This window comes from Pseudorasbora parva, chromosome 7, assembly GCF_024679245.1.
Source record: "Pseudorasbora parva isolate DD20220531a chromosome 7, ASM2467924v1, whole genome shotgun sequence".
In the NCBI taxonomy this organism is placed as follows: Eukaryota; Metazoa; Chordata; class Actinopteri; order Cypriniformes; family Gobionidae; genus Pseudorasbora; species Pseudorasbora parva.
Window position 1 is genome coordinate 17,216,428 of NC_090178.1, and position 144,179 is coordinate 17,360,606.

The following is a 144,179-nucleotide window of genomic DNA, read 5'->3' on the forward strand; positions in this document are numbered from 1 at the left end:
TTACTGATGTGAGGTAAGGACAACATTTCACTCACATGAGATCACAGCAATTGCACGTAACAACAATTGAATAATCCAATTAATTTCTGATAGACAAAAAGTTCTGGCTTACATTTTTCTTCTTCAGGAAGCTATTTCACTCATACCATACTAATACTGTGTTTGACCCCCTTTCACCTTCAGAACTGCCTTAATTCTATGTGGTACTGAAAGCATTCTTTAGAAATGTTGGCCCATACTGATAGGATAGCATCTTTCAGTTGATGGAGATTTGTGGGATGCACATCCAGGGCCCGAAGCTCCCGTTCCACCACATCCCAAAGATGCTCTATTGGGTTGAGATCTGGTGACTGTGGGGGCCATTTTAGTACAGTGAACTCATTGTCATGTTCAAGAAACCAATTTGAAATGATTTGAGCTTTGTGACATGGTGTATTATCCTGCTGGAAGTAGCCATCAGAGGATGGGTACATGGTGGTCATAAAGAGATGGACATGATCAGAAACAATGCTCAGGTAGGCCGTGGCATTTAAACGATTCCCAATTGGCACTAAGGGGCCTCAAGTGTGCCAAGAAAACATCCCCCACACCATTACACCACCACCACCAGCCTGGACAGTGGTAACAAGGCATGATGGATCCATGTTCTCATTCTGTTTATGCCAAATTCTGACTCTACCATCTGAATGTCTTACAAAAATCAAGACTCATCAGACCAGGCAACATTTTTCCAGCCTTCAACTGTCCAATTTTGGTGAGCTTGTGCAAATTGTAGCCTCTTTTTCCTATTTGTAGTGGAGATGAGTGGTACCCGGTGGGGTCTTCTGCTGTTGTAGCCCATCCGCCTCAAGGTTGTGTGTGTTGTGGCTTCACAAATGCTTTGCTGCATCCCTCGGTTGTAGCGAGTGATTATTTCAATCAAATTTGCTCTTCTATCAGCTTGAACTACTCGGCCCATTCTCCTCTGACCTCTAGCATCAACAAGGCATTTTCCCCCACAGGACTTTCACATACTGGATCACATACCTTTTCACACCATTCTTTGTAAACCCTAGAAATTTGTGTGTGTGAAGATCCCAGTGACTGAGACAATTGTGAAGTACTTAGACCGGCCCATCTGGCACCAACAACCATGCCACGTTCAAAATTCCTTAAATCACCTTTCTTTCCCGTTCTGACGTTCAGTTTGCAGTTCAGGGGATTGTCTTGATCAGGACCACACCCCTAAATACATTGAAGCAACTTCCATGTGATTGGTTGATTAGATAATTGCATTAATGAGAAATTGAACAGGTGTTCCTAATAATCAGACTGACAGCAGAAGGTCTGGCCTCCATAGCAGCTTTCATTGGCCGAGGGCCACCCAGAGGCCACCTGACTGAGGTGTAAAGCCTGGAACACAACAATCCGATGTCTTGCGTAGCCAGACCTTTAGACTGACGGCAGAAAGTCTGGACTCTTTCGCAGCATTCATTGGTAGAGGACCGCCCAAGAGGACGTTTTACTGACATGTAATGCAAAAAAATGTAAAGTCGATGTCCCTGCAATAACAGACCGGCGTGCGTCCATAAATTATTAATTCAAGAACGATGTGCAAGTTAACTGCAACAATGGAAAATGTTTGGTCGACCCTGGTAGGCGCTCATCGGCAGTTGTAAACATGACAGCGTTCTTCTCCTTGTTGTCATGTGCGTATGACGTTGTCGTTATCACGTGAGCAAACACACAACATGAGTGCCAGTCTGAACTCTGCCTCCTATATATATATATATATATATATATATATATATATATATATATATATATATATATATATAGAAGGAATTATTTACATTTTACATTTACATTTATTCATTTAGTAGACGCTTTTATCCAAAGCGACTTACAACTCAGGAGTACAGGAAGCGATCTGTCAAGAAGAGGCAAAGAAACGCAAAAAGTGCCCTAAAAACCAAGATTTGTATAGACCATTTCAGAATGTTTGTAAACAATCGGCACCAGGATACTTCAGGGTGGCAGAACGCGAACGGCTTCTATTGACAAACTGAAGAGATCCAGCCGGCTACTGTAAACAGTTACATAGTTAAGAACATTGATATTGCTTAAAGTTGAAACTATGATGAAAACGTGTTGTGTTTGGGGTTGCGCCGTCATATTTACAGCAAAAGGTGTAGGACTGTATCAATTTCCTTCAGAAAAATGTTAAAACATCCAGCAAAACCTGTGGGTGAGGAGGCTAAAGCAAGTGGACGTCGTCAAAAGTGGCGCTACAGAGAAGTATTCTCAAAACGGTCCATCTACAAAATCGTAGCAGAGCATAATTATCTTCAGCTGGGGAAATTTGAGACTAATATTAGTAAACTTTAGATCTCTTTTAAAAGATCAAACTCATTTCCAGTCACTGCCTGAAGTAAAAGTAGGAAGAGACTGAACTTCTAGTGTCATGTAGGCTATTGATCGAATGTTAATGGAAGAAATAGGAAAAGCAAAACATAGTTGTAGGCCGTTGGATGATTGATGTGTGTACCACATTGACTTCTTCATCACCGCGAGTTTAGTTTGAGTGAATGCCTAACGTTAGCGGAGGAGCGCTAGACTACAGCACGCTATCCTTTTGACCGTCAGAAGCTCACGTCTGTGCCATCTGATCTGACTCAGAGCAACAGAAACAGAACATTTTTTAGTTAGATAACAGGGAAATAGACCATCTACGATAGCCTAACATATTGTAAGTCAAACAGCAACAGTCACTAAAATAACTACTCAATGGTAGGCTGAGGCTCATTTAAAAATTATGGTATTAGACTAGCGCTACATCTACTGGAGCAAGATTAGGCATTTCATGTATTGCTATCTCCTGAATGAATTAATCAGTCCCTCAATAATCATGTTAACTGTCTGAATCCCAAGCAATTTACTAGTGTTGCCATAGGAACGCTTCCGCTTTTGCCACCCGGAAGATCGTTTATTACTGTTGTGACGTCATGGTGAATTGTCATATACTACTCAGAGTAGCAAAAACCAGAAAAAGGAAAGGAGAAAAGAAAAATAGATGAGGAAGAGTTTAGAGTTTTTTTTATTTTATTTTTTATGATAAGATTAAGTGCTTATGGAAGAGATATGCTCTTACCTTTTGTTTGAATGAAGCATGTGATTCTTTCGTGCGTATGGAGGACGGAAGATTGTTCCACCAACCAGGAACAAAGAATGAAAAAGTTCTGGAGAGGGATTTCATGCCTCTCTGTGATGGTACCACAAGCCGTTATTTGAGCGAAGGCTTCTGGTAGGGGTGTAGAGTCTAAGTATGCGGGAGCTTAGCTTGTGGAAGATCCATAAGCAAGAGTCAGAGCTTTGAATTTGATCCGGGCAGCGAGGGGTAGCCAATGCATCGAGATGAAAAGAAGTGTAACATGAGCCATTTTGGGCTCATTGAAGACAAGACGTGCCGCAGCGTTCTGGATCATTTGCAGCTGTTTGATTGCACAAGATGGAAGTCCAGCCAGAAGCGGTGGACTTCCACTATTATTATAGGAGTTATTATATATATATATATATATATATATATATATATATATATATATATATATATATATATATATATATATATATATATATGTGTGTGTGTTATAAAACAGTTAGTCCAGTCTAACTACGATTCTGATTGGATTGTGTTGGTTACAGACACTTTCCTAGAGCTAAAATAAGTGTTGTGCCTCTAATAAGTGCTTTTGCTCTTCTTTTTGCTTTAAATTATATGCGGAAAATACTGGACGTTTGCCACAGAGTTGTCCCACCACTTACAACGCAACTTTTAACTTTTTTAACTATAAAACAGGAAATGACGGAATTTTACCATACATTTTTACAGCGGGTCTATTTACACACGTCTCGTGGACATCCTGTAGAATTCAACCAATCAGGTGATGACTTCGAAACTCTTAAAGTGTTTCCAGAAAAGTGTCTCATATGCTTCAGACGTTCAGCCAATTGTCTTTGGGTGTGACGTCTAAGGCTGAGGCCATTGGGCAGTGGGTTGTTTTTGTGCGTCGGCCGATTGGTTAGTTAGACTTAGTTTTAGACTTAGTTAGACTTAGTGTGTTCTGCACCGTTGGCTCTAGTCGGATGCCGTCTGGGTTTTTTGAGCCGATTGAGTAGAATCACTGTTGAGCTGCCGGTGAGAGAGAGAACTCTAATCGGCTGTTCAGCTTAGTGAATGAGTCAAAACTAATAGCAAATTGAGCAAAATGACAGATAGAAGGCTGTTCTAATCTTATGTCATCTTACCTGGGTGTTCCTGGGCAAATGTTTTAATAGTAACATGAGCAGAGTTGAATAAAGAAAGTGATCGGCAGGATTGATAATCAAAACTGTAAGCATGCACTGGAGTTTACGGTTTGTGTTTGTTCAGTTTTTCTTTTTGAATGACGAATATAGACAAATATATCTGCAGAAATGTACACACAGGCGCAGAACGCACATGCTAGTTGACAGTCGGCTGTAGTTCTCTCGTTGTGTTCAAGTGGAGCTTTTTTGCCTTGACGCAGGCGACAACACAGTTGACTTTCTTCAGCAGCCATATCACCCTGTAGCCCATACCCACGGAAGCAAAGCAGGGTTGAGCCTGGCTAATACCTGGATGGGAGACCAACTGGGAATAACTCAACTAGGTAGCTGCTGGAAGAGGTGTTAGTGAGGCCAGCAGGGGGCGCTCACCCTGTGGTCTGTGTGGGTCTTAACGCCCCAGTATAGTGATGGGGACACTATATTGTAATAAGCACTGCAATAGGGTTGAGACGATAAACCCATGTGTGTGTGTGTGGGGGTGGGGGGTGGGGGGGGGGGGGGGGTGTTCATCCTCAGTTAAAATTGATGGGGTTGGTGTCGGGTTAATTGAAACTGAGGGGGAACAAATCTGATCTTTTCACCTCTTGATGCCGCTGGACCTGCGATAAATGTTTTCCTTCCTTCCTCAAATTATTTCTGTCACAATTGTTTTGAGAGGCCTTGCAAAGTTTCTTGGTGAAATGCAAATATGTAAAAAATGTGGTCCAATCTAATTTTTTTATATACCTTTTAGTGGCTTTAAATACTGACAATTCTGTATACTCTTAGGAAAAAGGTTAAATTAGGTTCTATATAGAACTCAACTCTATATAGAATTCTATAAGTAGAAATGTCTTAAATACTTTCATGTTCGACATTTTTCTAATGAAAATGTATCTTTATAAGCTGTTTAATTAATAAAATCTAATTGAATTAAAAATGTATGAAAACAAATAATTAATTCAAACTAAATTTATAAAATGATCCGCTGATGGGAAAAAAAGTTCCATATATTAAGCGCTTGACAGAACCCTTTACAGTTCCATATAGAATCTTTTATTCTAAGAGTGATCGTAGAATGAAAAAAATTAAATGTATTAAAAACATCACAAATATGACCTCATCTGAATATTTCCCCTCGTGAGTGCCGAGCATTTTTGCTTATTCACAGAACTCAAAATGTCCCCCGTCCTCCCTCTTAGGTCATGGACCTCACCGGGGCAAATGAGGCCACAAGACTCCAGGAGCATGTCATATACTCTCCGCTTATAAGCCAGTGCTCTCCCACTGTTATTACCAATTATCCAATTTCTGTCTTTCTTTCAAATCATAACCGAATCCAGCTCTCCTCACATGAACCCAGGGATTCCCCAGAGAGAAAACTGCTTCACGGTTTTCATCCCTCCTGCTCTGAAACACAACAGCCTCTCTCGTATGGATCGAGATCTGAGGCGAAGGAAAATGGGGGCCAAAAAGGGATGTTTCTAAAGGGGAGCCTCTGGAACAGAGCATGATGGAGTGTGTGGGTGGTGGGATTTATACGCTGGCACTGTGTGTGTGGTGTCTACCAGTGAGGCGTCATGCCAGTGTAGGAGATAGATCTGACCCATAGGAACTCCAGAGGTTTTTATGAGATGCAAACATACTAGGCTAAACATGACTGCACAAGTCATTGTATTTCAAAGGGAAGCATGAAAACAACTACGGAAACTTTCTTTACAATCCCTGTCTGGATTCATACGCATGTGAGCTTGTGAGATGACGGGCATTCACGCTACCAGAAACAGCTCGTGTCAGCAGGTGCAGACGGGGTATAAAACTCCTGTGCGTGTCAGGATGAGACCGCTGGAGCCAAGAACTGTGCTCGACTTGCCTGGGAACTCCACAAACATCTGCTTCCACCCATCGGAGAGCAGCGTCTGATTCACAGTTTGAGCACTTTATTATTTGCTCGTATTAGCTGAAGAATTATTCTTGTTGGGTTTTCTAAATCAAATTTATTGAGAACGATACAGCCTAGACTGCACAGTCAGGTTTTTGTTTGTTTGTAAAATAATTATACTTAGCTTCTATTAGGCTATATTGAAATAATTAATGGCCCAGGTACATTTGTTTGTTCATTAAAGTTGGCATAAAATGGAACTTTTCTTCCCTTTAGTGAAACGGCTTCTCGAATAAGAACGAATGTAAAGCGGGACTTGATTTTTTTCCCAATCCGAAATTGATTGGATCATTGCGGTTTGCGGTTTGCTATGAGTGGTGCAGGTATGACGTCACTTTGTAGGCCAACCGGTGGTTAGCATCACACTGGTTTCCTCAAGAAAACCCTATAGGATTTTTCCATATAGGCTTTTGGACTAGGCTAAAAAAAATCATGGACTAAAAAAAACAAAAACAATTCAAGATTATTTATTGTCACTATACAAGTACGCAGCGAAATTTAGAGCAATCCTTTCAGTGCCTTTATGTAGCCCACTTAAAACAATTAAAACATCTATATGCCATAAACAATATAACACAATACACACAAAACCAGTTCAACTATGAGAATAGTCAATATTGTACAAAAATATTTAACTGTAAGCAGTACGAGCTGCATGATATTGCACACAATAAAAGACTGGAAGTGCAACACAATGTATCATAACATAATGAAGCAGAATGTACACTATAAACATCCTGAGGTAAACGAGAGGTACTGTTAACCTGTGGGTCGAAATATAAGATGTCCCCTTAAATTAGTGCATGACTCAGTCCGTTGTGTGTGTGTGTGTGTGTGTGTGTGTGTGTGCGTGCGCGCGTTGCAGTGTTCAAGCTGTAACCAACAAAACTTTATGATGCTTACGCTTACACGTTTTGTCCATCACAGATGAACACAACTTATTAATTTTGAAGCCTACACCATGAACCACACCATGGTCCCGCGATTTCAACATAGGCATAACCATCACTTCCGACAACCCTTTTTATTTTTTTTTATCTCCAAACCCATTGACTTCAGGGAAAACGGGAAGCAGAAGTGCTGAAAGGCTAACTCGCTTAGTGCGTTTTGGCCTGCAAAGTGATGTCATACCTGCACTACTTTATTCCTGTGAACTGATCTATTTTTTTTACAGCCCTCGCGCCAGTAAACACGTCATCACACTGAGGGGGAAGTTGTTTTTATTTAAGATTACATGGGCACAAGAATAACCAAAAAAAAAAAAAAAAAAAAAAGGATTTTTTGGATTTGATTTTTTGATTTTGTTTCAATATTTATTTTGTTTCAAAATATTTTGTTTCAATATTTATTGATCAAAAATGAATTATTTTATTCATCAAAATAAACAGAAAATAGTTCAAACTTTGCTAATGTATTTGTTTTCAACAAGTATTAACTTAGACATTGTTAAAAACATTATTTTAGCGAAAGCCTTTTGCCCCTTCCACATTTTACCCCATGTGTGAGGTAAAATGCCCCCATCGTCATCTCATACATTTTTGAGATTTTTAAATAAAATAAGCCACTTTTATGAATTTTTTAAAATGTATTACTTATTTTCTTTTTTTACACAAAATCTGTTGCTCCATAAATGCTCAATACAAACATATATATTTTTTTCTGTAGAACATACATTATAGGAGTAGTGAAAAAGCCTGTTGTAAGCTATTCTAAAAATGTCAAGTTTACCTTTTCATTTTTGTAGCATGATAGATCAGGGCATTTTTAAAAAAGGCTCAAGAGATGTACAGTTCGTAGTTTGTGAATGCTGTATACAAGGATCTTGAGTTTTGACAATAATAGGAAAGTGCTGCCACTTAGTGGTTGTTGTATTCCAGCACTCCTCATCTGAGGAGGTTTGTGTTCAAGACGTTCTCATTTAATTTTATATTTGTTTATATATATATATATATATATATATATATATATATATATATATATATATATATATATATATATATATATATATATATATATATATATATATATATATATATATATATATATATATATATATATATATTGGCGTGCATATGATACGCTGTTTTTCGCGTGTATATGATACGCTCTTTATGGCGTATATATGACACGCGCTTGGGTAGGTTTAGGGTGGTGGGGTGGGGGGGTTCGTATGTATAATACGCCATAAAATGCGTATCATATGCACGCGAAAAACAGCGTGCCATAGACACGCCAGGGTAAATGGCTATATAATTTTTTTTAAGGTTATGTGATTGAATCTACATTCTAAACAATAAACAATAAAAAATAATGTCTTGCAAGTAGCAACAAGATTAACATTTTGAATATGTACAATACAGTGGCCCCAAAGTACAGTGGAACCAAGGTTTAAAGCAACTTTTCAACCTTTCAATATATTATGAAGGTTTTAAAGGTAACTTTTCAACCTTCATAATATATTTTTTAAGACTCTTGTGAGGATAAATCAACTTAGAATAGGTTGAATGACACGTCTGCCATAGCCTGATAGGGTCTGTATCGTTTTTAATCGTACTTTTAAACTTCGGGTTTCGGGTAGTAACCTGAGAAAAAAAAGAACTACAAAATTCGACTGCTTTACGGCATATACGTCCCACCATTTAAACACCCACACTTCCTTAAATTCGGACGCGCGAGCCCAACTTTGTTCGTCGGATAATATAGTCATGTCCGAAGCAGCAGAGACAAATAAGAAAGAAAAGGTTTTGTTGGAGGAAAGCAATAAGAGGAAACGAAAAAGTGATGGGATTAAAGGCAGGACGAAGATCAACATGTGACCAGCGTTTGCTCGTCGGCGTGAGCTGAAGGAGGCGTGCCCGACCGATGCTGTCATGCTTGTTACGGTGAGCTACCACTCAAACATTGAACTGAAGTATCATATAGATTCTGTAAAACGGTAACCAATAGACTACTATAATGACGCTGGCTTGTAAACGTGAGCATCGTGATTATTTGGCGTTTGAAAAAAATAAAACCTGTGAAATTATATTCATATGACATGCTGAAACATGCCACTGACTGTAATGTTACCTGGGATGAAGACATTTCACACGCGACGCCAGAAGAACTCCTCTTGCAGTGTTCAGGGGAACTGTTAGTGCTGCACCAACCCGTGGCGCCGCGTTTATGAAGTTATTTGGCCCGCACTGCACCACTGTATATATTTTTACAACCCGCCGCGCACCCGCGACCATTAAATAGACATACGGGGTCTGCGGGTTATGAGACCCGCACATCACTAGTTCAGGGCTATCAGGGTTGTCATGTCAACAAATGCACGTGCGATGGCATCCCCTGATGTAGGATGACAGAGCTTACGACAGTAGGAGGACATTATTTTTTCCAAACTGTAGGGGGACCCCGAGAGCAAAAGTAGCCAAGTGCGGCTTTAATTTTCAAAATATATTTATAGCCAGTTTTACTGTAGGTTCTCTCATATTAGTTTGAACAATTTTACAATTTACAGTTAAAAAAAAAAGGTGGAATATACAGGCAACAGTCAAAATCACTAACAAGTAAAAATTCCCCCAATGATTTCAAGCGTAGGTGCAAATAATTTCATTTAGTCAGTGAGACTTATTCATTTAGATATAACGTGGCACATGGGTCAGACACAAACCGCAAAAAGCATTAATGATACAAATCCAACACTAAATATAAGCTTTAGCAGCTTCACGACGTGTGCTCTTTTATAAGTACTTCTCTAATTGCCCGTGTTAGTTTGGCCATAGATCAACACTGATCAATCATAAGGATGTTACTCTCAGTCATTGTGCCACTGCCATCATTATCATCTTATTAAGCCACTTAATTACGCCCAATGCATTACATGCAAGATATCCTTCAAACTGTTTATTGTTATTGGTTTCCATCCAAGTTGTCAGATAAACGTGCATCAAATCACGCATATCCTCTTTCTGTCCAACCTGATCACACAGAATTCTGTGAAATGAACACGGCCTTCTGTCCTGTGTCTGGTTGTTGTTGTTGTTGTTGTTGTTGTTCGTGTCTTGCACCAGTCACATTTTGAAAAATACTTAAATTGTTCTTCCAGAAACCACACCCTTTGCAGTTGAGATAGAGTGCCAAATGTTTTAAATAATTAATCAAAAGAGTTGAATTTAATTCAGTGGTGTATCTCCTGAATTAGGAACAAGGAAAATATGGATGGAAATGTTGTTCTTTGAACCATTAACAAGACACACCCATTTAGATTTGAGATGTATTTTACATATAACAATAGCACATTTCATCACTTACCATAGTAATTCCAACTGAAAGCAGTTATTTTAGTAGGTTTCCTATTATTAGGACACACTCTTTAAAGGTGCACTATGTAGTATTTTTGCAGTAAAATATCCAAAAACCACTAGGCCAGTTTATATATTTTGTTCAGTTGAGTACTTATAATATCCCAAATGTTTCCAACTATTTGTAAATTGTGAGAAAATTACTATTTTAACTAAGGACCGGGACGTTTCAGCATAGCGTTTGAGGGAGTCGCCTATCAATTGCAGAAGCGCTTTACTCTTAGCAGTGTGAACATGTCACAGCAGTGCCGAGCGAATGCACAGAGTAACGTCATCATTTTAAACACACTTAAATGTATCTAATATGATAAACAGAGCTGCTTTACCTTTTAATCATGACCGGAAAAAGCGGAAGTGCAGGCGCCCGGCGACTGTGTCCCGTCCCGTCATAATAAAAGTCCCAGTACTCGCGAGCCGTGTGTTTGTTTAACAATCGCTCCAGCGGCTGTGCTCAGCTCCACAACACTCGGCCCTGCTCTGCTTTACACTACAGTAATGTTAATAACCGCATCCATCAACATGAGTTCTGCCCGAGTCATATTTTCCACCGGCTGTGAGGTGAAGACCACATGTCCTAAGATACTGATACTCGAACCAACCAGAACAACGAAGGTGAAGCAGAACTTTCACCTTATCCGGTTGGCAAAACTCAGAACACATCTTTCCTTCTTAAGAATGACTTCAGTGCCGTTCTTTGTTCTTTTCTCAGAGAAAAGCTTAACTCCAAGTCTTTCAGAGTCGCGCTCAAAGCTGATTCGAAAGACCGCCGTTCGCCAGTTTCTGTGTTTTCTAGAAGCACGCAAGCAACTCGGCCGTCATTATGTTAAGCCCCGCCCACCGACTCTATACACAATGTGATTGGCCCGACCAGAGTTTGGCATTTACAGCTCAGAAGTGTATTGAGAGTTGCTAGACGACACTCGTGGCAAATTCGATTTTCTGTCGCTAGGGTGCGTCTAGATTTCTAGGCTACAATTACACAATATGCTTACAACATCTTTTAATACTATTTGAATAAGGGGTGATGTCAATTCTTAAAAATTTTAATTGTATTAACATTTTTTTTAAATTTCAGTGAACATTTTTTTTAAGGCAACCAGGTAACTTAATTTTTTTATTATTATTATTATTTTTTTTTTATACATTGTATTAATGCTATTTCTATTATCATGTTAATCTCATACACAACATAATATTTAAGTGTGTGTGTATGATTTAAGCCCTTCAAATTAATTTTTTTCCGGTGTGAAGCATTTCTATGAAATAATTATGTTTATCACATCATTATATCATTATATGAAATCAATCAGTTGCAATACATCCAGACAGATTGAAACATAAAAACAGTGTGCGTTTTAATTCTACATTTAAACTAAAATCATTCTTTGCCCTCATAATGGTTCCTTATTTAACCAGCTTTTACTTTAACCATCTCCCTTCTATTACGCCACCCAAGACTAAATGGACCAAAGTGGTGTAGCATAATTAAAGTTACACTTTGTAACTTTTTTAGTTTATTCTGAGCTAAAAACACTTAGTTCTTTCTTTCTTCTTCGCCTTTTGCGTTTTAACACTCGATGGCACCGTGTCGAATGTGAAGAGGGAGATTGCCATGTTAATCTTGGACTAAATCGGCCACCGTAGGAGTTGAAACGAAATCAGAATTGAGTGGAACAGAAATTATTATTCACTGGATGGTCATATACCTTTTCACCGCTAGATGGGGGAAAATATCACACAGTGTAGCTTTAATAATCATTGGAAAGGACTTATCCAATACACACAGGACACAGGTGCATTGGTAGTTTTTTGTCCACTAGAAGCTAATATCTTTAATGCTGAACAGATTACATTGAAATATTTATGTGGGCTACATAATAAATGTTTGATTAATAGGATTTCATATTGTCCACATTTGAAAATTCAAACACTTCTGTTCTGTTAAAATTAGTAATTTTTGGTAATGTCCAATTATTATAAAGTGTTATCAGTATTCCTTGTTATCAGTAAAGATTTCTAATGTTCTTTTTTTATGTCTCGTGTAATTCTTATTTCAGTTTTTCAGTCCTGCTTGTTCATGTACTATACTATATGTACTATATCACATTTCTGCATTTATATTAAAATACTAAAAATGAACTATATATATATATATATATATATATATATATATATATATATATATATATATATATATATATATATATATATATATATATATATATATATAAATGACAGTGAAATGATGAGATAACTAGTAAAAAAAAAGAAGGGGGTATTACCAGTATGTTGATTGTGAATCATTCTTTGCCCACTAGAGGGCGACGCATCATAAAAGTAATTAGTTTCGTTCTGGAGAAGGAGAAATTGGCTCTAGAGTCTAGACTGACGGCAGCCTAAAGCTTTCTGTACCTGCTTATCCAGTATTAATAGCACCCATTAGAATGAAAATAATGAACATTTTTGTATTTCTGCATTCAATCGTGTACCCTGCCTAAAAACAGCCTGCCAAATGGACTCATGACATGTGATAAAGTGTATAAGTATATAATTAACTTTGATCATTATATGTGTGAAAACTGCCCTATTAGGTTAGAGCTCAGATCTTTTATACATCAGAGTCACCGACTCAACACTGTGAAATGCCTCTGTGCCACATGACAGTTTATCATGCTAAGTCAATTTTAGCGCCTGTTACCTGTTTGAACTCCCAAATGCTTAATTTAATGCAATAATTCCTGGGAAAAAAATAGATTGAAGGACGATTTGCTGTGTTTTCAGTGAATTAAGATTAGCTTCATGTGACCTGATATACAGGTGCACACACCAGAGCAGGCCGAATGTTAAAATAGAAGCAGCCATAATAGTACAAATAGAAATGTTTGGGAATTATCATCTTAGGACAGTTGTTAGTGAAGGGTTTGGGACTGTGCATGTTCTTTGCTCTTTGATGCAATCAGTCAGTCGGCGCCGGCCGTCAGCATATGGGCTGTGTCCGAAATGTTGCCTCGCTGGCTTATCAGACAATGACTAAGGCAGCGTTTGTGCATGAAGGCACCTCATGAAATGAGTTTGGACAGACTTCTAGTTTAATGATCGATGGCAAAGATATTTGGGAAACAAATATTTAACAACTAGGCCTACATTAGTACACTGTAAAAAAAAAAAGTTGTTGGTTTAACTTAAAAAAGTAAGTAACCTTAAAATTTTGAGTTTATTGAAATAAAAAATTTGAGTTGATACAATGTAGGAAATTGAAAATATTTGAAATTAAAAATAGAAAATAAGAAACTAAAAATATTATTGTTTCTGAACCACATAAAAATGTGATCAATCATTAAAATAGCACAATTTGGCATGTTTCACTGCATCATCACAAATAAAACACACACAATACCCAATATTCTTACAGAATCTTTTAATAATATTTAAATAAAGGTTGTTGATTCTCAAAAATGTTCATTGCATTAACACATTTTTTTTATTTCAATGAACTCAAAATTTTAAGGCAACCAGGTAACTTACTTTGTAAATAATTTTTACAGTGTAATTTCTTGCTAGAAAGGACATCAGATGTGGGAAATGTTGGTCAAAAACGTACATTTGCACACAAACTGACCATCAAATGCAACTCTCGGACGCCATCTCTTTTTTTCTAGCTCAAATGTCACCAAATGGAACGCACAGGATTGTGGGATATCAAAGGCAGGGAAGGATACATTTATGCTGCCTTCAAAAATCGATCAGATGAAGGTCTCACGGGAGACAGGAAGTGAAGCTAACATTGGATTCAGACGTGCCTTGAAACCTTGAAATGTGTCCTCTGAAGGCAGCAGCATTTTCAAGGTTTCGAACGCAGCCCTGATGTCCTGCCAACTTTATTTTCCTGATTAGCTTTATGGTTCTGAATTGATCAAAGATGGCAACCAAATTGTGCACTTCCAGCACAAGCTGAGAAACTGATAGGATAGGTATTACAGACCCGCCCGTGTTTTAAGCTCTGACTGAATTCCTTTAGTAATTCGAGAGCATCAATAGTAGGGTGTTTGTAATTGTCTCCTTCACCTCATCTGCTTCACATCTGCTTCCCACTCATTGATCTTACACGAGAACATGTTTGTTTGTTAAGCTTTATTTTTTAGTTTTTTAGTTTGAGTTTAACTTTGAAACACGTTTCAGATGGTCTGCTGCATATTTGCTGTTAATCGTCTTCTACTGAATGAAATGAAATGTTTAGAACTTGAACATGTCTTTATATTATCTTGCACATTAGATGGGATTAATGGTCGCCTACCATAGTGATTATTGGCCAATTTTGTATTTATTGGTGAATATTGGATGAATAATGTATTAATATTGTTAAAACATTATTACAGCTTAAAGGGTTAAATTTAAGTTCACCCCCCCAAAAATAAAAAATGAATTACTCACCCTCAGATCGTAAAACTAATCCATAGTGGTTTAGTTTAAATTTTCTGTAAAGACAAGATCGCTTAATATGATGAAAAGATTAAATGTAGGCTTTTATTCACATATGCACATTGAACATAAACAGAAGCTGGACCACACATGCTTGATGTGCGAGAACAAACCTCATTGGTTCTTGTGGAATCTCAAACATGCTACGTAACACACAAGATTTAACCCTCTTTGGTTCTTGCATTTTTTCTTCTTCTTCTTATCTTCAGTTGTTCTCTGATAAATACAACGTACAAAAGAACAGCCTTTATTTGAATGAAATCATTAGATTAATGCAGTTTTGATCTTGCCTTTTCTTTCTATCTTTCTTTTTGCCAAACTTTTGAATCGTAGTTTATGGTTTCCACAAAAGTTAAGCAACTGATAAGAAACGTTTCTTGAGCACCAAATCAGCATATTAGAATGATTTCTGAAGGATCATGAGTGAAAAAATCATGAAACCAAATATTTATTCCAAACTTTGAACCATATGTAATTTCAGGGTATTCTCACAAAAATGCGTAAAATAGTACGAGTGTGCAATGTCGTATTATACATACGAACCTCCCACCCCACCACCCTAAACCTACCCAAGCGCGTGTCATATATACGCCCCACCACCCTAAACCTACCCAAGCGCGTGTCATATTTACGCCCCACCACCCTAAACCTACCCAAGCGCGTGTCATATTTACGCCCCACCACCCTAAACCTACCCAAGCGCGTGTCATATATACGCCCCACCACCCTAAACCTACCCAAGCGCGTGTCATATTTACGCCCCACCACCCTAAACCTACCCAAGCGCGTGTCATATATACGCCCCACCACCCTAAACCTACCCAAGCGCGTGTCATATATACGCCCCACCACCCTAAACCTACCCAAGCGCGTGTCATATTTACGCCCCACCACCCTAAACCTACCCAAGCGCGTGTCATATATACGCCCCACCACCCTAAACCTACCCAAGCGCGTGTCATATTTACGCCCCACCACCCTAAACCTACCCAAGCGCGTGTCATATTTACGCCCCACCACCCTAAACCTACCCAAGCGCGTGTCATATATACGCCCCACCACCCTAAACCTACCCAAGCGCGTGTCATATTTACGCCCCACCACCCTAAACCTACCCAAGCGCGTGTCATATATACGCCCCACCACCCTAAACCTACCCAAGCGCGTGTCATATATACGCCCCACTACCCTAAACCTACCCAAGCGCGTGTCATATATACGCCATAAAGTGCGTATCATATGCACGCGAAAAACAGCGTATCATATGCACGCCAAAATGAGTTTTGGCGTATACATTCCACGACATTGCACACTCGTACTATTTATACGCATTTATGTGTGATCGGGTTGGTTTAACAGCTCTGTTAGATGTAATTCTCATCAAATCTCCACATGAATGTCCCTTTTTTTATACTGTAGATACAGATTAAAAACTAAAGTCAGTCATCACAAAATTCTAGTGTTATTCAGTTTATTTACATAAAAGAGCGTAGAATTTGAATATAAACAATTTATTCTGTATCAGTCATGAAAATGGCAGTTTTACTGGCATCGGACAGAATTTTTACTATTTAATGTCATAAAAGAAATTTTAATAGCTGACGATGCAAATAAATGTTGTACAGTCACACGGTTTGACACAGTGCAGCTCCATAGGCACGTCCAAGTAGTTGCATTGCCAAGCAGAGTTTTGGTGATATAGGCTACTAACACAAATGTAACGGATGCCGTTCAGTTGTTAAGCCTGACACATTGTTATATTTAGGCAACACAACCCTTTTTCACCCACAGATATGGCTTCTTAAAGAATGGAGTGTCGGATAACCACTCAAACCATTATAGTCCATCCACAGGAAAGAAACGTCTTGACCTCAGAGCAGAGAGAGAAAGATAAAGACAGAGAGAAGGGAGGAAGAATATATTTTGGGGAAAGCCAAACCACAGACGCAGCTTCCAGACCTTTACCATTAAACATCGAGCCTGAGGGTGTCACTTAAAGACTTAGACTGATGACTTTGTGTTTTGCCACTGAGCAACAAATTTTCTCATCTCTCATTTCGGCCTGTTGTGTTGACAGGAATCGAGAGTGATGAGGTTTTTAAAAAATGTCTACAGCAAAAATACATCTGGCTCTATTTGCCAAAACAGACCTCAATGATGTTGTCCCTGACAGAAATATCAAATACATTGACTATACTTTTGAACTGGATTAATATAGATGGAGAGACATCTTATGTTCTTTATGCAACTGTAATGTTTGTCTATTTTTTTATGTTGTGAGATCCTGTTTAATTTGCATATTCAAGCGTCTGGGTCTCCAAGTGTTGACTGCACAGACATGTCTGTGGCTAAAAATGACTGAGCACCATGTCATGTGGACACTCGCTCTAAACCATACGCTAACAGAGACCAGTGGAGAGCTTCTCTGGGATTGTGAGTAAACCCTTGGAATGCACTGCCTGGTTTTACACGGCTCCACCGCTACACATGCCTAGTGCCACGTTTCACAGCGGCAACAGTGAAAGGTCATCCCTTTTTCCTCCTCCTCTTCTTGCTCCATTTCTCTTGCTAGTTTAAACACCAATCTCTAAATTATGATGTAGCTGATTTTCTAGAGCTCTCAAATGCCCAGAAATGATGTTTGTGATGCTTGAGTTTGAATCAAGAAATCAACCACGTATATTAAACTACTGCATTATTACTTTACTAAGTGACCAAGGGGTAATGGGTTTTACACTGTACAAACTGTATATTCTATCCCCCTACACTGCCCCTCCGGATTCGTATTATTAAACCTACCCATCACTAAATCTACCCATCACAGGAAACATTCTGCATTTTTACATTTAAAAAAAAAAACATTTAATAGGTTTATATTAGATTGTGGGGACATTTGGTTCCCACAGTGTAATATAAACAAGTGCGCACACACACACACACACACACACACACACACACACACACACACACACACACACACACACACACACACACACACACACACACACACACACACACACACACACACACACACACACACACACACACACACACACACACACACACACACACACACACACACACACACACACACACACACACACACGTACTGGTCAAAAGTTTGGAAAGATTCATATTTTTTATGTTTTTCTTAAGTCTTCTATACTCATCACGCCTGCATTTATTTGATAAAAAATTAAAAATTATAAAAACGTGAAACGTGATATTGTGTAATATTATTACAAATATAATTTTTTTTTCTATTTTAATAGAGTATCATTTAAAATATAATATATTTCTGTGATGCAAAGCTGAATTTAAGAAAATGTTAAAAACAAATGTAATTCTTGTAATGTCTTTTCTAACAATGTAAATATTAACAATCACTTTATCAATTAACTCATCCTTGCTGAACAAAACATTCATTTCTTTCAAAAAAGAAAGAAAAAAATGGTAGTGTATATTGTTACAAAATATTTCTATTTTAAATAAAAAAAATTTTTTTGCTGTTCTTTAAAAAAACAACAACATTTTATTCATTGAGTCCTGAAAAAATCACAGGTCATAAAAAAAATAGTAAGCAGCACAGCTGTTCCCAACATTAATAATAATCATCATATTAGAATGATTTCTGAAAGATCATGTCACACTGAAGGCGTAATGATGATGAAAATTTAGCTTTGCATCACAGCAATAAATTATATTTTAAAGTATATTAAATTAATAGAAAGTAATTATTTAAAATTGCTAAATGTTAACAATATTAATCCAAATTACTGTTCCACTCCATAGCGAATTTTGTAGGAAAACTTGCATCACCATCTACTGTGTCTGGAACTGAACATATATGAATATAACGGTAGTTCTCCCTGCCTGGGCTTCTTATTATCAAGCAGCTGTTCTGTGACCGTATGAGTGCTAGGAATCGTCTCATCAGTCAGTGGCCTGAAAAATCACCAGGTGTCAATTGTAACCACTTCCCACACTTTGTCATCTTGACCTAAAATTATTCGGGTAAACAAGCTTCATTTAAGAAAGTCAACACCAACCAATCTGACTAATCATTCTGAAAGCTTGTCTAGACATCTACCTATGGGACTCTGTCACCCTGTAAACTGCAGCTGTTTTGTGAGTGATAAGATATCATCACTGACATCATTTATGACTGTAACAGTTGCGTTTATCTCCCTCATTGTTAGAAGAACTCGAGCTGAAATGCGTAATCAATGTGATTCATAAGGACTCTCAGCGGCTGCGAGTCTTAGTTCCTAAATTGCTTAGGACGTTGACCTTGTTTAGCCATCATATACGCTATTTTTAGGTTTCTGTTGTGTGCGCCAGCATTCGGCAAAAAGGACAAACACGCTACTTTTTCTGCAAAAGGGTCCTTGATCTCTCAGCTCAACCACAGATTTTTATAAAGGTCCTTCAGGTAAACAAGATTAAATGCATTTCTGGGAAATTCATTTGACCAAGCTTAAAACTAGTACTTTTTTAAATCTGACCATGTTTGAAGCACATGCTTTCAATGCCACAATAATGCTTAATTTGTGATCAAGTGTTTGTCATAAGGTGTATAGCACGTAACGTGGATGCTGTTTGCTAAATGGACTGATCTGCGCTTTATAGAGCCACTTCCTGTTGAGATGGAGTCCTGGTTTTAATGAGCATTTAAGTTCCATTAGCCTCCCACTAATTTTACAGCCAAGTTTTGTGTGATGTCTTTACTGGTTAAATAATCACTGTCTGGCATGTGTTAGAACATGCATCTTGATAATAACAAGCAGACACATAAACCGGTATTGCATTTCTTAGCTTATCTGTGAAAAATGTAATGAGACTTGTAAAGAGAAGAACCACAATTAGAATCAGGGCTATCGAGATGAAAAAGCCGAATGAAAGCGCACACAAAACATGTTATAAGCTATTGTTTCCCACAGTGCTTCATTACTCTCCACTTCGTGTCATCATGGGAACTAGGAGTGTGTACAATAAATCATCTGGTATTTTCAGAGAGCATTTGGCTTCACCGGACAGGCTAATTGTTATGGACATTTCAGCACTTAATATACAAAGCTTTTAAATGTCACTTGAGAATAAAGTGAGATGACATCACACACTTTTCTCATGCCAGACTTCTCTACTGATTCTCTGGGCATGATTTGGATAAATAAAAGTTGTAAGCAGAATCCAAGGAATGCAGCTTAATTCTGTTTGCACAAATTACATCAGCGATATTTGGGTTTAAAATGAACGTTTGCTGTTTTCAAACATCAGTGACGTATTGTTAGAAGAAAATTAACTTACAAGAACATTGGTTCGATGTTCTTATCTCTGCAATTGCTATTTATTACAACAAAGTTCTGTTCTATAAATATATATTTTAAATGACAAGTGCTTCCCAGTTCATTTTGTATTGGTTGTGAACTCTGCTCTGAATAATTCACCGACTGAGTCTGATTCAAACCACTAACTCTCAAGTGAGTTTGAGAATGTTTAGTCAATCGATTTTACAGAATCTTTCAAAAGAACCAGTTCCTAAGAGTCATTTTCAACAAATTCTGTAGTATAGAACTGCCCTAAACTCTGCATATTTTTCACTGTCAATAGCAGCTATAGCAAGAGTATGACATACATTTGTAGGCCAAGGACAGAAACAAAAGAGCATTTTAACACTTCCAGTTCCATCCTTCCGAAGTCAATGGTTCTTTTGAACGGGTTTTTGGTTAAAGGTGCATTATGTAGTATTTTTGCAGTAAAATATCCAAAACCACTAGGCCAGTGTTATACATTTTGTTCAGTTCAATATCTCAAATGTTTCTATTTGTAAATTGGAAGACAATTGCTATTTTATCCAAGGATGCCGGGAGTCGCCTGTCAATTGTGTCATATCTCTGTTATTCTAGGTTTCGGTTTTATTTGGCAGAAATGCGTTACTCTTAGCAGTGTACAGCAAGTGTCACAGCAGCCACCGAGCAAACGCACAGAGTAACGTCATAACATAATTTTAAATACACTTAAATGTATCTAATATGATAAACAGAGCAGTGTTACCTCATACTCATGACCGGAAAAGCGGAAATGGCGCCGGTGACAGTGTCCCGTCCCATGACTCCCATCATAATAAAAGTCCCATTGCTCGTGAGCCGTGTGTTGCTCAACAATCGTTTCAGCGGCCTTGCTCAGCTTACACAACACTCGGTCCTGCTCCGCTACATACTACAGTAACATTAATAATCGCATTCATGAACATGAGTCCTATACCACTTTTTCCCCACTGGCTGTGAGGTGAAGACCACATGTCCCAAGATTCTGTGCTCAAACTTGGCATCATCAAACTGCGCCTTTGTTTTGAATAGGCGCCCACTAGCAGGCAGAAAAAATGACGGTGCAGCTTTGACAAAAGCTCATACTTTCATGTTTTATTCTATGAGATAAAATACGTCAGTATTACCCCACTCATGATTTTTTGAAGCTGTTATGTGTCTACAGAGGCATTTGGGGAGATTTAATGTCATCCCGCCGAACAGGTAAGATCACTCCGCTTTTACAACCTTGTTATGCTTATAATTGTGATCTTTATTCTAACCCAAACTTTTGGGGATATTTTTTTGTTTTTTTTAGATAAAAACTGAAAGATTTGTCGGAAGCTTAGTGGAGGTGACGTAGAAGTTGTGCGACCATTGTGTTATTTATAGCCTACCCTTAACTTTTTACTTCTGGTGACTGCATTTAGGCTTCAAAATTCTTAAAAGTTGTGTTCATCTGTGATAATTATCGTGATGGACAAAACTTGGAAAGTATTATGAACTTTTGTTGGTTGCAGAGCGTGTTTTTTTGTGATAATCCAAAAGCCTAAATCCTATTGAGTTTTTGTAGAGGGAACCAGATTTCGGCTGCGTCTCAATTTAGAGTCTGCAAGGCCGCAATCGAATGCAAATTGTGTCACCGCTGAATGACGAAGGTTGCCCTAATTCGAAGGCTCCTTCAAATGCGGCCTCCAAATGCGTCCTTCATTTCCGGGGGAGTTTATTCTGCCATTAGATCGAAAGATTTAAAGAAAAAAACTCCCCATACATATAAAACCCTCCCCTATAAGAAATCAGGACAGAAGTGGTTTACATTTACATTTACATTTAATCATTTAGCAGACGCTTTTATCCAAAGCGACTTACAAAAAAGGGTAGAGCAATAGAAGCAACGAAACAAACAAAGCCAACAACCTGTAAGAGCTGTAAGAAATCTCAATTAATTAGCAGAGTACACAACTGTTTTTTTTTTTTTTTTTTTTTTTTATAGCCAGCTACAACAAATACTCACGTACGGAAAATACAGAACACTGGATTTGGATAGCTAGGATAACAACCCATTAGGACTAAGGCTGATGCCCCAACTGTTGTCGTTAATGCGGATTCAGTGGCCCAATGGGTTGGTTTTGTATGGCATTCTAGCTAAACGCGCAGCAATAGCCATCGACAGCAAAAACTCACGTACGCAAAATACAGAACACTGGGTTTTGGTAGCTATGATAACTATGTAACATACCCGCCTGAAGGCACAAATCCGGATGAGAGACGTAGATATGATCAGTAAGTGCTATTCTGTATTGGTCAAGTGCAATAGGAAAAGTGCAATTGGAAAAGATGTGTCTTAAGATGTTTTTTAAAAATGGCTACAGACTCGGCAGCACGAATTGAGATCGGCAGGTCATTCCACCAGGTGGGAACGGTCCAGGAAAATGTCCGTGAGAGCGATTTCATGCCTCTTTGGGAAGGAACCACGAGGCGCCGCTCATTCGCAGAACGCAAGCTTCTGGAGGGTGTGTAAGTCTGAACAATTGAGTTTAGGTATAATGGTGCAGAACCAGTGGTTGTTTTGTAGGCGAGAACTAGAGCCTTGAATTTGATGCGAGCAGCCATTGGCAACCAGTGCAGTTTGATGAAGAGAGGCGTAACATGCGCTCTCTTCGGCTCATTAAAGACCACTCTCGCCGCTGCATTCTGGATCAGCTGCAAGGGTTTGATAGTGCATGCTGGAAGCCCAGCCAGAAGAGCATTACAATAATCCAGTCTGGAGAGAACAAGAGCTTGAACCAGGAGTTGTGCAGCCTGTTCTGATAGGAAGGGTCTAATCTTTCTAATGTTGTATAAAGCAAATCTGCAGGACCGGGCTGTTGCAGTAATGTGGTTAGTGAAGTTTAACTGGTCATCAATCACAACTCCAAGGTTCCTGGCTGTCCTTGATGGAGTTATGGTCGATGAACCAAGCTGAATGGAGAAATTTTGATGAAGTGCTGGGTTGGTTGAGAAAACAAGTAATTCTGTCTTTGCAAGATTGAGTTTAAGATGATGCTCTTTCATCCAGTCAGAAATGTCTGTCAGACAGGCAGCGATACGAACACTGACTGTAGGATCATCTGGTTGAAATGAGAAGTAGAGTTGAGTGTCATCAGCATAGCAGTGATAGGAAAAGCCATGTTTCTGAATGACGGAACCTAATGATGACATGTAGATGGAGAAGAGAAGTGGTCCAAGGACTGAGCCCTGGGGAACCCCAGTAGCTAGATGATGTGACTTAGACACTACACCTCTCCATGACACCCTGTAGGACCTACCAGAGAGGTAAGACCTGAACCACTGGAGGGCAGTTCCTGAGATACCCATCGTCTTAAGTGTTGACAGGAGGATCTGGTGGTTAACTGTGTCAAAAGCAGCAGACAGATCCAGCAGAATGAGCACTGAGGATTTGGAAGCTGCTTTTGCCAGTCTCAGTGCCTCAGTTACCGAGAGCAAGGCAGTCTCAGTCGAATGGCCATTTTTGAAGCCGGATTGGTTGTTGTCTAGGAGGTTGTCCCTTTCAAGAAACATAGAGAGTTGATTGAACACAACTCGCTCAAGGGTCTTTGCAATGAAAGGCAGAAGGGATACCGGTCGGTAGTTTTCTAAAAGTGCTGGATTCAGAGAGGGTTTCTTAAGCAGTGGGGTTACCCGAGCCTGCTTAAATGCTGTGGGAAAGGTTCCCGTATGAAGAGAAGTGTTGACAATGTGAGTGAGTGCAGGAGTGATTGAAGAAGAAATGGCCTGAAGGAGGTGAGTGGGTATAGGATCAAGTGGACAGGTAGTAGGGTGATTGGAAAGGATGAGTTTAGAAATATCTGCCTTGGAGAGCGGAGAGAAGGATGGAAGCGTGTTCGTGTTAGTTGTTGAGATGTGCTTGTCAGTTTGTGATGAGGAGAACTGTTTGCTGATGAGGGATGTTTTGTTTGTAAAAAATGATGCAAAGTCATCAGCTGTAAGAGTTGATGAAGGAGGGGGAGGAGGAGGACAAAGGAGAGAGGAGAATGTTTTAAAGAGTTTGCGAGAGTCAGAGCATTTGTTGATTTTGTTGTGGTAGTATGTTGTTTTAGCAGTGGAGACATTTGTAGAGAAAGAAGAGAGAAGTGACTGATACAAGGTAAGGTCAGTATAGTTTTTAGATTTCCGCCATTTCCTCTCTGCCGCCCTGAGTCCAGAGCGATGTTCACGGAGAACATCAGACAGCCAGGGGGCAGATGGGGTGGGGCGGGCTGGTCTGGATGAGAGGGGGCAAAAACTGTCTAAGGAGGATGTTAGAGTGGAGCAAAGAGTGTTGGTAGCACTGTTAGTGTCCAGTGCTGAGAACTGAGCAGGTGGAGGGAGTGAAGATGATACCATAGTGGATAGGCGAGAGGGAGAGAGGGAGCGTAGATTACGCCGAAAGGTGATCTGTGTTGGAGTGCGTGTTGTATCAGGAGTCAGTATAAGGTTAAGAGTGATGAGAAAGTGGTCTGAGGTGTGTAATGGAGTAACTAAAGTGTTGTCCGTGGAGCAGTTGCGTGTGTATACAAGGTCTAATTGGTTACCTGATCTGTGAGTAGCCGTAGTAGATACTAACTTAAGGTCAAATGAAGTCAGTAGAGTGCTGAAGTCTGCAGCTAGGTGTTTATCAAGATGGATGTTGAAGTCACCAAGCAGAATCAGTGGAGTGCCATCCTCAGGGAAGTTAGAAAGTAACACATCCAACTCCTCCACAAAGTTACCGAGGTGACCTGGAGGACGATAGACCACTACCACATGGATTTTAACAGGGTGAGTAACAGTGATTGAGTGCGATTCAAATGAACTGGCCGGTAGAGATGGTAATGGTTCAAATTTCCAATAATTTGAGATAAGCAAACCAGTACCCCCACCCCTCCCAATAGGCCGAGGAGTGTGTGAAAAAGTTAAATTGGTTGAAAGGGCTGCAGGAGTGGCAGTGTCCTCTGGTTTGATCCAGGTCTCAGTTAGGGCCATGAGGCTGAGCTGAGAATGAGTCCCAATAGATGAAATGAAGTCTGCTTTGTTTACAGCAGACTGACAATTCCAGAGACCAATTGGAATAGAGAGTAAAGTAGCAGAGGATGTTAGGATATAGCGCAAATTATTAGGATTGCGGCGTCTCATGCGTACAGCGCGTGAATTACGAGTGCTAGTAGTTATAGTTGAGATTTGGAAGCACATGGTGAAAAGGCCAGATAGGAATTAGAGCCGAACACAAATAATGAAAAGGAAGATGATACTCAAGTGCCTTGCCGGGGTCCTTGCTCGAGAGGAGTTGCACTGGGAAGAGTTGAAGTCTTTACACTCGTCGGTCTTCACACAAGGAGGGCTTCACACTGCCGCTTCCGCTGCCGCGGACTATCACGCTATTTATACTCACTTGAGTATCGTTATTGAAAGCAGCTGGGAACGCCCCCAACAAACTGACTCCCAACGTGGCAAAGACCAAACAAATGCTAACTCAACAAATGCTAACTCCCACACACACCACCACAATACACCAAAACTACTAATACACACCACTGCACCACACAGACACACTTATCCAACAACAAATGAACAAACAATCAAAAATGAGAAAAGTTACAAACACTTACACAGTAGTTGTCTATCAGTCAATCAATGCTTCACCTCAGTTGAAAGTGGACAAAAGATACAGATCAAACCAACAGGGGCCAGATTTACTAAACAGGGTAAATTAGTGTGAGAGCGTTATTTAAACAAACGCAGATGGGAGTGTAAAGTTCTGCGCGTGCTCTACTGACGACACGCAAATTAAAGAACACGGATGCAGCCGGAACATTTTCATACTGACCAATATAATCCACCAGTTAGCGTCTGGTTTAAGACGTGCTTTTTTGGGAGGTAAATAATGGTGCAAACACTAGTAAATTGACAAGGACAAACCAGCAATCACATTTTTCACTGCGTGTCTTTCGTAAATCCTGACAGTTTTTTTTTGTTTTTTTTTACGCCAAAAGCGGGTTTGCACTGGCGCAACCTGTTAGTAAATTTGGTCCCAGGTAATACGGGTGTGTCTCCCCATCTACTTTTGATCCAATCGACCAAAATGCAAAAGGTGTAAACAGGGCCTAAGATGATTTGCAAGACCTTGCAGCTGGCAGTAAGTTTGTTTTGTTTTGCTAGAAATCATTATCTCCATCGAGAAGATGAAAGGAATATTACTTTTGAAATTGTACGGTTGTGATCTATTAGTCTGTAAGACTTTAAATTTAAAGTTTGAAGTTTCTGCACTTTTAGTTTCACTCTTATCGGTCTCTCCTTTATTACTAATCCTTCTTTAATCTAGTATATTATCTAGTGAACAACACCCCACACTCATCCCCTATCACTCCAACCTTTTTTGTGAGACAACATTTCTGATGTTGTCACACCAATCCTCAAGGAATTCTGTCTAGATCCAGCAGATTTAAATAATTACACATGATGTATCTTAAATCTACCTTTTTTTAAGAAAATGCTTGAAGAGTTTTATTCCTGTCAGCTCTATTTGCACCATCAAGTTTCAAATAATCTATATAAGCCTTTTCAGCCTGGATTTCATCCTTGACATAGCACTTAGACAGCTCTCCAGAGTCTCTACAGGTTGTTACAGATGACCTCCTCCTTTCTCTTGTCTTCATCTTCTCAATCTCATGAAATGTGATCCACTCTGCAATAATATACTTCAGCAATTGGCTCTGCTGACATGGATCACTTATTTACCTTAAGTAGTAGCTGATTATTTCTCCATTAACACGATCACTTCCTCCCTTATTCACAACTTGCCTCCCTTATTCACAAGGTGTACCCCAGGGATAAGTGCTTAGTCCTCTCCCTTTTGTAAACTGGTATGTTCTGTTAGTATAATGAAAAGTTATCAATATATATTATGTTTGCAATTACATTTATTTTGTCACAATGGCTACTTTTGGATGTTTGTTAAAGGTCCCGTTCTTCGCGTGTTTTCGAAGCTTTGATTATGTTTACAGTGTGCAATATAACATGAGTTCATGTTTCGCGTGTAAAAACACAGTATTTTTCACACAATTTACTTATCTGTACAGCACTGTTTTCTCTGTCCTAAAAAAACGGCCTGATGATTTCCTTGTTCTATGAAATCCCTCCTTCAGTAACGACTTCTGATTGGGCCAGCGCTTCCCGTGTTGTGATAGGACAGCAGCTTAGCGCACTTTGCCCGGAAAGGTCCCGCCTCTTACCATTACGGGGAGATGCAAGCGCTGAATGCGCACCACGTGAGAGAGCAACAAGACCACGCCCCCTATTTTGCGTGTAGGCCTACTTGTGGGCGGAGGGTTAGTCAACAAGCGGTTCTAGTGACGTCATTCCTGAAGGAAGTGCAAGGGTGTAGTCCAAACCGGCCGTTCACTGTAGGCTTTGAAAGGGAACTTCTGTTAAATAAAATATCTCGCTTGGCATCGAACTTTGAGCTTTATAATTTTACAGGTATTATTTATGCTCCAACAGCAACATTTCACACTAACTAAAGTTTGAAAGATGGAATCGTGAAGAACGGGACCTTGGAAAATGAATTAGTATTACCGAAAACTACCAGCAGGGGTTAACGGCGTCATGCTAACCAACAAATCTTTAAAGGGATAGGTCACCCAAAAAATGACAATTTGGTGTTTATCTGCTTACCCCCAGGGCATCCTAGATGTAGGTGTGTTTGTTTCTTCAGTAGAACACAAATTAAGATTTTTAACTCCAACCGTTGCTCGTATAATGCATGTCAATGGGGTGTATTTCTATGAGACTAAAACACACACAGACATACGAATCCATATTAAACCCTGCGGCCTGTATATATATATAGAGATTCCTCATTAGTGCCTGCGAGGATCAGTTGAATGAGGAATATACGCAAATAATCTATGATCCCGCCATTTTTTTTTTTTACTTTATTCAACGGAAGTAATGGCGTTGGGAATACAGGATGAGATTCGTCTGATATGAGGTAAAAAAAATAACATACTCTTCGGTTTCTTGCAGAAACCAATTGTTTAATTTCTTAAGACATCAATGTGCCATGAGTCGTAGGTTTTAATATGGATTCGTATGTCTATGTATTTTTTACTCTCATAGAAATACACCCCATTGACATGCATTATACAAGCAACGGTTGGAGTAAAAAATCTTGATGTGTTCTACTGAAGAAACAATCAAACCTTCATCTTGGATGCCCTGGGGGTAAGCAGATAAACATAAAATTTTAATTTTGGGGTGAACTATCCCTTTAACCCCTTCGTTTTTCCCCGCAATACTTTGCTGATCTGCTGCACTTATGTACCATGTGTATCAGTTACAACCAGTTTTACTAACTTATTCTTTCTCTATATATATATAGAGTCTGTTTTTAAAACTGGTTGTAGCTGATACACATGGTACATATTTTAATATGCACAGGGAAGATGTAGACTGTCAGATAAAATGAATCCTTTCTACACTGGATAAAAGAGGTTTCACAATTCATGAGTGTTTTTCTTCAGTTGTTAGCTTCATCATTCATCTAAGTGACTGTATTAATTTGGTGGCTTCATTACTTTATGATGAATTAAATGATTATGATTACATTTAGTTACAGCAGCCACTTCACTCTGTGTAGTTTGAATCACTTCAACTTCAGAGTGTCCGGTTTTCCCACAAGCCTTCCTTGGTAATGATTCACCCACCACTCATGTGATCCTCCTAACCATCCTCCATTGCCTCACTGACCCGCTCTTTTTTTCCCATAAACCTCTTGACTGTGTGTATGTAACTGAACCCCAGTGGAAGTGTCATGGACCAGCTCCAAAAGCTTCAATCTTCCCTCCCTCTCTCCTCTGTCGTCCTCTCATTTTCGTTTTCAGCTGTTCTCTCCCACATGCTAACCCAACGTCCACCAGAAGGACTCCCTCCCCCAACGGCATCTCCCGTTCTCCTTTTCCATTTCCTTCTTTGGTGAAAATGCTGAAAAAGAGAAGGGGAGGAAGACCTTCACCAGTTTTGAGAGGGAGCGCATTTGGCCACGTGTTTGTTTTAAGTTCTTATGTCTCATCAAGGCAAAGAAATAGCACACTCAGCACGTTTGCACATAAACACACCCATCTAGAGTCACAAGGTAACCCCGGAATAAGAGGGCTGTAGGGGATAATATTAGGTTCTTGGGTATGTAACAATATCTTTGGCCTAAATGTAATCAATTTGCACTAAAATATTTAGAATAATCTAATCCCTTAAAAAAAGACGTCAGAATTTGTTTAATTTATAAAATATTTATTAACAAACAATCAATAACAATTATTTTTAATTTTTAAAAAATGAAATCTTTTTTTTACCACACCTCAAACTTACAAAGCTTGTATCACAATAATTTTCATTAAATGCACATTAGCCAACTCTTTCTCTCCTGCATTAAAGCTCAAAGTGAATATATATACTTATACATTTAGAAATATTCAGAGGGTGAAACTAGTAAAATTGGCATTAAAAAATTATAATACTTACTGTCTCAATTTGACAACATGCATACTATCATCTGTGACATACTGACACAAATATTATTTAATTGCATTCACTCTTAACACAGAGACATATTTATAAAGATTTAAGAAATTCTGACTGTAGAGGTCATATTGTAGACAAAAAAACAAACAGTAAGTGAACAGGAAATAGCATGTAGTTTGGTGTATATATACAGTGTAATGCGTGTTGTATCTTGAAGTTTCCGTGCTTCTATAGATAATTCAAGCTATATTAGTGCAAATGCAAGTCCGTCTTCCCCCTGTATACAAAATGCATTTCCAAATCATCTATGGGCCACAGAAACATTTCAGCTGTTATTATTATTATAATCTTTTTGTTGACTTTTGATTTCTATGCATTATTTTTTGTTTTGAAGGCATTGCAATGCTAGCCTAGAAATCTAGACGCACCCTATCGGCAGCAAATCTAATCTGTCCGCGAGTGTCGTCTAGCAACTCTCAATACACTGTAAACGGGAAACTCTTGACGGGCCAATCACATCGTGTATAGAGTCGGTGGGCGGGGCTTAACATAATGATGACGGCCTAATTGCTTTGCGTGCTTCTAGTAAATACAGAAACTGGTGAACGGCGGCGGTCTTTCGAATCAGCTTTGACCGCGACTCTGGAAGACTTGGAGTTAAGCTTTCCTCTGAGAAAAGAACAAAGAACTGGCTTGATGTGGGTCTGGCTTGTCAGGCTATTGCAATGCATTAAGAGAAGAAACTCTGCTTAGAAACAAAAATTTTTAGAGACGTTTTAGAAAAAGTGCTCACTAACTACAGCATTCAACATTCACATGACCTATATATATATATATATATATATATATATATATATATATATATATATATATATATATATATATATATATATATATGTATATATATATGTATATATATATGTATATATATATATATATATATATATATATATGTATATATATATATATATATATATATATATATATATATATATATATATATATATGTATATATATATATGTGACATACATGTTGTGTAAAAGCTAGATTTTCAGTGTTGAGTGGCTGCTTCTCAAAGTGGAACCTTTATTGTACCCGAAACTCAAAATAAGTTGTGCATTCATCCCTGTTCTTACACTTTACTTGGCATGGGGTGTTTGGAACAATTCTAAATGGTTGTTCAGTCACTTTAACAGAACACCAAACCTTTAACCTTTGGGTGTTTATGAAGGAATCTGTTTAAGTTCTTTCACAGGCTGCAAATACAGACTACATCCACCCGTTAATGACCATTACCAGCCTCATGACAGCTCTGGTTGGCCAGGAAAAAAAAAGATGGCAATAACTAGCAGGGAGATCAGATCTTTTTATGCGTGCATAGAGACCTACTCACTAATGGAGTGTTGATTCTGGATTTTGCAACGAAAGGCTGTAGTAGGGACTCAACATTGCATGGCTTTCAAGTCAAGTTTAAGGCTTTCAAGTTTCAGCAATCTTTGGTGCATCTTTTAAAAGTGTCTGGTTGTAAACCAGAAAGCCTATTCTTGGAGTAGTTTGGTGAAGCTGAGACCATTGTGTGTGGTGGTAGTTTGCTGCGATCTCAAACAGCAGCATCAGCATGGACATAAATTGAGACAGGAATTCTCAGGTGAAGGCACAGCAGTGTAAAATAGAGACGTATGCGTGTATATAGAAGACAAGGTGTGTGAATGGGGGTTGCATTCTATAGGTTGCCGTTGCAGGTGCGACAGAGGATCTCGTCTTGCTCGGGGAAGAAACCGGCACCCACAAGGGACACGGAGCATCGAGAGCAGGTGAAGCAGGGCTGGTGCCATTGCCGGTCCTCGAACGAGATGTACTTTCCTCCGCCAAAACCTAAAAGGAAATAAAAATGATGTAATAAGTCTAAAAGGAACACATCTGTAATCCCTGCCCCCTAAAACCCCCCATCAGTTTTTAAAACAAAGTGACATCCATGCATATTTTACCTGTAATGGGTTTGTTGCAGGCTTCACACTTCTTAGCGTACAGGTTGCCAAAACATTTGAGGCAGTATGGGCTATCCTCACGGGAGGTGAAGTGTTGGCCAGCTAGTTGGACTTTACAGCTTGTGCACACAAAGCACTCCTTATGCCACGGCTCATCTCTATAGGTCACACCTCCTTTAGCCAAGGCCTGAGGTAGAGAGAGTTCAACAGAGATATAAACATTAACCTGTCAGCACAAACTTACACAAACATTACAAAGTTACCTCAGAAAGGGTATTTAGCTTTTACCAAACCTCTTTGTAATCGTCGTATGTTAGGCATAAAACATCTTGTCAGTCTTGAGAGCGTGCATTCATAATGTGTAGCAACTGTACGCCAGGGATGGTTAACTATAGTTGGAAAGTTTACTAGTTCACTAGTCCAACAATTGAAGTTTAAGTAGTTTTAACTAGATCTGAATCACCACCGCTATAGCCTTACACACTGAAAAGAGTTTAATAAAGTATCATTAACTATTAAAGGGTTAGTTCAGCCAGAAATTAAAATTCTGTCATTAATTACTCACCCTCATGTCGTTCGACACCCGTAAGACCTTTGTTCATCTTCTGAACACAAATGAAGATATTTTTGTGGAAATCCGATGGCTCAGAAAGGTCTGCATTGGCCACAATGTCATTTCCTCTCTCAAGACCCATAAAAGGCACTAAAGACGTCGTTACAGAGTCCATCTCACTACAGTGGCTCTACAATAATTTTATGAAGAGACGAGAATTGTTTTTGTGCGCAAAAAAAAAACTAAATAACGACTTGTATAGTGATGGGCCGAATTCAAAACAAAGCTTCGAACGTAATGAAACAGCGTATTGACTCATGATTCGATGAATCATGAATCGGGTGTCAAATACTGCAACAAAAAAAAAAAAAGCTAAAGTTTTTTTGTCTTGTTTGTAGTCCAAACATCTAAAAATTCTTAAAACAAGAAGTATTTACTAGACAAGCAAAAGTGATTATCTTGTTTTGGGAAAACATAACTCAAAACTACGAGTTTTTGCTTAAAATAAGCAAAATAATCTGCCAGTGGGGTAACCAAAATAATCTTAAAACAACATTAATTTTCTCACCACACTGGCAGATTATTTTGCTTATTTTAAGCAAAAACTCTCTTAATTTTGAGTAATTTTGTTCCCAAAACAAGACAATAATTTTGACGTGTCTAGTAAATGTTTCTTAATGTAAGAATTTTGTGAAATTTTGACTAGAAACAAGATATAAATTATAGGTAAGAAAAACATTTTTTTTTGCAGTGAACGACATGAGGGTAAGTAATTAATGACAGAATTTTCATTTTTGGGTGAACTAACCCTTTAATTACTGAGTGTTATTAACTTAAGCAAACTCAAAACCAGCCTAAATAAATGTGTTTTTTGCATTTCACTGAACTATAGAGCCAAGACTCCAAACAGACTGTCAAGACAGGATGTGAAATTGACAGCCAGAGGTAATCAGTGACTAGCAAGACTTCTGATATACAACAGGAAGGAGAAATGAGGTCAGAATTCTGACTTTTTGTGGAGGAATGTGTGCGTGGACTGATGAGGAACACATGGTTATGTATTTCAGGCAGAGAAGCTATGGTGAAATCCAACCACTGACCTGTTTACATCGAGTACAGCGTGGTGCGAACTTGTTCTCATAGCAGGGTACGCAATAGTGGTCATCTTTATCTGGGATAAAGGACTTGGAGCCTATTGGCTGTTGGCAGCTGTTGCAAATGAAACAGCTCTCATGCCATGTGGAGCCAGCATACTCAAGCTTCCTGGTTCCTATGAGAGAAAAAGAAAGGAAGCCTTTAAAATAAACAACCACAGTGCCATAAGATCTATCATTTTTGTAAAGTAACTTTAAACAGAAAATAACTATGAATCGGATAATAACATTGTATGCCAATCAAATAGATTTTTATATATATAAATATTTTTTATATCATATATATATATATATTTTATATATCATATATATATATATATATATATATATATTTCATATATATATATATATATATATATATATATATATATATATATATATATATATATATATATATATATATATATATATATATATATATATATATATATATATATATATATATATATATATATATATATATATATATAGTGGGTGACGATATTTTAATTTCAAAATAACGAGAAACAACGTTGAAATGTGACACAATGATATGCTTTGGAATCTAGTGAAGTTAAAGTAAAACTTTCCCAAAATAAAAATACTTTTTTTTAAATTCTTTTATAAAAATACACTGCCTAGAAGTAAGGCAAAAAGACCATGATGCACTTTGTTTATTTGTGTCCACTGGTCAGTTACACCATTGTTTGTTCCTCAATTTAGGGAAAACATATGCGACTTACTTTTTGGTAACACTTTACAATACAGGTGCACTAATATGCATTAATTCATGCTTAATTAATGCTCAGATAATCATGAGTTAATGTATTACTAATGGTGAACTAACCCATTTATTAATGATTACTGCATCAGCAACTAATGAAGATTCTACATGATTAATAGATTAACCAATCATTAAATTGTTATTAGTTAAATGTGTTAAGTGTCATTATGCTATGACTTTCCTTGTAGGGGCACATGACTATTAACTAATTCAAAATTAATTCAAAACCCATAACCACTATTACATATTACTTAATCAATTAGTTAATAGTCATGTCAACAAAAACTTTTTATTTTGGTCAAAGACTACATCCAGATTGGAATCAGAATGATGATCAAAACAGAGATGGAGAAGGAGTCCATCAACACACCAAAAGCTTGCACATTCCTACAAGGCCATCCTGGGTCCATATTTTTATTGAGTAACATTAGGCATAAATCATGTTCTGATTTACATGCTGTTTGATGTTGATGATTACGTTATTTGACATATGCATCTACTTGCATATGATATTGCTCGTTTCTGCTTCTTTTTTGCCTGTTTTGCCTGGAGATGTGTAATAGCATAACAGTGAAAATCTGGACATTTCCATCAATAGCGGTGAATTATGTAATGGTGCCATTCTGGTGTAAAAGTACTTCTCTTTCTATGATAAAAAAAAACAAAAATACAAATTATTTCCATTTCTAGGACCACCAAGGGAGCTTAACAGAAGTGGAGTCCTATCACAATCTCGTAGATTCTTTGCAGCATCCCATAGTGGGACCTGCTAGTGAGCATGTTGATATGGTGAACAGTCGCTTCACCCAGTTTGAAAGACAAAGGTTACTTAAGCGATGTCAACTGAGACTACTTACCGCTGGGATTTCCCTTCAAAAGACAAATTTGAGCTTTTTAAGTGACAAAATGATCTGACATTCGAGTCTCATCAACTGATTACAAGGTTAAAGGTTGATGCTCATAATCCACTAAGCGTTTCACATGTTAACCAGATCAAAAGCCCTGCAGAGAATCTACTGAAAGAGGCCCCACTGTCAAAATCACCAAAGCTTTACACAGAGACAAAAAGATAAAGGTCGTAATCCCCTGGATAACGAAAGACATTTAGAAGAAATATTGAGTTACATCAACGCTGTCTCTTTCAAGTTCAAAACTCACTCCAAAATATGTCACCACATTTATCAAAGCAAAGTATAATCTGTGAAACGGAGCCCTCCATCCTTTTGTCTTTCCCTTGTCATCTGCACATCACAAACAGAGGACCTTACCACTAACAATGTGTTTCTCTTCATAAAATGTAGCCCTCAGGTTACATGCATGAATCTGGACTCAAAACTGTGGTGGAATATTTTTATCTTCTTGATTTTGGTTTGGCAACTTTTGGAGGTTGTAATACAATTCTATTTTTTTCACTGGATTTACCTCAAAAAAATAACAGCCACAGATTTTAATGTCACTAGCAACTTGATTTACATTTGCAGGAGGTAATAAAGTGGTGCAGGGATGACGTCAGAACCCGGAAGACCAATCCGGAAGATTTTCCTATGGGCTTTTATAATATTTGATGTTCTGCTCTAGAACGTAAATAACACACATACTGAAAACGTACCTACTACTAGATTTTAATACATAGTAAAAAAGTAGGCGAAAAGTCCCGGATGACCCTTCTACATCCAGTGAGATTCTGAATCTGGACACTTTCCTATCCCATTAGACATTTACATTTACATTTAATCATTTAGCAGACGCTTTTATCCAAAGCGACTTACAAAAAAGGGGAGAGCAATAGAAGCAACGAAACAAACAAGGCCAACAACCTGTAAGAGCTGTAAGAAACCTCAATTAATTAGCACAGTACACAATTTTTTTTTAAAAATTTTTTTTATAGCCATCTACAATAGCCATCTACAATAGCCACCTACAACAAAAACTCACGTACGCAAAATACAGAAAACTGGATTTTGATAGCCATGATAACAACCCATTAGGACTAAGGCTGTTGCCCCAACTGTTGTCGTTAATGCAGATTCAGTGGCCCAATGAGTTGGTTTTGTATGGCATTCTAGCTAAACGCGCAGCAATAGCCATCTACAACAAAAACTCACGTATGCAAAATACAGTACACCGGATTATGATACCTATGATAACTATGTAACACACCCGCCCGAAGGCACAAATCCGGATGAGAGACGTAGATATGATCCGGGAGTGTGCGCTTTTTGGTCGTTGCTGTGGTGATCAGTAAGTGCTATTCTGTATTGGTCAGGTGCAATTGGAAAAGATGTGTCTTAAGATGCTTTTTAAAAATGGCTACAGACTCGGCAGCACGAATTGAGATCGGCAGGTCATTCCACCAGGTGGGAACGGTCCAGGAAAATGTCCGTGAGAGCGATTTCATGCCTCTTTGGGATGGAACCACGAGGCACCGCTCACTCGCAGAACGCAAGCTTCTGGAGGGTGTGTAAGTCTGAACAAGTGAGTTTAGGTATATTGGTGCATTAGACCACGGGAAAGGATTTATGAATGGAGTTGAAGGGACGCAATTGACGCTGGTAGGTCAGATGATAATGACAATAAAGGGCGGATGTACTGTAGTGTGTCCAGATTACAGTCGTACTATGCACATTCATATTATAAAGAACATACTTTTTTAAGGGTCACGAATTAAGTTCAAATCAGACAGTACACGATTTCGGACGCAGCTTATGTTTCCACTTCGTAACTAGAACGTTTCGGTTGTTGTAGAGCAAACGTCAAAGTATTGTCAAGTTATGTTTACCACAGGCTTAATTTAAAAAAACATTATAAAACACCATAGGAAAATTGAAGGAACCATTGGCGAATTAGTAGTCTGGGTTCTGATGTCACCCCTGTAAAACTCTATAGCAGTGCTTGCAAAGCGTGCAAAGTGTTTAAATGACAAATTTGGTGTACATTACACACCACACCACACCACATCAGAGCTGCTTTCCTACTGTCATGATACTCAGCGCACATCTTTACAGTCTAAATGTAACTTTATATTAACAACTGCAATTCAATATGCAAATAAATGTCAGGAAGAAGATCATTCACAATTCAGTATTCAAATAATCAGGTGACATCATCTTTGGTAAAATTTTCAGTGCTGATCATTCTTAGCCAATGGGAATTTTCTGAAGTGTAAAATTACAAAAAACACTAACAAACATATGACTAAAATTACCTACAAAACAAAAGTTTGAATGGAATTACACTATAGTTCAACATTTTGGGCTCGGTAGGATTAATGTTTTTGAAATATGTCTATTATTCTCACCATGGCTGCATCTATTTGATGCACAACTATATTTAATCTATATTTTTTACAGTATAATTTATTTCTGTGATGGCAGAGCTTAATTTTTAGATGTTACTCCAGTCTTCAATGTCCCATGATCCTTCAGAAATCATGACATGCTGATTTGGTGCTCAAGAATCATTTCTTATTATTATCAATGTTTAAAACAACTGTGTTTGCTTCATAATTTTGTGGAAACGGAGATACATTAATTCCAGGATTTTTTGATTGAATATTGAATAGAAATCTGTCCATGATCCATTTAATATATATCCTGGATGAATAAATGCATTAATTTCTTTCAAATTACAAATCTTATTGGCCCCAAATTTTCAACAGTGGTGCAAGTGGTTCAAGCTAAATTAGCGGTTCATACTTGGGCTTTATGGAATATCAATTTCTTGCAGGCATTATAAAAATATGTAAAGGTCTTTCAATATAGGCCTCACCTTGCAAGCCTGGTAAAAGAACATACGTAACCTCCTGGAATTGTTACCTACTTTTCAGCAGCCTTGCTGAAATATTTTACTGGCTTATCTCCTCCTATCTTCAGAGGCTTGGACGGCAGCCATGCGCAATGATTTGGCTGAGAGACAGCAAGCTAGGCAGACTGGCAATTATTTTGTCACATCTAACCTGGTCCTCACCGCTCTCTCACTTCTCTCTGTTTTAGTCATGCAGCTAGTACTTTGGATTTGCTTTGGCAGAACATCCCAACTTTCCCCTTTTCTCTGTTTTGGCTCCTTCATATTTGTGAATCTAACGTTACCTGCTGCATACCTGTGGTCATGAAACGCTGTCTGTTTCAGAAGTGTGAAGACTTGCAGTCTTACACAACAGGAACGAGAACAAACCGAAGGAGCAGTGCCAAAGTGTGAAGCAAGGGACTAGACCGAGACCAGTCTGAACAAGGTATATCAGGTAATGATATGAGTTATGGGATCTGTAAGGGTGCTGATGTCATTTGTACCAGGCATGACGGTTTTATCGCAGGCCACACATTTGGAGGAGAACTCGTTGCAGTAGCAGTCGTTGCACAGAAGAGCATCGTCCTGGCTGGTGAAGGGCTCGTCGGCCAGCGAGCGGTCGCAGCGGAAACAGCGGAAGCAGTGTTCGTGGTAGTGGCGGTCCTCGTAAAACAGCTCCTGAATAACACAGACACAGCACAGGCATGTTAAAGAACTTTTGAGGAGATAATTCATGCAAAAATTCATAATGACAAATTCAAAACAAATTTTTAAGGTGACCTGTCCCTTTAAACCAGCAGATTTAGTAGCTTTCCTATAGCTCAAACAGTAGCACGTGGTGCTAACGTCGCCAAGATCATGGGTTAGATTTCCAGAGATAAAGATGGAAATGTGTACCTGTGCAAATGCAATGCAAGTCGCCTTTTGGATGAAAGCCTTTTCCAAAAGCAAACATTTCAGTAAACATACAAACATGAGCTAGCTGCAGAGGATGCACTGGTGTCCCGATATTAGAATATTAAAAATGTGTGGTTACTGTTAAAAAACAAGTTGACATACCAACAGATTAGCTTTGTTTACAAGAAAAATAAAATAAAAAGAGGCCACACATTAAACGGCTTTTCCACAACGCCAAGAACATTTCTGATTAACATCTCAAGTAATTGCCATGCAACAGCATCTCAAACGCTAGCACATGTGTATCTAGTTATGTGTGTGTGGAGAACAAGGCGTCTGGGTCGCCTCCTCATGTAAAATATGTAAACACATAGTAATAAGACAGGGAGGGTGAAATTTATGACCTGTAACTGCAAATGGCCAAGACAAACAGCGAATTTATTTAGCATCTGCTGTCCCTCAGTGTCATCAGAATCTTTGTCTGTTTGTGCACAGATTCCCGATTTCCTGTGGGGAGTTTACTACCGTGCTATATTAACTGCATTATTTGGCTTTTATTTAATTTAGAAGGGATTAGTTACCCTCAAAACGGGAAAGATTAAAGACTCAATACGTCTACAAGGTTTTCAACATTGTTGCCCTGACTGAAGTTGAATGACATTTCTAATTGGACAATAAATGCCTTTCTCTAAAGAACTGTTAAACGGACAGTTTCAGACTGAAACCACATAAAAAAGATTTTTTCCATCCACCATGGAAATGCTCCTGTAAAAATCAACATTTTGCTGTACAAAGTGAACCAGGCACTACTTGCGTGCTTCTTGTAGGGAATTGTTCACTCAGAAATGTAGATTTTGATGGTCTAAAAAGCTGTGGTCAATTTTCCTGGACACAAATTTCATAGGCGAAATCCAGTCATTCAATACGACTCATGTAATCCTGAATTTTGCGCGAATGCCAAAGATCTACCCACGCAGATTTCGCGTCAGGTTAAGGTTGGTCACTCAAATACTTTGCGTTGTGTGAGCTGTGCTTCATTCAGTACTACTGACAATTAGCAGTGGACCTTTTTGTTTGCAAAAATTTTACGCAAGTAATTTTATAAACTGCAACACATACATTTTATATTCAAAGGCGGTAAACTCATTACATTAATAAGACTTTTTTTTAAATATTTTTTTTTAACTCATTTTAGAATTGAATCGTGATTCTCAGGATCTAATCGGATCATGAGGTGTTTAAAGCTCTATTCGGATGGGATTAGATTAATATGGTGATGTGGGGGTAAAGTAATTTTACCTCAGGACGGCTGTAATATTAATGGCCAATTCGCACGGGATAAGACATCTCAGTAAAACTAGCAGAAGTGGGAGTAGTAACTCGCTTTATGCACCACGGTAACCTCGGCTTAGGTATTATCATCACGTGAGCAAACACACAACAGTCTGAACTCCGTCTCCTATATGTGTGTGTTTTAATAAACAGGTCCAGTCTAATGACGATTCTGATTGGATTGTGTTGGTAATAGAAACTTTCCTACAGCTAAAATAAGTGTTTTGCCTCTAATAAGTGCTTTTGATCTTCTTTTTTCTTTAAATGATATGCCGAAAATACTTCCTGAGAAGACGTTTGCCACAGACGTTGCGGAGAAGACGTTTGCCACAGAGTTGTCCCAACACCTACAACGCAACTGAATGCTTCAAGCGAATTCAACCGAATGCTTTAAGGTAAATTCTTGGTAATCTTCACAGACATAGTCCATAATGATTACCGAGATGGCACAATCGGACGGGACTAAAATCACCAAGAACGTCTGGTAATAATAACTCCCACGTCCCCATGTTAATCTAATCCAGTCCGAATAGGGCTTAAAAATTTACATCACTTATTTTTGTTGTATTTCAAAGAGCAGCTTAAACTTTCTGCAGAATCGCTTCTTTTGTGTTCCATAGGAGACATATTTGGAACGACACAAGGGTGTGTCAATTAGGAGAACTACCCTGTTAAAAAAAAAGCATATGCTGGTATTGTTTTGAAGCATGGCAGCTGGTTTGAGCTGGTTTAAGTTGGTCCTTGGCTGGTCCTAAGAAACTAGCTCCAGCTCAGGACCAGCTTATAGACATCTTAAGACAAGCTTAAACCAGTTCATGACCAACTAAAGACCAGCATAAACCAGCTCAAACCAGCAACCATGCTTCAAAACATACCTAACCAGCAAATAACTGGATTTTCCAACAGGGTATTGTTTAGCGCAACTCACTCTTGCATCATGGGCAATCAGCTCTTTGCACTCATCACAGGTGTTGGCGAACAGGCTGTCGTAGCAAGGGATGCAGTAAGGGTTTTCCTCCGCCTGGATGTACTTCCTGCCGTATAGGGACTCCTTGCAGTTGTCACAGTCAAAGCGCTCGCTCATGTTGCTCCTGATCCGAATCAGTCCCTGTAACACACATGGAAGATACAGATAGGTGAGGCTTCAATCACAGCTGTATCACCCTGAGAGAGAAAGAGAGACACTAACAAACACATACAGGCAGATCCGTCATGAAGCACTGTGCAAAACGTCTATTAAGTTTTATAGCTCTGTGATGATAGCTGGGAAATGAGAGGGAGGAAGCTGGAACTTTAGCAAGCGCACAACTCTATGCTGCGTGTGACGTGGCAGCTGTAGCAGAATTTCAATAGGAGCTCACTTTTAGAGAAATAATCATTGTTTTAAGAGCTTTGTTTTTCTTGGCCACCGAGCAAAGATGGCTTTGACTGATGCATTTGAATTATTTTATCACCATCTTACACTACGATGGCAGTGTTTTTAGGACACTGTAGCGAGTTAAAAGTACTTTTAACTAAATGCATCTCAAGGACTTATTCCAGTCTGTTTTGTCTGCATCTTGCTGTTTTTTAAAAGCAAGAACGGCCCCTTATACGGCTAGCCTTTCAGTGCCTTTTAAGCAAATCATTAAAGTTTACAAATCAGACTGATAGATGAATTGATATTGATTAGTCACCTGACACTACCATTCAATTTCTTTTAAAGTAATTCATACTTTGATTTAGCAAGTATGCATTTAACTGATCAAAAATAACAGTAAAAACATTTATAATACAAATTTCTATTTCAAATAAATGCTGTTCTTTTGAACGTTCCATTCATCAAAATGTATAATGGTTTTCAAAAAAAAAAATATTAAGCAGCCCAATTGTTTTCAGTTGTGACAATAGGAATGTTTCTTGAGCACCAAATCAACATATAAGAATGTTTTCTGAAGGAGTGTGTGACACTGGAGAAAAAAAATGTTTTTCCATCATATGAATAAATTATATTATAAATGAATATAGAAAATATTTATTTCAATTTGTAATAATATTTCACAATATTACTGTTTTACCTGTATATTTGATCACATAAATGCAGCCTAGTCTTTTTTCAAAAACATTTAAAAATATTACCAACTACCTATTACCCAAATGTTTGAGTAGTGTACAATACATCACCTAATTAATATTTACATTTCACATTTATGCATTTGGCAGAGGCTTTAATCCAAAAAACGACTTGCATTGTATTAAATGTATACTTTTGTAAGTTCTTGCTCCCACATATGTCCAAATAGGCAGACAAAGATTTCAGATTTCCCATTGATTTCCTCTTTGTTATCGGTTTTATCAAATTCCTGGAGTTTGCACCTAACCCAGGCATTCTCGCTTTGGCATCCATGTGCAGAAAAAAAAAGACAAACTCATCATTGCGTGGCGCATAAAAGGCCTACAAGATCACAGAGGTAAGACTATATTCTTGTTTGGAAAAAGACCTCATTCTGTTGGAGGTCTGCACATTTGCATGCTTCACCAGCAAATATTTGTGAATAAACACGTCTGCCTCGGATGCGCAGACCACCTAGTGAAGTGTTTAGAGAACAGCAAAAGTGACAAGAACTCTTAAATTTTTTTAAAAGAACAAGCGCTGATCCAAAACAAAGAAGTTTTTTTTTTTTTTTTTTTAAGTTTGTAATGCCTGTCTTCCATCACACAATCTTCTTCATAGGGGAGTACAGATCAGATTTGTTCACATTCGGTACAATAACATACCCCATGTTCACAATGTGAGGTGTTAAAACCATTTACAGTACACACATAAACCAACAGTGTAATAAAAACACCAGGTTGACCTTAACGTGAGCGTACGGCCCTGCGAGTGCCCGTCACGGAATAATATTGTTACAGCGTTGCGGCAACGCTATCAGGTTGCCAAAACATTACCGAGACGTTGGAGGAAAGCCTTATGATAAGTGATAGGCCTCCCTGGCAGAGACAAACCCATGTGTATCAGTTTCCACCCAGCTAATAACAATAATCAGCCACCGCTGAAATAATGAATCTATTTGCGCTGCCTGTCTTACACACGCCCACAGGGAGGGTGTAATCACGGGACGCGAGATGAAAGATATCAACCACCGTGTTTCATCTTTCCTCTTTCCCCTGGCAAGACAAAAGGCTTCAAATGATCGTGGGTGTGAAAGGGTAAGATAAAAAAAGGGTGACGCACCTCCTGAGCTTCATAAATAATCAGCTGACACTCTTTTACTACGATGATACCACTTACCCTCAGCTGAGAGCTGCTCTAAAAGCTTCTTTGCCCTGAATCTGCTCGTAAATTAGGGAGTGTACATGTTAAAGGCTCCTGTGTCCTGAGGCTGCCCCTGGTTTACATCATTACAGACGTCCGTTTGAGGGAATATGAACCTTCTCTGTTCCCATCAAGGGTATCATGGTTCCGTGTTTCTCGCAGATGGGTCAATGACATGATACACTTTTTTGTCCAAGTCACTAATTTATTCAAATGTATATTAAAAATGCATATTCTCTTTTAACATATAATTTGGCTTTGTAGAGGCCAGACAAGGCTGGTTCAGGTTGTAAAATGTCATGTAGTGTGACACGATTCATGAGTCCAAACAGACAAATAACAAAATAATATGATTAACTAGAGATTCTAAAAACTATGAGGTTACACTTTATTTTAAGTTTCAGTAATTAACTAGTTGCTTATTAGCATGCATATTACTACGATATTGGCTGTTTATTAGTACTTATAAAGCACATGTTAATGACTTTTTCTGCATAACCTTATTCTACATCCCTTAATCCTACCAATACCTAAACTTAAATGCTACAAAAGCTACCTTACTAATTATTAATAAGAAGCAAATTAGGAGTTTATTGAGGTAAAAGGCATAGTTAATAGTGAATGTGTTCCCCATACTAAAGTGTTACCAAAAACGTTCATTGCTGCAGTATATTTAAAAACATTAAATACATTTGAATTATTTTATAAATAAATAGTCAGGTTGAGTGATTGATTCAATGACTCACTCATGAAAACTTAACTTGTTTCATTACTGGATGAATCAGTGAATCTCTTGAATGAATGATTCAATGACAAACACATTTTTAACAGGCACATGTCGCCACCTACTGCTGTACGTCAGTTTACCGGTCTACTGATGTTGATCGCTGTAGTAGACTCATTGTTAATATCTGAACTATAAAATGTTATCCCAGTACTTCTGTGATAATATGAATTATCGTAAGACAGAAGTAATGATGATTGAAAAGATTATTTGTAAAGCTGTTTCACACTTATACGTGATAATTTTTCTCTCTGGGTCAGAGTGCAGATCTCAATGTTCACTGTGATCGTACTTGTCAAAGGTTTCCTTGCCAAAGTTTGCCCATTGGCCCCTCTGTCCATCATGGCCTCCTAATAATCCCCCTCTCCTGATTGGCTTAATCACTCGGTCTCCTCTCCACCAATCAGCTGGTGTGTGTTGAGCGTTCTGGCGCAATATGGCTGCCGTCGCATCATCCAGGTGGATGCTGCACATTGGTGGTGGTTGAGGAGATTCCCCCCTTCAATGTAAAGCGCTTTGAGTGCCTTGAAAAGCGCTATATAAATCGAACAAATTATTATTAATTATTAATAGACAGAGATTAATAACTGTCATTTAGAAATAAGATCGCGAGGGTGTTTGAATTGAGACTGTGATGTTTTCACGATAAATCATGCAGCTCTATTATTAATTAATAATTCCTAAATGACTTTACACCTTGAAAAATAGCACTGTTAATTCTAATATTTTGAGAGATACTACGATATATTGAGAAAATATATTGAGAAATATTATGTTTAATAAATCATAATTTATACGAAATTGGCACATATTAAACGAGTTTTCCTTTTATTTACTCTTCATTGTCATTACATTATACGCATATCAATGCTATTTTAAAATGGCTTTTATTTCTATATTTTCAATTAGCTTAATTTTTTGTACTTTGGTTTTGTACTTTTGATATTTTTTCACTTTTTTATTTCTAAATAATTTCCATTAACTTTTTATTTTAAAAGTTTGTCATCATATATTTATATTTCATTTTATTTCAGCGTTATTTCGATTAACAAAAATGTTTTTCATAGCTTTAGTTTTAGTTAACGATATCAACATGGACAAGTAACAGGAAAAACATGTAAACGCGAGTTAAGGCAGCTTTTGTGCAGGTGTGTGAACACCTGGGATCCATCCCACAACCACCATCTACTTCCTTCATCTTGCTTCAGATCTCCAGAACTAATAGCTCACTTCCTGGCAAATTGTTAGACTGGAAGAAGGAGAAATGAAACCAGGCTTAGTGCTAAATGTAGCATGTTATAAAAAGAAGTTATGGAGGTATGATAAACATCTTTTAAATGTATGTTGCGAAACTGCGTTGTTTATAATGAAAGTAGACAGATCTATGCATTTTTTTCCTTGGTTTGGAAACCATATGCTAAATTTCACATTAAATTTCATCTAAACACAGGATGGGCTGTTTGCACACACCAGGAAGGATCACTAACAGCGCTTCGAAGGCCTCATCGTTCACCCAAGTAACGTCAACAACAGTGGTTCTGCAGCCTGACTACAAGTGTGTTTACGGTCTCTAGGGAGACGTGAGCTTTAGTTAGAATAACTCTCCTCCTGGTAATCATTAAAGATGAGGTAGGACCGAGTCCTTTACTGTACGGAGGGAAATATTATTCCAACTCAGATGATATATAAATACTTAAGTTGTCTAGGGCGGGAGTTGTTATTACTTCCTTTCTGGGCTTAGTTTCTAAAACATCATGAGAGCAACAAATGGAACAAGCAACATGAGAGTAAATGGGCAGTTTGGACTAAGGTGGAGGGCATGATGTCATCAGTGACCCCAGGGCTAGACATCCAGAAGTGATTCAATCCAGAAGCTGGGAAAATGAAGTAAGACCTCTCCCTCTACGTACAAAGTCAGAGGAGCTTTGGTTGAACTCTAATGAGGTATTTTGTACAGAACCATAAGGAATCCTCTGACAAGTTGCATTTGAAAGAGTATGCAGGAATTTCGCCTTTTTTGTGCAATGTGTTTTGTTACTGATGAACTGGCCTGTAGTTAAATACCAAAACTGTGAGCAAAACAGTCCTTGAAGTTGAAGATGTTCAACAAACACCATGAGCCATCAGCTCTGTTTATTTGATCTGCAAAATCAGTGTGTCAGTGTGTTATACAGTATGTATATGTGTGAGATTATTCAGATAAATTGTGAAATTTGTCTACACTGGAAGTATCTTTAGCAGCACATAACAGCATATCATAAATTTAGTAGATGACAACACTTTCTATTTTTGACACTGCAGAACAAATCATTTTTCTTACAAATATTATATGCATGAATAGCATATAATACATTTCATTCATTATACAGTATATTAATGTCTATCTTACATCCAGAGGCGGACAGAGTACACAGCTTCATTACTTGAGTAAAAGTACAGATACCCCTTGCAAAGTTTTACTCAAGTATAAGTAAAAGTACTACAGTCAGATGTCTACTTAAGTAAAAGTATTGAAGTACACTGTAAAAAATGATATGTTCAATAAGTTATGACAACGTATGTGTTTACATTCTTTTAACTCATCACAATAAGTTAAGAAATGTTAAACTTTTTTTTATTAGTTATACAAGATGTAACTCATTTTTTAAAGTCAGTTTAACATAATTAAGTTGAAATAACTTAACATCCAAGTCGATTGTACTGCAGTGCAAAAGTTCAAAATTTGCCTTTTTTTTACAGTTGTTTTTAAAAGTACTTGAGTATCAAGAGTACATTTTCTAAATATTGCATTACTACTGCCACAGTGCTTGCTTACATTTATATACAGAAATGTCCAACATGGAGTTATGAAAAATGTTAATGTTAATTAGCCTAGAAATCTAGACGCACTCTAGCGGCAGCAAATTTAATCTGCCCGCGAGTGTCATCTAGCAACTCTCAATACCCTTCTGAGCTGTATTCGCCTAACTCTTGCTGGGTCAATCACATCGTGTATAGAGTCGGTGGGCGGGGCCATAATGAAGACGGCCGAGTTGCGTTTGCGTGCTTCTAGTAAACACAGAAACTGGCGAACGGCGGTCTTTCAAATCAGCTTTGACCGCAACTCTGGAAGACTTGGAGTTAAGCTTTTCTTTGAGAAAAGAACAAAGAACGGCACTGAAGTCATTCTTAAAAAGGGAAGATGTGTTCGGAGTTTAGCTGACTGGATACGGCGAATGTTTAATCTATCAACAAGCTCCGTTTCACCTTCGTTGCTCTGGTTGGTTGTAGCGCTATCCTATCGCGTGCAGAGGGAGTTTGAAAGACAACCGTTTATCCCGCCCCTCGGACTGAGCTCTGTCAATGGTGAGTTTCCAGACCAAACATCTTGATGTGGGTCTGGCTTGTCAGGCTAAATGTTAATACCTTGGAGAATTTAAATCTAACCATGGAGTTGACATTGGCGGAAAGCTGAAGGTGATTGCTGATAGGCTGTCCCAATCAGTGGCGCCTGCACAATCCAATCACGTTTAAGAGGGATACAACTAATGAAGGGTTTCCGAGAAATGTCCTTTTTTTTTTTTTTTGAAGTAGTAACGGGTACTTACGTTTATGGATAGAAATGTAGTGGAGCAAAGAGTACAGTATTTATCTCTCAAATGAACTTGAGTAAAGTCATGAGTACTCCCCAAAAATGATACTTGAGTAAAGTATAGATCCCACAAAATTGTACTCAAGTACTGCACTCAAGTAAATGTACTCCATAACTGTCCGGTTCTGCTTACATCGGAGCCAACTTGTGATGTTTCTGGCCTCTGGCCTTATAATGTTAATAATCTTGGCTTCTAACCATGTTATTGTAGCAATACTAACATATTAACTGACAGTCTTTTTATTGCTGATGACTGCACAGTGATAGTGAATACTCTGAGATGACATGCAGCTTTGTCCCTTGCAGCGTAGACAACCTCACTTGGTTGCAACGTTTTGCATTGTCAGTCACTTCCAGTAGTACAGACATAACTGTTTTAGTGACCATTGGCCAGCTCTTAAATATTTCAAAGCAGCTATCTCAGCCTTCTGGTCCTATCTGTATCTGAAGGATATGGCTGTCCTTCTCAGAACAGTCTGTGAGATTCTTGGGGAATGACAAGGCCACAATGGCATGTTTGTCTAACTTCAGAGAGGCCAGACTTAAAGGGAGCAAGGCTTCAGGGCCATGGGCGGCATGTTCACGCAGACCCTCGTCCCAATGCAGTTTCAGAGACAACAACACTAATCCTCTGACCAAACTCCCATCACGCTCCACTTCACATTAAACGGGCCGGCAGTGCCTCCCGCTGGGAAACTGACCCGGTCCCTTCCTGTTCCTGGGGTCCAGCCAGAGCTCGGCCTGTCAAACGTCTGCCTGGGCAACAGGAGGCAATGGCTACTTGCCACCTCATCTAACTGTTACATAACACCCCAAATTCAATAACTCGCTGAATTTAAAGTTCTGTCAATGGAAAAACATATCATGCATTCCATTGCACAAATGGATTCTGTCAGATATCCATATTCATATTAATATCTGAAATACATTATGTTGGTTATGTTCTGGAGGTATCGCTGCTTTTCCTGCTCTTATCCATGCTACATGAATGAATAGGGAGTTCTTGCCCAGAACAGAACCCTATTGCCTATCCAAACTATATGCTAATTGTCAATCATCTTTGACAGAAATGTAGTGGTCCTGACAGAAATGTAGTTTCTGTGACACCTAATGGATTTATTTTTTAAAAATTACATTTTGTAAATGCCTCTTTCGCGCATCAAAAAAAAAAAAAAACACAGCTCTTATAGATCGCAAGAGGTAAACGCAGGCTACTTTGAATACAAATTCCAACATATTAAGAATACAGTCTTGTTCAAAATAATAGCAGTACAATGTGACTAACCAGAATAATGAAGGTTTTTAGTATATTTTTTATTGCTACGTGGCAAACAAGTTACCAGTAGGTTCAGTAGATTGTCAGAAAACAAATGAGACCCAGCATTCATGATATGCACGCTCTTAAGGCTGTGCAATTGGGCAATTAGTTGAAAGGGGTGTGTTCAAAAAAATAGCAGTGTCTACCTTTGACTGTACAAACTCAAAACTATTTTGTACAGAAAAAAAAAAAATTCTGGGATTTAGCAATCCTGTGAATCACTAAACTAATATTTAGTTGTATGACCACAGTTTTTTAAAACTGCTTGACATCTGTGTGGCATGGAGTCAACCAACTTGTGGCACCTCTCAGCTGTTATTCCACTCCATGATTCTTTAACAACATTCCACAATTCATTCACATTTCTTGGTTTTGCTCCAGAAACAGCATTTTTGATATCACCCCACAAGTTCTCAATTGGATTAAGGTCTGGAGATTGGGCTGGCCACTCCATAACATTAATTTTGTTGGTTTGGAACCAAGACTTTGCCCGTTTACTAGTGTGTTTTGGGTCATTGTCTTGTTGAAACAACCGTTTCAAGGGCATGTCCTCTTCAGCATAGGGGAACATGACCTCTTCAAGTATTTTAACATATGCAAACTGATCCATGATCCCTGGTATGCGATAAATAGGCCCAACACCATAGTAGGAGAAACATGCCCATATCATGATGCTTGCACCTCCATGCTTCACTATCTTCACTGTGTACTGTGGCTTGAATTCAGAGTTTGGGGGTCGTCTCACAAACTGCCTGTGGCCCTTGGACCCAAAAAGAACAATTTTACTCTCATCAGTCCACAAAATGTTCCTCCATTTCTCTTTAGGCCAGTTGATGTGTTCTTTGGCAAATTGTAACCTCTTCTGCACATGCCTTTTTTTTAACAGAGGGACTTTGCGGGGGATTCTTGAAAATAGATTATCTTCACACAGACGTCTTCTAACTGTCACAGTACTTACAGGTAACTCCAGACTGTCTTTGATCATCCTGGAGGTGATCATTGGCTGAGCCTTTGCCATTCTGGTTATTCTTCTATCCATTTTGATGGTTGTCTTCCGTTTTCTTCCACGTCTCTCTGGTTTTGCTCTCCATTTTAAGGCATTGGAGATCATTTTAGCTGAACAGCCTATCATTGTTTGCACCTCTTTATAGGTTTTCCCCTCTCTAATCAACTTTTTAATCAAAGTACGCTGTTCTTCTGAACAATGTCTTGAACGACCCATTTTCCTCAGCTTTCAAATGCATGTTCAACAAGTGTTGGCTTCATCCTTAAATAGGGGCCACCTGATTCACACCTGTTTCTTCACAAAATTGATGACCTCAGTGATTGAATGCCACACTGCTATTTTTTTGAACACACCCCTTTCAACTAATTCAACTAATTGCCCAATTGCACAGCCTTAAGAGCGTGCATATCATGAATGCTGGGTCTCATTTGTTTTCTGAGAATCTACTGAACCTACTGGTAACTTGTTTGCCACGTAGCAATAAAAAAATATACGAAAAACCTTGATTATTCTGGTTAGTCACATTGTACTGCTATTATTTTGAACAAGACTGTACTTTAAGATGTGTTGTTATTTATCATGAATAAGCAATTGAGTCAAGTCAACTTTACTTATATAGTGCTTTTACAAATGACAATTGCTTTAAAGCAGCTTCACAGTGATAAACAGGAAAATATTGCAATAAAATTTGATTCAGCTGTACAGTCGTTCTGGAGAAAATGGTGATGTTATCAGTTCATTTCAATTTATCATGTAGCAACAATGCGGGAAGATCTATAATATAGTTGATACAGTTTTTTATTTGGATATTTATTTGAAAACCTAGATCGAAATGTTAGGCAATTAAGCCAAAGGCGACAGTGGCAAGGAACCAAAACTCCATCAAAACTCCAATTGAGTAGGCTTACACTCTGTCTAGAGCAAATGTGAGAGCCTCACTTATAATAAAACCATCCAATGTATCTTCATAGGGCGCATTTTTTGACAAGACGCACCACAACTGTTTGAGACAGTCTACACTGGACACAAAGTAAACAATATAAACTAAAACATTTGTCTTTCTGAATGGGTGCATGATAGCACTGTATATTGGTTCATTTTGACATTCAGGACCTCTTTACTCTTTGATGTTCTAAATGCTGTGGAATTTGGCTTGTACTTCTGTAACTGAAGCTAAATTTCTACACAGTGGCTAAACACCATCTGGCTATAGTAGCCACACCCCAAACTCTCGAACCACCCTCCGTTTAGATAGTGTCTGCAGGGTTCAATATTTACACTTTTTTGGGGGGGGGGGGGGGGGCATAATAAAGGTATTATCACCTAGCCTTTTCTTCCTAACTTATGTATATATAAACATATACATTATGTACATTGAAATGTAATTCAGATTTTCTTCTTTTTGTGAGCTGAGATTTTTGTTTTGTTTAATCATTATATTGTCTTGTTTTCTGTGTTTGCATAAAAGAAAAAAGAAAATCAATACATACTTCACCTTTAAGGGAAGGACAGTAAAGGTTTATAAATCAAACTGGCGAGTGAAAATGTAGCATATGGATTAACAGACAGCAGCACACTGAGATCAGTCTGCCTTTGGAGCAGTTCCAGGCACAGTGATAGCTCTAGTTTTGATTTACAGTCAGCAAAAAACACACAACACCAGCAGGTACTACTGTATATCATCTGAGGCTAGCAGGCCAATAGCAGCATAGTAATGATGTATATTATACCTACATTATTCAGAAGATTATTTAGTTAAGGTTGGGTTTGTTACAATTTGACACATTTTGGCCATTTTGCACAGAATCGTCAACTGTAATATTTCCGTTGACTAGATTATACAAACCTGATTCCACAAAAGTTGTGACACTGTACAAATTGTGAATAAAAAAGGAATGCAACAATTTACAGATCTCATAAACTTATATTTTATACACAATAGAATATAGATAACATATCAAATGCTGAAAGTGAGACATTTTGAAATGTCATGCCAAATATCGTCTCATTTTGGATATCATGAGAGCTAAACATTCCCAAAATGTTGGAATTTAAGCAGGCTAATCCTACAGTAAAATGACAAGTGCACACTGACTCCATGCTGGATTTCTGAGATCAGACACTCTTGACAAATCTAAAGTGCTAAAATGAATAGCTGACAGGTTGGGATGGTTGACAAGATGGGATGATGTCTGCCAAACAAAACACTTATGGTTCTATTATAAAGTCACAGTATCAACATGAAATTCACTGAAATTGCACTGTACATGTGCACTTGGTATTGCCTTTTAGGATTGGCTCCGGTCACATCTGATAAGGCAAAAAACAGCAGAGAGAGGGAGGAAAGAGAGGGAGCCTTATCGGAGGAAGCAGGGAGGCAATTTGTGATGAAGATGAGATAACATTCAAAAACAAATCCAAATGTTTGCTCTTGCTCATTGACACATTATCTCTATTAAAGTTCTTGATGCATGACAGAGACATCTCTCTCTACTTACATTAGGTGTTTTTTTTTTTAACACAAAGTAGCTGTCTTCGCACTTGCTGTCACATGCTGAAGTTCTAGAAGGGTGATTCTCAAACACCCCAAACTCTGGAGGAAACTACCAAATTCTTTAAATAAATTACTTACAGTTTTAATTACGTTTCAGTGGTGGTTTCCATGTTTATTTGCGCATTGATGAGTGGTTCTATTGTTTATCCACCGTGCAAAATGTACAGATACATACATTACAACCTAAAAGTTTGCCAGACTACCGTTTTGTTTTTGATTCATTGAAATTAATTTGATTTACCAGCTACTTTTTGTTAATGAACCCAACTGTTCAAAAGTTAAGAAGTTAGTTTGGTTGTCTTTAGTCTCACGTAGCCAGACATTCAGACCGACGGCAGAAGTTCTGGACTCTATCGCATCAGCTTTTATTGGTCAAGGACCGCCCTAGAGGACATTTGATTAACATGTAATGCAGCCAATCACAGTTAGTTTTGTTCCGCATCATGTTTAGGGGCATTAAAATCTAAAGTCGATTATAAATGATAGATTATAATTGAATGAAAAGCAAACAATAAAGTACCTAAAATATATAAAATTTTGTTTTTATTATAATTTATTTCAATCATCCATTTTACTTTAATCTGCAGACAGTGTTTGAGATCCTCTCCTCTAGAACATGCCTTTTGGTAATGGCTGTGCTTGTGAAATTGGGCCTTTGTTGTTTACTTTGGAGCGGATGATTTGACAATGTTAGTAAATGATCTGCTCGACTGCCGCCACAGAGTTTAAATCCTACACATTTACTCTAGTGTGACAGTGATAACAGTTAACTTGCGTACTAGCCAGACACTCAACAACGCAACCGCAATAGACTCGGCCTCGCTTGCACCGTGAATCCATCTTCTGTTACAGGCCCAGCCATGTGGAGCGGACGTCACTGACCGCAGTTATCCTTCAGAAGGACCATCATCAGCAAATAATCCAAACCGAGACAGCTTTGCAAAACAACAAGCTTTGACGTAAACCAGACAATGACCCGCATAAACAGGTCCTCTTTCTTTCTAACCCTTTTTATCGACCAAATGTATGATTTACCCCTGCAAAAGATTAAATCACTATTTGCCTCGTTGACACAAGGAGGCAGATACTCTTGGCTGACTGATCAGAACTGGGCTGTTTGTTCATGAGCCTCTTCTATTTTAGTGCATGTTAGATGTGAGACATGAACAAGCCAGAAGAACAGACATAGACCAGGCCTAACATGTCATTTCCATTGAGCCCTTTAAACACAGCCTTATGCCGCATGAGGATGGCACAGACAGGTTCACCTCGTAAACATCAATGAACATTAATGAGCACCTGCTTAGTGAGCTAACATTAACAAGGATGTCATTTTCCCAGCTTTTAAGCAGAAGAGAGGTGAGAATATATGCCCTGAAAATCACCATCACAAACCACAGGCCCTTCCAGGGGTATATGGATGTGTCTGTAAGCCATCATCCATATAACTCCCTCCACAACAATAATGGCCTTATTTGACCCTCTTTGGCTTTTTCATTATAGTTGTTTGACATTTCAGACTTGATCTGTGCCAAGACAGTTTAGCTAAAGGCTAGTGCAGTCATTAAAGAGGACACGCAGATCTGCAGTCAATTAGCAAACCCTAAAGCCATTGTCAGCAGTGCTAGCTAAAGTCACTGTGCTTTAGCAAAGGCCCTGAGGAGTAGGAAATCATCTATTTCACAGAAACTTTATTCTAAATTGCAGCTCTGCATGAAAGAGGCAATGAGCCAAAGTGAAAAAAGTACACAAAAGAAGAGACACAATAAAAACAAATATGATGATTCTAATAGGGATGCACCGAAATGAAATTCTTGGCCGAAGCCGAAACCGAATAATAATGAAATGCTTGGCCGAAGACCGAAGGCCGAATACCGAACGCGGTGTTTGGCCTTTTTTCCATTTATTTGGCAATTTTTTTTACCATTACAATTATTAAATAGTAAAAATTTGCTTTTTACTATTTTGTGTTGCTTTTCTGAGAAATAAATCAAATAACAAAAATACAATTTCAAAATATTTATTTAACACTGAATTTTTTTTAACATTCCAGCAGATATTATACAAACTAAGCACAACATAACTTAAAATAAATAATTAGTATGTAGAATGTAACTCTGTATGTCTACAACAACAAATGTGCATTGAATAGTGCAAAAAATGTGGATGAACCCACAACAAATAAATAACTGTCCTAGACATAAGCCTACTTAGCCTACTTCTTCAGGAAAAGTGGCAGGTTCTTCTTTATGAAAAGTAGCTTCTCTGCTTTCTCACATGAAAGTCAGTTCCTCTTCTCATCGATGACATGAGATGCAGCACTAAACAGTGCTTCCATACTGCTGACATGTTTGCTGCATAAAGCACGCGGCTCTCACTCTACGTGGGTTACTTTTTGATCGCTTCATTAAAAACGTCATTGTTCGGCAAAAATTATTCGGCCTTTTTACTTATTCGGCCGAATGCCGAAAGTGCTTTTTTGGCTATTTTCGGCCGAATAATTTCGGTTGCCGAACATTCGGTGCATCCCTAGATTCTAACTTTACATTTGATCTGCAGCTGTAGATTTATACTAACTATAGCTAATTAGTGCTTGCCAAAAGTCTGCTGCAATGCTAGGTTGTTTTATTCAATTCATATACTTTTATTCAACAAGGATGCATTAAATTGATCAAAAGTGACAGTTAAGACATTTATAATGTTACAAAAAATGCTGTTCTTTCTATTTATCACCCCCCCCCAAAAAAACTGCTATTTATTAAAATAGAAAGTTATTTAAAATGTTAATAATATTTAATAATACTTATGTTTTTACTGTATTGATGAGTTATAGCATAGCACATTGCCAGAATCATATTTATATACCATAAAATGCATTACTTCATAGAATGCAATGGAAAAAACCAAAAAACAAAAAAACATGGTGACACTTTTTCGTAAGGAGCACTGCTTTAACTGCATCTGCATTACAGGTGTGCTTCTTCTCAAGCTACTGTGCCAAGAAAAGGTGAAAACAGAGGTAGATTTATTCATCATCTGTATTTATATCTATGTAGATTGTTAAAAAAAGCTCTCGCCTACATATTTCTTCCTGTGTAGTGAGAGACAAAGGGGAAAAAAACGGCCATACATTACAGTTTAACATCTGCTTTCTATTGACAGAAGTATGCAGTTGACTCCAGAGTGCCAAAGTAGGTTTGGAGAGTCATTGCCCGAAGAATGCAGGAAGGGCTGTCTTTTCTTCACTTTTTGTGGTATTTGCCGGTAAGTGCTTCAGAGGCAAAAATAATACAAAGATAGAAACTGACAGTATGAAGGGCGGACTGGGATGAAGAGAACAACTTAAAAAAAAAAGAGATTTGCATGGTTTGAGTTGTTTCAGGTCATGGAAATCAAGACAAACCAGAGAAAGACAAGATGAATAAAATGTTCACAGCTTTGTTGGATTAATAGGAGGAGAGGGTCTTTTAACCAGGGTGAAGATGACTGACGTTGGGTTGTTGTTGGGGGAGGGGTGTTCAGATGATAATGTAAGACAGTAAGAAAGAGGCAGTGGGTATATTATTGCTCCAAGAACAAACAAACACAATTGTAATCCCATGAGCCTGCTCGTTTTTCTGCTTCCCAGTGGCTATGCTAGTAAAAATTACGACCAAACATGGTCATTGGCGTCATTGACCTCCATGTGTCATCAGCCTTTAGTAACTGAATGCTCCTTTGCTTTAATGTCTCAGATCTTTAGCCTAAAGGTATTCACATATGGTCAGGTACACATCCAACGCATGCTCCTGTTAGAGGATGATGTGTGAGAGGAAAGAGGAAATAAAAAACAAAGGAAAACAAAAGAGAATGGAGAGGAAAATAAAAGGAAAGCAATGGGAAAATGAAATAGGGAATAGTAATGTAAATCAAATTGGAAAGAGGAAAGCAAAGGGAAAAATTAAGAGGAAAACAAATGAAAATTGGAAAGAGGAAAACAAAGGGAAAAGGAAATAGAAAAGGGAAATTGAAAAAGGAAAGTTAAAGTAAAGCAAATTGGAAGGAAAAGGAAAGGAAAGTAGAAAGCAAAGGGCAAAAGGATATAGGAAAGCACATTGCAAAGCAAATGGATATGGGAAGGGGAATGTCAATTTAAAAGAAAAGACGAAAGCAAAGGTGAAAGAAAACAGAAAAGTGAACTGGAAGGAAAGAGGAAACCAAAGACAATAGGAAAGCAAAGGGGAAATAAAAAAGGAAAGAAAATGGGAAAGTAAAGTAAATTCAATTGGAAAGAGGAAAACAAATGGAAAAAGAAAAGGAAATAGAAATAGAAAATGAAAATGGGAAAAGGAAAGTTAAGGGAAAAGCAAACAGGAAAGCAAATTTGAAGGAAAAGGGAAAAATGTAAAACGGAAAGTAAAGGGGAAAATACATTTAAAAGAAAAGACGGAAGTAAAGGGGAAAGAAAACAGGAAGGAAAGAGGAAACCAAAGGCAATAGGAAATCAAATGGGAAAGGAAAGATGCAATGAAAAGCAAAGGTGGAAGATAAAGATGATGAATGGACTGACTGACAAAACTCAAATAGCAAAATCAGGAACTCTCTCATTGAAGCTCCAATACACTTGACTTGAGTAGGACGGACGCTGATCTGATCCCTCATCAGATGTGAAGTGTGGACACTGGATGCCTGACTGCTGCCCGTCCTGCTCTGTAGATTCTAGAACAAGCCTACGATTAGAGCAGAGTTCTGCAGAGGCTTGGCAATGCTACGCGTCAGATGTCTGGACTCGTTCTTCCCCATGCCGAGTAGAAAATAAAGACACAGAAAGGTGGTCTGGCAAACACAAGGGGCATTTGTAAAGCATTTCCTTAGGCTAAGGGTGGGCTCCTAAATTTCACTGGTGGTTTTTCAACACGCTCTAGCAGAGAGCTTTTTAACTTTTGGAACACTTGCCTTGATCAGATGTCTTTTGATGTTGTTGATGGAAACTGCTCTTGAGCACACTGCTCCATCCTCAACATGACAAATTATTTACAATGGTTTGAATAATCGCTGGGGAGGTAGATTGAGCGTAACATTCAAGTTTGCCTTTCCAAACCCACTTTATAGGAATGGCCAATGACGGAGCACTGGCTCGTTGAGAAGAGCCTGAACTCATCCGCTCAATTACCAAAAATGAAAAGTAAATCTTAATGTCGTTTTCACTCTCTTTCGCCTCTTTTCCACCCCAAACATTTGACAGAAATCTCTGAGAACCCAAGTCAAGTTGATGTGCTCTGACCTGTTTAATGTTAGGAAAACAACGAGAACAGTGGGAACATACTTGCGCTAAGTTGAGTAAAGTTGTGATTTTCCTTCAAGTGCCGTAACATAGAAGGCCATGAGGGGTTCAAGGCCTTTCGTATTTGCTTTCTTTGTTTGTACTTCTCTCTGCTAGTCACAACTGCTTTTCGTTGGCATCACAGTGTGGCCTGTTAGGTCTAGTCTTCAAGGTTTTTGGTGCTATCTCCTACATTCTTTCTCATGTCAACAGAGAGAAAATGAGCTGAAAGTGTTGTAGTTTGTTTTTCACGCTTTCCACGTAAAAGGGTACAGAATAGCCTGAAACTGTTCAGTCAACAGTTTAGCCTCCTGATATTGTCGACGGGCAACTTCGGGAGGTCAAAGTGTTTTATTCCATATTTTATTTTTATTCCATATTTTTTATTTATATATTTTATTTTACTTTTTGAGGTTTAATCAGGTTATTATGCAAGAAACATTTTCTAAATACATGGTAAAACCCTGATTTGTGCGATTATAATATTAAATCATGTCAGAATAGTAGCAAGGTTGCAAATTTGCCATTCAATTAAAATATCACTCAGTAGAAACTAGCTAATTTGGGACCAAATGTCGGTTTATATATATCGGTTAACTTTCCCTTTTTATTAAAGAACTAAATACTATAATATTATTTATCACCATAGTGTACATATTAGTGGAAAGTGGCTTTTATCTTTGGTTCAAAATGGGAATTTTGCACAGCTCGAATTTTGCCACTGAAGTATTGAGACTCCAACAAATGACATTTGACATCATGTGTTTTCAGAAATTAAATTAGGTCACGAAGTGGTTAAAGTGCTCCTTTTGTTGAATAGTTTTCCTCTCTGATCTTTATTTTTAGATTTCTATTAATACTGGATTTGCTCAGCAAATGTTTCCATGCATGGCAATCACCCCATATGAAAGGAACAACTTTCTCATAGTGCTTTAGTAATTAGATGAGTTTTGCACATCACGGCAGAGTATAAGAGTGCATGCTTCCTTTAACTTAACACATGAAAGGGGGGTTTAAAAAAACCACAGCATAGTATGACCATGAGGCTAATTTGGGTCAAAAATGGTAGCTAGGTGGTCTTTGTTTCACTTGGTTTTTTTAATGAAAAGTTACTAATTCTGCAAGGTCAGCCTTACCAGAATGAGATCAGCAGCGGTTTCCAGGTCAGCCCGTGAATCTGGAAGCCATCAACCTTCAAAAACACAAATTTGGTGCCGCTTGGTCCGACCCATGAAAGTGCAGTGTCTTCACTCTTCGCTACTATTTTATTGAAAAATAAATTTGAATTCACCCTAATGTTGTTTAATGGCTTTATCAAAACATTTGATGTTTCAACGAATTATCATTATGTTTTGTCAATAACAATTCATAGTGATGGCTGTAAGTAGATTAATGCACTAATATTCCAAGTCTTCTAAAGCCATATGATAGATTTTTGTGAGAAATTTAAGCCATAATTCGCTTAAACTTTTTTGTGATTGTTGAGCTCATCAACAAGATCAGTCCAGTTTGTCAATTAATAGCTGGTTTGTGAACAGAATTAAAAGATGCATATAAAAAAACCGACCCAAATGGACAAATCATTCACTCAGCTGGTTCTTGTGTTCAACTCCCTGGTACAGTAAGATTCAAAATATACTTTTGTGCCACAGAAGAAAGTAAAGTTTTGAACAACATGGAGTAAATGATTACTACAGTTATCTACAGTTGTTTTATGGAAGTCAATGCCTTTGAAATAAAAACCTTGTGAGTACTAAATATTTGTCTTCTGTAAATAAAGATTAGCAATATTAATTAATGATATACAGATCGGCAGTGCAGCAGGAAACAGGCAGGTTTTCTCTCTGTCACTGGCAAGCTGACAAGCTGACAGAATGGGAAAAAACGCATAATGCCAAAACATGTGAAGGAATGCTGCTAAATAGGAAGCATCCAGGATGATTTAGCGTCAGAAGTCAGTCCAGGATACTATCCTTTTATTTTTCTACCATCTTGTTTATGGTTCTTCTCCTTGGCAACATGTAAACAGTGCCCTGGAGCAATAAAGCAATAAAATGCCCATCAGTGACAGTCTACCGTCATCGTATGAGTTGTATGGACATCACACACACACACACATACATATCTCAACCTCTTAATCAAATGGTTTCAACAGTTTAGGAAATGTTCCAGCGCAAGATACGTGGTCAGTTTTCCTTCCTGTGTTGGCATATTTACTATTGGAGCAGGATGTTTAGTGAAACGTATTGAAACAGTTGGGTTCCAGAAGTAAAAATCCCATACATTTTCTCCATTGGGAAATTGATTTTTAACAGTAACTTATAAACCTTTAAAAAACAGCCCTACCTTGAGCTCAGTGGTGGTTAATCAATGGTTTGTGCTTCTGTTGAAGCCATTTGCGTCTATATTTGTATACACTATTGTTAAAAAGATTTAAAAATATATACAAAATATATTTTTAAAGAAGATTCACAGCATGCATTAATCAAATACATACATTTACAAATGTAATTTATTATTTTGATGGAAAAGCTGAATTATCAGCAGCCATTACTCCAGTCTTTAGTGTCACATGAACGTTCAGAAATCATTCTAATATGCTGATTTGATCAAGAAACATTTCTTCTTATTATTTTTGTGGAAAATGCTTTTGCTGCTTAATATTTTAGTTTAAACAGTGCTGCCTTTTTTCAAAAGCATTTATAACATAAACAGCATTTATGTTTAAATAGTAATCTTTCGTAACTGTACTATTTTTGACTCTCTCAGTGACTAGCCATTGACTTGCATTATACGAATCGCCAAGGACCACGGTTTCAGCTAAATATATCTTTACTTTGTTCAACTGAAGAAAAAAGTCACCTACACTGTTTACATCTTGGATATCCTGAGGGTGGGTAAATTAAAGGGATAATTCACCCAAAAATGAAAATTTGATGTTTATCTGCTTACCCCCAGGTCATCCTAGATGTAGGTGTGTTTGTTTCTTCAGTAGAACACAAATCAAGATTTTTAACTCCAACCATTGCTCGTATAGGCTAATGCATGTCAATGGCGTCTAATACATCTTGAATGCCCTGGGGGTAAACATCACATTTTCATTTTTGGGAGAACTATCCCTTTGTGTAGACTTATAATTTAAATAAGAGATTCATTGTGCAGTGTATACAACTTTGTTGATGTATAATCTATAAGACAGATGAACATCTATGCATATACACTATACAGATCTTTCCATTGTATATCAACTGAAAACCTCTCAGATTTCTCAGAGTGTCTTTCTATTGCCCTTCATTCAGAGGTCTGCCCACTGCATCTGACAGCTACACAAACAAACACAATTTGTCTGTAACAAAAACAAGACAGAGACAGGGAGAATGATAATGACGATGCGCGCACACCAAAACTAAAATAAACGCAGCAGAAGATCTAGAAACAAAGGGGTAGTTGTTCAGGAGGGGCTGACACTACGAGCAGCTGCATACACACATCTTTTCTCTTGCTCAGTTGGAGGTTGCTTTCCACAGCGTATAACCACAACCCCAGACTGGCCCGCTCCTAATCCAACAGACTAGATAAGATTATATAATGCGATAAAGTTTGGAAATGAACTGCACAAGACTGTCAGGTCTAATTCCCAATGGTGGATGAGAGAAAAACTATTCCTTTGCGTGATGGAATACTTGATTCTGATTGGTCAGTAGTGGAATTCTGCATGTTTATTTAATGACCCCTAAACGGACCATTATCCCTGGCAACCAATTTACAATTATTTATCCTTACTATTAATATTTTTCATAGTTTATGATACTTGTATCACTCTTTTCAACTCAGAAATCAATATGTCCATTTGTTAGGGCTGCATGATATATCAGTTATCAGACAATATTAACGTTTTGGCACTAAGTGCAAATAGCAATAGAAGCTAGCAATTCTATTTACACTCAGTGAAAAGGGGTAGGAGTATATAAGTTTGACTTCTTCCTACTCCTTTTTCGTACATGAGATAGAAGCATGTTTTTACAGGAAAGTAAGATACTTTGCTGTGTTTTTAATTTTATTTTTCATCTTAACTTTTTCTTTTTTAAATGTTTGAACATTATTGTATTTTTATTATTCTCTCATGTTTGAAAAAAGAAGAAGAAAAAAGCTACTTTTCTTTAAGGGGGGGTGAAATGCTGTTTCATGCATACTGATCTTTTTACACTGTTAAAGACTTGGAATCCCATACTAAACATAGACAAAGTTTCAGAAGTTAAGGTGGACGTTTGATGGGAGTATTTCTTTGTCAAAAATACTACTTCCGGTTAGTCATAAGTTTCGGCAAGTTTTTTGAGATCATGCGTCCCCTTTGACGTTAATGGGGGCGGAATTTCCTTGTATGGGCCTTACGGACAATTCTACCGGAAGCGCGTGAGAGAGAGAGAGGGAGAGAGCGAAAGTAACAGGCTACGCCCATCAAAGCGCTGGCTTGTAGGATGCTGGACAGGTGATGTGCACATAACAATGTCACCAAAAAAGTGCGTTTTTGGTTGCCAGACCAAGACAGTCCTGCAGATTCCCCAAAAACCCCGCGTTAAGGCAACAGTGGATGTAATTTGCTTTTCCGGATCAGCAACTGAGTTGCGCGAATGTTTATATCTGTTCGCTGCATTTCGGTGCCGACTGTTTCATAAACAAGGCCCAGCTCGACGCCGGATTTTCCCGATCGCCTAATGCTGAATGATGGAGCAGTCCCAACGTTAGAACCGCAGGCGGTGAGTGAGACTGCTTCAAATGTCTGTGTCTTTGCCTATGCTCATCAAGTAGCCCAAACATGATCACGTATAGTTAATTGATCAATGGAGCATGCGATGTGTAGTGCGTGTACATTTGTTTAGCTGGCCACTATATGTGTAACTTTATGTTTGTGTATTGTAAAAGCACTCCAAACAACAATACACAAAGAGGGGGGAAATATGTTGAACTAAATAAGCACGCTTCTTCATTCAAATGCGCTACTATCGTGTCTTTCTATGTAAACACTAACTTAACCTGCCGTGCAAAACCAGTCCGCTTACTGTCTACACAAACCACGCGTAAACACACAAACACACGTGCACAACTGCACTTCCCACATGTACACCTTCAAAGACAAAAATACGACGATATAATTCAAGTATAAATATGTAAATAACACAAGCCGCTAAGCATATTATATAGTTAGTGTATAACTTGTACCACATAGAGACGTCCTGCTGTAGTCGTTTTTGCTGCTGCTCCTGTTCAACTGCAGCCTCTGGGTCTGATTCCGGATCATAGATGTATGGCTGTATCTGATTAAAAGCCATATTTTTATTTTGAATAAAGTTTTTTTCCCGCTGTTAGGGATGACACAGCTTTACGACGCACTCGACTCAACACAATAGCAGCAGCGAGCACACGTCATTATTTAGCTCCGCTCACACGATACGCCCCCACCCGCTCGGCTTTTTTCGGAAAGACTCGGAACAGCGCATCTTTCTTATATAATTATAAAAAAAATAAAGACTTTTCGGAGATATGCAGGATGCAATGCTACTCTATAGGTACTCAAGATTGACATGACACTGACTGAAACTGAGTGTTTCACCCCCCCTTTAACTCTTTTTCTGTCAGCACTTTAATGATTTTTTTAGTTTTTGGACCATTTTCACAAAAATTCCATAGCCCATAGAATATTGTTTTATCAATATCTGAGCATGCACTATATCAAAAGAAAGAGCTGACCCTCTTCTTTTAATTATTTTTATTATTATTAAAGCTTCATGCATTCCTTTATCAACTCTTGAATATGGGAAAATTTCATTTTAAAAAAGTAAAAAAGTAACAAAAAAAATCTAGTTTTTGTAAAAGACCATATCCAGATCAGATTCAGAGCGATGATTGAGTCCATCAACATCCCTAATGCTTGCACAGTCCTGTAGCTTGTCCTGGGTCCACATTTTTACATATGCATCTGCTTACATTGCTTGTTTTACTGCATCTTCCTTACGTGTGTTTTGATCAGGAGATTCTGTACTTCAGGAATTTTTATTGCTTTTTATTATTATTAAACATTTACTTTATTTCCACATTTAGAACATTTTCTTATTTTATATTGAAAGCAAATTCCTTTCTGATGGGATTTGTGATGAGAAAAGATATTCGAAAGGCATATTGGAAACCATGTTGATCGCAACAAAACAACAATCCATTAGCGATACAAATTATTAAATTAAATTGTGTGCGTTTAAAAAAAAATGTTTGGCACAGCCAGGCATTGTAAGGCGGAGCTAACAAGGCATGCTTTTTGCACTTGGAGTGAATAGACACTCCAAGTTTTTGTTATTTATTAGTCAATATTGTATATTTAATAGCTCATGCTCATTTCCACTGTAACATTTAGATTACCTTATCTTTCATATCACACACTTAAAGTCTTTGGTCATTTTTTTAAGTACTCTTTCAGTCAATCATTTTATACCTTAAAATACCGCATTTTATACCTCATCTTTGATATTCAAAATTACATTAAAATTATTTTTCCTTTATAAATAATTTCAAATTAAACATTTAAATGTAACCTTTAGCCAATCTCAAAATTAATATACATTTTTCATAATATACTGTACATAATTGTGTGACACCTAAATTCACTTGTGGAAGTTAAGATGATTCATTTAAATTTTTAGGCTTTTCTGTTTTTAGACAAAATATTATAGAATTTTAATATATGATTTTTTTATGGTCATTGGCCATAAAATGAAACATCAGCCAGACTTATCAGTGTATCCTTACCGTAAGTACTAATAAGAAGCCAAACAATATCACAAATGATTAAAATCACGCTGTCTCAAAGTTAAAATGTGCTCACATTAAGACGAAAGTATCACACATATATTTGGGTTATATTCAAGGACATTGTTTCAACTCACTGCAGAAAAAAAGAAGTGCTCCTAAATATAGACTTTCATGTACATGTGCGCACATGTGCAGACACACTTTTTTCCTGAAGGATCTAAGAAAAACACAACCGCCACTGGTGGCTGGATTGGGCTTAAACATGTCTCCCTTGGTTCTCTTTTATGACTCTCCAAGGACTCATCTAGACCACCTCCCTTCTTTTCCTCGTCCTCTTTTTCTTTTCCTGCCACGTTTTTCGGTAACCTTCAAGATAAATGTCACATGCGGAAAAGCAAACCCAGGAAAAAACTTTAGCACATGGCTAGACGCATGCCTATAAATTGCCATAAAATTAGGAAGCGTATACTTTGCATGCAAACGGCTGTGGGTGTTGGTGACCTCCAGGGGTCTTTTTTCCCCCCATTTCCATTCACAGGGGACTTGGCTCCAGGCATCAGAAAGCAGAGCACTGGCCACGCTGCAGAAATCATCTCACTTCAAAGGTGACCATAAATCAAACAGTTGTGCCCCCGCCATCCGTTACACCATCCCCCCAAAAACCCTTCTGTCATTCTCAAAACGAGGGGGCTGGGAGAAAGGCATTACCTCAGACTCTGGACTCAGGCTTCTGCACTCATTGGCTGCCTGTAAGGTCCGTCGTTTCAATTGATGGTTCCTCAAATATCAAACTACTCAATTCAGCTAAAATAATACTAGTGCTAAAATGCGATATATGTGGCTGTGTCCCTTCACTGGCAATCAGGTCAAGTGACAGAAGAATGTTTCTGAATCCCGAGGGGGGTGAGGCATTTGTGGGTAACCTTTATCCAATCTCCTCAGTCCCAATCGTGCCTGTGGTTAGTTGCTAGATCCACATTAGGTTAACTTGGCAAATGTTAAATAGACACACGATAGTATTGATTTCATGTACTTTGTACAATGTATTTGCTAATCCTTAACTTAAAGGGTTAGTTCACCCAAAAATAAAAATTCTGTCAAGAATTACTTACCCTAATGTCGTTCGACACCCGTAAGACCTCCGTTCATCTTCGGAACACAGTTTAAGATATTTTATATTTAGACCGAGAGCTTTCTGTTTCACGAACGTCGTTACCAACGTGTAGCTCAACCAGTAGAGCGTGGTGCTACCAACACCAAGGTCATGGGTTCGATTCCCGGGGAAAGCAAGAACTTACAATAATGTCAAAAATGTGTACCTTGAATGCAATGTAAGTCGCTTTGTATAAAAGCGTCTGCCAAATGCATAAATGTAAATGTAAACTAACCCTTTAAGGTTAACTAGGGCTGAAATTAGCATGCTAATTTGTGTAGTATACATTAAAATACAAATTTCCCTGTTGAAAAAGCCCCCTGCATATGCTGGTATGTTTTGAAGAATGGCAGTTGGTCCTTAGTTGGTCATGAGCTAGTTTCAGATGGTCCTAAACTGGTTATAAACTGGCTCTGATCTGGAGATAGTTGCTTAGGACCAGCACTTGACCAGCTTAAACCAGTTTATGACCAACCAAGGACCAGCTTAAACCAGCTCAAACCAACTGCTTCAGGCTTCAAAACATACCTAACCAGCATATGCTTGGTTTTTCAACAGGGTTACCTAGCTGGAGCAATAACCTTTTATATATATATATATATTATATATATATATATATATATATTATTTATATATATATATATATATTATATATATATATATATATATATTATTATATATATATATATATATATATATATATATATATATATATATATATATATATATATATATATATATATATATATATATATATATATATATATTTGTGGTGTGGCATCAATTTCTGCTGAGTTGTCAAGTATGTTCTAGGCCATGCAGTAAATACTGTAATACTCTACTTTGATTGCTCATGCGATTTTAAGTCAGATGGGGAAAGTTGCAACAACAAAAAAAACAAAAAACATTTCTTTGACTTTGCAGAGGATAAGAAGGCCTATTCATCATGGTCTTATCTCACTGTCACGTGGGATTCTCTTTATCATGCATCCATGCAAAAACACCATTTGTCTTCAGTGCCTTGTTCATTCCAAGTGATAAAAGAGGTTTCTTGAGAAAAAAAAAAAAAAAACATTAGCATGGATAGTTTGGCGAATGCAGATAAGACGGTATAATTATGCAGATATCAAATCAGAAGGCCCCATCTAAATGTCTATCAAACTTGGGTACCTCCCTCTCAAACCTCTCTTGCTATACGCCGCTTTCTGCCATGATGTTTCCAACCTCATTAAACCCTACAACCCTTTATAATCTCCATCTGCTCCACTTACTAAAACAAACCTGGTTGATTTACTTGACAAACTGAGTTCCACTGTGCAGTTGTGCATTTTTTAGGCAAAGTGGAGCAGCTCACCACAGATAAATGAATATGCAGACAGCCAAACAGACCCAAAGCCAGACGTAAAGACATCGGTCTTAGGTGGCGAGTGGCGCCAGGTTTTGCACATGGCTTTCTGAAAATCTCATCATAGATCATCCAAAAATATAGATTTTGTCATGACAGCTGCATATTAATAGGAAAGACTGCTGTTTTTTTGAGCTAGCAGCCTAGTTCAAAGGCATCTTGTTTTAATAGCACTGATTTATTCCTTCACATAGAGCATACTGTACATTGTTAAATATCTGTACGCATTCATTCTTAGTTTAATTGTTAATTTTGTTTTGTTCTCTTTTTATAATCATAAACAGTGTAATCAAAAAATCTTTTAAGTTTAACATTCAGCAGTTGGATATTTTCAAAATGAGGCAATGGCTTTTAGCGTCAGCACTCCTGCACTTGAGTTTAGGCAATCTGGCTCTTGTTTTGTGTAATTATGCATTTCATCCATTTTCCTGCACTGGTTCGATATCCCTCTGTCTCTTGTATATAAAAAAACGGCAACCTCATGCCATGGGGAGAAACACAATGTTATTGTTTCCATTGAAGAACCCCTCATTCCAATTCAGTCAATTTAATTCCTCCCTAACTCCTCCTAAGACCTACTATTTGGGAAAAATCGTAATACAGCACTGCTTTAACTTCTTTTCTTGAGAGACATTATTAGTCATGTCATAAAGTTTATGCGGTTTACTTTATGACTTGGATGTTTTGGCAAAATGCCAATCGTGCTCTAGACAAGAGATGCAGAACTATTTAAATATGTGCCCGCATTCCCTTAAAGATTTTCCGAAGCTTTAAGGGAACATCTATAATGCAATCCGTATGACAGGATGTGACTATAATGGGAGCAATCTAGTTGTTATATTATAATCAACCCAGCTGTCAACACTACAAGAGTTGAAACGTTGCACACATGCAGCGTAGACAGTGCTATTGATTATAATGGGAGCCATCAAGTTTTCACACGATTGGAGCCCGTGTCCAAATATGACAATGGCTGAGAAGTGTGTTTCATGGATTGGTGGACTTCATGTGCTAAACGTCAACAGTAACCAAGTCATCGAAGCATTCAAAGGGGCTCTGTGTTTGTATCCTCAAGGTTTTGCTCAAGGCAGCCTTGTCAACAAGTGTCAGACAACAAGTGTCTTTGCTTTCCAACTCCTCTGCTCTTATCCAGGCCCTCTGCACTAAATCATCTTCATCTTTCTATTCACTATAGCCGCCATCCTTTTATAGACACAACACAGACGCTTTCTCCCATTTATGGCCTTCTGTGAAGTGCCGAGCCATGGTCAGCGAAAGTCTTTTGAGGTGTTCCTTCAAAGAAGGCGACAGCTACCTCCGCTCTCCCTACTGCTACACGGAATATTACAAAAAATAAATCTTAAAACCTCTAGAGTTGTCATGCTACCAAAACTAGAGGCCAACCCGCCAAATGTGGGTGGATTTCAGCAATGACATTAGTATTTAACAATGACATGTGAAGCAGTCACTAATATGCCTAGTCACTTTTGGGTGGTGGGTTGAATTTTATACATAATATATACATTTTTCAAATTGTAGTCTCCTAAAAAGGCATCTGAAATTGGCCCTTATAAACTGCAACCTAGTGGGGTTTTCTATACATGAAACACTTCCAATACTCCTTTACTGCAGAATAGATACAAAATAACAGCTGCTCTTTCTTGCTTTCTCATCTTTCCAACAGCGAGTCACACACAAACCTGCCTTCCTTCCCTCACTTGCTTCTAGGGCTGTTTCGAATGCCATTTTTTGAGCTTCGAAGCTTAGGTGGCAATCAATATCGAATATTCGAAGCTTCGGTGGGTGGGGCTAAATATATAATAATAGTGTCGGTTTGCATTTGTATTATCTTTCACGACTTCACGTTTCACTCTTCGGCATCGTAAATGTGTTGCGGCAGACCCAGTGGAGTGCAGTGTTGCATTTGGTGCAATATGATCAGGTGGCACACATTCTTTAAATATTAATAAACATTTAATAATCTTTAAAATAGAACAGTTTCCGGTATGCATTACACGGGCAGGTTTATGCTCCGAAAACGCACAGTGCACAAGTGATACAAAACACAAAGTCTGTTGAGAGCAAGAACTTTAATAAGGTATTAATAACGAACCTTTCTTTAAAACAAATGAATCCCAAAACAGAAATTAAATTAGTAACACACAGTGATTTCAACGAACTGTAATAAATAAAGAACACGGTAGCATGCTTATAAACAGTTGAATAAGAATAAATGAATTGTTTTTAAAATGACACAAAATGTAATATCTATTACAATTAGTTTTATTCTATATAAGGGATTTATTTTGTCTTATTCTCACTTTTTGTTAATTTAAATCTTTAAAATGCGCGATGCTTTTATTGAAAGCATGTTGCGGTGTTTTTTTATTTTATTTATTAGTATTATTTCAAGCATGAGTGAGAATGAGTCCGCGACGGAAGTCACGTGTTGAAAAAAAAAACGATTATTCGAATCTCAAAACTGAAAATCGAATGCCACCTCACCGAACGAATATTCGAATATTCGATTATTCTAGTACAGCCCTACTTGCTTCATTTGCTCTGGATGAATATTGTTGCTGTTAAAGGGCTTGAATTTCAGCATGGGATTGCTCATACTGTGCATAATTTTACCCATCCCTGCATATTTTGTGCTCACAACCAAAGTGTGCGCACATAAAGCCACCTTGAGTTCACTTAAACAGTCAAATACACATAAAAATGTTTTAAGTGAATGTAAATACACTGTAAAAATAAAAACGGAAAATGTACTGGTAATTTCCTGCCAGCACATTATCCAGTAATTTTATGGAAATTTCTGTTAACCCTTAAAACACAAACTAATACAATGTGTAATTCAAAATACAGGTAAAACACCTGTAAAAAACAATACGAAAAAATCCTTTATATTTATATACAGTACATTGTGCCCTATTTTTACGGATTTTTTTTTTTTTTTACAGTTTAGAAACAGTATAATGGATCCGTGCATCAGGTCTTAAAGTGACAGTAGCCTAATATACCTTCTGTCAAATTATAAGATAATATTAAAAATATCCATATGATAGTTTATTTAGCTTGGTATCACTGTCAAATTTGTGTGGCTAGTAACTTTGGAAAACCACAAGCCAAAGTGGCTGGTGTGCAAAAAAGTTAGTGTCAAGCCCTGCATATAAACGACAAAGCTGATGAATACTTGATTTAGATTGGTTGACGGACGTTTATAAGTGTGCAAATATTTTTCAGGAAAAGCACAGCTAAAGTAGTTCCAGGCAAATCTTGACCGCATTACAGTTCCTTACCACTTCGCCAAATTGTTTAAGTTATTTCAAAAGGTCCTTACAGCCTACAAGAGCAAAAGAACGAAAAAATACAAAGTCACTGACCAAATAAATAAATATATAGGCAAGATAGTTCCAAGTTTTTCACATGAAATCTCTCTTTCATGCCTCTTTCTGTCGCTGCATCATTCAACGCAGTTCAGCGCTACAGCTTCACATTGTCCTATTCTAAGATAACATTGCAAACCCCTCTATGTTGTTTTTGCCATAGTCATACCAGCACAACGTATTTCCAATGGACACCAATGCAGGTATTTCGGGAAATGAAAGACAGCCTCGGAACACAAATCAGATTCGCACAGTTGCGATACACTGTGTGGACAAGTCAATCATTTTGATTCGATTCCGATCGGATACACAAATAATTGGATGACTGAATGTATAGGCTAGTCTTTATCCAGCATGTTTACATTCTCTTAAGACAAACTGAACGTGTTTACATTCATACCAAGTAGTGTATTTGACCATTCACACATGCATCCGCATTGCACTACCAGATTTCTTCATGATGCAAGTATCTTGCAGCTGTTTACTTAAGAGGGAAGTACTCTTGCGCAGCTGTGCAGCACATAAACATCTGTATAAATCGGAGTGGAAGGAGACAAAAATTTCAAAAGGGATCCCAGAGAGCATTGGTTTTTTTATGCATTCCACTGCAGTGTGCTCCGCAGGTCAGCTAGGGTGAGCTGGTTCATTGTGCTCCATAAAAGATTATCACGGCTTGTATGCTGTCGAAGTCAAGGTTTGTTTAGAAGTCCAAAGGCGACCGAAAATAGTCATTCATCCCCACATGCAAACACAAAACAGATGCACAAACGCGAAATGGAAACACTTGAGTCAAATTTCCTCTCATCAGAAATGATGTCACAGCCATTTACTCTCATCTCTTACAGATGTGGAGGCTAATTAAGCATTGGGAAGTGATCAGCACTTACAATCCTGACTTGGCACCCTATAATGTGCTTACATGTCTCTGCTTACACATGTGGATTTGTGCATGTGTGGAGAGTCCAAGCTTCATTAAGATAAGCCCTGTACAAAAGCAGGGAATGTGGTGGGGAATTGCACGTGTAAGATGTAATGATTGGGATTAATCCTTTTAAATGGCTTCTTGAAAATTGAATGGCTCCTCTTGATGATTCCAGAAAGCTAAACAGCTGGGCTGCTGACTCTGATTAGCAACCAGTGGTTTCAAATATAAATATTTGTTTAAATTTTTTATTTCACTGTATATCTAGCATGCTTTTCGCTCAACGCTTCCATGTTGTTTCCACTGAAGGTCCAGCATGGCTTTTACTGGATCACATTGACACTTGACAAATTACAGCTCAAGTGCTGTTTGTAACTGAGCATGTGTGAGAGACATGGTGGCATTTTACATTGCTATGTGGAGATGCTTTTGATAAATGATTAAATGGCCAATTATTTTCCTTGTTTAATGGAAAATACAGTAGTATAAATCGTGTTAGACTGAAGCCGAAGTCTAGAAACATAACAATATAACTTCTTTAAACTGTTTAATATAAAGTGCTTGTGTTGTAGATTACAACTCACTCCGTTTCAATATTTCAAACTGATGTCACTGATAATGGTTCTCTCCGTGCAGAGTGCAAGACCTCACGGATTTCATCAAGATGGAAAGGTGGCACAACTGACGGAACATTTAAAAAAAAAAAATAGTTTCATTTATCAGCAAGAATGAATCAAGTCAAAATAATCAGCCTGCGGGACAGATGTTTGAACCGTAAGTTTCCAGCAAGTGGTGAGTCACCGTCCAATGTAGCAAAAGCTTCCAGACAGGAAGATGAACAGAGCAGTTTGTATCAAACCATGTGCCATTTTTACAATTTGTAAAGATATCCTGTCTAATTATTTTAATTCTTTGAAGATTTTGTCGAAATTATGGTTTTGATTATTTTGTTTTTGTTTGTTGAAAGATTATTAAAAATTTTAAAAAAATAAAGAAATTGTCCTGTCAAACGACCTATCGTGAATAATCGCATCCAAAATAAAAGTTTGTGTATGTACATGCATGCGTATGTGTATTAATATATACATAATTTTGCACAGTACACACACATATAAGTAAACACAAGCTTTAATTTTGGATACGATTAATAGTGATTAATCGCTTGACAGCACATAAAAAAATGTAAAAACTAAAAACAAAATTATGAATACAATGTGTTTCTTTAGCAGTGCACATTGGTTTTCCACTATCCCACAACTGCATGTTTTATTTGCGCTGGATACAGATTTTACAGGAAACTCCCTGCAGTTATAGACATATTTCACTCTCATTCTGATAGCGTTACAGTAGGTTTGACAGTCATAGCTTTGAGAATGCCAACCAGACACGTTTTATGTGACTGTTACAAGTACAGACCAGTGTTTACATTCCAATGTGGGTATTCGTTGTCAGGTTGAATGCATCTCTATGACAGATTTGGGAAAACTGGGAGTTGGTGATACGAGTACGAGACGAGGGGTGAGAACACAACCCTGTGACGGGACAGCGTATAGTTCCTCTCACAGCCGCACCTCTAGGGTGACTGGATTCCGGGATCTGTAAGGAGATCAGGTGCGTCAAAGGTGACTCAGGGACTGTGTCTGGGTGACAAAAGAGTGTGGATGGATAGATTGCACACTAACATCTGCTGATTGTGATACAGTTGGTATAACAGACATAATAAGCATGGTTCATTAAATAACTGCAATTGCTTAATCCATGTAACCAACAGATGTTTACTGACGCAAGACATGCATCCAGACACATGCCATGTGGCATTGCCTAATCACACTCACAAGGTCTGATTCAGCAAGTTTTTGTAATGAGCGGTATGATGGGAATTGCACGGACTTCCAGATTCCAATTCTGGTTCCGTTAACGATTCTTTTAGTATCTTTGACTAAGAAATATTCGGTGGAAAAACATATGCAATTCGATTCCCAAATTATGAGATCATTTAGGTAATAAAAACAAATTACCAAAAATGTTGTTTACAAAGACAAAAACGTTTTTTAGAAACTCCCACCACTGGAATTAACTACACTAAATAGCAATAAAATTGTGGCAACATATTTAATTCATGAAAATCCTTTTATGAAATACTACTGACAAAACCAGTGGCCAACACTTGGGCCTGCTCTGCTTCATACTAGTGACATTAATAATCGCATCCATGAACTTGATTTCTAAACGAGTCCTATCCCGATTCTTTTCCACCGGCTGTGAGGTGAAGACCACATGTCCCAAGATTCTGCGCTCAAACTTGATGTCATGAAACTACGCCTTTGTTTTGAATAGGCGACCTGTAGCGGATGGAAAAGTTGCATAGCGCTCCTTTAAAGGAATGATTCACCCATAAAAGAAAAAGTGCTGTTATTTTCCTCTTCCTCAGGCCAGATGTAGACTTGCCTCAGGCAAGATATAGGTGACTTTCTTTGTTCAATAGAACACTATAGACCTTGGTGATTTATAAAATGCAAGTCAAGAGATGCCATCACTTTGAAAGTCAGAAAAGCAGAAACAGGTAACAATATTAATACCCAAGGCTCTGACCTGTATATTGAGGTCTTATGAAGTGAAACGATCAGTCTATGCAAATTACTAAACATTAGTTACATCATTATTACCAGGCAAACGAGAGTCTAGACCTTAAGCTTTCTATCGCATGATGATGTATGTACATTAGTGTTCTGCTGAAAAAAGAAAGTCACCTAAATTTTGCCAAACTATTCCTTTAAGTATAAAAAAACTAATAAGAGTAAGAGCTGTATGTTCAGCAGTATTGATTTATTATTTTATCATTGATTTACTGTACCACTGAATAGTGCAAGAAATCATGCATTTCATTTCAGTATTTTAGAACTATGTTCCATCTGCATCGGTGGAAGAATGAATATGCAAGAATCATTATCGGAATGGGCTCAACCAGCCAAATATTGACCTCTTGGTGATCACGGTGACAGAGAGCAGTATACTGGAGCATGAGTGTTGTAGAGAAATGACCGGAAGAAAGACAGACAAAAGGGTTTACAACAAGTGGCTCAGACAAAAACAGCATCTGAAGGACAATAAGGCTTGCGAGAGGAAGAGAGCGGAAAGGTAAATAAACAGTACAAGCGAGCCGATAGCACACCGAGCAGCAGGTCGCATCTCTTGGGGCCCAGGCTGTGAGGATCTGATTTCATCCATTCATTCTCCCCGGTCTGGGAGGAAGCCACCATCTCAGTGGATCACAGATGCACCTGGAGTCCCCCACAGGAAACCAGCAGTAACTTCCTTTAATTCAAAGTTAACCCCCACAAACAACCAGTCATGTGTTCCCCATGAGCCGTTTGAATTGAAATGTGGCACTTGTGGCAGTAGAACAAAAAAAGTCTGAATCCTGAGATAATAATTAAGATTGTCACACAGCGAGCTTGTGATATGGGATGGTCCCAGAGTCAACACACTAACTCATGATGATGTAAAAAATACAGTACATGCAGTGTACTAGCATGTGTTATTCTTTCAAGACATTTGAATTCACATTGCTTCCTCTGTCACTCTTATTAGAGATGAATTAAAGGGTTCATTGTTTCTGGCTTTGAGTTATCTTACACATTTGGTTACAGAGCTGCTTTATTGATGGACAGATGTTCAAGTCCAATGGATTTGCATGTGGATGGTCTGATAAAAATGTATGCTTTGGAGACGCACTTTTTCACTCTTTTGTATGCCGTTTACTTTTGTGAATGGACAGCTACATTCAGTTTTTGTAGTGTAGAGGCATAGGCTTTAAATAGTATACCACGCTACTCTTTCTAAGGCTGCTGTATATACTATGTACAGTGAGCACAGTATGACATTTTTTGTATGTATAGACTACAATTGCCATGTGAACAGTATTCAATGGAGCTTACTATATGGAATACTGCATGCCAAAACGCATTGCACTCAGTCCTATCACTGATGAACAACAGTCTCTGCATGAGGCAGTGTTTCCAAGGAATGTGGCCATGATCAAGACTGCAGTCACATCAGTGAAAAAAACAAATGCATTTTCAATCTCCTTCAGTTTCTGACCGGTCTGAATATTCCAGAGTCCAGACACCAAAAAAACTACTCATGAGATGACAACATCACATTTTATGGAGTTTTTTGGACTTAATGAGCCTTATATATACCAAAGGGTGCAGGGATTTTGAACCACAAGAAAAAATGACAATATTTGTTGTCACAGCAGGATACTTAAAACCTTTTTCTTATAAGAGGTAGCCCTGTTGTGGTTAGCACAAAATTAAATAAGGCCCAAAGTTGATTTCTTTGATGGACTATTATTCACAAGCCACTTCTGATGAAGCAGTCTGTCTATTGAATATGGTGAAGAGGGGGAAGTTGCCATAAACAAACTTTAAAATAAGTAAGTAATAATAATAAATATATACATATATATACATATATATATATATATATATATATATATATATATATATATATATATATATATATATATATATATATATATATATATACACATGATCAAAAATGGCTGTAAAAAATAAATCTGCATTGTTTATCCTTTTGATCTTATTAAAGAATTCACACAAATCTAACCTTTCATTAAAGTAAAATAATTGAAAATGGGGGGTAAATCACATTATGAAATAAATGCTTTTCTCTAAAACACATTGGCAACAATTGTTTTATAATATATATAATACTTTTTGCAACCTCCTTTTCCCAAGATAACAGCTCTGAGGTCTCCTTCTATATTGCCTGATGAGTTTGGAGAACACCTGAATAGAGATCAGAGACCATTCCTCCATACAGAACCTCTCCAGATCCTTCAGATTCCCAGCTCCATGCTGGTGCTTCTTCTCTTCAGTTCAGCCACACATCTTCTATACGGTTCAGGTCAGGAAACTGGGATATTCATGGCAGAAGATTAATTTTGTGCTCAGCGACACGTGTGTGTTGATTTTGATGTTTGTTTTAGATCGTTGTCCTGATGGGAGATCCAACCATGGCCCATTTATAAGATTTCTAGCAGAATCCATCAGGTTTTTATTTTTTTTATTTTGGTATTTGCTAGAATCCATGATACAATGTATCTGAACAAGATGTTCAGGACCTCCAGCAAAAAAAAAATAGGCCCACAACATTAAAGATCCAGCAGTATTTTTAGCCGTAGGCATGGGGTACTTTTATCCCTGTTTGCACCAAACCCATCTGGTAGATTTGCTGCCAAAAAGTTATTTTATAGTTTCATCTGACCACAGAACCAGGTCCCTTTTGACTTTCCAGTTGTGTCTGACAACTGAATATGCTGGAGTTTGTTTATAGATGAACAATGAGGATTTTTCTTGAATCCCTCCCAAACAACATGTGGTGATGTAGGGGTTGTTTGATTTTGTTTTTTAGGCTTTCTGACCCCAAGACTCAACTAATCTCTGCGATTCTCCATCTGTGATCCTTGGAGAGTCTTTGTGCACTCAAACGTTCCTCCTCGACGTGCATTAGGACAATATACACACACGTCCTCGTTCAGGCAGATTTGTAACATCTTTAGTTAAATGGAGCTTCTTAATTATTGCCCTGATGGTGGAAATGGGGACTTTCAATGCTTTAGCTATTTTCCTACAGCCTCTTTCTATTTTGTGAAGCTCAACAATCTTTTGCTGCACATCAGAACTATATTCTTTGGTTTCAATTATTGTGATAAATGATTAAGGGAATTTGGCTTTTATGCCTCCTTATATTTATACTCCTGTGAAACAAGACATCATAGCTGGACAATTTCATGTTCCTTCTCACCCTGGTGTGCTAAAAAATGTAAATATTAATGTAAATATACTTCAGAGATATTTAAATTCTAGGGGTACCAACAATTGTGGCCAATGTGTTTTAGAGAAAAGCATTTATTTCATAACGTGATTTACCCCCCATTTTCAATTATTTTACTTAAATGAAAGGTTGGATTTTTGTGATTTTTTAAATAAAAGCTCAAAAGGAACAGCCATATTTGATCATATTTTTGAGTCATTGCTGAATAATATCTTTAAAAAGAAAATCTTACTGACTAAAAACTTTTGAAAGACAAGGCCAAAAGAAAAAAAATATGTAACAAAATACATTTAATTTTATGTAATCGACTACATAAGTTTACGAAAAGAATGGGACTTTTTTCAAAGGGACGATTTTGTTTCTCCACTCTTGGAATAATGAATGGGAATGGAATGGCAGAGGGCTGGCGGCAGACACCATGGGAATCTGGCTCTGAGGTAAGCAGTTTCAAAGGCTTCTTAATGCACTAAAAGGCACAGTGATGCACCTCAAAGATCTCAACTCCCCTTTTTTCACACACACACAAACATCCATGTCAGCACATACAATCCTACACTTAAAACGTCCAGTACAACTCTTTAAAAAAAACTTTTTAAAGTTAAAAGCTCAGTGACCCTCAAGGTCTACAGGATGCCAGTGAGCAGAGGCCAGTCACAGAAGCAGGGCTTGAAAATAGAAAAGAAAGAGGAAATGAGGAGAGAACCCAGATTTGTTCTTCCTGCGAACTTTCCTGACCTATATACACATGCAGTTTTAGCCATGTTGTCTGTTGTCAAGACCTTTTCAGTGTCCGAAAGCATTGCTTTAAAGAAAAATTTCTGCCAAAGGGATCATATATGTTAAGGGGAGTCACCCACTGATAGATAAAATATTCCCACTCACCTTTTTTAATTACTCAAGGTGTGTCTTTATGAATTACATGATCCAATGTTATGTGTCATCCATTTCCTGCCCTCAGGGTTACTTTTTAAACACTACACAGATTATGAAATACCATAAATATTATCAATCTCAATGGGTGTCTATATTATTACCTCACCGAACAGGGCAAAAAGGTGAGCTGTAACTTGCAACAGGGACCTACGAGTGGTTACTCAGACCGTTCACTACGCCTTGGAATGCAATGTTCTGGGATGAGGTGTGTTCAGATGAGCGATCAAGTTCCAACCTGGATTTGCTTTTGGCTAAAATCAGGAATATGTCAGGCCCCCCACGGCATGCATGCCTTCAATCTGTTTTTCTAATAGTTATCTGCATGCATATACATTTAATGCCAGTGAAGACTTGAGGTAGCTATGAGTTTTAGAAAACTTAGACAAATAACTGTCATGTTGTGACACGTGTGCACAGATTCCTCTGAGAATTACAAGTGTGTTAAACTGTGACTTTAGAGAGATTTAGGATGACATTGAAAGGGCTTGCATTTAATAAATTAGTCTATTTTCTCACTCAAGAATGAATGGTCTTTTTTTGGTGCTGCTGCTGGTTCAGCAGCCTTGGAACTTGTTTCAACAGGTGATTATAAGCTGTAACTGCAGTTAGTCAAAATAAGTGAGGTAGAACAATACACTTTCTAATACTTCTTCAGGATACTCGACCATAACCTGGATGAATGAAAACATTCACAGGCGAACAATTCATCGATTTTTACCCGCTGGGTTTGAATGAAAACTGGCTGATAATCATTTTCTCTGTGTCACGTGAGTTTCTAATTTTAAATAACAGTAAAGAAAGAAAAGAGGAAGCGCACTTACCCTGTCAAAACTCTTTCAGTACTCTGTCTCTCCGTTTTGAGCGCGCTGGGGTCAATTTAGTTGGCCCTTATTAATAGATCTGTAGTCCTGTTGCTCCTCGCGGGCGTCCAGAAGTGTCCAGCTCTCTCTCAAAGCACCGAATGAGAGAATGCTCGCGCTCAACTCTTCCATGCGCTACTATAGAGGAAGTTGAGTGAGTCACAAGCTCCCGCCCCAGTGTGAAAACGGTATTCCTTCTTTCCTAAAGGAAGTTCCATTAAACTGTCTTTAAACTAAGACAGTTTGCATTGTTATCTGTCTGACTTGTTGTTTACAGGTAGCTTAGGGCGCAAGAGACCGTCTGTCTGTGGTTCATGAAATTACTTAGCCTACCTGTTACTTGACACCCACATCTGAGGCGGATGAATCGTCATGACAATCAACATTGTTTTACATTTTTATCATGCTCATGGGGGATAGAGCATATAGACCAGTTCGATTAAACAGAGCTGAAATGATTTTTTTTTATTATTTTTTTTTTAAATCAACTCATCTGAGGTAAAACATTAAAGATTTGAACATATATTTGAATATGAAAACTCTAACACTGAATCTACCAATGAATGAATCTACCATATATATATATATATATATATATATATATATATATATATATATATATATATATATATATATATATATATATATATATATATATATATATATATATATATATATATATGATGTATTTGCTTTCACTATGAAAATTATTGATAAAAAGGGAATAATGACATATTTAAGCTATATGCAAAGTGATGTCATGTGGTGTGAAAATGTGATTTCATATTTCGTTAACTAGCAACAAAAACAACTCTTTCATGTAAAATTAAATAAAAAAAATTTAAATATTACTTTCACAGAATGTTTTTAAGGATATTACTATGTTAATAATACAATCAGTTGTGGTGGAAATAAAAAAAAGTGGAGGAAAAAAATGACTTTTAGAAATCATGACCCCTAAAAAAGAAAAACAAATGCATGTACTGTATGTCCACTGGAGTAGGCTACCTCAAAACATTTTTTAATTCTTTTGTCCTACTCCACAGTAATGTATGACAAAATTATTGTCACATAATATTTACAAGATTTTTTGTTGTGGAAACACTTCAGGCACTTCAATTCTATTGCATAACAAAGAGGTAAGAGCTGCTTTGATATCCGTTTTCACTCTGTCATTATGTTTGTAATGTAATACTTGGATTAAGATACAATATGAATGACCCCTTACAAGATTAAAGAAAGTTCCTTTGTCCTTGAAATTATTCAGACAACCGCAGAAAACACTGATTACTTGTTGTAAATTAAATTATAAAATTAATGTCCTGCCATATCAGAGATTATATACTGAAACAAAATTAGTTATCTTGTGTTGACTTATTTGCTAACAATAATTATCTCTAAACAGGTGTTGAGTACCCTCTTGAATAACCTTATCAAAGAGTTTGTGTAATTAAAATTCATTAAATTACACCAGTATAGCAAGAAAGAGACCTCATGTTTTTCTCTTAAACTTTACAATGTCTGATCATCTGCATCAGGACTGTAATGACATTTAGGTTTTATTGCCACTCCTTAACTGTTTAAAAGAAAGTTGATCAAATTACACCAAATTTAATCAGGGGTAATTTGTGAAATACCCGCTCATGACAAACAGCCCTCTTACCCCTGAAAAGGAGACAGTTGAGTCCTTGTTTGTCATATCTTTAGATTTCTCTCTTGTGTTTAAGACCTTAAAATCTTGTTTTATTGACATTTTATACTGCCAGCTCAAACTGGATAATGCAAATAGTGAGATGACTGTTAATTGTCCCATATCCACTCTTTACAGGGTTTTGTGGTTGAATTTTGAGAGTGAGAACCAAACATTCAAAAGAGGCCTTTTCCTGGAAGGATTTAGTGTTCAGGCGGTGTTGTTAACATCCTTGGTAAAACCTGAAATTATAAGTTTTAAATCTCTTAAATGGTTTCCTAAGGAATACTCCTCAAAAACATTTCCCGCTGTCACAGAACATGGAGTATAAAGATTTCCCACAACCCAGACTACACAAGTTGTCCAAATGGAATCAAGCAAACTACATAGCCTATTAATTGTATATGACCAGAAAATTAAATGAAATCTGAGTTATGAACTAAAATATTGTATTCCCATATATATTGTTCCCATGAGAGCTCCTCTTGATTTCTATTGATCTCACCATCTGTGTAGAAACCTTACATTGGTTAGGAGAGACATTCCAAGGTCTTGAGCTCAGCTACTGGCCAGTAACCTTATGTCATTTGTGTGATTTTTAAAGGCCTATATTAAAAACCATACAGTAATATATCTGTCAAGCAAGGGCATTCCAAAAACTCTGAGCTATCATAAACCTATAACCCCTCGTCCTGCCCATTTGACATTCTGCCCTCTCTTAAACACAGGTTTGGATACTATCCCTAAAGATTTTTGTTGAGGAACATATATAATCCAATTAAAATGCAAAGGGAAATGCTTTAAATCTCATGTTTTTGTTTTACATGCTATACTGTGGTTCAGTTTCTGTAGGAAAAGTCTGTTGGGTCACTTGGTTTGATATATCTTGCAGAAGTTAAAAGCCCACAAACCCTGGGTCAATCAAGGGTATGACATCATATGGAAAAAGTGACCCCATGAAAGGTTTCTTGCTCAGCAAAGAATCTGCATGTTTTGCTAATCTTTTTTTTTTTTCAATTATGAAAGAGGAAATATGGATTTGTTTTAAAATATGAGGTAGGCTAATGTGTGTTTGTAGTTCTTCCACATAAGATGAAATGACTTTAGTGTTTCGTGAGGTTCATTGACATTCGGAAATGTATGCATTTCATTTCGTAAGTTCCTCTGTACCTGTACATTCTTAAGTTAAGCTACTGCAAAAAACTCAGTGGGAAAGGAACCACAGCACCAGAACATGATGTTCTTTATTTCTGAGTAATACACCGTGTCTTTGGGTCAAAGGAAAGGCTGGTTGTTTTTTTTTCAATTCTGCCCTTGCTTGTGTCCCATGCCCTGCATGTTTTGACACACTAAATGGATATTCCCCACATTCTCAGAAGACGAGCCAACGATAAACTGGACCTTCAGAGGCACACAGTTTTCGTCACCAGACGTTAGCTCTGACATTTGTCATTATAATGGCCGAAAGTTGTTCTTCTGGTTAAGATTCAAATCAGGTGCCTGGACCAGGACACTCTTTAGGAACAATGTTTAAAAAGCAGCAACCAAGTATTATTTGTTAATGTTAACCAATCTCTTTGGCAGATAGAGGCTATGTCATTATCATGACCAACGTGATTTAAAGTGTCAACACACTGGCCAGAATATATAAACTAAGTGTCTCAGCACCCAAGGTTTGTTATTGAGTTCTTCCCTGCCGTGAGCCTGGCTATCTTCCTCATACAGAACAGTAGACAACTCCTGTTAATGATGAATATCACTGATTAGATTTGGCCATATAAAGCTAATGTTATGGTAAGCTAAGTATAAATTGTGACTCTTAGAAAAGTGCAGTTTTTGGAAAAACATTGAGTGATCTGATTTCTAAACATAACATTTATAGGAGTCAAAAACACTTTTAACTGTACGGGACTTTCACATTTTAAAGTTAGGCCTAGGTTTTAGATTAATCTAAGTAGCCTATGGCGTGCAGTGTGCGCAGCAAATGCCTGGAGTACACTGCCATCTGCTGTCGACACTTGTCGCAAAATTATTTTACACTTCTTTAAAAATTAAAGTATACACGTACATAGCTGTTTTTGTTTTTTGTTTTTTTTGGTTCAGTTGTAGAGGTTACACTGTTAAATAATACCGAGAAATACTGTAGGCCTATGTAGGAATTTTTTAATATTAAAGATACAATTTATTAACAGTTTTACTATTTCGTATTTTATATATTGTTCATATACTAAATATTATCTTACTTTTATTTAATATATTTTTAAAGCAATTTACAAATATTTATAATTCATATATTTGCTTAGAAACGATCAAATGTTTTGCTGCGAATCTGCTTCCGATAAACACCACGTTACTGTGATCCATCATATCCGCGTGAGCGCAGAAGATAGTGCGGTGTACACAAATTGTTGTCTAGGCTTTTCTAAACAATCAGATTCTGATTTGGTTTCAGATTTGTACAGCCATGTCTTCTTTTCGAAAAGCCTTGAAATCTAAACAACGAGACCACAAAGAGCGATCACAGGTAAGTTTAAACATATTAGTAACTCGCGTGCTGCCTAGCTAAATAGCGAGTGTTGTAAAATAACTCGGATTGTTGAAACAATGTATTTAATCTTAAATATAAATTGTTGTAAGGATGTAGTTGTTGGTTAAGTTAATGTGGTAAAGTTGGGCTTTAATAAAATCGGATGGACGCTTTAGGCTTTTGCCATTCTCTAGCAGCGAATGAGAAGGTTTAGCTTTCCATGTCTATCATTTGTTTATTAAATTAATTTTCCTCTATCACAGCTCGGTTTCAGGAAACACTTGGGTCTGTTAGAGAAGAAGAAGGACTACAAACTTCGTGCAGAGTAAGAAATAACTATCATTTTATTGTTGCACTTTTTACACTGAGTTCTGTTTGTTTCTGCGAACAGAAATGTTCGACCTATGAAATGGTTTGTGATGTTACTCAAGTAGCAATTGTGTAATTCTGTAAAATAAATAATAGTTATAGTTAATTATAGATAGTGTTAAATATAAGGTACTTGGTACGGTGTATTAGCACTGAGTTAAAATATAACATTTATATTATTTAAGATATTCAAGATTTATTTTACATTGATAAGATCATATTGTTATATTACCTTGGCCGTTGTACTATATTACTTTAAAATTCTTTATTGGAATATAGGTAGAATGCTGCACTTTATCATTATAGTACGGTTTACAAACCTATTATTTGTAATACAGTGACTACCACCGGAAACAGAAGACCCTCATGGCCTTGCGCAAGAAGGCCATGGATAAGAACCCTGATGAATTTAACTTTAAAATGATACACAATGAATTAAAGGTTTGTATCCTCATAGAAAAAATACTCTTTTTCCCGTTTCCAACTATCATAAAGCAGTGAGAACTTTAATTAGATCTCAGCTTATTGTGCTTTTTTTCCGGGTAGGATGGTGTTCACATGATCAAAGCAGAAGAAACAGTGATGACGGAGGAGCAGAAGAAGATGATGAGGACCCAGGACATCAAATATGTGGAAATGAAGCGGGTGTCGGAGATAAAGGTAGGGCTGATTCTTACGTATTTTAAGTATTCAGGGTTTCATCACCTCACAGATTGAGATTAATAGCATATGTTTTTATTTTTCAGAAAATTGAAAGGATGAAGTCAGAGCTCCATTTTCTTGATGTTAATGAGGAAAAGAAAAATAAACATGTCTTTTTTGTGGACTCAAAAAAAGAAGGTAATCTTGTATAATGGCTTGTTTCCACTAAGTGGTACGGTACTATACAAAAAGGTATGCAATTATTTCCTTGTTCGTTTTGTGAATGCTACCAACATACTGAACTGTACAACTTTTTTGGGACCCTTCTGTTGGGGAACCTAGCACAGTAGTCCAGTTCCTAAAGGGTGGAGCTAGACTAACTGCAGAACATTGATTGGTTGACAGAGAATTGCGCTATGCGCGTTCTTCAAGGGGAATCTTTCTTCTTGCGTTCTTCTTGCGCTATGTGTCATTCCTTCAAGGGGAATGACAACACGAGGTGCAATTTTTTTTTTTAAATATACAGTTGAAACAATTTTATCTTGTGACAAAATCTAGAGACGAAAGAACAAGAGCTCACTTGTACAGTGTACACTTGTACATGTGATAAAAGTTCATTATTTTCCATAATGTAATGATAAAAATTAAACTTTAATATATTTAGTCATTGCACGCCAACTGAAATATTTCAGCTCTTCTATTGTTTTAATACTGATGATTTTGGCATACAGCTCATGAAAACCTCAAACAATTAGCATATTTCATCCGACCAATAAAAGAAAAGTGTTTTTAATACAAAAAAAAAAACCAACCTTGAAATAATTATGTTCAGTTATGCACGCAATAATTGGTCAGGGATCCTTTTGCAGAAATGACTGCTTCAATGCGGCGTGGCATGGAGGCAATCAGCCTGTGGCACTGCTGACGTGTTATGGAGGCCCAGGATGCGTCGATAGTGGCCTTAAGTTTGTCCAGTCTTGCGTCTCTCAACTTTCTCTTCACAATATCCCACAGATTCTCTATGGGGTTCAGGTCAGGAGAGTTGGCAGGCCAATTGAGCACAGTAATACCATGGTCAGTAAACCATTTACCAGTGGTTTTGGCACTGTGAGCAGGTGCCAGGTTGTGCTGAAAAACGAAATCTTCATCTCCATAAAGCTTTTCAGCAGATGGAAGCATGAAGTGCTCCAAAATCTCCTGATAGCTAGCTGCATTGACCCTGCCCTTGATAAAACACTGGACCAACACCAGCAGCTGACATGGCACCCCAGACCATCACTGACTGTGGGTACTTGACACGGGACTTCAGGCATTTTGGCATTTCCTTCTCCCCTGTCTTCCTCCAGACTCTGGCACCTTGATTTCCGAATGACATGCAAAATTTGCTTTCCATCCGAAAAAAGTACTTTGGACCACTGAGCAACAGTCCAGTGCTGCTTCTCTGTAGCCCAAAGTGGCTTGACCTGGGGAATGCTGCACCTGTAGCCCATTTCCTGCACACGCCTTTGCACGGTGGCTCTGGATGTTTCTACTCCACTCAGTCCACTGCTTCCGCAGGTCCCCCAAGGTCTGGAATCGGTCCTTTTCCAAAATCTTCCTCAGGGTCCTGTCACTTCTCGTTGTGCAGCGTTTTTTGCCACACTTATTCCTTCCCACAGACTTCTCACTGAGGTGCCTTGATACAGCACTCTGGGAACAGCCTATTCGTTCAGAAATTTCTTTCTGCGTCTTACCCTCTCGCTTGAGGGTGTCAATGATGGCCTTCTGGACAGCAGTCAGGTCGGCAATCTTACCCATGATTGCGGTTTTGAGTAATGATCCAGGCTGGGAGTTTTTAAAAGCCTCAGGAATCTTTTGCAGGTGTTTAGAGTTAATTAGTTGATTCAGATGATTAGGTTAATAGCTCGTTTAGAGAACCTTTTCATGATATGCTTATTTTTTTTCATGAGCTGTATGCCAAAATCATCAGTATTAAAACAATAAAAGACCTGAAAATTTTCAGTTGGTGTGCAATGAATCTAAAATATACAAAAGTTTAACTTTTATAATGACATTATGGAAAATAATGAACTTTTATCACACATGCTAATTTTTTGAGAAGGACCTGTATGTCCTCCATTGTTGTATACTGTGTCGCTTTCTTCTTTGACGTCAATGACGTTGATTGCTACTTTTCTACATACACCACACCTTCAAGTAATGCTAACGGTACTGCTGGCTGTGGAAACACAAGACAGATCAGGATTTACTGCTTCCTTGGTTGAAGCAGAGATGGAGCAGGAATCCACCTGTAACATAATTAATGAAATGAATGTTGTATTGTATGCAAAGTCAGGGGGAAAAAATCATTATTAATATAATGTATATTTTAATTTTACTTAACTTTAGCCTTAGTTGAAGTTAATATCACATTATTGAGTTTGAAGGCATATTTTTTTTATAGAATAGTTATATAAAATAATTAAAATCATTTAAAAAAAAAAAAGTATTTATTACATTTCCAAATCTGTTTTTGTTTCATGTCAGTGGAGGACTTTGACCTGGCCACACACCTCAACACAGTGCCTGAATTGGTTGGCCGAGCATTTAACAGACCAACAATAGAGACCCTGAAAAACAAGAGAATTCTGGGAGCTGTGGATTCTAAGACGAGAAAAGTAACATTTTCTTTATGAAATAAATATAACTTAATTATTTTACTCTTTACAGTGCACCGGTAAATGTATTCTTTTGTTTGTTAAACTTATTTATATTTTTTATTATTTATAATAATGATAAAATCTAAATAATTGTATAAATGTCAATTAATATAAATAATTATGCAAATAAGTACATTATATCAGTGATTTATCATATATGAATAATATAAACAAGAAATTAAGTCATGCATTTTTTTTTTTTGATCTTTGCATTTGTTGTCCTCGTTCTCATATTGGTCTTTTTCTAACATGGTTATTCCCCTTTCCTCAGAAACTTGCCAAAGAGAGAGAACAACAGTATCGGAGGCTTTCAGAACGTATAGACCGAGAGCAGGAGATGTTTATCATTAGTCAAAAAATCCAGACTAGAAAAGATCTACAAGTGAGTGCATTCATCTACATTTCCCCTAACCTTTTCAACATGAGCACTTAGGATAATTCATGCCTCATTTCTGTTTACTAAGGCTTGGATTTAACATGTTATGTATATTCTTGTATATTATTTTGTAGATATTTCTTATCCTGTCTTAGGATGTGTTGTTGGACATCAAGAGTTTGTTTGTTTGCATTATTGTGTGACATCTGGGTTATCACTTTATCTTTGACAGGATAAGATTAAGAAAGTTAAAGTGCATAAGGAGACCAAAACTGCTCCCGCCATCTATAGATTTGAGACCAAAAGGAAAAGATGATGGCTTTGGATCAGCACACTGAGGAAACGCTCTCTGTCTTGTGGTCCCCAATCAGCTGTAATATCTATGATGTGGACTGAATCTGTGGACTTGTCTTGCACCTCTGTAAAACAGCCAGAGAAACCATGCATCTTGCACACAATATAAGGCAGTGAGTTTGTACATATTTATGGCTAGATATTTTTTGCTTTGAAATAAAGTTTTGTCTTTAATATTTTGTAGTTTTTTGCTTTTATCAGTAGATGGCACTAGCACATCTTATCTGATCTCATCAAATGTACAACCGTGGTACAAAATGAGCAACTTCTGTCACTTGGTGTTGGCATCACTTTTGAAAATGTAAACTTTCTTCACAATTCAGCAAATTTTGAAATTTATCTTAAACTACTGGATTGTTTATAAAATAAAATAAAAACTTTTCTTATAAATGTTATTCTCTAATAGGCATTGGGCACTTCTTGTCTTTCTTTTATTCATACATTTTTGCAACTTCTATTTGCCATCTACGTCTATAATGCCTTGTGGTTGGAGAACACCTGGCAAGAGATCAGAGACCATTCCTCCATCCAGAATTAAAAGGATAGTTTTCTCCAGATCCTTTAAATTCCAAGGTCTATGTTGGTTAACTCAACTAATTTTCTAGGGTTCAGGTCAGGGGACTGGAATGGCCATGGCAGAACCTTCATTTTGAGCTCGGCGACCAATTTTTGTGTTGATTTTTGGCTCATTGTCCTGATTGAAGATTCACACATTGGCCATTATTTCTAGAATAACCTGTCAATTGTTTCATTTTAATATGTTGGTATTGATAGGCCATGTATCTGAACAAGATGTCCAGGAAATCTGGTGAAAAAAAATCTCTCCTTCATCTGACCATAGAACCCAGTCCCATTTGAAGTTCCAATCGTGTCTGACAACTGAAAATGCTGGAGTTTCTTTTTGGATGAGAGCAAAGGATTTCTTTTTAAAATCCTCCTAAACAACTTGTACAGATGGAGATGCTGTTTGATATATATATATTTATGGCTTTCTGACCACAATACTCAACTAATTTCTGCAACTCTCCAGCTGTGATCCTTAGAGAGTCTACACACTCCATCTATCCTCCTCGCCGCTCATTAAGACGATAAAGACACCTCTTCCAGGCAGATTAGTAACATCTCCAGTTGATTGGAACTTATTTATTTTTTACATTTTTGTGAAGCTTAATCTTTTGCTGCACATCAGAACTATATTCTTTGGTTTAACCCATTGTGAATGATTTGGCCTCGGTTACCTGATGGTTAGAGATTTATACTCGTGAAACAAGAATGGCTGGACAATTACATTTTTTTAGTCACCCTGTGCTAAAAAAAAGAAAATTGTGTAATATGATTGGAAATATACTTCAGAGATATTTTACACAAGAATTAAATCATTGTTTTCAATGTGGATTGGAGAAAATTCATATTGTGAGGCTCCTTGATGCACGTGCAGAGCTGGCCCATGTGGTCTGATCAAATAGATGAGCTACTGTAGCTCAAATTGCTCAAGAAGTTAATGCTGGTTCTTATAGAAAGATGTCAGAATACTGTGTGTGTGTGTGTGTGTGCGTGTGTCGCTTACCTGGGGAACACATGGCACGTGCAGACCCTGTACACCCTTTCATGGAAACTATTCCCTGGAGCTATTTATGCAGCATAATGTGCCCTGCCACACAGCAAAAATGCTTCAGGAATGATTTGAGGAGCACAACAACACATTTTGAGGTGTTGACTTGGCCTTCATATTCCCCAGATCGCAATCCAATCAGCATTTGTGGGATGTGTTGAACAAACAAGTCCGATCCATGGAGGCCCCACCTCGCAACTTACAGGGTTTAAAGGATCTGCTGATAAGATCTTGGTGCCAGATAGCACAGCACACTTTTAGAGGTCTGGTGTACTCCATGCCTTGATGGGTCAGGGCTGTTTTGGCAGCAAAAGGGGGGCCAATAAAATTCAAGACAAGACACAAGTCATGTCTGTTATGCCTGATCGGTGTATACACAGAATAGTGTTTTTTTATCCATTACATTTTTACTTGGATACATAATATTTTATGAGTTAAACAGAAGTAAATTTTCTTAGAACTTTAAATGGCCCACTTTTAAACACTCTTGTACCAATCTCCTTCCTGCTTGTGTAATTGTTCATGTGAAAGGTTGTGTGCTGTCTGCGCAGACTGAGCTTTTTGTGTCTTCTCTGCGTGGCTTGATTGATCATGCAGGTGGCAGCGGCTTCATAAACAGGCCCCATCCATTACTCTCTCCTGGGAAAGAGAGGAGGGGTGAATCAGGAACAGGGAAATGTCACTGTGTTCAGGAGGAGCGGGCCAGGAGTCTATCTGTGCCAACGCTGACCACAGGGAAAGCTGTTCATAATGAATGCGGTATTGATACTGCTGCTGTATTGTAATACTTACACTAAACAATTTAAAGTCTTACATGTTTTTTGTTTTTTTTTAAAGAAGAGAAGGAATTACAAGTACGTGTTCACAGTGACATGAACATGCACGTTTAAGCCTGGTGATATTTACAAAGCAGCTTCGTGTGACCTATCAATATTGACCTTCTGTATTTGCACAATTCTCAGCCAAAAGAAGTGACAGGCGGAGTGTGCGCGCATTTGTGCGTCATGTGGTTGAGTATTCGTCACTGTGACCGCCCTGGTTTGGAGTGGAGGGTCACACAGCCGTGTGTTCTGCAGTTCCGCTCTGCTTCCGTCTGTCGTTACACAGAAGGCCACTGTTCTTACTGAAGCCTGTCTTTCATTCAGATCAGCTTTTGCACAGGGGTCATGGCTGCAGGTCTGCCAGTGCAGTGTTGATAGTGACCCCTAGATTTGAAAGATATTGGTCAAAATCCACCACATTGTCCCATTATGTTATTGACAATAGGAGATGTAAAAGAGGTTGCCCTCCTGTTGCCCTCATGGATTTGACAATACCTTTGAATAGGCTCATTTGATGGGATGCTGACCCTCAGTGCTTTTGCTCACTTTTTGTTGGTTTATTCATTGGAACTGTTCTAATGGGTTAAGTGTAATGAGGAACTGCAGGTAACCACTGTTCTTTTTAATGGGTATAGATCTTTTTGAATTATTTTTAAGACCTATAAAGAAAGAATCGACTAGTATTAGTTTTATTCTGCCACTTTTGCAGAAACTTTTCTGCACTTTTGCTTTTGTAGGCTACTTCAAAACCTATGGGCTGCTGTATGTCATCCGCCATATTGGAACGGTCAAGGCAGTTGAACATTCAGGAGCAAGTTGACTGTGTGTCTGCAATCATCAGAGAAGGAATGTAACGAATTACATTTACTTAGGTCTGGTCGATTCCGAAATTTTTGGAATCGATTCTAATTCCTGTTTCCGGAATCGACGGATTCAATTCCAAGAATCGTTTCCGCACTGTTGTTTTCGATTCTTCTTTTTTAACGAAATCAATGAAGGAACCTAGTCCTAGGGCCTATTGCACAAAACTAGGATAAGGGATTAAGCCGGGATATCTTGGTGATCCTGGCTCAATTTATCCGCTAATATACAGTCATCTTTCGTTATCATTTTCGTTCTTGGTGTGAGTGTGCCTTTAATGTACGTTTACACAACAATGGTGTACTAGATTTTGCATACAGATGACAAGATCACCAAGATATCCCGGCATAATCCCTTATCCAAGTTTTGTGCAATAGGCCCCTGGAGTGACCGCAGGATACAATGAAGTATCCTTCTCCGAAACTTTATTTGTAAAATGAAGAAACATTTCAATAACTCTGATTGATTTTAAATTATGGATGCTTATAAAAATGGCCCATTAGCCCAGCAGTAAATGTGATTTAGGCTAATAAATAAAAAGGATAGCACATTATTCATGTGCATATTGCACGGTTAAAACTACATGACATGTCTAAAATGCATGTGCACAGTTAAGTTAAATGATAACATTCAAATAAGTGCTTTTGCACAGAATGTATGAGGCAAAATAACCACAATATTAACAAAAACAATGATATAGCCTAAGAGTGCGCAGTTTATTTGTCAATCAGATGCGCAAACAAGTTGCATTCGTTACTATAGCAGAGTAATCATTGGATTAAAGAAAATAAAATAGAAAATAAAAATAAGATCCTCACATCTCTGCATCTGTAAGCAGCGCTCAAACATACCGTTGTGGACAACATAACCATTTTACGATTTAAAATTATGGAGTTTTTGTGTACAAACACTTGTAACGTAGTAATAAAGTTGTCCAGGATGCAGGATCACAGAAGGAAACAATGGCAACACCATTAACCTAAGTGAATGAAAGGTAAGGCAATAATCAACGATTATGTGCTCACATATGGCTTTATTCGAACGTTTCGTACCATAAAAATAAATTGTTAAAACCCTCTAGTGTCAAAAACAAAACAAAAACAAACAAACGCGGAATTGCTTTATTTTTAACTGGTTATTTGAAACTAACTTTCCAAAAGTACCTTTTGCAGAAATTAAATTGCCTTCCAATCATTATTAGGGAGCCCTTTTCAATTTTACATAAGGAGCGTCTCAATCAGCTCCCTAGTTCAGTAGTCAGGGGCACTGACCAGGACGTAAGTCAATGGGCTGACTCCCTGATCAGTGCCCTGCTGAACTATAGGGAGCTGATTGAGACGCTCCTTATGTAAAATTGAAAAGGGCTCTTAAAAAGGAGTCGATTCCCATCGATGGAATCGATTCCAAACGATTCCAAATCGATGGAATCGATTCCAAGGCGATTCCAATCGAGAGTCGATTCCATTCTTTTTGGAATCGATTCCCAGCCCTATTTGCGTTACTGGGTAGTTTTTCCTGTACACGTCCACTCTAAGTAGTTTTTAAAATATGTAAATTTACTTTTACTTCAGTAGGCCTACGTTTATTTTGAAGTATTGTACTTCGTTATGTTTTAAAATACATCCGTAACTGAGTGAAAATAAACGACTGCTTTGAATTGAAGAGCGGGAGAACAACGCGCAAAAATGACAAAAAGATGGAGACGGACGAGACAGACAAGACAGTGATACAGCGTGAACTCCTGGCTAGTTGGAAATACTTTTGGATATAGAAACAAAAATAAAATGGTGTTGTCCAGGGGGATATCCAATTTGCAGATAAAGGTATGTTTAATTTAAGCCGAAGGATTAATCCCGGAAGCCAGTCAGACAATTGAATTTAACGCACATGACGCAAAGCAGCGCCATTTCGTTACTAATTCGTCGTGAGCGGTCGTGGTGTTTTTAACGTCTCACAAAACATATTTGGACATAACACATGAACATTTCCAGAACTGATCTGAGATAATCCCTAATGAGCATTTTCATAATTTTTTTGAATACAAACCAGTCAAATACACTCGAGTATCTGACTGAAACAGGTCTTACAACCTGTTACAAGAATAAACGTTTGGTTTATCTATGACAGAAATATTAGGCCTAAAGTAGAAGTTACTTGTCAAAATAATAATAATACATAATTTAAACATTATTTAGGAATATATTTTTAATCATGGTTTAAATTAGGAATTCTCTGTTTTGCAGTACTTGCACAAAAATAAAAGGATACTAGTTTGTTACATTTTATTACCATCGTTTTTGATAATATTTGTATCAAATCATAAAAAGAAAAATTACATAGGACTCTATTCTTAAACATTTTAATAAATTAATTATAAAAATTAGTTAATCTAATTCATAATAATTTATTGTATTTAGTTTATTATAATTTTCTATAGACCAAACAAATGGTTTCAAGTTTGTTATAAGAATTTGTTCAAGCCCCCCCCCCCCCCCCCCCAAAACAAACAAAACAAAAAGTTTTTATTCATTTAACACCATTTTAACTGGTAATAATAACAACCATAATTTAATAATACATTTTATTTATTATTTATTCAAACTAATGTTAATATTGAGGAACAAACATTGAAAGTAAATGGGATCAAATGTTGAACGCCATAAGCCATCAAACACTGAACTGGACTATATTCAAAACGCAACATTATGGTAAAATAAAAATAAAAAAAGATACAAAGGTATCTGAGACCACATTCCTACTAAAGTGGACCAGGCCTGTACATTATTATTTAATGTACACATGAGTGAGGTAAAGTTAAACATTTTAGTTTGAATTTAATTATATACTGTGCATTGTTGCAATGTGCTAAATAAATATTTGCATAATTTGTAATTGATCATTAGTCATCGCATTAGCCAATAGCCATTAATGCAATAGTACTAATAATTAATTGTCATAATGTCTTTCCGTGTTTCGGTTTTGGGCCTTGGTTTTCTCTTTTTTGATTTCGGCCCAGAATTTAGATTTTGGTGCACCTCTACTGACAATGTATGTCGTCAACACGCTTCAGAAGATGCCAAAACGAATAGTTTCATTGTTGGGACTAAAAACCTAAAACTAGAAGCCATAAAAGACCACAAATCATCCAAATGCCATATCCGGGTAATAAAAAGAGCGCACAGAGCCCTACTCATTTAATGAAATGTATATCAGTTCATAGTTTGTGTGAAAGAGAAAATGTCAGTATTTCATAGAGACTTGAAATTAAATAAACTGTTTATGTATTGTAGAGCTTGTAGTATTCATTTTCACATGTAGTTACACATTGTCGGTTAAAAACAAGAAAGTGGCTGATAAAAACATTGAGTGGCTGGGAGATTTTGAAATCCACCAGCCACAGTCCTGTTTGTCAGTGTTGTAAAAAGATTTTCAGGGTACATGGAGTACTTACCAACACAATAATTTTTTTGAGAGAAATAGTACAGGCAAATAGAGTGCTGAAGTCATGACGTCACTTTGTAGGCCAACCCGGAAGTTAGCGGCGCATGGGTTCCCTCGATCAAAAGCCTATGCATTTTCCCCATAGACTTTTGGACAATCGCCAAAAATAAGATCTGTGTTCAACAAAGAGTTATGACCCTTACACGTTTTGTCTATCAAGATAATCTTTACAAGTGAATCCAAAATGTATACCGTTTGAAGCCTAAATAAAGCCGTCAGATATAAAATGCTAACGGTAGGCTATAAGCGGACTACAGCACACAGTCGCGGATCTACGTCATCATCAAGCTTCCTCAAACTTTATTTAAAAAACACGTCCGCTCATTATGATCTGCGCTGTGTATGAACACTTATCCATTTTTTTCATGAGATATATTGCCCATTTCCCCCCCCAAAAAAATGTTAGAAACTAATTGGGTTTATGCGTGCCTCTCTGAGATTTGTTTTCTCGTTTGTTAATGTTTTATTTATTCGTTTATTATTTTGTTAGTTTATATAAACCTTAATATTATTTTCTTTGCGATTAAGATTAGGCTATTATACCTGATCATCGTGCCCCAAATAGACTTTAATGATTATCTTTCACTGTATTATGTTTGATTGTATGTTTGCATACCATTTGCTAATTCGCCAGGAAAACAAACGTGTTTTTCCACCTCAGAAGCACTAACGACGTAAGCTATAGCCATATCAATTTACAATCGTAACTTATGTCATTTTCCTTAGATGATTGATCATATATCGAGGAGAGAACAACTATAAATCTGGACATGTAGAACAGCGCAGCTTTCATTCGACGACTTCTTGTTCCATCTCGGGACAAAACAAAACACTACAGTCTCTCCACAGAAATGAAGAACTGGTAATCGGTTACCTTAATATCACAGATTTCTGTGCACAACAATATTTGTAAACACTACTATTTGAAAGGATTAAATATATAACTTTATGTATATTAACTGAAAGGTAAACTTCTAAGAACGTGAGGCTGAAACGCGGGCTAGTTTTTTAATTTTTATTAAACATTTACTTACAGAATTAAAAAGTGAATGAAACGCGGGCTGGTGAGATCTCCTGTTTGTCACGATAACGTCTAAAGTCCCGGCCAAAGGATGTAGTCCCTTTTAGCAACTTGTTAGCAACCGCCGTTTTTAAGACACAATAAAGTTTTAAAAAATCACAAGCAGGTTAGAACTAGTGTGTTTTATGTCATAGATCAAAACGTGAAAATATTTAGAGGCTTTGTTAACCACAGACCATATTTCAGGCGATTTAGCAAAAACCCATAGACTTTAGAGCGAGGGAACTGGAAGTGCTAAAATGCTAACTCACTTCCGCGTTTTGGCCTACAAAGTGACGTCATGACTTCGACACTCTATATGAACAAGTTCTCAGTTTTGGATTAGAACAAACTCAAGCTAAGCGCTCTTTGGGAACATGAATGATTACGTTACTGATGATCATCTGTCCATCGTCGTATACAAAGCCAGCACTGACAATTGATTGGTCTGAACAGCTCTGGTTCAAGTCCAGACCAACCTTCCCAACCTCAAATGTAGTGAGTTCAGCTGGCATCCAGAGTTAAAACAACAAACAAGTTTTGGAGTAAGGATTTTATAAAGTCGCTTTTATAAATGTGCCCTAGAAAAAAACATTACTGGAGTGCATCTTGAGACAAAACAATGACACTGGCATATTTTAAGATATGCCAATGCAAGTTGCTTTCAGTTAAAACAGCTCAAACATGCATTTTAGTCTAGGACCAGCTTAAAGGGATAGGTCACCCAAAAATGAAATATTGATGTTAATCTGCTTACCCCTAGTGTATCCAGCATGTATATGTCTTTGTTTCTTCAGTAGAACACAAAATAAGATTTTAACTCCAACCGTTGCTGTGTGCCAGTCATAAAATGCATATTAATGGGTAACAATGCTATGAGAGCAAAAACAAAAAACAAAAACACATGCTTAGACAACATGCACAAAGAGCCCTGAGGCTCATTACGACACATTGATATCTTAAGACACAAAACAATTATATATATATGTGTGTGTGTTTTTTTTAACCTCAAATTCAACTAAAATCTGGCATTTTGTACGTGAAAAGACATCACTTCCGGTATACACGATCTGGCGTAGTAAACGGGGGTTCGATTTTTTTTCTTTTAAATAACCCACACTAAAGAATTGTTTCAAATAAGACTATTTGGTGTTCACATCAAGAACCTAGATATAGTGGTTATGTAGTTTTTTTTTAAATTAATTAGAATTGCACAGTGTTTCTAAAAAGACTGATACCGTAGTGAAATCATTAAGATGTGTAATTGAGATAATGTCTTTAACCTGACCCCTGAGTAATTAATATGAAGTGATTCTTAATGGCGCTAATAAAATGAGCTGTAAATGACGTTGAGGCCCTTCGGTACATAAGTGAATGGGAAGAACCTTTTCATAGTAGAGCAATTTGCTTATTGCAGATTTGTAGTTTTTGTATCATGTAATGCATCACATTGTAACATGTTTTGAATAATATGAAAGCATTATTGTTTAGGCAATTAATGCAAGAGCGTTTCACAGATGTAAAGTAAATTGAGCTCTGTGAAACACTCTGAAAAGTAAGGCCGTTCCTTAATCACTTTTCATACATAACAGCGTTGGTGACTCGGATAAGCCTTGACCAGAGAACGATGGCCTTGGCTCTTATTAAAGCACCTGAGCCCGGTGGATGTCAAGCCCTTAGCTGCCTCTCTTCTGCCGTGCCTCAAAGACTTCTTTCATGAGTGAGGTTAAGAACAGCACTAATCGATTTGCCAATTACGGTGTGGGTGAACAGCAGAATCGGTGGGTCGTGTGGAGAAAAAAATGGCTAAGGTTCTTATGCCTCTTTGAGTTGCACCGCAGTTTGTCGCGCGGCTTTTGAAGTAGCGGATTGTAGCGAGAGCTTGAGGGGTGGGGGTTTGTCTCTGTGCCAGAGGGAAAGCGATTGAAGGAAAATCTTTATAACCCTCACTGCGTGCGAGTGTGTGTGTGTGTGAGGTGGGATCACAGAGACCCCTTTAAATTGTCACTAATTAGCCATGAGCCTGTTTGGAAGAGGCACTCGAATTGATTAAATTTGCATGGGAGTCTAAATCACGCTAAGGCCTCCTCCCCAGTGGAGCTTGTTTCCCCCTCCGCTCCCCAGACGTGGCGGGCCCATTGGGGGGGACCCGCTGCGGGTGAGAGGACAGGACAAGGCGTGGCGCGCACCCATCTGCCTGGGTATTACCGTTAGTCCATCACTCTCCCACTGGCAGCCGTGTGCCTGGGGGATGTGTTCATTACACTTTAACTACTGGATCTGTCCTTGTCTGCAGGCAGCCGGGTGTCATTGTCTGTCTATCTCTGCGTATCCCTCCACACTCTGTTTCACTCAGCCTTATAGAACAACAGTGTGGCTTTATGGTCTATCATGGCCTGTTAACGGATGTACCTTTTTGTTTTGTCTATTCACCACATCGTTTTGTCTCCCTGTAGGTTTTTGAGAACTTCTCTCCTGCAATACTTTGAGACCCCAAAATGAAAATTCTGTCATTAATTACTTACCCCAAGTTGCTCGACCCCCGTAAGACCTCCGTTCATCTTCAGAACACAAATGAAGATATTTTTGTTGAAATCCGATGGCTCAGACAGGCCTTCTCTCTGAAGACCCATAAAAGGCACTAAAGACGTCGTTACAAAGCCCATCTCACTACAGGGGCTCTACAATCATTTTTATGAAGCGACAAGAATCATTTTTGTGCGCAAAAAAACTAAACAACGACTTATATAGTGATGGGACGATTTCAGTGGCCGATGGCGTTCAACATTTGATCCCATTTCATTGTTTGTTCCTCAATATTATCAGTGTATTGATTCACGATTCGGATCACCTGTCAAACTGCCAAACTGCTGAAAGAAATTGGATTTCAAAAAAATTCATTTGTGCTCCGAAGATGAACGGAGGTCCTTACGGGTGTCAAACAACATAAGGGTAAGTAATTATGGACAGAATTTTCATTTTTGTGTGAACTAAACCTTTAAAGAGAATCAAACATGCAGCCTTCTTTAGTATTTTGTGTTTGAACTTCTGTTTTGGTGGTAGCTCTGTATATTTCAGTGGCATAGCTTTCGAAGAGGAATTAGCTGGTGAAGGGGGTTTACTTATTGTAGAGTTAACAAACGTTACGAGCATTGTAATGTTTGAAGCAGATGTCATGCATAACCGATGTCAGTAGACCGTAAGCTTTTAAAAGGAGCGGTTCATTCATAAATCTGTAAGATCGGATCTTCATGCTGCTGAAATATTAACCAGAAGACAGAACACAATGAGGGTAGTGCTAAAAAGAGGCGGGGCTAAGCTATATATTCCAGTTAGAGAATGTTTGTATAAATTCATTACATTTATTCATGCTTTATATCTGGGGTCTCTGAGACTCAAAACATAAATTTTTCAGGACAAGGGATCAATGTTTTAAATAAATAGTTATCAACTTGATTCTTCAATGTTATATTTTTGAGGTCCTTGGGGTCTCCCAGAACCCCCAGCAGAATGTGAGGGGTTAATCTTTAACATTTGCTTCACTATCCTAATAATACTGTTATACCATGATTTTTGTTATCTCTCCATATTGCATTATTCCTATTACTGTAAGAACAGAGTGAATGAGCATTCCATTATACATATCACACATTACCAGCACACCTCACTCTCTCTCTCTCTCTCTCTCTCTCTCTCTCTCTCTCTCTCTCTCTCTCTCTCTCTCTCTCTCTCTCTCTCTCTCTTTTCTCTCTCTCTCGGGACTGGTCCTACGGGCTGTGTGATTGCTGTAATCAGATCGCGCTGTTAATCAGAGTGTGTTCGTCAGTGTCCTGATGAGCGGCCCTCGCTGATTGTAATGTGATGCCTCTGTTTCTAAAAGGCCCCTCCTTCCTGAGCACTAACACTATATCCTCCCTGTCTATGTCTGAACAGGACAGCCTCGTCAACTAGGGGATAATGCAAGGTGGGAAAAAGAGAGCAGCTGGGGATGTGTAGCAGGATTGGGGTCCGATCTGAAATGCTTTACGACCCTGTCCTGTCCTGTCGTACACAAGCAACAACATTCTCTGTATCTCGTCGTCTTTCTTGTATTTTAATGAGGTCCAAGCAGTGATACTCTTATGGCTGCCTCATCAGCCAAGTCCCTACAAGGGTTGATACAAATTAATTAACCTAATTAGAGGCTGTGATTGCAGGCGTGATTGTGGGGGCCGGGGGAGGAGGGTTGCGAGAGGGGGGGCTACGCTGGCAGGCAGGGCTCGGGCTGTAATAAGCCGCGAGGTGTGGGAGAAAAGCCAGATCACTGTGCATGGCTAATGAGCGGTAAAGAAATCCCCCATCTCTCCTTTTCTCTCCCCCCAGACTCCGTAAAATCTTCCTCCGTCTCTCTCACTGTCTCACGGGCCCCTTTCAGTTTTTTGCCTATTGTCTCTTCAAATCAATCCTGTTTCGACGTGCCTGTTTTAGAAACTCCCACCTCATATACGTTTATTTTATGTGTATGTTCCCATATGTTTTTGCTTTACTTTCCTAAGCCTTCGTGGTTTATTTTCTTAGTGCCTATTCTTTCTTATCATTTTTTCCTCCCTGTGATTTGTTCTGCTTCTCCTTTACTTGTGCTCATCCTGTATTCTCTAATGTTAATACTTTAAACCCATCCAGTCCACTGGGTACTGTGATAGTTATCTTAAACCTCACAACCTGTCTTTCTTTCTCTCTCACTCTCTAACCCTCCCCCTCACAAACACACACACACACACACACACACACACACACACACACACACACACACACACACACACACACACACACACACACACACACACACACACACACACACACACACACACACACACACACACACACACACACACACACACACACACACACACACACATACACGCACGCACACACACACACAAGCCACAAGAGCAATATTTAAATTTCTTGCTATTTGTTTTGGAAACAGAACAAGGATATTCTGGAAAACGAAGCAAAGCGCATTTTTTCTTGCCTGGATCAGCAATTCTAACGTTTCTAATGAGTTGGTGGAAGACTGGAAGCGTTATCTGAGGGAAAAAATAACAGTTTCTCAGGAAGGCACAAATGTTCTTTTCTGCCTTGTGTTGAGAACACACAGTGCCCACCTCGTAAACGAGTCATAGTTTTGCATTTATAGAGTCCAATGCGCCCAGTGTCTTTTGCTTAGATAATGTGACGGCAGAATTATCTGTGTATGTGACTGGTGTGGTTGATGTGCCTTTATTGTAAAATTCAGCTAATGGGATGTTTTTCATCCTGTACAGACCAAGAGATCCCTCATTGAGACTCACAGGCAGTGCCCAGGGACCCAAAATATGAGAGGCTACATTTTCTCGGTAACACTGTATAATAATTTTCTGTAACTATATGTATGTAGTTATTATTGTAAATCTTATATATTTAAACCTTATATATTCTGATATATATATATATATATATATATATATATATATATATATATATATATATATATATATATATATATATATATATATATATATAGTATATATAAGCATACATGATGGATATAGCACTCTGTAACCTTGTATTTGTGCTTTGGCAAAGCGAGGAAGTGACAATTAACAGAGCGCTGTATATCCTTGCCATCTTATTCTCCCTCTCATACACATTCACTGTCTCTTTCTCTCTGTAGATAAGCACAGTGCTGTCATGAGGGAGGTAAGCACAGCTCTTTTGGATTCTTTTCTCATTTAGCGGTCACATTTAGTCTTTAATTAAGCCGAGAGCGATACCCCGGCAATGAGCTGATGCTATCATGAGGCCGCCAGGGCACACTATAGGTGATGAGGGCCTGAGATCGGACCAGTAAGTGCTTACGTTAAAGCCTGTGTGTGTGTATGGGCTAAGCATTGCTTTCAGAGCTAAACAGCTGTAGAGCGGCCGCTATCAGATATTTATAAGAGGCTCATGAATATGGATGGTGGCAAGATGGGGCTGATGTTTGTCCTCTAAAGGGGATGAAAGGAGAATGCGCTCTCCTCCCGGAGAGACACAGCCAGGGCCGCTTGCAGAGGAGGGGTGGAGGGGGTGTGCACAGTTTAACGATAGGGAGAGGTTGGTACCGAATAAGGATGACACTTCCTTTTCTCCCAATTTCTCCCAAAGACAATTTGTTGGTCAAACTGCTTAGCAAGATATTTTTATTCAACAATTTGTTACATAATCTACATTTCTTCACCACAGTTAGCGATATAAAAATGGAAAAAGTCAGAATATATATAAAATAAAATAAACGTTTTTCTAATACATGTTGGCCAAAATGAATGGCACCCTTTTATTGAAGACTTTTTGCAACCTGCCAAGATAACAGCTCTGAGTCTTGTCCTAAAATGCAGCTGACAAGAGATCAGAGACTTTTTCTCCATACAGAATCTCTCAAGATCCTTCAAATTTCCATGTCCATGTTGATAGACTCTACACTTCAGTTTTCATTTCAAGTCAGGTGACTGAATTGGCCATGGCAGAACCTTCATTTTGTCCTCAGTGACCCATTTTTGTGTTGATTTTGATGTTTGTTTTTAATTACGGTCCTCCTGTAAGATCCAGATTTCTCTGTCAAGTTTTGATTTTTTTTATCTGTTGGCATTTGATAGAATTTATCTGAACAAGATGTGTAGATTCGTCTGTCCATGTTGTGAAGACCCACACCGTTACAGATCCAGTGGTATATTTAATGGGGTTCTGTTTTATTTATTTATCCCATGTGTGCACCAACCCATATTGTGCACTCTTCTTTTTTCTGTTTCTTTTTTCATCTGACCATAGCACCTGTTCTGTTTGACAACTGAATGTACTGGAGTTTGTTTTTGGTTTGTTTTTTGAGAGCAGGTGACTTTTCTTAAATCCCTCACAAACTATTTGTGGTGATGTATGCTCTTTGATATATTTTTGAGGCTTTCTTACACTAAGTGATAAGAAACTGTGATACTTGGAGAGACTTTGTACTCTCAAACTATCCTCCTCTCCACACATTAGGACTTCTTCCATGTAGATTCATAACATTTCCTGTTGATTTGAACTTCTTATACTGCCCTGATTGTGGAAATGGGAATTTTTTAGCAATAATTTTTTTAGCAATTTTATTACAACCACTTTCTATTAGGTGAAGCTCAACAATCTTTTGCAGCACATCCAAACTATATATAAAAAATAAAATAAAACTGGAGCTATATAGTACTACAAGTGGTTCTTTAGAACCTGTTAATCCTCTCTATGGTTCTTCAGTGGTTCTTTTGGGTGGTTAAGGTGCTATATAGCCCTACTGCCATACAAAACAACATGTAAAGCCACTTTAAAGGACAAAGTACTATTTCTGGTGCTTTTTAGCACCATTTTTGTTGAAGAAATCAAATGTGATATGGCACATCTTATGGGTTCTAAATAGCACCATTTGCCAAAAATATGGTGCTATATAGGAGCGAATCATTTTTATGTAAATTATCTTATTCAGGACAGTACTAAATAAAAAAATATCATGCATTTTGTATGATCTCCCTCATTTAGTTATTATGTAGTTAAAATTATTCACATCCTGCAAGCGGTTCACATACTTTTTCTTGCAAATGTATGTATGTATAAGGTCATGCTTTATATTAGATGTCTTGGAAGTATTTGAATAAAAAAAATAGTGCTTTTTTTATGTATTTGTATTTTATATTTTTATTATTTTATTATTATTATTATTATTATTATTATTATTATTATTATTATTATTATTATTATTATTATTATTTTTCTTCTTTCTTGACATGCATATGAACAGACTTCCAAAGAAAACAAATAAGGGATTCAGATGGAGGTTCCATGTTTTGCTTGCAGATACATGCAGGAGAGAACAGAAACAATAATCACTGACACACAACCACGTTAGCATTGACGATACCGGACAATGAACTGAACAAAACAGGGTGTATATACAGAGAAGAAAACATGGGAGCTAAATGATATGCAAGTGAAATTAATTAGAAACCTAGGAAAACGAACAAGAAATAAAACCACTGGAAATCAGGAAAACAGGGAAAACCAAACTAAAACACATTGAGACATGACAATGATAGGCTTTATGCACATTTAAATGTTTTGCATATTTGCTCATTGCAACAACATAAGACATTTCTACAGATTCCATGTGTTGAGATATACATGGATTAGCCATCTAGTAATATATAAATATGACCAATATTTCCAGAAACACATTTTGCATGAGGCCTTTTTCTTCTATGATGTTTGCAAATTAGATGAGCGCAATGAAGTTGAATGAGCTCAGTGAAGTCAGGGTCAAGCTCTGACCAGTCGGATGGGCCTAAAGCATGTGACCCTGTACCTCTCAACTCCCTCCCCCTACACATTAGTGGCTTATCCATTATGATTAATTGCCTGGAGCAAAGCTACCTAAAGTTGCATTAGTAGTTGCCAATTACCATAATTGCGATGTTTTAATATGCTTAATAGGCTGACATGACCTTGCCCAAGCGCTTGGCAGGTACATGGTGCGCAAGAGTGGAGCCATGTGGAGCAGCCATATTTAGAATATTATTGATGGAGAGTCGGCCCGTTGATTCATAGCTATGTTAGAGAGGAGAAGAGGTGAACCAACAAGGGACAAAAACATGCATTTAGGAACATCAGAATGAGCAAAAAAAACCATTAAAAACACAGAAGATGGACGCAATCATCCAACAGAGCCTCCTCTGTTTGGCGTCAAGACGAAGGCCGAAACATAATGGCCTCTATGGTGGTGGCTTTGACCACACAACCTTTGAAATACCTTCATGGTGACTTTGGCTGCGTAGGAGCACTGCTGGGACGTCAGTGTGGGCATAAGAGTGGCAGGGAGGGGGGCAGAATTCAAAAAATGCACCCCAAAAGACCAGAGGGGTCAATGTTTTGGTTTTCGATTCTTTTGTTGAGTGGACAAATGATCCCCGAAGCTGCACAATAATGTTTTTATGAGACTCTAAATTTTGAGATGAAGAGGCCCTTTGTGGGCGTGGAGTAGCCAACACGTGGCCAACTCTTGAACAGTGGTAGTCCTGCGGCATGCCTGTCGGTTGATCTTCGAACACTTTGCTCTAACAAGCAGCCACTTTGTTCCCATGAGACAAGGGCCACTCAGAGAATTAATTACCTAGAGGACAGGGCGAATCGTGCCAGTGCAGCTTCTGGAACCAGTGCACTGGCTCTATTCGGAGAGATAATGTTTCTCTCTCATCTGGGGCTATCCACCCACCGCTCCCTGGGATCCCTGGGAACAAAGAGGCTGCTTTGCAAAGTGCTGCTTGCTCTCTTTTTGTCTCTCACTCTCTGGCTCTTACTCTTTTGCTATATCTCTCCCTCTGTCTCTTCCCATGCATTCTCACTAAACTATTTGTTTACGTTATAGAAGATATACCGTTCCAAGATGAAATGAGAATGCCTTTAAAATTTTATTTTGTGAATTATTATTTAAACTGAATTGAGGCAGAAAACAGGATATGCAGAATTGCATTTGAATTTGAATGCGTGAAGTAGTATTAAATGAACTGGAATTCAATGAAATTGAATGTTTGTCAAGACAAACTTAAAATGTTGGCTTGAAAGAGTCTTGTTAGAAAGTTTAAAAAAGTTTGAAGGTTTATGGCAGGGGTCTGGGCTCACTTGGGGGTCTCAGCACAGATCCAAGGGGGCTACAGTATGGCTTATGATGATAAAACAAGCTTTATAACATGCTAAAAAAGATAAAAATTAAGAATTAAGCTTATATAATATTTATTCTTTTTTTCTTTAAGAACCAGGGTTCTCACAGACTACCCAGGAAAACCTGGATATACAAGGTGATTTTAAAAGTGTGATTTGTAGACTTGAAAAAGTTGGAAAAAGGAAGCTGATAAAATCCTGTCCTTATTATCAGATGAATGTATGGATGGATTTATTGATTGACTGATTGATTCTTATTAATTGAAAGGGAGCCAATTCTCCATTTGGATGGATGGATGGATGGATGGATGGATGGATGGATGGATGGATAGATAGATAGATGATAGATAGATAGATAGATAGATAGATAGATAGATAGATAGATAGATAGATAGATAGATAGATAGATAGATAGATAGATAGATAGATAGATAGATAGATAGATAGATAGATAGATAGATAGATAGATAGATAGATAGATTTGAAAGGGAGAAATTCTCCATTTCTAAATGTTGTCCAACTCTGAGCTTACTTTAGACAGTCATGAGCTGCCATGGAGATCTGTGACTTTTATATGCATCTCTGTGATTAAAAAAAAAATCTATTTGATAAGATTTTTTTCCTCTTAATCTGTTATCTGAACCTACCGGATTTTGTTTTAGATATTGAAATGATATAGCACAGATCCCCTCTAATATCTTTTCAAAGAAGCTATGTGAATAATTAGTTTCAGGATGGCTTACAGCCTCAGTCTACGGCTATGTTCTCCAGAGACCCCTTAGTTTTAAACTACTTTGCTTTACGCTAATTACATTGTTTGCTAATTGTGGGAAAAGACACGTTTGTTGAAAGACCCCATTAAAGTGTCAGTGATCCACAGCGAGCCCTTTGGATCATATATTAATCTTTAGCCGCAACCTTGTTGGGTTTGATGTAAACACATGCGCTCTGAGGGCAACATGAGATTTATTCAAATGAATCATTCAGATCATGCTGGGAGATGAGTTTTTATAATGTGAATCTTCATGCAATGCACTTATACTTTCTCTGTTTCTTCTCAAGACTTTATTTCACCTGCTGGGAGACCATAGGGCACGTGGAAGAGGTGCATTATGGGCTGCGGCATGCCTTCCTAATGTCCCTAGAGTGATGCCATATGTCTCCTGTTAACAGGGTGAGGGCTGCCGGACACATAATCAATAGATCAATCATAGAATGATCGTTTGCAATCAATCATCCGCCACCTCAGGGTAGCGTTCTACCTTCCGTACTGTTCTATTGAACGGGGCGTAGTTATGACACATTTATTTCTATCCTGCCACATTTCTCTTTAAAATATGAACAGTGCATTTGACAGTGTGCAGAAGAGCGCGGGGTGCCAAAAACGAGAGCATGGAACAGTACAGAGGAAGATCAGAGAAGGTACACTGCCATGTTCAGCCATTCTTCACTTCCCGAGCCTTACCCACTTCATCATAAAAAATCTATAAGCCAGCCCTGTGATTTAACACACATCTGAAGGCCTCTCCGTAGTAATCAGCCCGAGTCTGCCGGGGTAAAGCCCAGTATCCGTGTGCACCAAAGAACCCCGGATAGGTCTCCATCACAGCGAAAGTGCCGCATGGGACTCCGGCGAGCAGAGAGAATGTGATGAAAGAATAATGAAAAGCCACTGTGAGAGAGACCCGAGAAAGCGAGCGAGGGGAAAGAAAGAGAGGGGTATTGTTTTGCGTCTGCATGATCAGCTCGTCAGAGTTGCCATCTTGAATTCCATCCATTCAGATGGCAGCCACTGTGTAGGCCAGGCCTCCGACGCGTTTCCCTGCTGCGTTCACAACAGTCGCATTGACACGGCACCGCTGCGGGACATCTGCGCCCAGGCGTGCGTCCGCATGCTCACGCAAACACTGGGTTGCTTTTGTGTGCCGGCTATGACGCAGAAGTTTAGTGACAAGCGCAGGGGTCTTGCAGGCCCTCGAATGCGTATGCTCAGGACTGAGGGTATTGCAGGGCAGGAGAGGTTATGGTACTGATGGGGGTGTGACAGGGCAGGGGCGTGCGTCCCGTGGGGTTTGGAGATATGGTCTTGCGTGGCACTGACCTTTAACATTCCTGGGTGTCTCCTCACCGTGTAGTGACGTGGGTGGGCCACTCACCCTTGAACCCTGAGAAGTGCTTATGTAGGTCCATTGAATGGGTTATAAACAAGTCGGCTTAGATTTTCTGCTGAACCCAGATAGCATGAAATAGTCTTGAAAATTGTTAATGCCCTACATTTTTACAACAAACAAAATGTAAAAAGGGTTATCCCTGCTGATATAAGCATTTCAGACCAGACTAATCTAATTTTTTGTTATCCCAGCTTGGTCATGCAAGTCTATTGGTAGGTTTTAGGGTGATTGTGTGCAATTTTCAGATGGTCAGGGTTGGGAGCTCAGACAGACCAGCTGAAAACTAACTTGGTCAGACAAAGCTTGTATATATAGCTTTTACCAGTCTAAGACCAGCAAATCAGCTTAGACTGCTATACACTTTTCTCAGCAGGGTATTCATAGTTTATGTTAAAAAGTGGGCTCTTTTTTGCATCCGGTCTGTTTGGACCGAACCCAGAGAAACGGTCTTGCAAACCAACACTGTGTAGGAGTAATAGTCAATGTTATTGTTAGTGATAATGCCATGCACTTGTTTTGTTGTTGTCCAGCAATCGAAACATACATAATTAATAACGCCGGGCCATGGATACAATTGTGCCATTGTCAGAGCCTTCTCACATTCTGAAGCACTGGACTAGATTATAAATACACTCAGTGCTGAGACTTCACAACAAATTCTCCCTTTTTTCCATTATTAATGTCGGATAAATACTAAATCTTGACCGAAAAGAACACAGGACATCTTGCTCGATAGGCAACCTGCTCTTTCAAAAGGCCATCACAATTGTCACTCTCCACCAATTGGTCCCTTTTGGGGCTTCCTGGCATTTTGCACACAAGCCACTCATCTGTTGAGCGTGGCAGGATTGATGGATGGAGCTGGAGAAGAGGTGGGGGGGCTGGTGGAGGACAGGAGCCAGCTGGACCTGCCCGAACGAGTGCAGTCGGTCCTAGAAGAGGGTACATCGACGGTCATGTCAGGGTTGAGTTATGGCGCCGGTCCCTCGTCAGGGTGTAGGGGGTGTGTGAGGCAGACACCGTGATGGATGAAGTCCAGTCTGTGGCCCTAAAGATGCTCTAAAAGGTCTAGATAATAGCCTGACGTTGAACCCCACGACAAATCACCTTAGATTCAATGACCGAATTGCTGTGTTGATGCACTCTGAGCTTAACTAGCCATTTTTCAGATTAATATTACGGAGACAGCAAGCACGTTCCCACTGACTCTTCAGTCCAGTATCCACAGCTGGACACTCCAGCATTCAATAGCTCTTTGAAGACAACTTGAAGCACTCTGTGAGAGCACAAATACTGGCCCCAAGCCAAGCCACTCTTGTGTGCGAGCAGCCTGGTGCAGTTGAAAGGCCCTTTAGCCTGCTTCCTCAACACACTATTCATCCTGGGAGGCATAGACCAGCACCCCAGAGAGCACCCATGGATAACCTGGACAGTGTCTTATCCTAACCTTCAAACGTCTTGCTGGGAGAGAGAGTCAATGTCACTGCAACAAAGGCACATGTGAGGAAGATCCTGGCCGTCAGAAGCTCGGGCCCACTAATTGACGGCTTGAGGGAGTGGAAGCGACATAGACAGAGAGGGAGAAAGAACGATATGAAAGCCGCTAAACCCACCCCACTAAACTATTCCTCCCGGCGTATACAGACTTAAAATGCGAGCTGGCTTTTTTATTTGTTTTTTCTTCTTTCATGTGTTCAACTTCTTGTGCTTCATCCCTTCCTTCTTTTTCTGTAAATAGTAAACCCGATAAGCTTTTGAAATCCTTTATTTACTCTCTTTCCTGTCCCTTTGAGAAACTACTCTCCAACTTGGTGCACAACAATCAATTACCACTGGCCCTCAGAACGTGGAGATGATTTTTTTGCCGGCTAACTTTTTAACGCTTCGCTAATGCGGTCGTGGCCCTGCGTGCACACAAACATGAAACTGAGGCGGCCCCAGTTAACACTGCATTGTACGCTAATGGTCACAGAGGGCCCAGGGCCAATATTTAATTGCTGGGACCAAGCATAGCGAAAAAGGCGATAAACCAATTAATCCTCTCTGTTTCACCTCCAGTATGGGGAGAGACAAGGGGGATGAGGCTTTCCTCCTGAGGGGATGCCGAGCTCCTTCACATCCAGCTGTCACCTACGTCAGCTCATCATTCATGTTTTGGGAAACAAAACCTCGCAAGCGTTTGATTGGAGAAGGATTGTGAGTAACAGAGATTTTTCTCAATCTATCTGACAGAATCTGATTGTGATGGACTAAGATAGAAAATTAAGGTAATTTGAGGTAACCCTCTATCTTGCAGAAGTATCTGAGAATAGGGGTCTATGGGTGCACATATGTAATTGAACTTTACTCGACTGTGCACTGTACCCATATCAGGCACAGAATTGGCAAAAGTATTGGCATATACTTGCGAAATGTGATTAGATTCTAGCTGATGTTACCCTTAATTATTATTTTTTGGTGTTTTAAACAAATGTAGTTCTGTCACATTATCTAATATTATTAGCAGTTAATTTACCACTAATTAGAATATAAATTTCCCATCCATTTTAGATACATTCATGTTCAAATCTGACAACTTGTTTTTTAGTAAAATATTTGTAAATACTTTTTTTTTTTTTTAAATGTTCTTATTTTATAATTGTTTATGGAATTTGGTTTTACTTTTATTCAAATTTTTTTTATCAAAATGTTTAAAAATCAAAAATTTCTTGATTTCTATCATGAAATCTTAATTTGATTGTGATTTGATTTAATTTTGATCCTTGGGTATATTTCAGTTATAATGTTTACAAATAAATTATTTATCTTCTAATGCTGTAAATTATACAGGGCAGTGTTTAGACGGATTAAAATCGGTAACTGTTTTTTTGAACTAATTATTAAGAGAACCAGCTCGTAAGAGTCATTCTTTTTCAGGGATCAGACTATACTGATCATGCAAGATGTTTCTGTCTAGCTAAAAATACTCATAAGATATTTCCCCCCCATGTATCTGACAATGTATTTATTTTGCTGTACAATTATATCTAGCTGCTTAAAGAGATAGTTCACACAAAAATGAAAATGTTATGTTCTCTGCTTACCCCCAGGGCATCCACATACCTGTCAAGTATTCCGTTTTGGCCGGGAAAGTCCCGTATTTTACCATACTTTCCCGCTGTCCTCCCGTATTTGTATTTTCCTGTAAATATCCGTATTTTAACCTGCGTTATTAAAAAATTATTATTCCGGAGAAAAAAAACAAAAACATTTCCTATCTGAGCTCTGTAACTAGCCTGGAAACGCGGGGAAAAAACTAAAACAAAACAGAGACGGATGATGGACGTAAGAAGGAAGGCATTCCTGCCAAAAAACCCAAACCCTCATGTAAATACCGTGATTAATGGGACAGCGAATTTAATTTCTCTGAAGAGGAGCAGGTGGGGGGCAGTCACACGTTTTGTAAGTTTTGTAACTGTGACTTCAGCATCTCACATCTGCATGTTCGACAGCGGAAGATCTTTTAAAGTGACAGTTACCACTTATAATGACAATGTAAAGAACAAAAGTAATTACTCACTAAATATGCTCTGCTATTGACTAAATAACTTCAGTATCTTTAATAAGGATTAATCTATATATAATTCATAACTTATGCAGTGCAAACTGATAACTATTTATGTATATTTCCTACTTGTTAAGTTGTTATACAAGTAGGAAGAGCACGGGTACAAATTAAAAGTATTATTATTATGGGTCTATGTGAGGATTTATCCTCCCCCGACCCCAGCCGCCACCAAACCCCTAGATCTCTCCCGGATTTTGTTACCCAAATGTTGACAGGTATGCATCCAACATGTAGGTGTCTTTGTTTCTTCAGTAGAACACAAATTAAGATTTTTAACTCCAACCGTTGGGTGAGGTCAAATGTACATGATATGCCGTATCAATGTAATACAAGCGGCGGAAGTAATGTCTTGCACGTATCGTACGCCATATCGTGTACATTTGACCTCACCCAGTGGAAATGATGCTGCGCTCGTGGCTGCTGAGGTAAAAAATTATATAAATACTGTTCGGTTTCTCACACAAACTGATCATTTTGTGTCTTAACACATCAATGTGTCGTCACGAGCCGCAGGGTTTAATTTGAAGTTGTTTGTGCATGTTTTTTCTTTTGTGTTCTACTGAAGAAACAGAGACACCTACATCTTGGATGCACTGGGGATAAGCAGATAAACATCAAATTTTCATTATTGGATGAACTACCCCATTTAAAATAGACATTCTACAGTAAAATAAAGGTCTTAAAGGTAGGATAGGCAATTGCAGAGAGGCTATCAAATAGCAAGCTATAGCTTTGAAAGTATAAGATCCAGCTCTAAAAGTGGGCCAGTACGCTCTAGTACATAGTACTGGCACTTCTATATTTTAAGCTGTATACTAGGGATGGGACGAAATATCGTTTGACAAAATATCGCGATACAAAACGTGACGAAACGCATCGAGGTCGAAAAAAATGTATCGCGAAATAAAGATAGATGGCACTGCTGCATGATTTGCGTAGAATGAGGGTGGGGTGCAGCAGCAAACATTAATAGGGAAAGAAAAGGGTTGACATTAGCATTAATATTCTAAACCAAAAATGCAGTTATTGCCTACATAAACTACCATATTTTCTGTTTAACTTTTATTAGATTCCAGAAAGAAAGGGCGTTTTTTCACTGAGCACATTCTCTGCAGTCTGAGCGCGATGCACTGCAGCTCACTCTCGCTCATGTCTGAGGTAAATCATTTACACCATCACCCCGCTTACAGTACACCTGTTTTATTGAACTAAATACATTACAATCGGCTAAAACAAATGCACAAGTTACTTTCCTGAACAAGCGCGCTCCCGAGTCCGTGTTCTTCACACTGTCCACGTGAATCGCGGCCCAGTTCGGCGCGCAGCGCACACGCAAATTACCGGCAGTTCAACAGGAAATGCGGATCTCTTAAAGGGGCCGCACTATATTCCTCCTCGTGTAATATGGACCTCCTCCGGGTATGGTGTGGTTCTGGTGCGCTCACTGGTACACATTAACAATTTTTCATACGAACTTTGCCCTGCTCTGAATTAAACTGCCAGTGTAAAAATTCCCTTTATATTCTTAAAATGAGAGAAATCACTAACAGTTACTTACTCATTATTTTTAAGTTTAGGCTTAAGAGAACAATTTCTTAGATAAACATATCTATGACCTTTGATATGTCTAGTCTTCATACTGTATTGATTATTATTGAATAAGTATGGTTTCACTAATAATAAATGTACATTTGCATAAAGCATGCATATTTGCCCATACCTATGTTGATTAGAGTATTAAAAACTTAATTTAAACTTAATTTAAGATACATTTACAATTGCTAAAAAGGTGCGATTTAAAATCGAGTTAACTCATGACAATCATGCAGTTGATCGTGATTCAATATTTTAATCGATTGACAGCCCTACAGTGCCCTCCACAATTATTGGCACCCCTGTTTAAGATGTGGTCGCGGACTTCTAAAAATTCTTCTTTTTTTTTAAACAACATAGAACCAAAATGCAAAAAAAGAGAAAAATCCTACCTTTCGTTTAAGTACATTACTTTGGTGGTAAAAAAATCACAGATTTGAAAAAAATAAAATTTGATATCGTATCGTGACGTATCGTATCGTAACCCTGGCATATCGAGGTGCATCGTATCGTGAGTTTAAGTGTATCGTCCCATCCCTACTGTATACCATAGCCTCACTTTTTCTACTGGCACTTCTCACATTTTTCTAGTACCAGGGGCATCACTGGGCCCTTTTTCTACTTAGCCCTTCCCAAAATTTTGATTATCTCCATAATCTATACAACAGTTCATGATCACTTAAATCCCTGTTAAACCTCATATGAAAAAGGCGGCAGGCTTTGGCTCCTCCCTGTCTAGTCAGCTCTATTCAATGTGTTCCCCAGTCTGCAGCAGCACAGCGTCAGTGTGTGTTTATTAATAGATTGTCATGATATCAGCATCTGCAGATCTTTGTCATAAATGCTGTTTACATAATATAATGCATGTCCACTGTACATTTTTTGCTGTATTTTCACCCCTCATCACTATTGTATTCCTCAGAAAATGTTTTCTTTTGAAAAATTCATTTTTTAATTTTAAATTAAAATGTGTGGATGTGGCATTAGATAAACATCATGCCTAGAAATGATTAAAGACACAATCACACTGTAAAAATGATAGAGATTACTTAATTCAACAGAAACTCAAAATACTGTTATTTGAATGTTTGTGAACCTAAGATGTTTTGCTAGATGTATGAAAAGATGATAAATAATGAAAATATTTTTACAGTGCAGTGGCAAACCAAACTCAGTCAATGCACTGATTTAAACTGCTTATTAGAGTGAATGACAGAGAAACATCATGTAGTTATTTTGTTCTACGTAAGGGATAATGTACATTATCCTGCTTATTAATACTTGTAATAAGTAAATACTTTGTCTCTACAGCTACTAGTCTCAAGTAAATTACCGGTAGACATGAAATATTGTCTTGTGTTTAAATATTTTATTAGCTCTTACGCAAATCTTCCGCGAAGAAAAATAGTTCCTAACTTCTTTAAGCCTTTATCTATTGCTGAAACTTTTTTTTTTTTTTTAACCATATATATATATTGAAATTATTGCTGAAAGGGTTAATCCACCCAAAAATGAAAATTTGCCCATGATTTACTCACCCTCAAGTCATCCTAGGTGTATATGACATTCATGCAGACTAATACTTTTGGAGTAATATTTAAAAAGTCCTGGCTAATCCAAGCATTATAATTACAGTAGTTGTAGCTCTGTTTTTTTTATGCTGTCAGCCAAATAACGTGCTTCACACGGCTCTTGGCCCTTCTGAAGCGAATCAATGCATTTGTGTAAGAAAAATATCCATATTTAAAACTTTATTCTCGCCGAAACTTGTGAGAAACCGGAATGAGTATTTTTAACACAGAAATACTCCATCAAACGTCCAACATTAGTTTTTGAAACTTTGTCTATGTTTAGGATGAGAATCCAAGTCTTTAACAGTGTAAAAAGCTCAGTATGCATGAAACAGCATTTCACCCCCCCCTTTAAGTGTTTTTCGCCGGACAGTCAACGAATACAGAGTGACACGTTAAGCATATAAGTAGTACCAGTCAAGATAACTGGTAGTACCTGGATGAGCAGTGTGTTATTCACTTTGGCGGTTATTATCTGGGAGTAACATAACGCTGGAATGCGTGATTGACCAATCAGAATCAAGTATTCCACAGGCCGGTAGGACAATGTATCAAATGTGAAAATGTTTTAGTCCTGAGACTTCCACAAAAGATATTTGTACTGTACATGTTTTAATATTGAGACCAATTCTATTATTGATCAGGATTTGAAGAGAGTTTCAACCATTATAACAAAAAGTGTTTATAAAACAAATTGCCTACCCTACCTTAAAGTATTGATATCAGGATTGTTCAAATAAAGACTCCAATGAATCAGAAAATCTATATTTTTTACACCACATAGACTTCCACCTCAGGGATAAAGAAAACCTCTTAGTGTCCTCAATTTTATGGTATCTTTTAGCAAAATCATTTTATTTCCCTAGAACCGACATGGTTCAGACCTTATTTTGACCCAAACTTATAGATTATTCCAGAAGTATTTGGAGCCGTCACCTCTGACACCAAGTGCCTCCCCTGTCGAATGGCCGCTTCCTGTTCGCTCTGAGCTCGATTAGGAGTGTTAACGGTGTGAAAGTGTCACACGCATGGTGCAAAGAGCAAGAGGACAGTCTTCCTGACCTTTGTTTTGATTTAAAAATCAAACGAGTGCCAGCAGTATGCCGAGGGAGTGCCTGGCACAGGGTTGACGGGATGACCTCTGACCCCTGGGGGCGTGCTGAGGGAAGATCGGCTGGGTTTTGCCCCTGAATGTCAGGCCCCTGGGCAGCAGACCCTCACCGGCTTGGTAATGATTTATGGGGCAGGGGTGTCATTGATGGCTGCTCGGCTCTGGGGAGGCCCTAAATGGTAGTTTTGACAGTGCTGAAAGCAGAGGTTAAAGGTGATCAATAACATGGCTGGTGAGGAGGAGAACGAGAAAAAAAGAGAAGGAAGGAGCCTGACTGCTTTTTTAAATGCCCGTTCTCTTTATTTACCACTTTGTGTCGGGCTTTCTCTGTTGTATCTCATGAGCAGATCTGGTGGATGAGTGGGCACATTTCAGTGATGAATATTGGACATTAGCATCTGTCTGCTCTCTGTTTGTTCTCTGTGCCTCTGCTGTCTGTGATTACCTCTATTGTCCACTGTCTGTTTAGTCATTGAATAATGTCTCTTAGTCACTTCCCCAGGACTATGTACATATTAAAATGGCCTTGCATACACAGCAAAATGTGATGTGCCATTAGCTATTTCCAGCTGACCCTCATTTATAACTTTTGTTGGTGTAACCTGATGTAATCAGGTTGATTCAGTAACATTTTTCAAAACACATTTTCTAAGTTACTTGACAAAAATGGTTTGTATATGTGTCCAAATTTGTCCAGGAAGCTAGTTTTATAAATTACTGTATTAAAATTTACATCTATTAATTGTACATTAAAAAACATTTCTGAACTTATACATGTTTTAATTAAGGATGCAGTCTGATTAAAATCTAAGGACACACTTTTATTATGATATCTAATTTCTTTATTCTTGTAAATAGTTTTTGAATAATAATGATTACAAATTACTACACTTTAATAATTTAAAAAAATGTATATTATAATTTTTTCAAATACTTTAAAAGGTTTTAATGGAATCTTTATGTAAAATCTTGTTTTTTAACTAACAGTTCATTGCTACATTCGCCCAGGATGCTTTTTTTCCTCCGCCTTAAGAGTTCAATGTTTGCTGACCTATAAAGATGGTGCGGAAAGCAAAAGGTTCTGCGTTCACTGCAAATCACATAGTTTTTACTTCTTTTTCGGCCTAAGATTTTCTGGGTTAGTACGTCGTCTACCTTGGGTTGTTTCTCCAAGTTTATAGTGTAAATGCAGATGTTGAATATGGATCAATTTTAAAAGATGTAAGTGTAACAGAGGCCAGCTAGTAGTTACTGTGCGAGTAAACCTCACTCCTCTGATCTCAAGAGACACTCTAGCGACTGATGCTAGGGGTTGCAGCCTTTAGCCTCCTTGTAAGAGCGTCCGACTCTCATGCCGGCGGACCCAGGTTCGAGTCCTAGTCCGAACAGAAGGGGTTACATTGGTGCCGTGACCCGGATGGGAGTGAGGTTTAGGGGGGTGAGTGTAACAGAGGCCAGCTAGAAGTTGCTGTGTGAGTAATCCTCACTCCTCTGACCTCAAGAGACGCTCTAGTGACTGACGCCAAGGGTTACAGCCTTTAGCCTCCTTGTTAGAGTGTCCGAGTCTCATGCTGGCGGACCTGGGTTCGAGTCCCGGTCGGAACAGAACTGGGACTGTTACATAAGCTGGTGGTAAAAAAAAATCAGATGTAGTCAACAAATCAGAATTGGGCATCAAAACCTGCAGTGCAAATGTAGCCTCAGTCGCCAGTCAATCTTTTCCTGCTCTCCACCTCTGATTTTTACTTCCCTCCCTCTCTTTTGTGGTATCTCCCTCCGCTCTTCAGTGTTTCTGACTCAGTGGATGGTTTCAGTCATGTACTCTGAGAGTATGTCCCCCTCCCGTCCATAAGGAGCTCTCAGAAGTGAGCTGATTAAGATGAAGACCAGGCTGCTTTCCCTAATCACATCCCTGCATCTAAATCGTCTGTGTACATTTCTAATTACGCAGTCGCGCGCTGCGTCCTTGAGCTCAGCGGCAGGTCTCTATTTCATCTCGCTCCGTCTCGCGCTCCCTCCTTGTCTCCTCCCGTTTCATCTTTCTCATTTATTTCTTTTTGTTGTTGTTGTTGTTATTTTGGCAGTTGTGAGCTGAAGGGCTCGTTTGCACATTTCTCTTCTCTCTTGTGGCAGTGCTTTGGAGGGCAAAGAGGGCGGGCCTGAACCAGAACACGCAGAGAAAAGAACGAGATTTCAAAGAAGTTGGTCATCACCCTCAAATATGAAATGTCAAATGGAGTTTGTTAAGCGAATGCCATTTTGCATGCTTTGCGGCAAAAACAGACATCTGATTCTTTTTGTTCAAGAAGAAAAACCATCATGTGCAACATGTTGTCGAACCACGACCATTTGCAGAATTGTGGAAATACAAACAAACAATCACAAAACAGAACAAGTGTTTACTCATCTGGTTTAAATAGTTTTTGAAAGTGGCAAATACAATACGGTAGAGCCATTGTCTGAAAGACCCTGAAAATCTCCCAGCCCTTGTGACCTTCCTATTATTTCACATAGTCTTCTTTCAGACTCTATATGGCATTTTTTTCCTTTTTTCTTCTTTTTTCCCCCTTTTCTAGAGCTATAGTCAACCTTGTGCTTTAAGTCTTAAAAAAGCGGTTCCGGATGGCCACCACCACACAAAGGCTAGGTTTTGAATGTGAAGTATGGAGAATATAGCTTGACTTCACCTTTGAGAGGAAGGCCTTCGGGTGAGGCCTTGCGACCTTCTTGAGGCTTTCTGCTTTAGAAAAAAAATATATAGAGAGTTGGACATCTCTGCTAAAGCATTTGAAGCGTAGCATAGGAGACGAGAGGAATTTAGGACCGTTCTGATGTTGGCATTCAACATTATTTTATTCATAAAAGACACTTGATTCTATGCACATGAATGCATCAGTAATGTTAGGTTTCACTAACGTTTTAGATTTAAATTGTGGAAAAATGTGCTTATTATTACTTTTTTATTACGTTTAACCCTAACAATGACGATCAAAATAGTAAATACAAATTTTACACAATTTGACTTATATGATAGAATTTCTTAATAACTCTGTGTAAGGTTATATACAATCACGAAACCCGGTGAACTCACAAACCTCTGCATGATTTACACAAGAATAAAATTAATTTATCTGACTAGAAAACTCCTATTTTAAAAGGACAATGTATCAGATTGAATAATGAACATTTTTGCTGCATAATTTATGTGCTTTAACAAAAATATGAGCTTCAAATTTCTTCTTTGAAACCCAGACCTAATCTAACTGTAATAATAAACAAGTTTTTTTATTTTATTTTATAAACTGAGATACAAGTCAAAATACTTAAAGGAATACTCCACTTTTTTTGAAATACATTTCCAACTCCCCTAGAGTTAAAGGTTAGTTCACCCAAAAATGTAAATTCTGTCAATAATTAATGTCGTTCGACCCCCGTAAGACCTCTGTTTATCTTCGGAACACAAATTAAGATATTTTAGTTGAAATCCGATGGCTCAGAAAGTCGAATGTGATTTCCTCTCTCAAGACCCATAAAAGGCACTAAAGACGTTACAAAGCCCATCTATAGTGGCTCTGCAATAATTTTATGAACAAGAATCGACAAGAATAGTTTTTGTGCACAAACAAAACGAAATAATCACATATATAGTAATGGCTGATTTCAGAACACAGCTTCCTGAAGCTTCAGAACATTATAAATCAGTGTATCGAATCAGTGGTTTGGATCGCCAAAGTCACGTGATTTCAGCAGTTTGGCGGTTTGACACGTGATCCGATACATGAATCGATAAGCTGATTCATTAAGCTTCAGGAAACAGTGTTTTGAAACCGGCCATCACTATTTAAGTCGTTATTTTGTGTGTGTTTTTTTCGCACACAAAAGCTATTCTCGTCACTTCATAAAATGATTGTAGAGCCACTGTAGTGAGATGGGCTTTGTAACGACGTCTTTAGTGCCTTTTATGGGTCTTGAGAGAGGAAAAGACATTGTGGCCATTGGATGCCTTTCTGAGCCATCGGATTTCAACAAAAATATCTTAATTTGTGTTTCGTGTTTTACGTGTCTGGAACGGCATGAGGGTGAGTAATTAATGACAGAATTTTCCTTTTTTCTCTTCTGTGGACATACTGGGGTCAGCGCAGGAGTCCAAGCCGTTCCATGGCCACAATGCAAGACGGAACAGCGACGCAGCCGAGATTCAGCAGCCGATAAGCGGAACATCCCAACATCATGCCGGACACTGATGACGCTAGGCCGGTGCAAACTTCAGCCACCATGCAGTTCAAGCCCGAGGGAGACCACCAGTGAGCAGAGAGAGAAGAGATAGCAGCCACAGCGAGCAGCATGAAATGTCTTTTAAACCAGAACCAACCACAACAATTCAAACAAAAACAGCAGAGAAGCGGTGGCAAACGGCGAACATCGTCCTCTCAGTGACTGCCAGCAATCAGCAACAGTCCCAATTGTAGCTCTGACTGTTAGACTAGTCACAAACATAATAAAATCTAAATCTAATAGTACAGTTAACATGATTTGTGGGTGGAGAAGTGGCGGACAGACAACACCAGCGTCCTGTCCCCCACGTTGCCAAATAGGCTAACTTCTGTCAACATAACCAATGTGACAACCTGTTTGCACAAGGGACTATTTTCAGGCGCTGCGTAATATCATTGTGCCGCTGCACCCGTGGTATGGCAGGAAAGTTCCCTGATTATTACGCAGAAATGAGAGTGTAGTTCCTAGCCATAAGAGCATGTTTTATTAACTATATTCCTTTATGGTTCTGAAGATTCATTACATCACCAGAGCTTCAGCACAGATCAGTGCTTCGGCTCACTTGAAGCAAAGAAAAGAAGCAGTGGAAAGGTTGGAGGACTCCTCATGACTTCACTTGTATTCTCTATATATGGGTCTGAATTTGAGAATCAAATTCAAGGAGGGTCCATATAGATACAAGACCCCGCTATCATAAATAACTCAGCATCTGACTCCTCCTGTGCTCAGCCAAAGCTTTTCATATGGTAAATAGCTGATCGCTGTGTGGCCACATTGTTGCCCTTCTTTCATGCAGCTCTAAGGTGAAACCTTGAGGTATGGAATAGAGAGAATTTCTGATGAAAAAATATATTTTCCCTTCCTTCCTTCCTCTGATTCTCAAGCACTCTGCCCTTCGCTGTCGGGGTCAGGTGTTTATTACATAAATGATAGCGAGAGGAGAGTTGAGTGTAGGCAGCGAGTGCGGGAGGCGACGGTAGACAGAACAATGCTGAGGATTATCAGATCACTTGCTGGGTAGCTTTGGTGATGCAAGTGCGACCGCACAAGTCCCTCCGTGTCTCTGCCTCTCTGTCTTTCCCATCAGTTGCTTTGAAGGGGACAAACACAGCCTTGTATAGCAGCATGCACTATCACGCACCACAATGTGTGGCCGGCCCGTCGCTGAAGAAATTCTGCTTAAAGGGGTCATATCACGAAAGAATCAAATTTTCCTTGGTCTCTTGAGATAAAAGAGTTCATTGTACTATGAAAACATACAACTTTTTAGAACTAAAAACTTCCCCCCACAGTTAAAATAAGAGCATTTATTGAAACTAAGCTGCAAAAATGGATTGTTTGGAACTTTTCCAAATTCCAAAACACCAGAATAAATAAAATAAAATAAAATAGTTCTGTTTCTGACTGTCTATTGCACTCACTGCTCCATGCTTCCAGAGGATCAAATAAGCAGCTAAAATTTTAAAATGTATTTTATTTTTTAAATTTATTATATTATATTATATTATATTATATTATTTATTGTTTTATGTAATTTAATTTATTTAATTTATTTAATTTAATTTATTATTTAATTAAATATTTTATTTTATTTTATTTTATTTTATTTATTTTCCTGATCATGTCAGTCTGATCTTTTGTGAAAGTGGAGCGTTTCTGCATGGTTTGCTTCAGGAACCTGTCACAGTTGGAATTACATTAGACCCAAATAAAAAAAATCAGAACCTGTGTGTTAATATCGAAGTGGTGTTACTCATTTCACATGTGAAGAGGATGTTTACATACTAAATTGTGTATGATTCATATGCCAATTACAATTGTCTTTTGAATTCAGCAAAAAAAAATTAAATAAAAATCCCACATCTGTAATCATCTGCCCTCCAGTCGTTCCATACATGCATGACTTCCTTTCATCTGCAGGACACAAAAAAAGATGTTTTGAAACCTTTCTCAGTCTTGTTTTTTGTCCATACATGAAAGTCTTGTTGTTTTTGCTAAATATATTTTGGGTAGCATGCACCTTACAATTAAGTCATACAAGTTTGGAGCAACATAAGAGTGAATAAATGTTGACAAAATTTTCATTTTTTGATGTACTGTCCCTTTAAGAGCGAGTTCTAATGAGAAATCTTACAATACATTCCAATGGTGTATTTCCACTGAATCTCAGCCCCTGAAAATGTTCACGCCCTCTCAGAACAAGACACAAATTTAAAAATTCCATTAAATGCATTATTCGGCCCATTTGTTATAATTACTGGCATTGTTGCGGTGTATGTAATGTCATTAATAACAGCTCGTGCCCGAATAATACGCTTAATGTTATTTATCTGTAGATAGATGCGGCTAATCCTCATTCATTTGCTCTGGATCAATGCAAATCCGCTAGCGTGAGCGAAATCCCTCCCTGAGCCTGTGGCTCCTAATGTATTTTCCCACCATTAACCAGCTATAATCCCTGCTAATCATTGCTAATCCACATCTCCTGTGTTTGATGATACTCTGCTGATGAAGGAGGTGGCGGTGTGTCTCAAATGTCCAGGATCAGCCCGGGTCTGTAGTTCGCCAGACGTGGACATGAGCCTGGAAGTGATTTGAGAGGAGCCACTGGGTTTTCAGGTAAGCCTGATGGCATTGGCCATCCCAGAGTGCATCTTCCTGTTGTTCGGCCTAATTATGCATATAACAAAGCTGTGCTCATCAGACTTGCACATTTAAGTGCTGTTCTTCTAGATTGTCTTTAATGGCTCTGTTTCTTATTCAGGCATTTAGTGTCTTTATACACTAGCCCTTAATCTGTCTCCATGAGATTGGAGAACTTTCAGGACTTTAGAACAGAGTTTTGTAATTGGAAAGCACCAATCGATAATCTCTTACATGTATGGTTGTTTCGTAAAAATAATGAAATATAATTATAACACTCAACAAACCATCATAATGACTTCCAGTCTCACAGCAGGATGATATACAGTATTAATGCGCATCTTGTGTGCTGAGCGTTTAACTGATGGTCACTGGAAATGTACAGTCCAGTATTTAATGATTCTGTACATAAGTCACTGTCAATCTGGGCATACATCCCATTTGAACAAAAGCCTAACTCTTTGGGAACCCAGCCTGCTGTGGACATCCTATCTGCTTTCTTACAGAGCTGTCGTTCATAGTGACATCTGGACAAACTCTGGCCCCTGAGACTCATTCCACACACATTCATTCATGGTTTAATATGCCTATTTATAGTGGTTACCACAGTGGTAAGTCATTTTTAGTAGCACATTTGGGAAAACTGCAGCGCTTGTATAGTTTTAGCAATAAAAAAGACTGTTGCAGTCTACATACTTCATAAATATATTCCCATTTACTCTGAAATCACCTGGGTGCCACACGTTCTCATTCACACACTCATCCTAGGTAATATCACCTTTCAATTGCACTCTTCTTCACATAGACACACCTGTAGCACCTTTGCCCTGAATCCAGGTGGGCTAAAACCTAAAATCTCTTTCCTTATCTTTCTGTCTCAACAGGTCAATATATAACAAGTTGAAAAGGTTAGATGTCTTCCCATCAGACCAACAGGGTAAGAATGAAGCAATAGATTCTGTAAGAAGCCTATAAACTCTAAAGCTTTGGTAATAGATTTCTATTTTGGGAAGCTTCTTTGTAGAGGAAAGGCCAAAATACAACCTATATAAAATGGTTATAATTTGTTTTTGTTTTTTTAGCAGGTATTATTTTAAACTTTTTTTTTATAAATAAATGTTGGTATGCAAGAAGCACATCTTTTGGGAACCAATGGATTATTAGGCTGACTTTTGAAGAGTAGGTTACTGTGGAAATTGAACAACGCTATGCGCCGTAGCTCTCGCATGAACTCTTTCCGTCGTTAGGGGGCGCTTGGGAATCACAGTTTTATCATAACTTCTCTTTCAATGCGATGACTGAATAAGTGGGCACTCTCAGCTCGTATCACATAGGCTACTGTACATATAGCAGAACGGATATATTGGGTGTCTAAGATAAATTGCAAGAAAAATAAACGAAACCAAGGTATAATAAGTGTGCCACTTGTTTATTTAATAGGCTAACAAACCTTTTCTCTGTTAGTAGCTTGAACTTTGACTGTTGGCAGAGCTTGTTTAGGATGCTGATCTTAATTTACCCGTACTACTAGTTGTTTAAAATTCCATTATTTGTGTAAATTATTTGTACTTCATAAACCAAGTAAATTATAATTAATAAAAGTTGTTTAGGCTATAGGGTAGTTTATACGTTCTCTAAAAAAACACCTCAAATCCAATCGCGAACGCAAGAGATTCAGAGAAAACTGATGCAAATAAAATAGTCAATGAGAACTTTCAAAATGGGAAAATATTTAAATACCCACGACACATTATAAATATGGTAATAACACATTTTTACATCTACCATTTGACAAAGATGACAATTGAATTTTCCGAGAAAACTTTCTTCGCCTATATAGGCTAAAGCTCTGAACAAATAACGTCCAATTCCAATCCGATATTTCTAAAGAGTGATTTCAATTTCAAGCAGCATTTATCCATCTAAAGTTTGTATATTCTCAAGCCGTTATTAAAACTTACTAAACAGGTGAAATATAGCCTACTATATTACTGCAAATGATAACGATTAATGAGGGGCTACAGCTAGAGTTATGAACTGAGAGTCTATAAGGGAAATCAGCATCATATAGGCTAAACGATGGAGAGAAGACGCCTTAGAGCCAGAGAAATAAGAATCAGATTTCGAATTTTGATTTGCGGGTCACGGATAAAAGCAAACTATCACAGCAAATTCCCAATTCTACGCTCATGTAAAATCAAACGAGTTTGGTTATCCGTTTATGTATTTAACGTTTAAAAATAGTATAAGCTTTCGATAGCTAATTGGTTTTTAGATACATTTGCATGGCAGGTAGGCTATAAAATATTTGTGTTCTAAAGTATATAATTGTCTACTTGGGTTTTAGAAGAACCACAAAATGTTATTTTTTAAAATATAAACTAGAGCTTAAAAAATATGAAACTGGATGAAATGTATGGTGCTTTACATTTTTGACGTATAATAGATAAATGCACGCACCATTATAGGTAGACTTAACTGTGCAGTTCTCTTACGCATATAGGCTACTGTGCATTTTTATTAATTACATTAAGTTTTATTGCTAGTTTAATAGGATGAAAGCGAAAGGTCAACATTTGCAGCTCACAAAACATCGTTTAAAATTACTTTTTTGAATCTGTATAATTGTCCATATTAAAATGTTGTAGTGCATTGTGTGTATTATTTTTATTTCGTCATGCATTAATTAAAAAAAGTAGGCTAAATGATGTATTTATGATTTATTTTAATGTTTTTGATTTTCGAATCGCAACAAACAGTGATTTGCAGTGGTTTCATGAAAGCTTATTTCGTTCACCATCACCATGACAGGTGTGAAAATGTGCAAAAAAGACAAAAGTCGTGTTCTTGTATATATGTTTTATGTAAGTAATAAAATATTACTATAACATAAATATAAACGTGACTTTGCAGTCTACATTTCGCAATCAACATACAACCAATGTAGTAAACAAAACATTTGTAATCCACTGCAACATAATCAACAGAGCCGAACAAAAAAAGCTCCAAACACACTTAGGAAATAAATATATAGATATATAAATGGTCATAAATGAAATATTAAAATATCTTCTTGGAATTAGTAAGTGTACAAAACTGCCCGGAAAACAAAACAAAACAAAACAAAACGAACCCAGAACAAATACATATGTTTACATATTCGACATATTTACATATTGGAAATAATCCTGACAACTATTTATTTAAAATCTTTTCTCTTGTAATTTATTTTTATTTTTATTACTTTTTTGGAAAAGGTTGTATATTCACACTGTTCAAATAACATTGCAGAAATGAACACCTGCTGTCCAATGAAAAAATGCCAGACCTTGAGAAACGACACGAAACGTTACCAGCCTCCTATTTATTTTTTTGACCCCAATCCTGATAAGAAGTCCCGAAAACACATCCCTTATTCACTAAAACAACTACTTTCCCCCGTGTCCAGGCTCATAAGTAGGATGTAAAATGTAAGTAACATAAACTAAACGGGCACAGCTGACATAGAGAGTGTCAAGAGTTGGCCAATAATCAAGAAGAACTAAGTGTACAGCACGATTTTTGGGCACTGAAAATTACCTGAGATATTTCTTTCTGTTTCATTTTGACTCGTCACTCTCAATATGTTTAGCTGGAGCAGACTTAGGAAATAGTGCCGGTTCAAAATAACGCGAAATTGGAAACGAAAATTGTAAACAAGTAAAGCATTAATGTCGTATACCTCCAACAAATACAGTGTAAAAAAACAAAACAAACAAACATGGAACGAAATTAAAATAACATTATTATAAGTGCCTCATGCAAAGAGGAAAAAATGAGAACAGTAGAACTCAAAATGACTAAATATTGTGTCAGACAGTGTATTCTTGTTGCCGTTTTAACGTCTCTGCATCTTTAGACGATATCAGGTGCTAAGAAATGATCATTGTAAACAGTTCCTGGTGCACTTGTTTGTATTGAAGGTTTTGACCAAGTGCCTGTTCTTTCCATCCCGAAATTCATCTGTCTTAAGTGGAAATTATAGTAAAACACTCGCTAGACAGAAAAAAAGATCTTAGCGTTAAAACATTCAAAATAAAGTAAACAACACAAATAATAATACAGATAATCATTGTAATAATTAATCTGGTTAATCGCTTTTACAAAAACACTGTCCACTCTCCTTTGTCCAAGGAGACCTTGCCCCTTTTGTGGCTCGTAGCTCCCTTTTATCGGCGAATTTTTCCAGAGTGGCACAAACGATACAATTTTCGTAAACACTGGTACTGATTTGATAAATGCACGCGAAGCCGGCGCGGTAGCCTACTGTATGCATTTTCACGTTATTCAGAATTAGTGGCGTCCCGTAAGCTGCCCGGTCTCTGTCAGCGAACTCTTCCCAAACTTTCTGTCTCTGATCTCTTGGGATAAACAAAGGGGATAAACAAAATCCATTGTAGTTTCTTTTCAAACAAGGACACTGTTTAAGATAGCAGTCACTGGACAGGACTCTGTAGTGTGTGGTGGAGAGGGGGTGTCTCCGCTTGTGAGTATACGTCCTCCATGGTTGGATGAGGGACCCCCACCGGTGTCATTCTTTTCTCTTTCTGTCTTCTGTTGCAAAACCACACACGCACAACCTCTTTTTCCAACTGCAGAGTGCCAGCTAAAGAGGTGATTTCGTGGGCGGAGGGCTTGGGGCACTTTAAGAAATGGTTCTCCAGTGCCCCTTTCACTCCGACTTCGATGGAGGTCCTCTTCTTTCGTTTCCGGCCCTGTGCTGCAATCTTGTCTAAATTCGTGGGGCTGCCCGTGTTTGAATCTGTCTCCTCGAGCCATTTGTTAAGCAGAGGTTTAAGTTTGCACATGTTCTTGAAACTCAGTTGCAGAGCCTCAAATCTACAGATGGTGGTCTGGGAAAAGACGTTTCCGTAGAGCGTGCCCAGCGCTAAGCCCACGTCCGCCTGCGTAAAACCAAGTTTGATGCGCCTCTGCTTGAACTGTTTGGCGAACTGCTCCAGGTCGTCGGAGCTGGGGGCGTCTTCGTCCGAGTGGTCCTGGTGGTGGCTGAACGGCTGCTGAGGAGACTCCATCTGGTTGTCATGGCTACCCGCGTCGTCGTGGAGCGGGTCCCGCAAGCCGTGGTGCAGCGACGGCTGGGGGCTTAACATAGTGTAGCCCGTCTGCGAGTAGACCAGCGACTGGTGACCATTGGAGGCGGGAGAGAGCGGGGATAAGTGGTGCGTTGTGGTCGGCGCCCATGATCCGTGGTGGCTGTTTTGCGTCGGCTGGTGGACCAGATGCGATCTGTGATAGCCGTTCCCCAGGTCTTCTCTGCTCTGCACGCTGGCTTTGTTGTGCTCCGCTTGTCCGATGTGGGTGCCGCTGGTCCAGTCGGTGTTGGAGGTTGGCAGCCACTGGTGGTGCGTTAGGCTCATCGGATGTCCCGTGTTGGTCGCTAGCCCTTGTAAGTACTCGTGGTGCATCATTTTCTGCACCTCTCTGTAGGTCGTCCCCTGGTGCATCCTGTCCGAATCCGGATGCATTAGCGGGTTCGAAGGCAATGAGTTATTCCGCGGAATATACTGAGCTGTTGTCGCCATGGCTCCGACTTAGAAAACTGACAAGCACTTCGGAGATCTTTGAGCTTTAGAGCCCAAAACGCAACAACCTGCTCTGGGAGGTCTTAGGGAAGAGCTAAGACACGCCTCCCCTGCGCGTGCATTGGTTCCTCGCCGACTACAGCCCACCAGGTTTCCTTATTACCTCTCGCGGGCCGCTTGGTTGGCTGCCGGGCGCCGTGATCCCAGTTACTCGCAATTGGCCGCTTTCACTAGACGCTTTCTCTTTTTTCCTTTTCTTCTCCTCTCCCCACTATAAGAGAGCGTGAGCAGCAAAACCGTAGGAAATTACTGGGCTTTGAGGGTTGTTTTGCAAATAACCACGTGGGGGAGTGTGGTACTCTTTTTGGCGGGGTGGAAGAATGACCCGCCTTGCATTGCCTCTTTTAGAAACTGTACCGCTCCTCTTTGCAAGTGGTGTTCTAAAGTATCTCAGGAGCCACCCACGACAAAGATGAAAATCAGTATGATACATTAAAAGATGTTTATATATAGCAATAGCCTATCATTTAGTGTTACCCACATACACGATTATTTATGATTATTCAAGTAGGTACCATGTATCGAATTAATAAAACATCTTACAGAAATACAGACCGCCCACATTGTAACATATCAGACATTCTCCATCATTATGCATAAATGCATAAACAATATAGGCTACCGCCGACCCTGTAAATAAATAGACTTGTATTTCATTTAATAGGCTAGTGCACGTTTTAAATGTTTGATTAAAGTACATTTCAGTAACATTCTCATTTACAAATCATTACATTTCAGGTTTTGGCTTAATTTAACCCACTAGATTTTTACAAACATACAAAGTCCACATAAAGCTGCGGCGTGTTGACAATATCTTCACTCGAAGCATTTTTTTCTAAACAGTAACTTCGAGAGAAATCCAGTGTTTCTCCCTCCTGGCCTCCTCCGTATTCCTTTCCCGGCTGATCTGATTATTTTTCCCTTCACGTTTTGTCCCAATAGCAAATTACCAATTCTATGAATTGCAAAGCAGCCTCGGAGACGCTGAGGGGTAGAGAGGGGGAGATGCGAAGATTGAAAGGGATCTTTGCAAACACAATCACGTTCTTAAATGGAAATGTGGGGCTTTAAACAAATCTTACATCTCTCCTGTTCCAGTCGTCTAAAACTCCGCAATCAGGCACACGTTCGACTCCATCTAAAACCACAGCTTTTTTAGAAGATTTTTTTGGTATCACTTCTATTTAAATTATTTACCTCACTGTATTTTTTTAGTTCACGTTCGTGTTTGTGTGTTTGTCTTGCTCTTATGGGGTGTTTCCACAGGCTTTTGCGAGGAAATGTGCCGTTACATGCGAAGAACCCAGGCGTCAATCCAAAACGCTTCACTGTGGTAAGTTTGCACACTGCTTTTCCTATCTGTCCATCTGCACGAGCTTCGCGCGTTCATGGAAGTGTAACCTAAATGATGTTCTTAGGGTCACAAGTGCTCGTCACCACTCTGTCAAAGGCGTGGTTATGTAAAGCCACCATTTATTTATTTATCACATATGCAATAACACTCGCAGAAGGGATATTTCAACATTAGGCTATTTTAAAGTTCACATCTGAATAGAACGTGATTTTATTCCAAATTAAACAACGTCTCAGGTGGTTTATATTTGTGTAATTTTTTGAAATTCCTATCGTATATCTTCTTAAGTACAACGTTTATCTATTTATATAACTTCAGCAAAGCTTCTAAACTGATATAATAGGCTAAGTGTTTTTTGATAATAATGATTTACCTTCGCTTCCTAACTCTCCAGTGGCTTTTAAGCGTTTATATTAATCTCTTTCTGTAATTTTCAAACGTTTCTGTAAATTTCGGTTTTGCGTTCATGATTATTACACATTAAATATATTTTGTGTGCATGACTTAAGGCGATAAATATGAATAGGCTATGTGATCCACACCAAGTTATAGGCAAGCAGTTTTTTTTTTTGTTAAATGTATAATTATTTGTATTTATTTTTAATCTAAAGCGTGCTGTATAGTCGAATGTCGTTCTGCCCCAGAGAGCCGCAGTTAATGAGGATGCTTCACTGTACAGTTTCTCTCATTTGGAAGTCTATAAAAAGAGCGGTCATTTATGCCCAGAGAGCTGCGTCACAGTAGCAGCACAGTCAAACTCTTCGCTTAGTTTGCCAGCGAAAGAAAGTGGTTCAAAAAGCGCCCAGATGCTTCTTTTTTTCCCCCTTCGCAAAGAATATGGCCTTGTGTGGAGCGAGGTGAATTTTTCCTGGGATGCACGAGGTTGCTATGGAGAGCGGTTTGAAAGGATCACACTGATCCTGCAGATGAATGATTTGCCATACAGGAAAAGACAAATAATAGCCCTTGTTTTGTAAGATGGCAATGAAAGACAGTAGGGAACAATCGTGGCCTTTGAGTATCCAGGATGTACTAAATCTGCTCACAGAATTTTATAGCTCGAAGTTTAAGGGAAAAAAAGTTGTTGCTCATCTCTGTTTATCTGTTACAAGTAGATTTTCTGTAGGTTATAACAGGATGCCTTGAAACCAAATCTTAAATTATATTAAAGCTGTATTAGCTCTCATTACTAATTCACTTGATATTCAAGTAGCTCTATAAGAGAAACATTTCGTTTAATTTGCATACAAAATGTTTCCTTTCGTTCACAAAAAAAGAGAAGAAGATAAGATTGGATTCTGGGGCGCTAGTCTTCTTTTCTCACGATTCACGCGTCTGTAGTCACGTGCTTTAATCTGCACGAGGGACCCCCTCCACTTGAATATAATTAGAGTCTGGTCGGTCAAACCCTCCATTAACCATAGGCCGTAAAAGTGCACAGGAGAAAGAGTTCAGAAAACAGCGAATATACATGGCGTTATCTGTGGGTGCCAAATGCTAAAACATTTTCATATTAGAGATTAAAAAGTTTCATTGTTTTGACCGTTATCTTCTTTTTGACATGGCCGTATCAGCATTAGCCAGAAATCCTCATTTTTGCATGTTTATTAATTGCAATACACTTTTAAAAATATTCACACAAAAAAAAGTTTAAATCACTAGCCTACTCGGATACAAAGTTAGACTAAGTTAAAATGCTGCAATCCAGCATCATAAACAATAACGATGTAGTCTGTACAACGTCAGTTGGTAATATATTTACTGCATATGTAATATTTCGGTATCATGTGATGTAGGCTTGATAATACAAATAATAAATACGTAAACAAGGAAAATAATTATAATGAAAAATCTTTTTTGGTGTCTTTAATGAGTGATTGCCATGGCATAGTGAAAATTAACTGAGAGTGAAGTCCATTTTGACACTTTTAAAAACTTTTAAAAATAGATAAAAACATTGCTCTCAAACTATTTCCTACCTAACTTGAGGAAGCTCCTGCAGTTAAATACTGACATCGACTCAAAGCGAAATAAGTGTTTTAATTAAAGATTCATTCTACTAAAGATTCACCTCTCTTTCCATATATGCCGTTTGTTTTCACCCGTTCGCTTTGACAGACATGCGTAATGGGCACGCGCGCTTCCTGAGTAGCCACGAATGTGCAGACGCATCCTGCGCTTTTTCAGGTACCTCTTGCTCTCTTTTTTTTAGTTAATGAACTCAGGCGATTCCGCAAGCATCCCGAGGGATTGGAACGGGAATGTTTTCCTTTCCGTAAAAGGTGTGGGCTATATCTCTCCAACTCTCGACTTATCTTTGGGCTAATTAGGCGGGGCCCCGAAGACGCATGCATGAATATTCATGTGAAAGCACCGGCGCGCAATTAGCCATGGAGTGAGTTCCTAACTTCAATCACTGGCCAGTGCAAAGAGAGATGGGTACTCTTTCTCTTACAGCCAGCGAACAAGCCTTTTTAAAACATAAAGTGTAGGAGAAACAGCTAAGAGACTAACCTGATTTTTTTTACACAGTTAATTCTATGCTTTGTCAGTTCTTTTTTTTAAATGGATGGCAACCCTATTTATAAATTACAGGCTACCTACATTCAAATTTTTCCATTACCGACATCTCGGAGTGTTTTGAATATATAAAAGTTCAGAAGTGCATTTTAGTCAATCTAGTATTTTTTCCATTAAACGATGTTTTAAAGCATCAATTTCTTAGTCTCCTAGACAACGTTTTTCAGTAGTTATAGACCCAGGGACCTCCATGCAGATTTATAGACCAAAGTTTTTCTCCATAACATTCTGTAATAACTTTCATTAAAACTCGCCAGAACATAATGATCATTTAAATAATTCCTAGAAAATTATTTTTCATATATCTTCTTCTCAGACCCCTGCAGTACCTTCACAGACCCACAGGGGTCCCCTGCTTAAAAACCTTGGTCCTAGAGAGTTTTTAAACAAAATTATTATTGCAGTGGATGCCAGATAATATATGCTTTATTTAAAATAAACATGAAGCATTCTATACAGTTTGAGATTGTCAAGGCTGACCTTCATACTCTTGCAATGCTTTGTCAAATCACTCGTCATTTCTTCTTTTACATTTACTCCAGTTCTAATACACTAGTATTTTAATTTAATGTCTAATCTAAATCTAAAATTATATGATCTTTTTTCTTCTGTGCCTTATGATCTGCTTTAATTTAAATATAAAAATGCAGATATTTTTCTTTGTGATCTCTTCCTCTTTTTCTCACACACATTCACACACAAAGTTGGGCAGCGTACCTGTATTGCTGTCCGCTCTGTCCGCAAAGGCCTCAATCCGTTGCTTTGAATTCAAGGCGATCTTTATCCTGCCCCTATCCAGGTGTGCACTTGCAACTTGCTTCCATAAAGATGCGTTTATGTATGTATGTATGTGTGGAGGGGAACAGGGAGCTTTTGGAGGGGGGCTTTTTGAGATAAGCAGTGGAATTTGTGCCGTCTGAATATGGATGGCAGCCAGACCCTTGGTAAGCAGCTGATAGAGTGGTAAACAGCTTGTGGGCTGAAGGGGTTAGAAGCATGCTTCTGAATACATTGGGCCTCTCTTCCACTGTCTGCCTTCACAATGGTCAATCAAATCAACGTCACTTTCCCCTCAATCCCTGTGATGCAGTGGGTTTGTAATGTTGGACAAGCTGTCACTACACCCATCCTCTCACTTATCAACCGCTGACATTAATGTTCAGGCTTGGTGGATGATTGCAATAGCAAATATTTTCTGTGCACTTTGGTTTGATATCAAATTGTTCTTCAGATTCCAGGACTTGACCTCTGAATCATACATACTGTTGAATGTTAACTTAAGATGCAAATTCCTCCGTGGCCTCTCTTTAGTCTTACATCTCATTAAATGCCACTTTAATTCATTATCGAACACCGTTAGTTCACATTCACATTCAGATACATGAAAGTATGGTTTTCATTCCCATCTATTAGAATGTATATCATCTAACCATCTAGTAAACATTCTAAAATGTGTGATGATGACTTGTTCATGACTGCTTCTATAAAGTGTAACCAAGATATTTTATTTTTTTTGTATAGATTTATGTTTATAATAATACACAGCTTAACGCTGATCGAGTTTCATCATTTCTTCTGAAAGGACTAATGGAGCTGAAAGCTGATGATGATGATAGAGAAAATATGCAAACATAATTTGCCTTCTTAGAAAGCACATCCAGAGATAAAAGAGGTGATCACATCACATTATTTAACATAACTTTATAGTTATTTAATGACAATTATTGTTTATTACTCAAAAAATGTTTTACTCAACAAAAAACAACACACACACACACACACACACACACACACACACACACACACACACACACACACACACACACACACACACACACACACACACACACACACACACACACACACACACACACACACACACACACACACACACACACACACACACACACACACACACACACACACACACACACGTTGGTCTATGTGGTTTACAGGGACTCTCCATAGGCGTAATGGTTTTTATTCTGTACAAACCGTATTTCCTATTCCCTTACACTGCCCCTGCCCCTAAACCTACCCATCACAGGAAACATTCTGCATTTTTACTTTCTCAAAAAAACATCATTTAGTATGTTTTTAAGGCCATTTGAATCACATTTATAGTGTAATACCAGTGTAATACCCATGTAGTTATACAAATTTGTGTCCTTATAAACCACATAAACAGGCTCACACACACACACGCACGCACGCACGCACGCACACACACACATACACACATTTGTTTTTTAGGCGTAATGGTTTTTATTCTGTACAAACCGTATTTCCTATCCCCTTACACTGCCCCTACCCCTAAACCTACCCATCACAGGAAACTTTCTGCATTTTTACTTTCTAAAAAAAACTCATCCTGTATGATTTATAAGCATTTTGAAAAGTGAATTACCTTCTCCTTGTAATACCTATGTCATACCCATGTCATTATACACATTTGTGTCCTCATATGTCACAAAAACATGCCCAAACACAAACACACACACACAAACACACACACATACACACTCATGTATAAATATTTGCATGTATACCTACTGTATATATTTATATAATTTATAATATATATGAATAGTATATACTGTATGCATTTATATTATATATAAGTATTTAATATATTAAATAAACAATAAATCTTTAATATATACATGAATATACATGAATTATGTATACATAATAAAAACAAAAATGTATTTAGCTAAACAAATAAGAAATATATTCGTCACAATGTATGGTGATTAACTTGCTTGAGTGCCAAATTATAAATTATAATTAGAGTTTTTGACATCCACACCTGTTTATTGCCAAGTTCTAGAGTTTTGTTATGCGAAAATCCACAGTTGTTTCTTTTCTTTCTTTCATCAAACTGGGAAATAACAGTACTTCTAAGAACCCTGTGTAACGTATTTAATCATTATTCAGTCACTTAAATATTTAATGATTGATTTGATAAACCATGTGGATTTCCTCGTATAAACTGTCTGTTTCACTGGAGTGTTTTAAGAGCCGTCTCTCTTCCCTGGTGGCAGCCACAGTAAGGCCAAGCCAGCACAAAGCCGCAGAGTTCCACATGTCACCGCGCACTCAAGAGAGCATCTAGAGGCCCTCACCAAACTTATTAATGACTTGCTTCCTTTTAATTAGATAGTAATTCATGTTAATGCATGCCTAATGAACCCAAATCGTTCCCTTCGGTCATTCAGCGGAGTTCCACTGTGTTTACTCATTCTGTCTGTTTTTCCCGCTTCTGTGTTTTATTAGGCTCAAAGGGGCCTGAAAGGACTGAGCGACTTGCTTTAGAGACATCTGAGGAATTCACTGGAAAAGCCAATAACGAGATCAAGGGGCATTTGGGTATGAATTCGACCATATGATATCAAGAAGACTTTAGGGAGGCTGCTTTAGCAACAGATGCTTTGAGATCACCACGATATGCTCGCACTGAACTCGTAGCCACGGGGTTATGGACCTTATGTGTGTGTTTTCGAGGGCAGCTCCACACTTTGCCTGGCTGGGAGAGTGGAGTGACCAGACCAGCTCCAGCCCAAAAGGGGTCACGACCAGACGCCAAGTGCTCCCATCTCGCTGTCGTCTGTGGTCAAGCACTCGCCGGGGCAGACTGAATTAAATTAGACTGCTTTTAATTGAGGATTGACCGGTCTGAGAGCAGCTGGCTCTTGGGTCAGTCAAGATAGCAAAGCCTGAATCCCCCAGGCCCCAACTGCAATTTCAGCCCCGCAGGTCCTGGAATGGACTGGGAGGGAGAGAAGGCCAGAGCATGCTGGGAATGCACGGCTGATGATTAGCAATAGAGTTTATAGGAAGGCTTAGATGAGATTTGGCTTGTTTGCTTGAGTGGAAAGTGTAACGCACACACTCAGAGCCTGTTCTTGTGTAGACTCAGTGTAAATCGGCTTAAGGTTTGCACCTCGCTGAAAATCTCCTCAAACGCCCGGTCGACACAATTAATCGCTTCATTAATTAACAATCGCTGCGCGCGATACACCACCCCGGCTGTGTCTTGGCAAGTGTGCGGTTTACAAGCAACCTTCTTACGTTCTCTTCTTTCACTCCTCCCACCCTCTCCAGTACTCCTCTTTATCTTATTCTTCTGCACTCCTTTTCCTTCTTTAAGCTGCCCCGCAAAAGCCAACTCTGCTGTTTTAGCACGAACAGACGCACTTTTCTCTCGGCAAGCAGGTCAGAGCGCTCTGCTAACATTTGTTATCTATAATCCTGCAGGTCTCCGCGCAAAATGAGCGTAGTAAACTCTTGCAAAGCCCTAATCCCTCCGTTTCTTTTAGATGCGCTTCCCCTCTCTCTCTTTTCTTTTCCATCTATGGGGTGGGTGGGAAAGTGTTTTTTTTTGTGTGTTTTTTTAAAGGATCTCTGATTGCAGCACTTATTTTTGAGCTATTCTGAATGACCAAACTTCTTTTACCTCCAAATAATTAACGCAATCCTTTTCTGGAAATTAAAAATATGTTTTTTTTAATGCACTCCAATGCTGAGGAATCATTTCAGGCCGCCACAAGCCGCCCATGCTTTTATGACAGGCTTTGTTGATTTGCTTGTGTGTGGTTCAGAGTAGCTGTTATGCTAAATCTCTCTCTGTATTCATACTGTATGCGTTTATGGTTTGACTGTCTGTGCCAGTTAATCTGGCTGGTGCTGTTGATTCATCTCAGTAACATACAAGGATATGTGCGAAAAAGTTTTTTTTTCTTTGGCCATCACTCTCAATTATCTATGCGCTGATTTGATTTGAGTTCGATACTATGCAAATTATGTATATGAATGCTCGCGTGCGGTTCTGCCGCATTTTGTCTTGGTCATGCACACCCACACATGTAGCGAGCACGTTGGTGTGTGTGTGTGTTGTATGGTGAGTAATAGCCGGGCTCGTTGGAAGGCTGTAGTGTTGACAGCATGGTAAACGATGCAGCCTGCCTACTGCAGCAGCTAGCCTGCTAATCACACACACCACATGATAATGAGAACAACCCCTGTCCCCCAACACACACACACACACACGACTAACCACAGCAAACAGACAAACATCCTCTCACACACACTGACCCATACTTCTACAGACAAATGGAAGACATAATGGTAGCCGGAGGCAGTGCATGCTGAATCTCTCTATCTCTCTCTCTTACACTCTCGAACTAAACACATCTCTATCTCTTTACTGTCCTTACACACATACATACATACATTCATCTCTCATATTAACAGCTTTCTGTCAGTCGAGACTCGGACTTGACGTGGAGACTTGTGAACCAAAGTATTTAGGCTTTAAAAGTGATGTAGTATCTTAATAAAATTAGTTATGTTAGAAAAAAATTGAATAATATTATTAAATAAACTATTAATTAACAAAATATTACATTTAAAATGAATTTGGAGAGAAGTATTTTATGCTTATACCAAGGCAGCATTTATTTGATCAGAAATACAGGAAAAACAGTGATATTGTGAAATATTATTACAATTTCAAATAAATGTTTTCTATTTCAATATACTAAAACATGTAATTGATTCCATTTATTAATGTTCAGCATCATTACTCCAGTCTTCAGTGTCACATGATCCTTCAGAAATCATTCTAACATGCTAGTGGTGTTCAATAAACATGTCTGATTATTAACAATGTGTAAAACAGTTGTGCTGTTTAATATTTTGGTGGAAGCTCTTTGATGACTAGAAAGTTCAAAAGAGCAGCATTTATTTGAAATAATAATACATACCAATACAAAAAAGGTCAAACAATGTAAATGTCTTTACTGTCACTTTTGATCAATTAATGCATCCATGCTTAATACAAATTTTCATTTATTATTTTCATACTCTTACTGAACAGTTGTGTAAGTAAAACCTCAGACACTTTTAGATATGTATTTAATGATCAATTACTTTTAAAAAGAAAACAATAAGGATTTGAGACTTACTTGCCTATCTTTTCCCTTGAACGCTGCTTTAATGTGCACAATAAACATTTTACACATGCACAGAATATTACATGTGATATATCAGACCTTCCGGCTAAGGGAATGAGGAGGAGTTGAGAAAGAAAGAAAGCAAGCAAGCAAGCAAACCCTAAAAATCAGACCCATGGGTACGGCTCCATTCTCAAGGCAGCTGTGGGCTATGAGAGATTTCAATTCATTTTTTCCTCTCTTCCTCACAAGCCAAAAAACTTCCTGCTGCGGATTCAACAGCATCTACTGTGTTAGGGCACTTTGCTGTCACGAGAGAGAAGAACAAGGGGCAAACAGCCATCTGTCATTAAAACACAGTTAAGCATCATAATCAAAGAGTACCTGACAAAATCCCACCTGTATTCACTATAACGCAAAACTGAGCTTCAGAATTCCAAGACGTTTGAGAACTGTGCCAGGATGCGAAAAATAACGACAATTTGTTTGACAATTTGTCACATGCAGATTTCTTGCACATTACCCATGATTAACACAGGTATAAATGAGGATATTGTTTCCTGGCAAACGTGCACTCTAAGGAATGAAGATGTGCAAATGGCTTCGTTCATTTTAAGCGAGGTGACACTTCACACCGTCTCACATTCACACTTCTTTGTATCTTGCAGGGTGTAGACTGGAGCAGGTGCGGTGCCTGTAGGTCCTTTTTGTACCATATGTACTCAGGTAAGGCCATGGGGCATGATGTGTCACATCCCAAAATCACTTTACTCTCTCTCGCGCTCTCTGAATCACACAAACAAACTCATTGAACCATCTGCTTCTTCAGAATTTTCTTAATCATTATTGTTCATTTTCAAAATAATAACTATATATATATATATATATATATATATATATATATATATATATATATATATATATATATACATACACACATTATTCAAATAATACAACAATAATATAAAAAATATGACTACTAATAATTTTTTGATTATTTGCTTATTTAATGTTTAGTATATAGTTGCGTATAGTTGTGTAATGTTTAGTTATGTTTAATATGTCTTTATTATTATTGATGTTGTCATTGTTAAATACTGTGTATTAAAAAGCACCAGATGCTGATTTATTTTGTATGATGTAATGATGCCATGAAAAAATAAAAAAGTAAAACAATCGTATTTTGTAAAAAGTGTTTTTTTCTGTATTATCTGGCAGCTCTACTTTTAGTAGGAAATTTCAGTGACTGCCTGCAGGGACAGTTTCCCTCGAGCAGCCCGGGGTGCTGTACTCAAGGGCACTTGGAATTGAACCTGCACCCTTTGTACTGTCAACTGAGATCCTTAACCCTGTATTTGTGTAGCAAAGTGGTAAAGCTTCTCATTTGACAGAGAGAGCGAGCAAATGTGTTTGTGTGTAAAACGTGTAAAAGCCATTTAGGATTTGACCCCCTGACACTGCTTAGAGGCAGCTTTTCCTTGTACTATACTTGGCTGCGAACACACTCCCTCATGCTCTCGCTCATGTTTGGATCTTTTTCCTCTGGTTGCTAAGCCACATAGACTGGCACACTAGTAATGCCTGCACTGTCCGTCCTGTCTCTGCACTGTCACCATATGCTCAGAGAGATGTTGCATCAGTTCTTCCATGATCTGTCACTGCACCAAACGTTTTCACTTGGTAATACTTACAAGCAGGGTCTCAAATAACACCCACCTAGTGACAAAGTAAAAATTGGCTTTGGCAAGTAAATCATTATTGACCTGTTGGCTGGTCATTCTGGTAAAGTCAGCTGACATGATTGTGACTGTCATGACTTGCAGGAAAGTGTACCATTTAAAGGTTGCCTATTTTTGTAAGATTTTGTTTTTTCTGAGGTGACACATTTGTGCAACATTCATGCACTAAACCACAGAAATAAAACTTAAAAAGCAACCCAATGGGACCCAAAACTCATTGGTTACCAACATTTTTCAAAAATATCTTCTGTCTTTCAGTCATACAGGTTTGGGAATGACACAAGGGTGAGTAAATGATGATAGAATTGACTGTTTTGGGGGGACTATCCCCCCAATAATATATTCCATATTTTGTAACAGGAAGCTTGTTTCCATATCTGCACTGCACAAAAAATGTTTAAAAAGTAAGTTACCTAATTGCCTTAAAATTTTGAGTTCATTGAAATTAAAAATGTGAGTTAATACAATAAACATTTTCGAGAATTGACACCCTTTATTCAAGTATTATTAAACAATTTTGTAATTGTGTTTTTTTTGTAATAATACAGTGAAACATGGCAAATGTTCATGATTTATAATTTTTTTTAAATTTATGTGATTCAGATACAATAATATTTTGAGTTTCTATATATTAAACCAATTTCCTTTATTGTACTTTTTAAATATTTTTTATAAATGTTTTTTTTATTTTTATTTCAATAAACTCAGCATTTTAAGACAACCAGGAAACCAAAAAATTTTTTTACAGTGTGAATACAATCTATCTTGCAATTTAGACATTACTTTCTCAGAATTGTGAGTTTATATCACAATTCTGCGGAAAAAAGTGAAAATTGCAATATGTGAACTCAAAATTGTTAGATAAAAAGTTCAATTACCTTTTCGTTTTGTATTCAGTGGTGTAAACAAGCTTTTATATAAAAAAAAAAAAAAAAAAATATATATATATATATATATATATATATATATATATATATATATATATATATATATATATATATACAGTCTTGTTCAAAATAATAGCAGTACAATGTGACTAACCAGAATAATCAAGGTTTTTAGTATATTTTTTATTGCTACGTGGCAAACAAGTTACCAGTAGGTTCAGTAGATTCTCAGAAAACAAACAAGACCCAGCATTCATGATATGCACGCTCTTAAGCCTGTGCAATTGGGCAATTAGTTGAAAGGGGTGTGTTCAAAAAAATAGCAGTGTCTACCTTTGACTGTACAAACTCAAAACTATTTTGTACAAACATTTTTTTTTCTGGGATTTAGCAATCCTGTGAATCACTAAACTAATATTTAGTTGTATGACCACAGTTTTTTAAAACTGCTTGACATCTGTGTGGCATGGAGTCAACCAACTTGTGGCACCTCTCAGCTGTTATTCCACTCCATGATTCTTTAACAACATTCCACAATTCGTTCACATTTCTTGGTTTTGCTTCAGAAACAGCATTTTTGATATCACCCCACAAGTTCTCAATTGGATTAAGGTCTGGAGATTGGGCTGGCCACTCCATAACATTAATTTTGTTGGTTTGGAACCAAGACTTTGCCCGTTTACTAGTGTGTTTTGGGTCATTGTCCTGTTGAAACAACCATTTCAAGGGCATGTCCTCTTCAGCATAGGGCAACATGACCTCTTCAAGTATTTTAACATATGCAAACTGATCCATGATCCCTGGTATGCGATAAATAGGCCCAACACCATAGTAGGAGAAACATGCCCATATCATGATGCTTGCACCTCCATGCTTCACTGTCTTCACTGTGTACTGTGGCTTGAATTCAGAGTTTGGGGGTCGTCTCACAAACTGCCTGTGGCCCTTGGACCCAAAAAGAACAATTTTACTCTCATCAGTCCACAAAATGTTCCTCCATTTCTCTTTAGGCCAGTTGATGTGTTCTTTGGCAAATTGTAACCTCTTCTGCACATGCCTTTTTTTTAACAGAGGGACTTTGCGGGGGATTCTTGAAAATAGATTAGCTTCACACAGACGTCTTCTAACTGTCACAGTACTTACAGGTAACTCCAGACTGTCTTTGATCATCCTGGAGGTGATCATTGGCTGAGCCTTTGCCATTCTGGTTATTCTTCTATCCATTTTGATGGTTGTCTTCCGTTTTCTTCCACGTCTCTCTGGTTTTGCTCTCCATTTTAAGGCATTGGAGATCATTTTAGCTGAACAGCCTATCATTTTTTGCACCTCTTTATAGGTTTTCCCCTCTCTAATCAACTTTTTAATAAAAGTACGCTGTTCTTCTGAACAATGTCTTGAACGACCCATTTTCCTCAGCTTTCAAATGCATGTTCAACAAGTGTTGGCTTCATCCTTAAATAGGGGCCACCTGATTCACACCTGTTTCTTCACAAAATTGATGACCTCAGTGATTGAATGCCACACTGCTATTTTTTTGAACACACCCCTTTCAACTAATTGCCCAATTGCACAGCCTTAAGAGTGTGCATATCTTGAATGCTGGTTCTCATTTGTTTTCTGAGAATCTACTGAACCTACTGGTAACTTGTTTGCCACGTAGCAATAAAAAAATATACGAAAAACCTTGATTAATCTGGTTAGTCACATTGTACTGCTATTATTTTGAACAAGACTGTATATATATATATATATATATATATATATATATATATATATATATATATATATATATATATATATATATATATATATATATAATTTCATGACCTCTAAGAAATATTAATGTCCTGTTATTTTTATTTTATATTTAGAATTTTAAAATCACAATAATGCTTTAATATATTTTTATAATAATAATTGAATTTAGATTTTCGGCACCCTGCTTAATTCAAATTTAATTCTCAGAGGTGCATTGGGTTGGGGGGGGGGGATCACTTCATAGACAGAAGCGGTGTCATATTTAAACTCTAACTGAAGTTTGAACCGAGGCTAAAGTCCTCAGCTGGTGATGTTCGAGGGGTACCTACCATCACCAGACACTTGTACGCACACACACTCCCCCCCCTTACCAAAACTGAGAGGAGTGGAAACGGTTCCCGCTCTGATGAAAGGGGCCCTCTGATCGAGACGACAACAAAGGGCTCGGCCGCCTGTGTTTGGAAAAGCTTTCCCTTTCTTCTCGCCTTCCTCCTCCTCCATCTCCTCTTCTCTCGTCTCTGATCTTTCCCTCTCTCTATCTCCCTCTGCCCGGTGCCACTCTCTCTGGCAGGGCCCCGCTCGGCTCTTCGTTAGGGTGGCGATACAATCGGGGGGACTGGATTAAAAATCAGCGTGCGTCCTTGTCGAAGGCGCCCAGGATGGCACACTTTGATGTCTCTCCGCAAATTTGAAATTCATATGTTGTCACACTTCATTTTATTCTCCCCTTCTTTTTTTCCCCTTCTTTTTTTGGGTTCGTTCTTTAGTTGCACACATGTACTGTGCGAAAACGTGAATGGGAGAAGATGTAAAAGCCGTTCTCGCTCGTGCCTTTCTTTTATTTTTCATGTTTCTACATCTTTTGGTGGGCGGGAAGAAATAATGAATCATTTAATTTGCTTTGATTGAAGGAGGCGTGATGGAGCTGCCGAGGTTCAGTGGGATGACAGTGTAGAGGACAGAGAGAGTTCAGAGGAAAAGAAAGAAGGAGGGGAGACGGGGGTTTACACTTTGATGACACTTCAAAAACTGTGCGCCAAAACTAAGCTATCAGCCCTATCTGAGAACTAACTAGCATATGTGTGCCCTCCTTTACAGTCCCCTGTGAAAACAAAACGCGACGCAACAACAAACAATGCCAGCAACAAACAAGGCCTTCTATTTCTTCAACCAACAAAACAAGAATGACGGCAGGCTGAAGTAATCTCATTACCCTGTGAGGAAAAACAGCTATTAACGGCAATTCAATACACTGGGCGAATGCACTGCAGTTGGACTTCAAGATCAATGTGACTGGTAATTATCCGACTCGGGTTTTACGTTCTCCTATCCCACAACGCATTCTCCCCAACTTCACTGACCTCCCCAGACAGTAACAAATGGGCATGACGGCTGGGCTGGTGTTTGCGTATGTGTTGT

At 38.1% G+C, this 144,179-nt stretch overlaps 3 protein-coding genes and 1 long non-coding RNA gene across 5 annotated transcripts; 2 read left to right on the forward strand and 2 right to left on the reverse strand.

Moving 5' to 3' along the window:
• Window positions 1–30,938: 30,938 nt before the first annotated feature.
• fhl3a (four and a half LIM domains 3a) lies at window positions 30,939–79,893 on the reverse strand. Of its 2 annotated transcripts, XM_067448374.1 has the most exons (7): window positions 79,587–79,893; window positions 72,555–72,651; window positions 41,339–41,518; window positions 38,685–38,859; window positions 33,579–33,748; window positions 31,926–32,112; window positions 30,939–31,812 (listed from the first exon to the last, which is right to left on the reverse strand). In XM_067448374.1, exons 3-7 carry the CDS (start codon window positions 41,492–41,494, stop codon window positions 31,661–31,663), a joined length of 840 nt encoding a protein of 279 aa, XP_067304475.1. In that variant the 5' UTR covers window positions 41,495–41,518; window positions 72,555–72,651; window positions 79,587–79,893; the 3' UTR covers window positions 30,939–31,660. The 2 variants fall into 2 exon arrangements, with proteins under 2 accessions (XP_067304475.1, XP_067304474.1); XM_067448373.1 differs by lacking the exon at window positions 72,555–72,651 and having other exon boundaries at window positions 79,587–79,890.
• Window positions 79,894–83,656: 3,763 nt separating this feature from the next.
• Window positions 83,657–88,458, forward strand: utp11 (UTP11 small subunit processome component). The gene is made up of 8 exons (XM_067449592.1): window positions 83,657–83,839; window positions 84,106–84,167; window positions 84,550–84,652; window positions 84,758–84,871; window positions 84,958–85,051; window positions 87,380–87,510; window positions 87,824–87,934; window positions 88,161–88,458. Exons 1-8 carry the CDS (start codon window positions 83,780–83,782, stop codon window positions 88,242–88,244), a joined length of 759 nt encoding a protein of 252 aa, XP_067305693.1. The 5' UTR covers window positions 83,657–83,779; the 3' UTR covers window positions 88,245–88,458.
• A 37,274-nt stretch (window positions 88,459–125,732) lies between these two features.
• pou3f1 (POU class 3 homeobox 1) lies at window positions 125,733–128,507 on the reverse strand. The gene has a single exon (XM_067449593.1). It carries the CDS (start codon window positions 128,426–128,428, stop codon window positions 127,322–127,324), a length of 1,107 nt encoding a protein of 368 aa, XP_067305694.1. The 5' UTR covers window positions 128,429–128,507; the 3' UTR covers window positions 125,733–127,321.
• Window positions 128,508–129,560: 1,053 nt separating this feature from the next.
• On the forward strand, window positions 129,561–139,181 carry LOC137083646 (uncharacterized). Its single transcript, XR_010906564.1, has 3 exons — window positions 129,561–129,821; window positions 134,005–134,094; window positions 135,699–139,181. It is a non-coding gene; the product is annotated as an uncharacterized lncRNA (long non-coding RNA).
• Window positions 139,182–144,179: the final 4,998 nt, after the last annotated feature.

Excerpts from the sequence above, each read along its gene's own strand:
- fhl3a (XM_067448374.1), bottom strand. The coding sequence starts at position 41,494 with ATGAGCGAGCGCTTTGACTGTGACAACTGCAAGGAGTCCCTATACGGC. Across the intron at positions 38,860-41,338 it reads TGATTGCCCATGATGCAAGA|GAGCTGTTTTACGAGGACCG; the intron begins GTGAGTTGCGCT and ends TGTGTTATTCAG. Across the intron at positions 33,749-38,684 it reads CGATAAAACCGTCATGCCTG|GAACCAGGAAGCTTGAGTAT; the intron begins GTACAAATGACA and ends TTTCTCTCATAG.
- utp11 (XM_067449592.1), top strand. The coding sequence starts at position 83,780 with ATGTCTTCTTTTCGAAAAGCCTTGAAATCTAAACAACGAGACCACAAA. Across the intron at positions 87,511-87,823 it reads TGGATTCTAAGACGAGAAAA|AAACTTGCCAAAGAGAGAGA; the intron begins GTAACATTTTCT and ends CCCTTTCCTCAG. Across the intron at positions 87,935-88,160 it reads AGACTAGAAAAGATCTACAA|GATAAGATTAAGAAAGTTAA; the intron begins GTGAGTGCATTC and ends TATCTTTGACAG.
- pou3f1 (XM_067449593.1), bottom strand. The coding sequence starts at position 128,428 with ATGGCGACAACAGCTCAGTATATTCCGCGGAATAACTCATTGCCTTCG.